The 144179-nt window shown below is 38.6% G+C and overlaps 1 protein-coding gene, 1 long non-coding RNA gene and 1 pseudogene across 2 annotated transcripts; 1 reads left to right on the top strand and 2 right to left on the bottom strand.

The window, feature by feature from the left end:
* Nucleotides 1-72717: 72717 nt before the first annotated feature.
* LOC123862088 (large ribosomal subunit protein uL30-like) lies at nt 72718-75026 on the bottom strand (annotated as a pseudogene).
* A 1679-nt stretch (nt 75027-76705) lies between these two features.
* LOC123861217 (uncharacterized) lies at nt 76706-83488 on the bottom strand. The gene is made up of 3 exons (XR_006794989.3): nt 83352-83488; nt 82162-82278; nt 76706-80276 (listed from the first exon to the last, which is right to left on the bottom strand). It is a non-coding gene; the product is annotated as an uncharacterized LOC123861217 (long non-coding RNA).
* AP4E1 (adaptor related protein complex 4 subunit epsilon 1) lies at nt 82771-139845 on the top strand. Its single transcript, XM_045900080.3, has 21 exons — nt 82771-83818; nt 85710-85781; nt 89909-90032; nt 93684-93757; nt 94199-94320; nt 97248-97407; nt 99416-99582; nt 103036-103109; nt 107883-108005; nt 108316-108425; nt 111140-111279; nt 112427-112539; nt 112640-112758; nt 117359-117661; nt 119702-119816; nt 123223-123346; nt 126602-126860; nt 130187-130747; nt 133841-134031; nt 135562-135719; nt 136746-139845. Exons 1-21 carry the CDS (start codon nt 83669-83671, stop codon nt 136904-136906), a joined length of 3420 nt encoding a protein of 1139 aa, XP_045756036.1. The 5' UTR covers nt 82771-83668; the 3' UTR covers nt 136907-139845.
* The last annotated feature ends 4334 nt before the right edge of the window (nt 139846-144179 follow it).

Raw genomic sequence — 144179 nt, 5'->3', positions numbered from 1 at the left:
CCATCCATTCATGCATCCATTCCTTTTGATCATCATACTCTACTCCCATTCCCCTACCCCCACAGACACTTTAATATATTTTATGTGCAACTTTTTATTTGAATGTGTTAGGCAAATTGTGTATTACTTTGTGTGCTTGTATTTTTAGTTCACATCAATAGTACTACATTCTATCTTTTGTCATTACTATGTTTTAAAGATCTGTTCTTACTGTTATGTGTTATGTATAATCAGTTGCATCTACTCACTTTCTCAGTAATGGCAACCCAGGTTGCCTCCAACTTCCCAGCACCATAAACAATGCTGCAGTGAACACCCTCTTCCATGTTGCCTGAGGGACCAGTCTAACTGATGGAGACTTAAAAAAAAATTTCTCCCAAATGGGGAGCCAGTTTTCCCAACATCTCCTAAACAGTTTGTTCCTTTTATAGTGATTTGTCGTTCCACTTTCACTGCATAAGTTTTGATTTGGACATGGGTATGTCTCTGAGCTCTTCTCTCTGTCCAAATACTTATTTCCAGTGAGAACCACATATTCTCAGAGAAACAATAACTTGTGTAGACTCACCAGGGAACCACCCCCTCTTCCTGGTGTCTGATCACCTGGCAGATCAAATGATAAATCAGAAATTTTCCTGGTGAGCATGGAGTCAAGATAAATCATTTTAAGGGATATTTTAATATGTATGTCTAATCCAGCTGAAAATCGCCCCATAGAAGAACAGTTGTCTGCTGAGCAGAATCCTTGCAATAAGACAGTGCTTACTGGGCGCCTGGGTGGCTCAGATGGTTAAGCGTCTGCCTTCGGCTCAGGTCATGATCCCAGGGTCCTGGGATCGAGTCCCGCATCGGGCTCCCTGCTCCTTGGGAGCCTGCTTCTCCCTCTGCCTCTCTCTCTCTGTCTCTCATGAATAAATAAATAAAAATCTTTAAAAAAAAAAACAAGACAGTGCTTACTTGGCTCTTCACCTCTAGGCTCCAAGCAGATCTATTCCCTTTTTTGACACTGCATTCACGCTTCAGGCTGGCATGTACAAGTCATCAGAAATGAGCATGTTTAGAACAATCACATTCTAGGCTTGCCTTCTGAGATGACTCTAAGTCCCCTTAGCTACACTTAATTAAACAAATGAAAGGTAGTGTAGCTTTGGACACAGATGGGTTTGAATCCTGGTTATACTATTTCTTAGCCAAGGCAGACCCTGTATAATGCCTACCCATCTCCACTTTCCCCACCTCTGCTCCCACCCACCCCCATGTCTTCCTTGCTAGAATTTTTTTGAGCTGGCAACATGTCCAGGCTCAGGGAATGAATTGTGTTTGTAGCCACATGCAGATGTGACACTCGGTGCAGTGATGGCCATCCTGTGACCATGAGGAAATAACCTCAGATAAAAAAGTCACCTTATTTATCACGGCACATCAGAAAGATGGAAAGGGTTTGTGTCTTGAAGGATGTTGTAGAGCTGCTGAACCAATCATTGAAGGGCTACCTCCTAACCTCTCATTAAGTAGACAGTAAATGTTCTTGTGGTTAAACACTTGCTACCTGAATATGGTCGGCAGGCCGGCGGCACTGGCATCACTTGGTTGCTTATTAAAAATTATGAATCCCACTCCCACCCCCAAACTACTGAATTAGAATTGTTAGTTTAACAAGATCCCAGATAATTCTTGTGCACATTAAAATTTAAGAAGTACTGGTATAAGCCACGTGTCACCAATTTTTTATTTCTTGTGGCTGAATTCATCCTAATTGACACTGACCAAGTTACATAAAGCATGTAAACCTCAGTTCCTTATCTTTAAAATGGGAGTGATAGTAACAGTACTTGCCTTGTAAAAATGCTGCAATGAGTAAGTGAATACATAAAATGTGCAGTATGGTGTCTGGCACATATTTAGCACTCAGTGTGAGCTACCTTTACTGGAATTACGAACATCCTCAGTGTAGGTAGTGAAGTTTGAGTGCAAATGCAATGCTCTGCCCTTCTAGGATGGAAACTGCGTGTTTCTAGGACATCTGCAGGGTGAGGCTTTTATTGTCACTGTTGCTGCCAGGAATATAGGACACACTCCTAACCGCTGCTTTCCTGAGAATTGACAATTGACAACTTGTACCTACAGGCAGCGGGGTTTGATTTTATTTTTTAACTTCCTTAAGCTCAGTAATAGAAGTCATTGTTTGGCAACAACTAGGTCTATTTAGCTGGACAGTAAAGATACAGGCTGGCTAATGAAAGCAAGGCATATCAGGAAGGAGTGAAGGACAAAAGTGAGATTAAAGAAGGAAGACACTTTAAGAGCTTGTGTTCGTGGTGGCCATGCAGTAAGACAACTGGCTGGGACTTCTGTAAACACTTATATTGAGTCATCAAATGTTAGGCTAACGTCCTGGTAGGCTTTATCTAGAACAATAAAATAATGTGTGTATGACAAGCATGCACTAAAATGCAGTGTATTTATATCTTATAAAAATATAAGGCCCTAAACCATTAATGTATTTGTGATGGTCTATGATTAAAACACGTTTATCACAAAAAGCATCAAGAAAATATTAAATAGTAAAAAAAACCCCAAAAAACAAAACCCAAAAAACAACATACCCTGATGACCTCTGAACTGTGCTATCTCCAAACTCCTCTGTGAGGCCCCACTGACTACTCTAGGCTGGAGAGAAAGGTCAGGAGGATACCTGGCTCCAGACCCACACATATCAGGTGGTAAAAGGTAGGCGTGGGCCCAGCTTAAAGTAAAGTCTCTGGCGCCCGAGAGGGCAAAGGGGCCTCAGTGAAATGCGGGCAAAATGGACATAGTTGAACTAAATACTTGGTCTGCCAACTAGAGCACCAGGATAGAACGAGGTTTCCCAGCGTGACTGGGGAAGGCAGGGTATGGAGAAGGTAGGCGAGACTCAAGAGTCCAAACAGGCAGGAAGCTGGCTTATTCTGCTTACGGTGGTTAATCAGCATGGAATGGCATCTTGGAGAAGGGTTTATAGCTCTGGTGCAGGACCCAGCAAAAGCAAAGTGAGGTCTATTCCTAGAATATTAAGCTACAAACTCTAAAAGCAGGACTGAGCTTCACAGAAAGTACTGGAACTCAGGCTCAGGAAGCAATACCCATTACCAGAACAGGGCACCTCACGTGCATGAGGAAATACAACCCCTTAGTTCTTTCATGGGCAGCACTGGCCAGGTCCCAGGTTAGATCTGTGTCAAGGAGGAAGTAGTGGGAAACACAGGAGCCCAGTGGTCAGCACTAACAAGAGGACCTGCTGGTGTAGGCCCTTACAGATCAGGGGTGATGACTGGGGTGTACCAAGCTGCCGAAGTGCTTTTTATCCCCAGCCCTTGGATGGGTGAATATAAGGTTTTGACGTTATTAAGAATCCAAATTCAATGACTAAACACAATAATTTCTTATTCATGTCACAGTCCAACATGAATTGTGTGGAATCAGGTGGGTGGAAGCTTACACAGCCATTCAGGGACTCAAGTTCCAAGGATTTCCCATCTGTGGCTCCAGTATCTTCTTGGGCCTTGGAATCCTCTACTGATTTCCTCTGCATCCAACTGAAGGGACTGAAAGAGTGAGGGAGAACCTCAAGGCAGGTATTTTATGGGCTAGGCTTGGAAGTAGGTACATTATTTCTGCTTACTTTCCATTGGTGAGAACTGATCACGAAGCTCTTTCTAGTTGCAAGAGAACTGATAAATGTTTTCCAGAAGTGTGCTACAGCAGAGAACCCAAATAGTGATGAATAGGTAGCCAGTCTGCCATAAGAGAAGGATGCCGAGGCCACAGTAGGAATGAGATGTCTTGTAGCAAGTAGGTTAAAATGGTTTCTCTTTTATTTTCTTTTTTAATGCTTTTAAAAGATTTTATTTATATTTATTTGAGAGAGAGAGAGAACACAGGGTGGGGGGAGGAGCAGAGGGAGAGGGAGAAGAAGGCTCCCCGCTGAGCAGGGGGGCCATCTCAGGGCTGCTCCATCCCAGGACCCTGAGATCATGACCTGAGCCAAAGGCAGACGCTTAACCGACTGAGCCCCCCAGGTACCCCTTATTTTATTTTTTAAAAATATTTTATTTATTGGGACACCTGGGTGGCTCAGTCGGTTAAGCATCTGCCTTCGGCTCAGGTCATGAACCCACGGTCCTGGGATGGAGTCCTGCATCGGGCTCCTTGCTCAGCTAGGAGCCTGCTTCTCTCTTGCCTGCTCTGCGTGCTGCTCCCCCTGCTTGTGCTGTCTCACTCTCTCTCTCTCTCTGACAAATAAATACATAAATAAGATGTTTAAAAAAATATTTTATTTATTTTTCAAGTAGGCTCTACACCCAAAGTGGGGTTTGAACTAAAACAAAAACAAAAACAAAAACCATACTGGAAGATGGTAAGTGTTATAATAGAGGTGGTATGGGAACCCAGAGGAAAACGCATCTGAATTTAGCTGGGGTAGTAGTCACCTGAGAATACGGCTAGTATTTGTTGATTTTTTTCCTAGGTGCCAAACCCAATGAAGTATTATTCTCACTTTATAGATGGGGAAACTCAAGCAGAAAAAGGTTAAATCACTTTCCTGAAGTTGCTTAGCTTTTAAGAGACAGAACTCACATTTGAACCTGAGCCTAGCAAATTCTGAAACCCAAACTCTTCCCCCTATATGGCATGCTGCATTGACAGGAGAAGATATTGGGGCTGGATCTCAGACTGTAAATAGGAGTTGGATTGATGAATAAGGTGCAAAGACCTTTTTAGACATTGCGAACAGTGTGTGCAAAAGCATGAATAGTAAAAGAACATGTTGCATTGAGGAAACTGTTGTGAATTAGGACAGACTAAAATAAGTTATAACAAACAACTCCCGAATCTCAGTGGCTTAACAACAAAAATTGACTTCTCACTGATATATTGTTCCAGGTAGGTAGGCAGTGGGTTTTGCTCCACATAGTCACTTAGGGACCTATGAGGGCCCTCAAGTCAGAGAGGAAAAAGAAGAAAATGTAGAGAATCAGACACCAGCCTTTTTCTGTCTCAGCCTAGAAGTGACACACATCAATTCTGCTCACAGCACATTGACCAGAGCTAGTCACATGGCTCTAACCAACTGCTATGGACTAGGCAGAGTATGGGAGAAAATGTTGTGGGTATTACTGTCTGCTGCATCTTGCATTTATACACAAAATATTTTTTTAGCTTACTTTTTTTAAATGAAGGTAGAATGTCACAAAGTAAAAAATTCTGATTCCTGGTCTAAACCTTGGTGACTGTTCTGATTTTAACTTGTCTCCAGTAAATTCTCATTGGAGGATTTCTGGAGAGTATAGATTACTTCTAGGCCAAACCAAGATTTGGATCTCTCTGAGCTTGTAGAGAGGACCAAACTTTCAGACCAAACCTTAGGTCGGTCTGGAACTAAACCACTGTGCTCCATGGAACATAGATTAACTTGGACTAGGCCAACACTTGGAGAGGATAAGATGATAAATTCAGGGTATTTTATATAATTTCACTGAAACTTTTTTCATAATATGCTTGTGTGGTAAATCAGCTTTAAAAAGAAAATAGAAATGATTTTGATTTTCATGTGTTTATAAATCTCTCAATAGGATGTTTAATGGTAAACAATTAGAAAAAATGCAAGTAATTCCATGATCAGAGTTCCTTAATAATATGGTAAAGTAGTATATTTTGATAAACTAGTCTACATTCTAAAATTGTGTGTTTAACTTTTAGTGTTAGAAGGGTGAAGGATTAGCAAGAGGTTGAAGAGATTAATAAATAGACTGTTTGTATTAAAATCTCCTTTTTCTAGTCTTGTGATTAATCCCTCAGGAGTTTTTAAGGTGGTGTGCTTTCTTTATTCCAAGTTTGTATCAAAGTTTGTAATCTTAATCTTATTTTAAAAACAACAAAGCAACAAAACGATTCCTAGGTACTCACCATTGATCAGCGCTATTATACTCTCGTTTCACAGACAACAAAGCAAGTCTCTGAAAAGCTAAATAACCTAGCCAAGGCATCAAGCTGGAATTTAAACCGAGGCTGACTGATTTCAGGGCCCATAGTTTTTTCCAGGCTTACTTATTCAGTAGACAAAGTGAGAGCAAGCAGCACAATAATCGACAAGAGGGTGAATGAAAGTTAATCTTTACTTTCTAGTGTATATTTAAATCTGGGCCATCAAGCAAAAACTTCAAAGAAACGTTCTTTATTTTCCTGATCTGCTCATGCAAGAAATGTTCTTGCTGCATACCCTTGGGGATTCTTTTTTTTTTTTTTTTAATTCCCTGAACCACTGCAAGAGTGGGTGGGCTGGACACATTAAACAGTCATAACATGAAATCAGCTGTGACAGGCCTTTCTGTGCCCTGTCATCAGCTTCCCAAGTGTCAGAGAGGTGGCTCAATCTGTACTTCAAGCGTGTGTTGCCACCAACTAGAGAAAAAATAATGTACTGGGAATACACTGCCAATCATTTAAAGATACAACAATCTTAATTTCTTCTTAATAACGTCATTATCCCATTAGACTGTTTGTAATGGGAAGTTCAATCCAGTAATGGTGAACAGAATTTTTTTTTTAAAGATTTATTTATTTGAGAGAGCGAGAATGAGAGAGAGAGAGAGAGAGTACATGAGAGGGGGGAGGGTCAGAGGGAGAAGCAGGCTCCTCGCTGAGCAGGGAGCCCGATGCTGGGACTCGATTCCGGGGCTCCAGGATCATGACCTGAGCCGAAGGCAGTCGCTTAACCAACTGAGCCACCCAGGCACCCGAACAGAATTTTTTTTTTAAGAGACTTCATTTTTTAGAGCAAAATTGAGTGGAAAGTACAGAGCGTTTCCATATACCCCCTCCCACGCCACACGTGCACAGCCTCGCCCATTATCAGCATCCCCCACCAGAGTGGTACATTGGTTATGATTGGTGTACCTACACAGACAGATCGTTATCACTCAAAGAATAGATTTTTTTAACTTGAAAGATCTAGTTGTCTGATTCCAAGTGACCCAGCCACACAACTGATGCATTCATTGTGAACATTCAGATTAAGTATTACCAAATGTAGCCTTTAGTTAGAAATACATATTTCTAGAATGATATGCAGAGACTTTCTGAAGATTTAAATAGGGTATTTTCCCCCCAGTGGAAATAGCTTTATGCTTTTTGTGGGTTTTTTTTTTTTTTTCACCTTGGTTATTTCTCATTGAAATTTAAAAATCCACAGGGGCAGGAATAGATAGATTGGCAGGGTGCCCCAAAAAAAAAGGTCTGTGTGCAGACTGACTCTAGCCCTGACTAGTTCTGAACCATTCTCATTGTCATAAAGTAATCAGAGTGGGAGAAAGCACTCTCCTTTCTCCTCCAACACAAGCTGGAAAAGCAGAATTTCTGTTTGGAACCAGCAGAAAGTGTGTTGGAAACAATAACATGAATAGTTAGTATTTATTGATTAAATAGCATTTATACTATGTGCTAGACACTATGCTAAGCCCTTTGCATACGTTATTTCATCGAATCCTCACAAGCATCCTGTGAGATAGATATTATTATTATTATTCCCATTTTACAAATGGGTAGACGCTAAGTATCATGCAGAAGGTCACATCACACTGGTAAATTGCAGTGCTGAGATTTAATCTCAAGTGTATTGGAGTAGGATAACTGGTTTAACAATCCTGAGATCACAGTGATGTAACACAGTAAAATTTGTTTCTTTCTGGGGCAATGTGCAGCATTGATGGTCTTCATCAGGTGGCTCTCTTAGGCAACTCACCTGTAAGCAGTGACTGGTGTACCCAGGCCCCTTCCATTTTGTGGCTTGAGCATGTTGTAGCTTCAGGACCTCCCCATCATCAGCCAGCCTGACGGAGTGAGGGAAAGAGCATGGAAAACTGAATAGGATGTTTCATGGCTACACCTGGAAGTAGTGACATCATTTTTGCCCATATTCCATAGGTAGATCTCAGTCACATGATTCCACCTAGCTGCAAGGGAACCTGGAAAATGTGGTTTAGCTCCATGTTCCAGAAGAAGAGGCAATCTGCATATTGGTGAACCCAAAAAATCTCTCCACAGCAGGTTTGTCTGACGCAGGACTCTTAACCACTAGACTCTGCTGTAACTTTACTCTCCTTCCCTAATCTTTGACCAGAGGGAAAGTATTGAGTCGGATACTTAATATCACATGACATAAACCCATTTGGGAGTTTAAGTAGCAATAAGAAGTAGTATAGTGCAGCTGCTGTGAGTCCAGGAACTAACTCTAAACCTGATGACCTACTTATAAACTAGGAGACCTTGAGCAAGTTTCTGAATCTCAGCTTTTCTTCATCTATTATTGAGAATAATAATACTTCTCCTTGCCTGTCTCATAGATTCCTGTGAGGGACAAAGGAAATATTTTATGTAAAAACATTTTGTAAAAGGTAAAGTGATTTACAAATGTCAGATGTGGTGGTTGTTGTTATCATTATTACTTCTTAAGCATCAATATGATTGGTATAGATAATATTAGAGAAGAAGAAATCACCGTGAGTTGGGCTGGTCAGGGGATGCTTTGTGGGAGAGGTGGAATTTGAATCTTACCTGGAAGAATGAATAATATTTCCACAGTAAGAGAAGTGGGGAGAGGGCATCCAAGGCAGGGAGTAATGGACCATCAATCAAGTAGAAGCTGGAAGGAGCAGTGTTCTTGTGAAGCACTGGAAAAACTGCTTTTCCTTGAAGGCTTCTGAGGTTGAGGTGGTCCCGGCAAGTATTCAGGCTGCTGTCACCTCTGCCTCCCTTCAGCATGTGTTGAGACATTTCTCTGTGGGCCACTCATGTCTCTGCACATCTTGCAAGTGAGGCACTGATTGGATTTTGTTCCAGACTACCTTTCCAAGGATGTTTGATAGCATTAGTGTGTCCCTTTGGAGCAAAAGGCAGGCATGCTGACTGTCCATTATAAAAGATTCAAGGGGAGGTAGCAGCCACCTCCAACCCAGCATCAAGACTGCTTTCAGACCCCTCATGAAGCCCAACATTGCCAAAAAGAAGACCAAAAAGTTCATCTGGCACTATCAGACTAATACGTCAAAATTAAGCATAACTGATCTCAGATCTGTACCTCTGAAACAAATAATGCAATATATGTTAAGGAAAAAAAAAGAAGAATAAGAAGGTAGCGGGAGGGGAAGAATGAAGCGGGGGAAATCAGAGGGGTAGACGAACCATGAGAGACGATGGACTCTGAAAAACAAACTGAGGGTTCTAGAGGGGAGGGGGGTGGGAGGATGGGTTAGCCTGGTGGTGGGTATTGAGGAGGGCACATTCTGCATGGAGCACTGGGTGTTATGCACAAACAATGAATCATGGAACACTTCATCTAAAACTAATGATGTAATGTATGGGGATTAACATAAGAATAAAAAAAATAAATTAAAAAAAAATTAAGCATAACTGGCAGAAACCCAGAGGCGTTGACAACAGGGTACAGAAAAGATTCGAGTGTCAGATCTTGATTCCCAACATTGGTTATGGCAGCAACAAGAAAATGAAGCATAGGCTGGCCAGTGGTTTCTAGAAGTTTCTGGTCTACAACATCAAGAAGGTAGAAGTGCTACAGCTATGCAACAAATCTTACTGTGCTGAGATTGCTTACAACATTTCCTTTAAGAACCACAAAGCCATCGCGGAAAGAGCAGTCCAGCTGGCCATGAGTCACCAAACCCAATGCCAGCCTGCACAGTGAAGAAAATGAATAGACAGCTCATGCGCAAGTTTTATTTGTTTTAAATAAATCCATAAAAACTCAGGCAAACGAAGATTCAGGTTCTCTCGGCTCAGAGTTTTTCATGTTAACCGGTATTAACTGGCTCTATTCACATTGCCTGATAGAAACTAAGTTTGGGGGGAACTGGCTTTAAAAAATGCAGATACTGTAGCTACTGCTATTGCTGTGAGTAATAAACTATTTTTGTCTCTGACCCAGGAGTCTCATATCTTCTACCATCCATGAAGCTGTGACAGGCTAACTTGTTAACTTGCAAGTAGGGCAAAACTCAGACCCTCTGCAGTTCTTAATAGAGCCTCTCTCTAGGAGGGATTTCACTGAACAATACTATATAACAGGCAGGATGCTAAGTGCTAGGGATACCAAACCAAAAGGCAGAGTCCTTGCCTGCAAGGAGCCTCCAGTGTCCAGACTAGAAACCTTACTGAGCTTGGTATTAGTAGAATTTCAGCATAGCTGAATCACTAAGCTAGTGAACATGAAGGAAGGTCAAACTCAGACTAATAAAACTGTAGCCACAATTGTGATTACAGCCCAACAAAAAGGTAGAGACCGTGTGGTTTTTAGTCCTCTTAGAATAGGCATATTTTCTACAAATTGCAGGAGTTGAGAAACACAGAAGTACATGGAGACTTTAAAAAGGCTTTAAAACAGTACCCTTCAGTTGCTGGAGGAGAGGTGGTTGGGAAGAAGGGATAACTGGGTGGTGGGCATTAAGGAGGGCACTTGATATAATGAACACTGGGTGTTAATATGCAACTGAAGAATCACTAAATTCTACCCCTGAAACTAATACTACACTGTATGTTAACTAAATTAAATTTAAATAAAGAATTTAAAAAACCAATACCCTTCAGACCTCAGGCTGCTAAGAAAGGAGATAGCTTATAGACAAACCTGTTCTTTCTATAATCTTTCCCTGAATAAAGTGTCCTGAAGGGTGACAATTGGATTATCATTTTCTGGCCCAGAGATCAGAGTCGCTTAACCAACTGAGCCACCCAGGTGCCCTCCCTATCCTATTTTATTCTAAATGAAGTTAAATCTAGCTTTAAGCCACCCTGGTCAAAGGAGATGAGAAATCCAGGATTTGCCATGTTTATTTTTGGGAGGGGGGATTCATTAGGGGTGTCTGTACCTCTTCCAGGTCCTACCCACTCCAGAATATTATGAGACAGGCCCTTTGGTCTTCAGACTGCATTAGCATTTGTCATCCATTTCCTTATGGTCCCAGGCCACCTCTGAAAGTTACAGGGCCTAGAACAAGAGTATGAATAGAGGTTCATATACCATGTATTAAATATTTTAAAGTTATAAATCAACCTGAAAACCCATTAAATAAAATAGGTTCTATCATTCTATCTTGATAAATATAATTTTGTAACAAGCTGGAAGGCCTAGTTTGAATAAAGAAATTGGGAACTTCTTGTGATGTAGGAAAGGTAGTTCTTGGCCCTAGCTGTGGCCCACTCTCTTTCTCTTCCCACCCCAGCTCTGTCCTGCACAATAAGGGAACTTGCATGCATGTGTGTGTATTGTCCAGCCTGCATATATGAACTCTGTTCGCCAATCCTCACCTCTGCCAAAAGGTCACATTTTAACTGTCTCTCAAGTGAGGTGTACACATAGGTGCATGGCTGCCGTTAGGAAGATGGACCCTGGAAAGATGCTGGTGCAGAACTTGGACATAGTTCAGGGTAATTGGGGCTGGGAATTCTGGGATCTCAGGTATGTGGAGCATGGTCTAAAAGAGTGAGATGTGGGCTCTGGGTGTACATGTCCCTTGCAGACCTTTTGCCTCATAAGGAAGGATGCAGCTCATGGAAGGCGAAAGTGGGGCCCTCTAAAGTGTTGAAGGCAGGATGGGAGCTTGTCTCACCCAGATCTACAGGTGATACTGTCTTGTGGGTGAGTGATTCCACTACTTCTAAGCAAGGCTTGGCCCAGGGATCTACAACTGGGAGACTTGAAGTCTCAGCCACCCATCTTGCCCCCAGAGATGCAGCACACTGCCAAGTCAGCCATCATCATCAGAGGCCCTGGATCCAACTACTGTGTGGGAGTAGGGCACATGTCCCTGAGTCTCTTGAACCCATAAACACATCCCCCTAAACATAGGGAGATGTTCCCCAAACTGCTTTCTCTCTAATGTTTTGTCCACTTCTTTTTCTCTCAACCCCTGGTGTCTCCTAGTACCTGGAACAATATAGCTGTATCATCTCTAAGACTGAGTTGTGTTCTGAGTGTCAGGCAACTTTTAATCTTGGCTCTGCAACATTAAAGCCATTAACCACTCCTTGAGGCAAACTTGGCTACTTTCCCTTGGGTGGGGCAGGCAAAAATACCTACTGCCACAGAACAAGATACAGATTAACATCGCAAACAGTTGCCCTAGCAAATAGAGGTGATATCACGGAGATATTGTGGGTTCTGTTCTAGATGACTACAATAAAGCAAATACTGTAATAAAGCAAGTCAAATGAAGTTTTTGGTTCCCCAGTGCATATAAAGTTATGTTGACACTATTCTGTAGTCTATTAAGTCTGCAATAGCATTACGTCTAAAAAAACAATGTACATCCCTTAGCACTTTATTGCTAAAAAATGCTATCATCTGACCTTTTCGCGAGTTATAAACTTTTACCAGTGGAGGGTCTTGCCCCGATGTCGATGGTTGCTGACTGCACAAAGTGGTGGTTGCTGAAGGTTCTGGTAATTTCTTAAAATAAGACAATGAAGTTGTTGTATCAATTGACTGTTCCTTTCACGAACAATTTCTCTGTAGCATGCGATGCTGTTTGATAGCACCTCACTGATGGTGAAACATCTTTCAAAATTGGAGTCCATCCTCTCAAACCTATCAAATTAGTTGATAATTCTGCTGCATTATCAACTAATTTATGTAATATTCTAAATCTTCCGTTGTCATTTCAACAATCTTCACAGCATCTTCACCAGATTCCATTTCTAAAAACCACTTTCTTTGCTCATCCATGTGAAGCAACTCCTCATCCATTAAAGTTTTATCATGAGATTACAGCAATTCAGTCACATCTTCAGGCCCCACTTCTAATTCCAGTTCTCTTGCCATTTCCACCACACCTGCAGTTACTTCCTCCACTAAAGTCTTGAACCCCTCAAGGTCATCCATGAGGGCTGCAATCAACTTCTTCCAAACTCCCATTAATGTCAATATTTTGACCTATTACCATGAATCACTAATGTTCTTATTGGCATTTAGAATGGTGAACCCTTTCCAGAAGGTTTCAGTTTATTTTGCCCAGATCTATCAGAGGAATCACTATCTATGGCAGCTATAGCCTTATGAAATGTATTTCTTAAATAATAAGATGTTGAAAATTGAAATTATTCCTTGATCTATGGACTGCAGAATGGATGTCATGTTAGCAGGCATGAAAACACTAGTTGTACATCTCAATCAGAACTCAGGTTACCACATGCATTGTCAGTGAGCAGCAATATTTTGAAAAGAATCCTTTTTTCTGAGTAGTAGGTCTCAATGGTGGGCCTAAAATATTTAGTAAACCATGTTGTGAACAGATGTGCTGTCATCCAGGCTTTGTTGTTCCATTGATAGAGCACAGGCAGAGTAGATTTAGCATAATTCTTTTTTTTTTTTTTAAGATTTTATTTATTTATTTGAGAGAGAGAATGAGACAGAGAGAGAGAGCATGAGATGGGGGAGGATCAGAGGGAAAAGCAGACTCCCTGCTGAGCAGGGAGCCTGATGCGGGACTCGATCCCAGGACTCCAGGATCATGACCTGAGCCGAAGGCAGTCACTTAACCAACTGAGCCACCCAGGCACCCAGATTTAGCATAATTCTTAAGGGCCCTAGGATTTTTGGAATGGTCCATGAGCACTGACTTCAGCTTAAAGTCACCAGTTACATTAGCTCCGAATAAGAGAGTCACTTGTCCTTTGAAACTTTGAGGCCTGGCATTCACTTCCCTCCAGTTATGAAAGCCCTACATGGCATCTTCTTCCAATAGAAGACTGTTTTGTCTACATTGAATATCTGTTTAGTGTAGCCACCTTCATTAATGACCTTAGTTAGATCTTCTAGATAACTTGCTGCAGCTTCTACATCAGCACTTGCTGCTTCACCTTGCACTTTTATGTTATGAAACAGCTTCTTTCTTTAAACTTTGTGACCCAAACTCTACTAGCTTCAAACTTTCCCTTGCCTCTCTCAGCCTTCATAGAATTGAAGAGAGTTAGGGCCTTGCTCTGGATTAGGCTTTGGTTCAAGGGAATGTTATGGCTGGTTTGATCTTCTATTCAGACCACTAAAACTTTCTCCCTATCAACTCTTTGACTTCCTCATCATTTATAGGTTCACTAGAGTAGCACTTGTAATTTCCTTCAAGAATTCTTCCTTTGCATCCACAACTTGGCTGTTTGGCACAAGAGGCCTAGCTTTCAGCCTGTCTGGGCTTTTGATATGCCTTTCCCATCAAGCTTAATAATTTCTAGCTTTTGGTTCAAAGTGAGAGATGTGAGACTCTTCCTTTCACTTGAACACTGAGGGGGCATTGTAAGGTTTTTCATTGGCTTAATTTTAATATTGTTGTGTCTCAGGGAATACAGAGGCCCAATGAGAGGGAGAGAGATGGATGAACGGCAGGTCGGTGGGACAGTTAGAATACAAACAGCATTTATCAATCAAGTTCGCTGTCCTATACGGGTGCAGTTCATGGTGCCCGAAGAAAAGTCCAATAATAACATCAAAGATCATTGATAACAGATTAGCACAGCAAATGCAATAATAATGAAAACACTTGAAAATGTGAGAATAATCAAAATGTGAAACAGAAATATAAAGTGAGCAAATGCTGTTGGAAAAAATGGTTCCAATAGACTTGCTTGGCACAAGGTTGCCACAAAACTTCAATTTGTAAAAAACACAGTTTCTGCAAGACAAAATAAGGCAAAGTGCAATAAAACAAGGTATGCCTATACATATTATTTCATTCATGTCTTTACAACAGTCTTTTTTTTTTAATTTTATTATGTTAGTCACCGTACAATACATCATTAGTTTTTGATGTAGTGATCCACGATCCATTGTTTTCGTATAACACCCAGTGCTCCATGCAGTATGTGCCCTCCTTAATACCCATCACCAGGCTAACCAATCTGCCCTCCCCCCTTCCCTCTAAAACCCTGTTTGTTTCTCAGAGTCCATAGTCTCTCCTGGTTCATCCCTCCCTCCAATTCCCCCCCTCATTTTTCCCTTCCTTCTCCTAGTGTCCTCCATGCTATTCCTTATGTTCCACAAATAAGTGAAACCATATGATAATTGACTTTCTCTGCTTGACTTATTTCACTTAGCATAATCTCCTTCAGTCCCATCCATGTTGATGTAAAAGTTGGGTATTCATCCTTTCTGATGGCTGAGTAATATTCCATTGTATATATGGACCACATCTTCTTTATCCATTCATCTGTTGAAGGGCATCTCAGCTCTTTCCACAGTTTGGCTATTGTGGACATTGCTGCTATGAACATTGGGGAGCATATGTCCCTTCTTTTCACTACATCTGTGTCTTTAGGGTAAATACCAGTGGTGCAATTGCTGGGTCATAGGGTATCTCTATTTTTAAATTTTTGAGGCAACTCCACACTGTTTTCCAAAGTGGCTGTACCAACTTGCTCTTTACAACAGTCTTACTGAGAAAATAATACCAAAGTTCAGGAAGATTAAACAACTTGCTGAAGACCATAAAAGAAAGAGAAGAACAAGAATTCAGTTTCAGAGTTCTCTCACTTCAAGGGCCATGCTCTTTCCCCATCCACGCTACCATCTACCACACCTATGAGCCTTAAAGAACTTTAGAAACAAATTTATGAAGCTGTCAGCCAAAAGTGTACAATCTTGTGTACCTGTTCCATTCATTAGAATAGATCCTGAGATTTGTTTTTTGAGATACCAGAGCATTACAAAAGATGCAATGAGAGAGGAATTGGGGCCTGTTAGAGGACACATTTCTATTATATGATCTTATAGCATTTTACCAAAATACAGACTGTATGTTGGGCAGCACTAGGGATTTAATCAACTCATTTTGCATTATTGTTTTAGTTCCAAAAAGTCACGAAAATGCTCAGCAAAAAAAGCCATTGTCAAACATAAAATTAGATAAACATAACTTGTAAATAAAATAGAATTTATTGTGAAATGTTGCTTGGTCAATTCTTATTATTTGCCATCTTCTTGTTTCCTTATTCCTTTCACCCTGCTCAGGGCAGCTGTGTTCTCCTGAAGGGCCGGGCAGAATGACTCCCCGGGTCTTGTTTTGTTGGTGGTTTTATATTGCCCATTGTGAGTTTCAAGAATAATCACCCAGGGTAAAGAACAAGGATTTACTGTACTGTAAACTTTTAAATAATGGAACACAAAACTTTTTCCCCCATTATTTTTATGTTAAAATTCAGACACAATCAAATCCGGATCCTAGTTGCCTTACTGACACACTTAAAAAGTGAGTAGAGGAAATAAACTAGGGAAGAGGGGAAAGGGGCCAAGCTTGAGTGCAACTTTATGAGGTCCTGACTTTTGCCTGATCCTGTGGGGAGCTCCAAAGCATAACATGCCTCAGGGTTTATCCAGCCTTCAGTAAAAAAAGCTGGGCTTTCATATTCAGGCATCAATCAATGGCTACGGTTCCCCTGGGGCAATTCTGAATTTCTGCCAATCCTGGCAAAGCAGTTTCATTAGAAGCAAAGCAAACAGAAGCTGGAAGATGGCCTCCAGAATTGATCAAAAAGGCTCAGAGGGCTGTGAGTGGTACACAGAAAGCTTTGCCAGAGATGATCCATAGTTTGTCATTCTTTCACTGTAGGTTTGACTCTCCTGATCACCAGACAAAAGGTCTACAACATCCAGTAGTGGTGGAGGAAGAGGGTCTTGGTGATTTGAATTGTTAGAATAGCCTATGAAATTTAAACAACCCCCTACCCAAGATTCTAGGGGAGTCAGACTGGTAAGAATATGGTAATATGTCCTTATGTAGTGTAAAAAACCTTCAGGCAATTGTTCACTGAAAATATACACTATTTCACCAGGACTATAGGGAAGGCAAAACATTTATCTGACTCAGTCCTTATCTTGAGATGCTTACGCTATATTGGTTAGATGAAATTCACACGTATGAAACAAGTATGAACAACACTATATAATTAGAGACTGTTGGATTCCGGGAAAAGAGAAATAGACTCCCTTTGGCTATACTTTTTCAGAGACTCCCAGTATGAGTGGTGAATAAGGTCAGATCAAGCCCATGCATGCAGTCATTCAACCAATCTGGGTGTGCCAGATGACAAGCTTGTTAGGGCTGAGGGCTGGCAGGACAGATCAGAAGATAGTATGATAAGTACAATGATTAAGGGTGCACTTTGGGGGATTATTCAGGTGCTGTTAGTATTTTTTAGTAGAAAGCTCAATTACTGTATTTCATTGAATCTAAGATGCCACGAATTATAAAATTTGCCATTGTTTTATTCAGCACTGAGAAAGAAAAAGTCCTTCCAGTTAAATGCAATACCTTCAATTGTAAGACATATCCCAGTTGCAGAGGTGTTATAATGTGAAATAAATGTTCGTTTTAGAATTGATGAAATGGGGCTGCAAGAGACATGATTTGGCTTAATCCTTTCCTCTGGCTGTCTTTTGCTTTTACGGGACAGACCGAAGAGTACCCTTTTGTTCCCTTCTATAGTACTGAGGCCTGTCAGTCTCTGCACTTCCTAAGGGAAGAAGAAAAATGGCAACAGGATGGCCTTCGGTTTCTCTCTCTTACTCTAATAGAACTAGCTCAATAGTGTAATGGAGGCCAATAATAGTATTTGAAGTGGTAGCTAATATTGATCAGATGTTTAGTATAAATTCAACACTGGACTATTGTTTTATACCTATTACTTAATTTAATTCTTACTTAATCCATTGAATAAAGGTATTAGTATATCTATTTTACTGATAGGTAAACTGAGATTTAAAGAAGGTAAGCAATTTGCCTGAGGTCACAGAGCTGCTAAGTATGTGAGCTGAGACTGGAATGCAGGTCTTCTACTTCCTAAGGTTATGTTTTTAACCACTCTGCCAATAGGGGATTTGATAAGACCTGATTTCCTGCAAAGGAAGAAAAGGTATTTCTTTGCAGTCAGCATTTACCAGTAACATCTTTTCCTAGGGATCTTTCAGAGAGCAAAACATGGTTATACCAACTAAAGAGAAGACTGAGTGAAAACCCACCTTAAATAATGACTATATTTCTGATGTCACTCTTGCATAACCAGTCTTTACACAGTCTTTGCGAATTATACTGCTGGATAATGAATTTTAAATTGCACGTCTAAGTAGACTAAGAACTCTATAGTTAGTGGGTTATATTTAAGTGACCACAGAATAAATAAGGTGCACAATTAAAGAGCACATTCCTTCCAAACCCCTAATTTGTGTTAGGATATTCAATTACCATTCTCTATGTGCAGGCATGAATTTTGATCTAGTAGCAATGAAGGCAGGCCCAGAAGTCTGCAGGTTCAGAATTATTTATCAGCAAATATTACTTAACCCACGTTTGACACACTGTTTACGTTCACAGACAATTTTAGGTATCTGAATTTAGAAGAGGTTGGCTAAACATTGATAAACCTGAGGTAATAGAATTTTGGAATAGAAATGTCAGTTTACTAGCATCTTAATGGGGTTAGTCTGATCACCCTATAAACTGGACCAGCGATTCTCAAACTGTTGGGTCTCAGGACACCCCACCCCCCTTTTTTAAAAAGATATATTTATTTAATTGACAGAGAGCGAGAGAGCACAAGCAGGGGGGAGCTGCACAGGGAGAGGGAAAGGGAGAAGGAGGGATCGTGACCTGAGCCAAAGGCAGACGCTTAATCGACTGAGCCACCCAGGTGCCCCTAAGGACACCTTTATGCTCTTAAAAAATATTGAGAACCCAAAAAAGCTTTTGTTTTTGTTTTTGTTTTTTTAAAGATTTTATTTATTTATTTGACAGAGAGAGACACAGCGAGAGAGGGAACACAAGCAGGGTGAGTGGGAGAGGGAGAACAGGCTTCCCAGGGAGCAGGGAGCCCAACGCGGGGCTCGATCCCAGGACCCTGGGATCATGACCTGAGCCGAAGGCAGACACTTAACGACTGAGCCACCCAGTCGTCCCCAAAGAGCTTTTGCTTATGTGGGTTTTATCTATCACTGTTTTCCATATTAGCCATTCAAATGGAGAAATTTTAAAAATATTTATTAATTCATTTGAAATAATAACTCCATTACATGTTAACATAAATAACATATTTTATGAAAATAACTGTATTTTCCAAAGCAAAAAAAAAAACTTTTCACGAGAAGAGTGGCATTGTTTCACATTTAAAAAAAATCTCTTTAATATCTGGCTTAAAAGAAGACAGCTGAATTCTCATATCTGCTTCTGCAGTCTTTTGTGATAATATGTATCATGTGACCTCTGCAGAACTTCAGTATCCACTGTGAGAGAATGAAGGCAAAAAAAGGGAAAATATCTTAGTATTATTATGAAAATACTTTCGACTTCATGAGCTTCCTGTAAAGGTATTGAAGACCTCTAAGGGTCCCCAGACCACACTATGAGAACCACTGAACTGGAGAAATGGGCTATTCATAGTTCAAAGCTACAAATAAAGAGCTAAAATGATATCAGGTAAGATACTTTCTAATGATTAATATTCTTTAAGAGTTTTTGTCAACATTTTTTTATTGTGGTAAAATATATATGACATAAAATTGACCATTTTTTTAAAAAGCTTTATTTATTTATTTGTCAGACAGAGAGAAAGAGAGAGCACAAGCAGGGGGGTGAGGCAGGCAGAGGGGGAAGCAGGCTCCCTGCTGAGCAAGGAGCCCAATGTGGGACTCGATCCCAGGACCCTGGGATCATGACCTGAGCTGAAGGAAGACGCTTGACTCCCTGAGCCACCTAGACATCCCAAAATTGACCATTCTTAAGTGTACCGTTCAGTGGTATTAAATGTATTCACATTGTTATGGAACCATCCAGAACTTTCTCATCTTCCCAAACTGAAATTTATACTCATTAAACAGTAACTTCCTCTTCCCTCTTTCCCCAAGCCTCAGGCAACCACCATTCTATTTTCTGTCTTTATAAATGTGACTATGTGTAGGTACCTCATAAGTGGTATATTATACTTATACCTATTGAATCATATGGCATTTGTCTCTGTGTGACTGGCTCATTTCACTTAGCACAGTGTCTTTAAGGTTGATCCATGCTATAGCCATATATCACAATTTCATTCTTTTTAAAAGCTGAATAATATTCCATACCACATTTTAAAAATCCATTTATCTTTTGACAGATGTTTGGGTTTTTTCCACCTTTGGACTATTGTGAATAATGCTGCTATGAACATGGATATACAAATATGTGTTCATGTCTCTGCTTCCAATTCTTTTGGATATCTACCCAGAAGTGCAATTGCTAGATCATATGCTAAACTCTATGTTTAGTATTTTGAGGAACTGCCATATAGTTTTCTTGTGTCAACATTTTTACCACTCCACTAATTTCTTGCTAAAAGTTTTTTTTGTTGTTTGTTTAAAATTTTTTTATTTGAGTATAATTGACACTAAAACTTTTAAAATACATTATTTATAATACTGAAATATTTTTTCATTTTCCTTGGATTTTTTTCAATAACTAACAAAAATGTTCAATGAATAGCTCATGGATTTGATATATGATATAAAGAATTATGAGTTCTCTGGATGATAACTTTCTCATAGCCCTAGCTTTCCAGAAGCTCTCAACCAAAGTAGAACATACAAGTTAAATTCTACTAGAAAAAGAATAAAGATAAGAGAGAAGAAATAATATCTGTTGGGCACTGAGTATGTTCCAGGCATTATTCGAGGTATTGGGGATATAGCAGTGAACATAATGGAGTCATTGCCCTCAAAGATGAGCTATAGCTTATCATAAAAGTTCTGAAATGGTGATCTTCAGATGGTCTGAGGTCTTTTTGGTCTGTCAGAAAAATCAATAGTTCATTACTATGCCAGGGTCTATCCTCACCAGGGGTGCAACATTGGACACAGTTCCAGTAGTCTGTATCCCTGTCCACTCAAGAATTAAGGGAGAGATATCCATGAAATGCTAAATGCTAACACCCAGAACTCCAAGGGCCAGAGGAGAAGTTTCTAGAGTTTCTTTCTAGAAAGAATAGAAGAACAGAAAAGGATAAAGAAAAGAGAAAGCTTGTCAGAGGGAAGGAGTTGGTAGCGGTTCTAGATAGGTTTGTGCTCCCTCTACCTTGAAGCTCTAAGCTTGGTGGTCCTTATAGGTGAATCTGGGCGGTGACATACCCTCAAAGTCCTGGGCAGATGGAAGATGTGGTAGGCTCAGTTGATTGCCCACTTATCCTTCAAGGAGCTCCATGGCTAACTAGCAAAGGATTCACAGCAGAAATGGTCTTTATCTGGTAATTGTGGTAGAAGGTGTTAAAATTATCCAGATATTTCTTCCTCCCCACTCCACCTCATTCTTTTTCTCTTACTAGCCTTCCTTTCCTCTCAAATTATTACTTGCTAATATGCAACTGCATATTTGAGGGTGATGAGTTTTTTTGTTGTAAATATTCTGCAGTAATTACCTATGTCAAAATATCCTAGTTCAAAACAGATTTGCCACAGGAGAACTTTAAATTAAAAAAATAACAAGATTCATTCACATTTCTTTCTTTTAAGTACAGCAGGATTTGTATGAATTCTGGGAAGGTGAAAAATTGTCAAATATGAAAACTATGATTTCTGATTTGCTATTCTTCTGAACAGGTAAGGAAACCGATCCCAACAATCAATTCTATGCTATGAAAGTTATCATTAAAAAACAGTGAAACACTCCTTTAACTATGACAGTTTATATACTCCAGTGAAATTCAGTTTCGAACCTGAACACAAGGAATACATTGGAATGATATAAAAACTTCCCAAGGCTTAAAAATATACATTAAAAAAATCCATAAAAGAAGCCCTTGATTACTTATTATTTCTCCTAGAAGATATACTAATGTTACATAGAAGAAGAAGAAGTTAACATTGATAGTAATAAACAGTGCAAATCACACACTGCAGGAAAAACAAAAAAATAGTATTATATTACAATGAAGGTAAAGAACACCAAAGAAAAATTTTGAAATACATTCTATAATATCAGTAAGATTCATGACTGACAATATAGAATGTGAGCCCTTCGTAGGTTATTGTTAGAGACTATGCATTTCCCTTTTTTTTCATGTCTCTCTTGATATAGAGGATGATTCTAAGGTTCTGATATGGTCTGTTTTGGTTAGTCCAGTCCAGTCTATACTGATAGCAATTCTGCTGGCTACAACATCCACCAAAATGGTAGGAGAAGCCATTCTCACAGAAAAGAGTGAAAACTCAGTTCAAGCAATTTAGTGTTAGAATCAATTATGCCTTTAAAAAAAAATGTGAGTTGGGTCCAAGTGTCAGAACATTTCTAATTCATTATTTCAGTATTTATTGGGTGTCTGGTATGGGCCAGGCACTATGCTAGGCACTGGGTGTACAGTGGTGAACAAAATAAACTGTACTTAGCAGTTCCAAATTTATTAATTCTGTAATGATATTGGTTTGGCCCTGTGCCAGTTACTAAATATTGTCTCTCACCTCCACACCCACCCTTCTATACTCTTACTTTGTGAGGCCAGACCTGGGACCATGGAAACCACATTTCTGCTTTGTCAGTTTCTCTCTGTTAGGTGCTTCTTATAGGAAGTGTCAGAGAGAGACTTTTAAGTCTGGAAGAGGAGAAGGGATTTCCTCTTTCTTTCCTGTGGGTTTCTTGTCCTTTTTTTTTTTTTCTTTTCAAGGTTTTATTTATTTATTTATTTGAAAGAGTCCCGGGTGTGGGGGGGTTGGGAGAGGGAGAAACAGACTCCCGGTTGAGCCCGGGATCGTGACCCGAGCCAAAGGCAGATGTTAATGACTGAGCCACCCAGGAGCCCCTCTTGCTCTTTTTCATGGTACCCCTGCCTCACTGATTCACCCCGGCTGTGTCCTTTTGCCCTAGGAACAGCCCAGCCGGCTTGTGGAACCAGCCTCATCACAGCCCCTCAGAGACCACAGGGCCAGCTGGCCAGTACCCCTTCTTAGAGTTCTGGGTCCCAGTTCCATGAAGCCCCTCCTCGAACTAAGAGACCCCAGCACCAGCTAGGCAACACTTCCTTCTCAGAGGTCTCGTATTAAGTTCCTTGGGGCCCCTTCTCAAAGCTTCTAAGTTTTAATTATTCCAACCTCTTCCCTTTATTCCCCAGCCCTGGGGTGGAAACTCCTCCTTGCAATGTATCTGTATCTATATCTGTATTTTGTTCTAATATATATCTATCTTATATCTAGTCTTTGTGTTCTCTTCTTCTTTTTCAACTTTTCAGTAATTAGTTAATAATTCTTTAACTCCTTTGGTTAGAGTAACTACTGTTTTCTGGCTCCTGATTGAACACTGACTGATACTGTCTTAATTTGTTTTGTAAATTCTCCTTTACAGATCTCATTTTGTTTGTTTGTTTTCACTTTATAATAAGTTCTTATCTTATCATAAACATGCCAGCACAGAGAACTCTTGGCATTTTTCTGTTTTTTAAGTTTTCCAGACAGCATTTGGTATGCCATGATCCTCTCCTTATTACTGTTTTCTTTGCTGAGTATATTTGCTTTGTGTTTTCTTTTATCTTGTTCATGCTTGATATTTTTCATAGATTTTCTTTTCATCTTGCTCATCCATAACATGGACAATTCTTTTCTAGACATGTTTTACTCTGATACAGTATGGGTAAATCACCCTTGGCATCCTTTCTTCTATCTAACAAGTGTTTGTCTTTTCCTATAGCTACAGTTTGAGGATTCATATCAGGAACAGATTTATTAAGATTCGTGAGATGAGAAATGAATACACTATATTTTCTTATTATAGACTCTCAGTAGTTGTTACATAATGAAGTCTCTCTCTGCTGGGCTATGACTTTCCTAATTTCAGAAGCCTCTCTACAAATATGAATCATGCTGAACAGAGTAAGCTCATGTTTTTATTTTAAAATGAACAATTAAGGGCAACTTGTATTAGGTGTATAGCTAAGTAATGTTCATTAAGAAACTTTTAATTTTATCTTTTAGGTTACAAAAATAATGTAACTTCAAGATTAGAGAAAAAAAAAAGTATCATACGACCTTACTATCCTTGTTACTACTAATTGGATCAGGGCTGTGATATTGGACCCTGGTCAGAAGTCTATGATATATAGTCTTTTGTAAAAGCTCTACCCAACAAAGACCTCAATATGGCATAGTGAATATCCAAAACAATCAGTCTTTTTGAAGGCATTTGAATTTGAGAACTCACAGATATAGTTTGGTAGTAGTAGGAATAGTAGAAATAGAGTTAAATGGTATCCAAGTCTCCCTAAAAGCAGAGTACCAGAGCATTGAGAGGTTAATGTTGTGTTGATGATGACAATACAACTTAATGTCTTATATTTTAAGACTTTCCAGTTTTGGAACTGTGTGCTGTTCCTACAAGCCATGTTGTTATCTCTCAGTAAACCACCATTACTTAACATGGCCTGAAACTTAAAAGAGTATAACTCATAACTTGTTTCTGGTTGTTTATTATTATATATAAACATGCCTTATGCACATAGTTGTAATCTTCTGTTGAATTATTTCCATAGCATACACTCTTAGAAGTGGTCTTAATGATTTCAAGAAATAAACATTTTGGGGGCGCCTGGGTGGCTCAGTTGTTAAGCGTCTGCCTTCAGCTCAGGTCATGGTCTCAGGGTCCTGGGATCGAGCACCGCATCGAGCTCCCTGCTCAGCCAGAAGCCTGCTTCTCCCTCTCCCACTCCCTCTGCTTGTGTTCCCTCTCTCATCTCTGTCAAATAAATAAATAAAATCTTAAAAAAAAAGAAAAAAGAAAATAAACATTATGATTTTTGCTACCTATGTTGCCATATTACTTTCCAAAAGAATTATAGGAATTTATTAGCAAGATTTAAATATAGACTTTATTACAGTCTCATGTGTTAATTTCTTTTTGCAATTTTATAGGTATACAATAGTATACCAAAGCCTTCTTAGTTTGTATTTCTTTGATTTACATATATTGCCAAGAAAATTTTTGATAAACTGTATGCAGACCGTAAGTCCACATGCTCTATGGACCAGCCGACACAACTTCAAAGCTGCAAGTTAATGATATTTGAGTCAGCAATGTGTAAATCTTAGATCGAATTCTATTATTTGTGCCCTTGAAAACAAAGACCTGATTAAACATAAACCACAGTATGAGATTGACAGGCTTCTGCTTGGACTAGACATGATCTCATCAGTCCTTCAACAAAAGACTACTCTTCATTGCATTAATTTTGATGTGAGGATTATCTTTTATTCTCTTTTATTTTGGTCTTAACTAACAGAAATAATCAGAATGAAATGATTGATCTCAGACATTTTTTGCTCCTTAGACCAATTTTGCACTTGAACACATCTATAGTTGCCATAATAATGCTTTTGAATGCCTCTACTATCATACAGCTGTCACTTTTGATAGGATGTCTTCAGATTTTATGGTGGTCCTATAAAGGAAAAGTCTTCCAGTTTTGTTTTGATGGCTAAGGCAGACAGACAGAAAGCCCTGGTTAACCTTTGTTCTTGGATCTACTCTATGGTTTCTCAAGATTATCTGTACCAAAGTGGAAAATGTAATGTGGAAGGATTCAGCCAAGATGGTGAACATTCAAGGATCTTTTTTGCCCCGCTTCACACACAGAAATGCTGGATTAAAAAAAGTACTAATTTGAGGAATATATACCCAAGCTCGAAAGCAGGAAAAAAAATTTCTCCAGAAACCTATAAAGACATAGTAGGGAAAAGGAACTGAAGCCTTGCCATTCATAGGAAGAAACAAACTGACCTATGTCTTTGCGCTGGGCAAATCTAGGTATGGGATCTGAGGTACTGGGCCTGTAGGGAGCTGTGAAATTACTACACTGTCCAAGAGTGGGGATCAGGAAAGCCCAAAGGCTGAGAGTTGTTGCAAAGGTGAGCCAATTTGCCATGGATGGAAATAGGATACGTGCAAGTGAAGGAGACCTCAGAGACTACTCAGAGTGGGAGTTAACCTAAATGTGGACTGTCTAAAGCCAAGAAACAAATATAAAAATGTGTGAGACCCATAGATCTCAGAATTAAGTAACAATGAAACCATCCCATACAGAGGCTTCCATCACCCTGCTGCTCATGGAACACCATGTAATTCTAGCTGAAGAGAAACTCTCAGATAAAAAATATAAAATCCGCAAGGAGTACATTTATGTTTGAGCTACATTTTAAAAAAATTAACACCTAAATACCTCCTAGTGAAATGGCAGAACATCAGTGAAAAAGTCTTCTAAAACTAATAGAAGATTGACTAGAGAGGAAAAACAGGTGCCTTATCAGCAAATATAAATGCCAGAAAACAGAATAATATCTTCAATGTGTTGAGGCTTCATAATGGCTGTGTGAATGTATACTTTTATGTTCAATGATTGTCAAAATAAAAGTCTATACCATGATTAATTATCATTGAAGAGTAAAGGCAAAAGACGTATTCAGATATACAAATACTAAGAGGGTTTATTATCCATAGATACTTGATGAAAAAAAAATCAGAGAATGTACTTTATTTTTTTTAAGATTTTATTTATTTATTTATTTGAGAGAGAGAGAGAGAGAGAGAGAGAAACAGCATGAGAGGGGATAGGGTCAGAGGGAGAAGCAGGCTCCCCGCCGAGCTGGGATCCCGATGCGGAACTCGATCCCAGGACTCCAGGATCATGACCTGAGCCGAAGGCAGTCGCTTAACCAACTGAGCCACCCAGGCGCCCCGAGAGAATGTACTTTAGCAAGAAGAATGAATCCAGAAAGAAGAGTGAACCTGAAGAAGCATCACTGAACTTGGAAAAAAAAATCACAACTGAATTTTTAAAAATGTGTAACTTTCAATTTTGCTTTGGTAAATACATTTCTTTTCAATGTCAAATATAATGTTGATAGACAAATTCTTGCCTCTGCAAATTCTTCCAGTAGACACTGAAGTTATAACTGTCATGAGATGGATAAAAAACATTTGGTTTTCTTAACATAATGCCCAGACTTGTACCACAAGTATCATAAACCCTTCAAAATGAAAATTATACATTCACACAATCATAATTAAGCCTATAGCTGGGGGCTGAGTAAAAAGAAAGGTCAGCTTTTAATTTGGACTTGACTGTTAAAATTCCAGTAAGTGTTAATACCTAAAGTGAGATGGAATTCCCAGTATTAATCAAGAATAAATGACCTCAATCCCTAAACATCCTAAACTTGGTCTGATGTGAGTCTATCCTTACTACCTTTGACTTTTTTGTAACCTTTCAGCCTCTTTCTTGAATTAAAGGGTTTAAAGAGACTACAATCTTATTACGGTAAACCTATATTTCTGTGGTTGTAATGGGCATATTAGCAGTTCTGAGGTTGACCTCAACTTTTCAATACCTTATCATTTGATATCTCATTTTGAACATGTTATTTTCTACTTGCTTCTGCCATTAGCATTTTTCTTTGTATGAGGTCAGGTGAATTACTTCAAGGTGAAAACAGTTGCTCAAATAAATTTTGCCATTTCATGCTAAGCACAGAGCATTTACTCAAATAGTTTAGTGAATTTTAGTTGATTTAAGAAACATAGTGTCCTATTTGCCTGATGCTGCAGTTTTTAACCATGACATCTCCCAGGATGTTGATGAGGAAGTATGAGTGTAAGACATGGTACCTTTCTGTGTGGAATATACAATCTGCTGGGGAGATGAGACATGGGAAACAGGATGGGGCCAGTTTATAGGTGTTTTTACTGACAGATTTGAGTAGCTTGGTTTTGATCTGACAGGGAATGGAGACATGTTGACTTTCCAGAGTAAGCAAGTGATGGGCCCCGAATGATGTTTCAGATTGATATAAGTAGAAATCCAAACATTATCTTATAAGCTTCACAATTACAGCAATTCTTTATGATCCATATCAAGCTTATTTGCCTATTGTGACAATTAACTTCAGCAGATATTTAGACTAAAAACTGGAATTAGCCTGTCATTCAGCATTCTTGTGGCCTGCCTTCCCCACCATCTGTTAACATGCTCTTTGGAATGCAAATTTTAACATTTGCCTATACAAAACATAATTAGAAAGATAACACTGCTGTCAAAATCATAAAATCCAACATAATTATTTCCTCTACCGTCATCCTTTTTGGCTGAACTCTGCATATTTTTGGCATTATAAACCACTCTCTTTAATGGCTTCTTTATGATACAACACCATCCTGTGTTCCTTTTTAAATTACAAAAATAATGCAAAGAAAATATCATTGTGATCAGGTTGTGGGGAAGGACTTCTTAAACAAGAGACACAAAGTGCAATTCACAAAGCAAAACATCAGGGCTATGTATGGCTGCATATATTATCCACTGCACAACTCCAGGGGGGCCATTTACATAGATCCTGATGTGAATGCCTCCCCCAGAGTGTGTAATGTGGTGGCCTGGTGAAAAATGGATGGATTTCACAAACTTAAGATGGAAGAGAGAGTAAGAGAAGATATTTTCAATGTCTAAAACCAACTAAGAGTATCTAGAACATGTCCAACATAATAAAATGCAAGCCACAGACGTGAGCCACCTATGTAACTTTAAATTTTCCAATAGCCACGTAATAAGTAAAAATAAACAGGTAAAATTAATTTTAACAATAATTTTAACACAATATATCTAAAATACTACCATTTAAACATACCATCAATATAAAAATTAATGAGATATTTTACATTATTTTTGTATTGACTCTTGGAAATCTGGTGTGTATTTTACACTTACAGTACATGTAATTTGGACCAGCCATACTTCAGGTACTCAGTAGCTCATGTCTGAATAGTTAATGGTCAGTGGCTAATTGGACTACACAGCTCTGGAACATAAACAGTAAGGAAAGGATACAATCAAGCAGTTTATTGAAGGAGAAACTTGAGATCTTAAGAGATACTCAAACCCATTAGGAAAAAAATTAACTTTGATCAACAAGTTACAACTTTATAGACACCAAATTTACAAAAATCAGATACTGGCAAAAATGTGTAGAAATGGGAGCTCTCGTGATCTGCTGGTAGAAATGTGAGCTGTTGCAGCCATTCCTAAAGAGCAATTTGGCTTTCTCACCCTTAGAGCAACGTGATGTGGTGAATGAAGAAATAACACAATGAGCTCTATAGCAAATGCCACTTATTTACATTCAAACACACAAACTCCACAAAACCCCACATATTTTACAGGAATATATGCATGCTTACAGACATATAATTAGAGTGGGTGTTTGGGGTAGAGAGAGAAAATGTGATAAGGAATAAAAATGGAAAAATGTAATACTGCTCATGGTAAAAAGTTAAAGTTCTTATTCTAAATTCCCAAAACCTTTTCTGTTGATTCCTTTTTTGGGGGGGAGGGAGTTCACTGTTTCTTTTTTTGCCCCCACATTTTAGAGGGAGAATTGTCACCATTTCTGCTCACCATTTTACATATTCTTTAAGAGATTTTCATCTGACTTAAATTGTCTTCTGTATGCCACATCCTCCTACATCTATATCTCCAAAAAGTCCTCTTGGACTACCCAGTTTTCTTACTTCCTACTGCACATTTTCACGATCAGCTACACTCAACACCATGAGCATTATCGTGACCCTGGGATCATGACCTGAGCCGAAGGCAGACGCTTAACTGACTGAGCCACCCGGGTGTCCCTACATCTCCATTTTCAAAATGTGAATCATTGGGGCACCTCCATCCTAGATACTGCTCTCTTTCTAGGCTTTCTTACATCTACCACCATCATTCCTCCAGTCTCAAGAGGAGCATTAATGGTCATTTTTGACTCTTACCTCTCCTTGTCCTTAACATCTAGGTAGTTATCAAGATTTACTGTTTTTACTTTTAACATCATTGCTATCTTATTCTCATTGCCACCCTCTAAACCTAGAGAACTATCTGCCTTAGTTGTGTGTTTTTTTTTTAATAAAAAGACTTTATTTATTGAGAGCAGTTTTAGGTTCACAGCAAAATTGGGAGGAAGGTATTGAGACTTCCCGTATACTCCCTGCCTCCACACATAAATAGTCTCCCACATTATCAACATCCCCAACCTGGGTGATATATTTGTTAAAATTGATGAACCTACACCAACACATCATCTCAAATCACTCAAAGTTCATAGATCACACCAGGGTTCACTCTTGGTGGTGTATATTCTAGAGGTTTGGATGAGCATATAATGACATGTATTCATCATTATAGCATCATGCAGAGTATTTTCACTGCTTTAAGAATCCTCTGTGTTCCTCATACTTACCCTCCACCCCCCACTTTTAGGGTTTCATTCCTCTAGTCCATTTGCAAATTGCCAAATCTCCCTACAGCACTATTTTCATCGCATTTGTACCTTGCTCAAAATTGCCAATGGTGCCAATAGTGAGATTTTGTTGTCTTTTGGCTGCTCAGCACTTATTTCTCCTTCACACCTCATTTCCCTTTGGGGGAATTATCTCTTGCATTGGATATAGTCTGGAAAAAGTGTTAATCCAGTACTCATCTTCTTCAGCAATGAGAAGTACATGTGACCCAAGCTAGGGCTTTGAAACTCTCTATCCATCTATTTGAATCCTTAGCAGTGTGATAAAGAGATCAAACATGATTTGATATTCATTCACCCTAACATGGCCTGCCTCAAGGCCACTCCTCTGGTTCCTGCTTTTTAGTCCTTGGAGGTCACTTTGCTTTCTAATGTTTCCAAACCTGGTTGTCCAGCCTTCCCATTGATTCTGGGAGCTCCTGATATTTTTCCAATAAACTCCTCTTTTGAAGTTTGCCTGATTTGGTTTCTGATGCTTGAAAGCAGAGCCTGACTGATAGGATAAACTTCTTTTTTGGCTTCAGATCTTCTCTATCTAGCCCCAGCCTTATTTTCTCCTATTCACCAAAGCCACAGCCAAGTCAGTCATTTCCCAATTCTGGAAAATGCCATGTTAGTCTTGCTTCTATGCTTTATGACATCCCAGAATGACATACCCTCTTCCATGCATCTATACCCATTTACTGATTCTTCAGGGTTCCATTCAGGATTTGTTTTCTCTATGAAAACAAACATTATGCCCTATATTGTCTTCCACTATCTTTGCAATCTGTTAGTACTTAGTGTCTGTTATTAATTTTTTAGTGAGAATCATACAATTTTGCATTTGCGGGAACATTTGATGGGCCCATCTCCCACCCCCTCCAGATTTTTTTTGACTGAGAACCTATGCCTAATCCACTGTTGGACAACTGTAGTTAATAAGTCTTTCTTACATGGAATGGAAATTTCTCATCCTATAACCCATTAGCTCCTTCACTGGTTTCAGCTTAACATTCAAATAAACTAAGAATATCTTGAATATAGGTTTAGCTAGTGAGCTAGTCCTTCCATCTTTGTGTCTTCAATTTCTCTATTTTGTTGATAAAAATGTGAAAGAAAATGGGACCAAAGATGAACACTCTCTTGGATACATATACCCCAATATATGGATATGATATTTAACTAGCTATGAATCACTTAATAATTTGCATTTCACATATTTTCCCAAATGACGTAAGAGACTTTGTGAAAAGCTTTGCTGAAATCAAGATACACTAAGTCTATGCTATTTCCCTGAGCTACTATGATAATCTAGTTATTCTACCAAAAAGAAATGGGTTATTTTGTCTTGGTTTGTTCCTAGTGAATCCATGTCAGCTGATGATCACCATATGCCCTTTTAAATGTTCACCAGTTGTTTAATAATCCATTCTAGACTTTTCCTGATCAGTCTCAAGCTTTGTAGTTTGCGATTTCCAGAAGCTATACTTTCCTTCTTTTTGAAAAGCAGAACCCTTGACCATTTTCAACCTTCTGCCACCTCTTATCTTCTCTGTGAATTCTTAAAGTTGTTGATTAAATAAACTGTGAGAACTGGATAATTTTGGAGCATGTTTTGTCTGGACCCAGGCATGAGAACAACTTGAAGGCAATTACATTTTCTCTGACTCTTTACTAACCTTAGGCTGTAAAACCCTCACCACCTCTCTTAATGCAAGAAATGCAAACTTAATTTGCATTTTAGTATGTATTTGAAGATTATGAAAACGAAATACACTCATCACCAAACTATTCAAATATAACAGAAATGTACAAAGAAAAAATAAAAGTCTCCTTCCCAATCAGTCCTGGTGTTGACAGATTGGAAAGTATACTTCTAGACATGTTTCATGTACTAACAAACTTATTCTTACAGAAGTTTTAAATGAGATCATACCCTACATACTATATTGCAACTTAGTTTTTTCACCTGACAATGTATCATTAACATCGTTCTGCTCTGTGTGTGTCATATAGAACGATCTCATTTTCTCAATGGGTGCATGGTGTTCCTTTCTAAACACTGCAGAAACACCCTCTTATACATGTGCCTCTCTCTCTCCACCTCTTTTTCTACATGCTCTCCCTTAAGACTAAAGGGGAAACTGCATTAGGAGCTACGTAGAGAAAATAAGGGAAGAAGGAGCTCTGCTCTGTCCCATGGGCTCTTAAGCACATAGTCATGTTGTTATCTTGACATGGCAATTTATGATTTATGATTGTTTTCACATTTCACTTGATCTTCATGCAAGTCTGTGAAATAGAAAGACCAGACAATTAAGTCATCCCATTTTATAAATTCTCAGAGATATTAAAATGATCTGCCTCATGCCTTACAACTAGTTAGGGGAAGAATGAGATTAGAATCCAAGTCTTCTGTCTCCTACCTAGTCCGCTGTTTATTACAATGGAGACAGCTTCTTCCCACTCCCATGTGGGAGGAGAATAGGACTAACTAAAAAAACCTGTGTAGTGATTCACAGGGACCTCAGGATAATGGTTGTCAGGAATGTGCTGCATCAGCCAGTGGTGTCATGCTGAGCAGTGTTGGTTTGGGTAGTTTTTTTACATGGTGAGAAACAAAGAGAATGAAAATCTCTCCATGTGTTTCTTAGGTTGATCAATGATTTCTGCTTAGGCAGTAGAGACTGTCATAACATGCATATGAACTTACATTCTTAAATGTAAAGCTGGGATTCTTAACCCTGTCTGCACACTGGAATCACTTGGAGAGCTTTAAAAAATAACCATCCTGGAGATTCAGACCCCAGAGAGTCTGACTCAATCATCTGGAAGTGGGAAGCTTCTCAGATGATTCTAATATGCAATCAGGGTTAAGAACCACGGAGTGGGAGGGCAACCTGAATTGTGACATTGTAGTTAAGCTTTACTAGGTTTCTGGGAAGAAACCTTTCCCCCTTTCCCTGCAAGTCTGTCCCATCAGGAGGGTTTCCAACTCCTTGAATTATTAGACATCCTCCCAGCATAGGACCACATACAGAGATGTTTGTTGATCAGCTGGCTTGACAGGTAGTAGAAGGGTTAGCAGTCAGCAAACAAAGAGACAGGAAACAACATCAAAAAAGCCTCTCTTTTGGGGATAGGGGGAAAAATAAAAAGTATCACAGAGTGTAAAGTCAAGATTTTCTTCCTAAGGGAAATTGACTTGATATTTTGATTCGACAATAGCCATTAGCGTCAGGAAGACTCAGGGAGTTTGCTGTGCAATCTTTCCAGAGAAGGGGGCACTTGTCATTTCCAGGGTCTCCACAAGTCCTGCTTTACTCCATGTTCACCTTCAGGGCTAACACAGTAACTCATTCCAGTTCAGTTCCTGCTTATAGGTCTAGGGTTTTAGACCTTGGGCCCAAATCCAGACTCTGAATTTCAGAATAGCCCTTAGCAAACATGGTCTCCATTTAGAGGATATTTATCTTCTAACTAGGAGCCAACACCTTGGAGGGTACAGGTTTAGTGGGCTGAAGTCACTCTATACTTACAGTAACCCTTCAAACAAGTTTGGTATTCTCTTTATCAATACCAAAAAGGATCAAGAAACTTTCAGACCCTGATTACCCTGGATGAATGGTCACTCACAGATACTAAGGACAAGAAAATAACCTGGATTTTACTTCCATAAACATTATAGATTTAAAGGAACATCTTACAATGTTACACAGTTTATATCTCCAGACAGGTACTGTGTATGACTTCTTCCCACACTGGAAAGAAGATACCTCTGGAGTAAAAGGCACAAAACAGCAAGAAACAAAAAAGGCAATGAATACAAATAGAAAAAAATCTGACAGAGGGCGCCTGGGTGGCTCAGTTGGTTGGGCGACTGCCTTCGGCTCAGGTCATGATTCTGGAGTCCCGGGATCGAGTCCCGCATCGGGCTCCCTGCTCAGCGGGGAGCCTGCTTCTCCCTCTGACCCTCCCCCCTCTCATGTACTCTCTCTCTCTCTCATTCTCGCTCTCTCAAATAAATAAATTAATTAAAAAAAAAAAAGAAAAGAAAAAATCTGACAGAAACCAATAGACCCCAGGATAAAATTAAGATAGGTAGAAAAAAGCAAAATTAAACAGATAGCTTAATAAAGGAGAAATGATAATTTATACTCAGGAATTTTTACAAACTAGCATGTGGATAAATAAAACCTTGACTCCAAACCCATGTGTTTTGTGGGACCTCAGTGCAGGGGCAGTGGCAGGTCTCATTTTCACAGGCAGACCAGCACACACCTTGTTAAAAAGTGCCCTACTCTTGTTGGGGACCAAACATTGCCCACAATAAGCAAAGAGAGCCTCTGCAAACAACTGAAAAGGAGGAAAATGATGCTAGGACTCAAAAGCAGAGCACATACAACACACACATAGAAGACACTTCCTGAAGCACCAGGCCCAAGGGAACAGGGGACACTGCACTGCAGGACACTACAGGACCTCATCTTCATAAGGGCATTACTGTCAAGAGCAAGAGATGTAGCAACTTTCCTAACACACAGAAACAGACACAGAGAGTTAGATAAAATGACGAGACTGATGAATATGTCCCAAATGAAAGATCAGGACCCAACCACAAGAGACTTAAGGAAAAACTGATATAATATGCCTGATAGAGAATTTAAAGTAATAATCATGAAGGGACACCTGCCTGGCTCAGTCAGTTAAGCGTCCAACTCTTGGTTTTGGCTCAGGTCATGATCTCAGGGTTGTGAGACTGAGCCCCATGTTGGGTTCTGTGCTCAGCACAGAGTCTGCTTGAGATTCTCTCTCCCTCTGTCCCTCCTCTCTCTCTCGAATAAATAAATAAATAAAATCTTAAAAAAATCTTTAAAGTAATGATCATAAAGATATTCACCGGACTTGAGAAAAGAGTGAACATCTGTGAGACCCTTAACAAAGAAAGAAGAAGGAGCCAATCAGACATCAAGAACACAATAAATGAAATTAAAAATGTATTTGATGGAATAAAATAGCAGGATAGAGGAAGCAAAGGAATGAATTAATGACCTGGAAGACAGAGTAATGGAAAGTAACCAAACTGAGGAAATGAGAAAAAAAAAAATTATGTGAGTTGATAATAGTCCTTTCAGTGATTCCATCAAGTGTAATGACATTCACATTATAGGGATCCCAGAAGAAGACAGAGAAAAGGGGACAGAAAATTTATTGGAAGAAATAATAGCTGAAAACTTCCCTAATCTGGGGAAGGAAACAGATACCCAGATCCAGAAGGCACAGAGATTCTCCCCCCCCCAATTTAACCCAAGAAGGTCCATACCAAGACACATAAAGTGATTAAAATGGCAAAAAGTAGTAATAAAGAAAAAAAAAAATAAAAGAAGCCAGAGAAGACAAAGGAAACCCCAAAAGCATAAGCAGATTTTGCATCAGAAGCTTTGTAGGCCAGACAGGAGTGGCATGATATACTCGAAGTGCTGAAAGGAAAAATCTGCACCCAAGAATACTCTACCCAGCAAGGCTAGCATTCAGATTAGAAGGAGTTTCTTTCTTTCTTTTTTTTTTTTTTAAAGATTTTATTTATTTATTTGACAGAGAGAGACACAGCAAAAGAGGGAGCACAAGCAGGGGAGTGGGAGAGGGAGAAGCAGGCTTCCCGCCGAGCAGGGAGCTGGATGCGGGGCTTGATCCCAGGACCCTGGGATCATGACCCGAGCTGAAGGCAGATGCTCAACGACTGAGCCACCCAGGCACCCCTAGAAGGAGTTTCTTATACCAACAAAAACTAAAGGAATTCATGAACACTAAACCCTACAAGAAATATTAAAGGGGACTCTTTCCCCAATGCTCATAGCAGCAATGTCCACAATAGCCAAACTGTGGGAAGAGCCCAGATGTCCATCAACAGATGAATGAATAAAGAAGATGTGGTATATACATACAATGGAATATTACTCAGCCATCAGGAAGGATGAATATTTACCATTTGCATCGACATGGATGGAATTGGAAGGTATTATGCTGAGTGAAATAAGTCAATAAGAGAAAGACAATTATCATATAGTTTCACTCATATGTGGAATATAGGAAACAGTACAGAGGATCAAAGGGGGAGGGAGGGAAAACTGAATGGAAAGTCATCAAAGAGGGAGAAAAACCATGAGAGACTCTTAACTATAGGAAACAAACTGAGGGTTGCTGGAGGGGAGGTAGATGGGGGATGGGGTAATTGGGTGATGGGCATTAAGGAGGGCACGTGATGTGATGAGCACTGGGTGTTATACACAACTGATAAATTGTTGAACACTACACCTGAGACTAATGATGTACTATATGTTGGCTAATTGAATTTAAATAAAAAAATAAAATAAAGGGGATTCTGAATGGAAAGAGCATAAGTGAGAGTATGAAAGGTAAAAAACACAAAATCAATAAGAATATTTCTGTAAAAATCAGTCAAGGAATTCATAAAATAAAAGGATGTAAAATATAACACTATATACCTAAAACATGGTGGAGGGGAAGAGCAGTAAAGAAAAGGTTCAAACTTAAGTGACAATCAACTTAATATAGATACTATAGGCAGAAGATGTTATATACAAACCTAATGGTAACCACAAATCAAAAACCAGTAATAGATAAGCAAAGAATAAAGAGAAAGGAATCCAAGTATAATACTAAAGAAAGCCAACAAACCATGAAAGTGAACAAGAGAAGAAAGGATCAGAGAAAAACTACAAAAACAACCACAAAACGGGGCACCTGGGAGGCTCAGTCGGTTAAGCATCTGCCTTTGGTTCAGGTTGTGATCTCGGGGTCCTGGGATCCAGCCCCACACCAGGCTCTCTGCTCAGCAGGGAGTCTGCTTTTCCCTCTCCCTCTGCCTGCCACTCCCCCTGCTTGTGCACTCTCTCTCTCTCTGTCAAATAAATAAATAAAATCTTAAAAACAACAACAACAATAATAACCACAAAACAAGTAACAAAATGGCAATGAACACATTATCTGTCAGTAATTACTTTGAATGTAAATGGACTAAACACTCCAATCAAAAGACATAAGGTGACAGAGTGGATAAAAAAATGAAACCCATCTATATGCTGCCTAACAAGAGACTCATTTCAGACCTAAAGACTCCTGCAGATTAAAAGTGGGGGGATGGAGAAACATTTATCATGCAAATTGATGTTAAAAGAGAGCCAGAGTAGCAATATTTACATCAGATAAAATAGACTTTAAAACAAAGACTGTAACAAGAGACAAAGAAGGACCCTATATAATAATAAAGGGGACAATCCAACAAGAGCATGTAACAACTGTACGTATTTATACACCCAACATGGGAGCACCCAAATCTATAAAACAGTTAATAACAAACATAAAGGAACTAATTAATAATAAAATAATAGCAGGGGACTTTAACACCCCACTTACATCAAAGGTCAGGTCATCCAAACAGGAAATCAATAAGGAAAGAGTGGCTTTGATTGATGCACTGCACCAGAAGGATTTAACAGATATATTCAGAACATTCCCCTAAATCAGCAGAATACACATTCTTTTCAAGTGCACATGGAACATTCTCCAGAATAGATCACATATTAGGCCACAAAACAAGTACCAATAAATTCAAAAAGACTGAAGTCATACCATGCATTTTTTTCTGACCACAATGCTATGAAACTGGAAATCAACTACACACAGACACACACACACACACACAATCTAGAAAGACCACAAATACATGGTGGTTAAATAACATGTTACTAAACAGTGAGTCAGTCAACCAGGGAATCAAAGAAGAAATAAATTACATGGAAACAAATGAAAATGAAAACACAATGGTCTAAAACCTTTGGGATGCAGCAAAAGCTGTTCTAAGAGGGAAGTTTATAGCAATACAGGCCTATTTGAAGAAGCAGGAAAAATCTAAAATAAACAACCTAACCTTACACCTAAAGGAGCTAGAAAAAGAAGAACAGGGACACCTGGGTGGCTCAGTCGGTTAAGCGTCTGCCTTCAGCTCAGGTCATGATCCCAGAGTCCTGGGATCGAGTCCCGCATTGGGCTCCTTGCTCAGCAGGGGGTCTGCTTCTTCATCTATCTCCTGCTCCCCTTGGTTGTGCTTTCTCTCTCTCTGACAAATAAATTAATAAAATCTTTAAAAAAAATTATTAAAAAAAAAAGAACAAACAAAACCTAAACCCAGCAGAAGAAAGGAAATAATAAAAATTAGAGCAGAAATAAATGACATAGAAACAACAAGGAATGTATAATTCAGCAGCTGAATTAAGTAATTGAGGTCCCAGTTTCTTTTACATATTTCTTCTCTGCCATCCTTAGTATGTCAGATTTGTCCTTGGATTAACTCCTTTCATGTTTACAAGACAGCTGCTGCAATTTCAGATATAATGTTCAAAAAAGGAGGTTTCTTCTCCTTTAACTCTCATAAAAAGCTGTCCAAGAAACCCCAAGCAAAATTCTTATATCTTGTTGTTGACTTGTATATATGCCCATGCCTAAAACAATCTCTAATAAGTTACTAACCATGATTAGTTCATGTCAATGGTTCTCAAGCTTTGCTGCACATCTGGATCACCTGAGAAATTTTTTAAAATCCTGATGCTCCAATACAATTAAATTGCAATCTCTAGGGATGGACCTCAAAATTAAAATATATATAAAACAGCTTTATGGAGATGCAATTAACATATAATTCACCTATTTAAAGTGAACAATTGGGGTGCCTGGGTGGCTCAGTTGGTGCCTGGGTGGTTCAGGTTATGATCCTAGTGTCCTAGGATCAGAGTCCGTGTTAGGCTCCCTGCTCAGTGGGGAGTCTGTTTCTCCATCTCCCTCTGCTCCAACCCCCCCCCCCCGCTCCTTCTCTCTCTTGCTCCTTCTCTCTCTCTCAAATAAATAAATAAAGTCTTAAAAGAATTAAAGTAAGGTGAAGAATCGAATGGTTCTTAGTAGTATATTCACAGACTTGTGCAACCATCACCAAGGTCTTAGAGCATTTTCATCACTGCTAAAAACCCTGTTCTCATCTCCCCTTAGGCCCCCCATCCTAGGCAGCCACTAATCTACTTTCTATCTCTATAGATTTTCCTATTCTGGATATTTCATATAAGTGGAATCATACATTATGTAGGCTTTGTGACTGGCTTCCTTCAAGTAGCAAGTGTTTTGAAGGTTCATTCATGTTGTAGCATATGTCAATACTCCACTCCTTGTTATGATTGAATAATACTCCACTGTATGGATGTGCAACATTTTATTTATCTATTCATCAGTTAATGGACATTTGGGTTGTATCTGCTTTTTGGTTATTATATATAATGCTGCTATGAGCGTTTATATATGAGTTTTCGTGTGGATATATTTTTCATTTCTCTTGGGTGTATACACAGGAGTAGAATTGCTGGGTCATGTGATGATAATTCTGTGTTTGATCATTTGAAGAACTGTCAGACTGTTTTTCTAAAGTGTTTGCACCATTTTATGTTCTCATGCACAATGGATGAAGACTGCAATTTCTCTGCATCCTCATCAATAATTATCATCTGTCTTTTCTTATTATAGTCATAATAGTCATCCTTTTTTTATTTAAAAAAAGATTTTTATTCATTTATTTGAGAGACAGAGAGAGAGAAAATGAGCGAGGAAGAGGGGCAGAGGGAGAGGGGGAAGCAGACTCCTTACTGAGCAGGGAGCCCAGCGTGGGACTCGATCCCAGGACCTGGGATCATGACTGTAGCGGAAAGCAGGCACTTAACCAACTGAGCCATACAGGCGCCCCTACAGTCATCCTAATGGCTTTTTTTTTTTTTTTTTAAGATTTATCCATCCAGACCGGGGGAGGGGCAGAGGGAGGGAGAAACCCAGATAGACTCTGGCTGAGCACAGAGTCCTGGGGCTGGATCCCACAAGCGGGAGATCATGACCTTAGGCAAAACCTAGAGTCTGATGTTCAATCGAGGCACCCAGGGGCCCCCTAATGGCCATTTTTTTGAAGTGGTATTTCATTGTTTTGATTTGGATTTTCGTATGCAAATTGCATTTCCACATAGCTAATGATATTGAGCATCTTTTCATGTGTTTATGGACCATTATGTCTTCTTTGGAGAAATGTTGTTTATATCATTTGTCCATTTTAAAATTGGGTTTTCGGGGCACCTGGGTGGCTCAGTCAGTTAAGCGACTGCCTTCAGCTCAGGTCATGATCCCAGGGTCCTGGGATCGAGCCCCACATCGGGCTCCCCGCTCAGCCAGGAGCCTGCTTCTCCCTCTCCCACTCCCCCTGCTTGTGTTCCTCTCTCGCTGTGTTGTGTCTCTCTCTGTCAAATAAATAAATAAAATATTTTTAAAAAATAAAATTGGGTTTTCTTATTATTAAGTTGTAAGTGTTCTTTATGTATTTGACACAAGTCCCTTATCAAATACAGAATTTGCTAATACTTTCCCCCATTTTGTGGGTTGTCTTTTCACTTTCTTAATGATATCCTTTGAGGCACAAAGGTTTTTAATCTTGATGAAGCCCAATTTATTTATTTTTATTTTTCTCTTTTGTCATGTGTGCTTTGGTGTCATATCTAAGAAACCATTGCCAAATCTGAGGTCATGAAGATTTACCCCTATGTTGTCCTTTGTTTTTTAGAGAGAGAGAGAGAGGGATGGGAAGGGGCAGACACAGAGGTAGAGAGAGAGAATCTTTAGCAGGCTCCACAGCCAGTGTGGAACCTGAGACAGGGCTCAATCTCACGCCCCTGAGATCATGACCTAAGCTGAAATCAAGAGTTGGACGCTTAACTGACTAAGGCATCCAGGTGCCACCTCTGTGTTTTCTTCTAAGAATTTTATAATTTTAGCTCTTGTAATTGTGTCTATGATCCATCTTAAGCTAATTTTTGTGTATGATGTGAGGAAGGGATCCAATTTAATTCTTTGCATGAGAATATCCAGTTATCCCAACATGGTTTGTTGAAGAGATTATTCTTTCCCAATTGGATTGTTTTGGCATCCTGTAGAAAATCAATTTACTGTAAATGTGAGGGTTTATTCCTGGGCTTTCAGTTCTACCTCACTGATCTATATGCCTCTTCTTATACTAGTACCACACTGTCCTGATTACTGTAGCTTTGAAGTAAATTTTGAAATCAGAGTGAGTCCTCCAACTTTGTTCTTCTTTAAGATTGTTTTGGTGATTCTGGGTTGCTTATATTTCTATATGAAATTTAGGATCAACTTGTCAATTTCTACAAAAAAGCCAGCTTGGATTTTGACAGGAATTGTGTTAAACGTGTAGGTCAATTTGAGGAGAATTGTTTTCTTTTAACAATATTAAGCCTTCTGACCCATGAACATGAGATGTCTTTCCATTTATTTAGATCTTTAAAAATTTCTTTGAACTATGTTTAATAGTTGTCAGAGTATAAGAACTAGTGTTGGGGTGGTACAGAGTGGGTTGTTGTCATTAGGATGTTTAGCTTCCCCTAATGCACATGAGTTGCATGGGGGAAAGAAGACCACCAAATAAAAATCTAGGTTCTCTTCAGACAGAACAGAAGTGTATACAGTGAGTAATTCCTTAGGCTTGATTGGTAAATTGGGAACCCACATTGAGGAAAGGGAGGCAGAACATGTTTTAATTTTTACTTTTCTTTCTCTGTCTGCTTTTTTGCAGCTTGTGGCTCTTCCAGGGTAGGGAGGGATGAATGGATGACAGGTAAATGGGCAAAGGCTGGGGCTATTTATAGTTTTCTTTTAGCTGTGGAATGCTCTCTGTGATCAAATGTCTCTCCTTTGTGGAACACTTTTATGGGTTCTTTGGCAAACCTGTCGTGGACTTCCACATACCTTTCTATGCTAAAGGTAATCTTTTCTCTGGGTAACCTTTGGTGATCTCCCCTCACCTTTTCTGTCCTCTAGTTGTAAATCTTCTCTTTTTGGCAGGGTGGAGGCAGGGGATGCGGGGGTGGGAAGGTGGGGTGGCTACTCAGTAGCAGAAAGAAAACAATTCTCCTCAAATTGATCTACACGTTTAACACAATTCCTGTCAAAATCTAAGCTGGCTTTTTTTGTAGAAATTGACAAGTTGATCCTAAATTTCATATAGAAATATAAGCAACCCAGAATCACCAAAACAATTTTAAAGAAGAACAAAGTTGGAGGACTCACTCTGATTTCAAGAACCTCAGCCAAGGTTCTTTCAGAGAGTTCACACCTCGCTACCTATAGCCAGCGTGTCCATTTGGCTCAAGGAATTCATGCACTTTTGACATGCCAAGTGGCTAAAGTGCAGTGCAACTAGCTCTGACTCCCCTCTCCTTGTCTTGTTGTCATGTAGTTCTAGCCAGTCTCCTGCCTTCAGACTTCTCCAGATAAGAATAGGCATTAAGTCTAAGACTCCTGGAATCCTTATCAAGCTCTCTCAGGTCTCCCAGCTCTGCTTTGATAGTTAGTAGCCTGGGGTAGGCCTCAGAGTTTCTGTAACTCAGCCAGCTTTCATCCAAGGAATGGATACTAGTCTCACCTGTTGCAGGCAATTCTAACATCTCTGAAGATTCTCTTGGAATTCTATGTACTTGGCTTGAGGGAGAGTGTGGAGGAGAAGAAAGAAAAAGAGCAGAGCCTTTACTAGCCTATATGACCTTGTGTGAGTTAAGAAAAGGACCTTACTCCTCCAGATACTTTACCGCCATCTGCTGGAAAATTGTTATAACACTATATAGATCTCTTATGACTGTAGGGTGAATGGTGCCCCCTGTAGTTGTGCAATGTACATGTAGCACAGCTGTAAAGAGTCTTTCTAAGAGGAAAAAAATCTCAACACCCTTTCTTCTATGAATCCCTTTCAGTGACTCCTTTTCTAGCAAATTCTTTTTTTATATGTAGATTATGTGTGATAAGGGTTTTATCTTTTTGTAAATCCTGCAAAGATGAATCTAGCGCCTATCCTCCTAGTGTGGAAATATTTATTGCCATTTATCTTCAACTCTGTGGCCTTAGATGAAATTCTGAGAAAACGGAAAAGTCTCATTTTAATTTTTGTTATTGCCATTTGTTGGCCAACTGTTAGGCAGAATGCAAAGGTAACTTACAGGAATCCAGAAATAACAGCTCTTTTGAAGCAAAGTGCAAAATATCTACAATAAACTTTCCCGCACCTAAGAAGTTAGCAGTAACCAAATTTACCTGGACAAGAATGTGTCAAAGAATTTAAAAAGTCCCAGTTTACATTTTAGAGCCAAGTATATAATTAGTGGATATTTGATGAACGAATTAATAAATGAGAAAATGAATGAATGAATAACCAAGTGGAGGTCATTTGAGAATTTGAGTCATTTCTTTTAATGCATCATGTTATTTCTGTGAGAATCTGCCCCATATCAATTGTATTAGTTTCCCAGATCTTCATAAGAAACTACAACAAACTGGTGGCTTAAAACAACAGAAATTTATTCACTCACAGTCTTGGGGCCAGAAGTCCAAAATCAAGGTGTCAAGAGGGTTGGTTCCTCTTGGAGGCTCTGAAAGAGAATTCATTCCATGCCTCCCTCTTATCTTTATCTTCTGGTGTCAGCTAGCAATACTCGGCATCCTTTGGCTTGTAGCTGCATAACTCCAATATCTGCTTCCAACTTCACACAGCTTTTCCCCTGTGTCCCTCTTGTGTCTCTACTCTTCTCTTATAAGGACATAGCCATTGGATTTAGGGTCCATCTTAAATCTAGGGTGATTTACCCCAAGATTCTTAACTTAATTACATTTGCAAAGACCCTGTTTCAAATAAAGTTGCATTCACAGGTACCAGGGATTAGAACTTGGATATCTCATTTGGGAGTGCATCATCCAACCCACTACCCAGTGAAAATCACTTATACTGTGGTCCATACCTCTGCAATACAAGTGAATGATTTTTTCCATAGCTGCTTTCCAGCAGACAGTAGGATTCTATTTGGCCAGTGCAAGTATGGCTTTGACTTTCCACCAATGTCACTACCAATCATGAGGAACACACCCATCACTGCACCCACACTAATGAGGTCATATGAGGTGTCTGGACTTTGCATGATAACAAGCTAAAGAAACTCAAATAGAAAATCACCTTGTCCCTAATATTCTGAGAGGTCAGTCATCAAATTAATTGAGAGGTAAAAAAAATGATAGTCTCTTTGAAAATATGGAGAAACAAGAGGTACACTAGAAGATTCCTTCCTTGTTAGCTCAGTGGTTTTCCTGATACTAAAAATTTTTGGAGTATTCTAATTTCTCAAAAGCCTCTACTACAAAAATAAAGTGAGAAAAATCTTGTTCTTCAGCAAATATGTGTAACCATAGCTTCTGAACTAGAATGAACCCACTAAAATACTTTCTTTTTCTCAGATATATTACCTTTCAGTGAGCAAAGAGGCCTTGTTTCTTCTCACTGAACTGTGATTCAAAGTGCCTGGCCATCATGCAGCTCATCTCAGGATCTGTATAGGCACCAGCTTCTTACCATATATATGCTTTCTAGTCTGAACGAGGGTCCTCACATTCCAACAGGATTCCTCCATGAATGACATTCATTGTTTCTTGCCTATTCCTTTTTCCTGTTGGGTTAAATTCTTCTTTCTGAATAATATTCTTTGTGTTTGAATGAAACATTTTATCAAATATACACACATGTGTAGGGAACTCTCACAAAGCCATCACCAAGATTCTAGACTTAACAATATTTTGTCAACAGTATTATGTAATTTTTTTTTTTTTGGCTATAATATTTTAAAGAAAACCCTAAACATCATGCCATTTTATCCATACATACATTGGTATGTGCCTCTGAAAATTAGACCCATTTTCCCACATACCACACACAATACCAGTATCATACTCAGTAATAATTCTTCAGTATCCTTGAATACCTAATCTATGTTCAAATTTCCCTGTCTCAAAAATGTCTTCCTGTGGTTTGGTTTCTTTAAATCGGGATCCAAATAAAACCCACACACAAAATTAGATTATTGTGTCATTTCAATTTCCTATGCTAAAGGAAATTGACACTGTTGACATTTTGGAACAGATCATTCTTGGTGTTTGGGATTTCCTGTGCATTATAGGATGTTTAGCAGCATTTTGGCCTCTACTCCCTAGATTCCAGTAGCACTTCTCACATTAAGACAATCCAAAATGTCTCCAGAAATTGTTTAATGTTCCTCCCAGGACAAAATCATCTCTGGTGAGAATAATGATCTAGTATAGTCCTTCTTCTAAGATTCATTTACTTTTTATTTTATAGAGGGTGGGGAGGGACAGAGGGAGAGGAGAATCTTAAGCAGGCTGCGCACCCAGCTCCAATCTGATGCAGGCCCGACGTGGGGCTTGATCTCACAACACTGAGATCATGATCTGAGCCGAAATCAGGAGTCAGACACTTAACTGACTGAGCCACCCAGGCCCCCCCCCACCTTTTTTTTTTTAATGTGACATTGACTTACAGAATAAATTAGATGAGTTGTCTTATGGAATGTCCCACATTCTGAATTTGTCTATCTCCTTATGGGATCATCTAACTTATTCCTCTATCCCTTTTTCCTGTCATTGGAAACCAGGTTAAGAGAGGCAAAGTTAGTCTCAGGCTCAATATTTTTGAAAAAAATTCTTCAGAGTTGGTGCCGTATTGTATCAAATCAGGAGACTTGCATGTCTGATTGTATCATTACTAGCGATGCTGAGATGAATCAGTAGGTTCAGATGGTGACAGGCTGAGCCCTTCATTGTAAAGTTCTCCAACCCAATAACATTTACTTCATGGTTTCATTCTTTGATGAGCTCTACCTGTATCAACTATTTCATTAAACTGAATATTAGAGATTTTCTAATTCTGTGTTTTATAATTTTAAAAAATTTTAAGTTTTTCTTTAAATTCCAGTTAGTTAACACACAGTGTTATATATATATATTTTTAAGATTTTATTTATTTATCAGAGAGAGAGAGAGCAAGGGAGCACAAGCAGGGGAAACAGCAGGCAGAGGGAGAAGCAGTCTCCCCGCTGAGCAAGGAGCCTGATGCGGAATTTGATCCCAGGACCTGGGGATCATGACCCGAGCCAGACAGACACCCAAACGACTGAGCCACCCAGGCATCCCAAAGTGTTATGTTAGTTTCAGGTGTACAATATAGTGATTCAACACTTCCTTACAACACCCTGTGCTCATCACAAGTGCCCTCCTTAATTCCCATCACCTATTTCACCTATCCCCCACTCCCCCTCCCCTCTGGTAACTGTCAGCTTGTTCTCTATAGTTAAAAGTCTGTTTCTTGGTTTGCCTCTCTCTTTTTTTTCCTTTTGCTCATTTGTTTTGTTTCTTAAATTCCACATATGAGTGAAATCATATGGTATTTGTCTTTCTCTGACTAACTTATTTGGCTTAGTATTATACTCTTTAGGTCCATCCATGTCGTTGGAAATGGCAAGATTTCATTCTTTTTTAATGAGTACTATTCCATTGTATATATATGCTACATATTTATACATTCATCTATCGATGGAAATTGGGTTGCTTCCATAATCTGGCTACCGTAAATAATGCTGCAATAAACATAAGAGTGCATATATCTTTTTGAATTAATGTTTTTGTATTCTTTTTTTCAGAGAAACTTATTTATTTAAATTTTAATTCCAGTATATTTAACATACAGTGTTATATTAGTGTGTACAAACAATATAGTGATTCAACAATTCTATAAATTACTCAGTGCTCATCAAGATAAATGTACTTTTAAACCCCTTCACCTATTTCACCCATCCCCTCACCCACCTCTCCTCTGGTAACCATCAGTTTGTCCTCTATAGTTAAGAGTCTGTTTTTGGTTTGTCTCTCTTTTTTTTCTTTGTTTGTTTTGTTTTTTAAATTCCACATATTTGTGAAATCATGCAGGATTTTTAATATTCCGTTGTGTATATATACCACATTTCTTTATGTGTTTATTTTATTGATGGACATAATGGGCTGCTTCCATAATTTGGCTATTGTAAATAATGCTGCAATAAACATAGGGGGTTCATATATCTTTTTGAATTAGTGTTTTCATATTCATTGGGTAAATACCAGTAGTGGAATTACTGGATCATATGGTAAAATTATTTTTAATTTTTTGAGGAAACTCTGTACTATTTTCTGTATCTGTACCAGTTTCTGTATTTGTACCAGTTTGCACTTCCACTAACAGTGCACAAGGGTTCCTTTTTCTCCACATCTTCATCAACACTTGCTTCTTTTGTTTTTGATTTTAGCCATTCTGAGAGGTGTGAGATAATATCTCATTGTATTTCTTATTTACATTTCTCTGATGATTAGTGATGCTGAGCATCTTTTCATGTCGACATCTGTATGTCTTCTTTGGAACAAGTGTCTCTTCATGTCTTCTGCCCATTTTTTAATTGGATTATTTTTTTTTTACGTAATGAGTTGTGTAAGTTCTTTATATATTTTGGATACAAACCCATTATCAGATATGTCACTTGCAAACATCTCCTCTCATTCAGTAGGCGGTCTTTTAGTTTTGTTGATTGCTTCCTTCACTCTGCAGAAACTTCGTGTTTTGATGTAGTCCCAATAGTTTATTTTTCCTTTTTTCCCCTCTTGCCTCAGGAAACATATCTAGAAAAATGTTGTCATGGCCAGTGTCAGAGCAATTACTGCCTGTGCTCTCTTCTAGGAGTTTTATGATTTCAGGTCTTACATTCAGGTCTTTAACCATTTTGAGTTTATTTTTGTATATGGTGTGAGAAAGTGGTCAGGTTTCATACTTTTGTGTGTAGCTGTCCAGTTTCCCCAACACCATTTGTTGAAGAGACTTGTCTTTTTTTCATTGCATAGTCTTGCCTCCTTTGTTGAAGATTAATTGACCACATAATTGTGGGTTTATTTTTGGGCTCTCTATTCTGTTCCATTGATCTATGTGTCTATTTTTGTGCTGGTACCATACCGTTTTGATTACGACAGTTCTGTAGTATATCTTGAAATCTGGGATTGTAATATCTCCAGTTTTATTTTTCTTTTTCAAGATTGCTTTGGTTACTCAGGGTCTTTTGTGATTCTGTACAAATTTTAGGATTATTTATTCTAGTTCTGGAAAAATGCTGTTGGTATTTTGTTAGGGATTGCATTAAATCTGTAGATTGCTTTGGGTAGGACATTTTAACAATATTTGTTCTTCCAATCCATGAGCATGAAATATCTTCCTATTTGTGTTGTCTTCAATTCCTTTCATCAATGTTTTATGGTTTTCAGAGTACAAGTCTTTCACCTTCTTGGTTAAGTTTATTTTATTATTTTTTAAAGGATTTATTTATTTTAGAGAGAGAGAGAGTGCAAGCAGGGGAGGAGAGGGGGAGGTTTCCCACTCTATCGTGTGCGTGTACTCTCTCAAATAAAATAAATATATCTGAAAAAAAAAAAAAAAACCCTCTATCCCTCAGCCCCTAAGACCTATTTCCAATTTCAAAACCTCTCTAAGTGATGTAGCTTCTGCTCCCACTTATCAGCGCCACTGTGTACCATTGTGTAGGTTATGTCCTATACAAGGGCACTTGGACAATGTGGTGTGACTCAGTAAGAACTCAGAACTCAGCAAGTTCTGCACTCTAAGAGTGAATCTACTCAGAGGGCGGTCCATTTTCTGATTTATGCAAAGGCACCTGATAGGTTGGTTGCCTTGCTGCTATCTTGCTTCCTGTTACGGCTTTTAGTTTCTGCTTCAGTTCTGGCATCTAGAAACTTCCTTCTCTTGCTTTTGAACTTATTTATGTGTTTAACTGTTTTGTTATTGTTGTTTGTGTTTTATCTCTATAGGTTTGGAATAGGAAGAAAAGCATTTTCATTGACTGAAGGTTATGACCTTTATTGTTACTTTAAAACAATCCATTTCTTTTGTATACCTTTTGTTCTTCCAAATTGCTTTTATAATAAAAGAAACAGGAAGAGTTAAATTATAAACCTATTAAGTTAAGAGCAAAAAGATAAGAGTCAAGTAATGAAGGGTGGATATAATGCTGGGAGCACATTTTTGCTAAGGGGAGCTCCTGAAAATGAAACCTACTTGCCTATTTCAAAGATCAAGGGAAATATGATGGACTATATTTAGGGCATATTATTTGGTAATTGGTATGAACACAAAATATAATTTGGTATTCTTTTAATTTTCCCATACAAACAAAAAGATAAACCTCTCTAAGCCCCATAACATGGAGGGGCACTATGTACTTGTTTTTCTGATATTTGAGTATTTCTATGTACAAGACTGGCTCTTCTAAGTTTGTGTCCCATTCTAAGAATGAGAACATTCCTGATTTATACAAAGGATCTGTTCCTGCCTTCCCTTGTGATAACACCTGGGAGCTGTTTTCTGATCAGTCTCACTGGCTCTATTTGAAGTGGAAATAGAGCTCTCAAGGCAAAAGATTTTAGTTTTCCCTCTGTGCTTTCCTTTACATGATGACCTAGTAAAATGGAGTTATGAATTTTGCTTACCTTGTTTGGATGCATGTGAAGGTAGAAGCCACAGCTTTAGGATCCTAAACCTGCAAGTGAAATCAGACTTCAGAAGTCATCAAGTCCTAGTTTTGAGGCCAATGGCCTTGAGTTTTTTTGTTTTCTCTTTTTGTTGGCCACAGGGCATAAGGAGAGAGCCTATGACTGTGAAAACTACCTAGAGGCCTGGCAGCTGGGAGAGTTACTTGAACGGTATGGGAAAGAAAGTCTAGTCTCCCCAGCCAACAAAAGAGAGCCTCTCTTTTCACCGGTAACTTGATCAACCTGTACATAAGGCATCTACATTCAATTTTGCATAAAGTAGCTGATTTCAGAGAAGCCAAAGTAGGAGTGAAATTAACTTGGTGAATCTCAAAACAACATTATATGGGAAACCGATCCTCCTGTTTTCAGTGGGGTAACAAAGATTACATGAGATGAGATGGATGTGATCAGAAAGAGAAGGACTAATTAAAAAAAAAAAAAAAAGGATGAGTCATGGTGTACTTTTGCAATGTGAAACAGAAATAGTTTACCTCTGTGGTTTTGTTCCCTGGAGAGTCTGGAGATGCAGGATATAATTCTCCCAACCTTAGCTCACTATCCTGGTTGTTACCTCTGATATTAGTTTCTGAAATAGTCTTGTGGGGGTGGGAGACCAGAACATAATAAGGTGTGCTACTGTCTGTCTTTACCCAGGCTCAGAGAAAGGCAACTTACATACCACGTGTCAGAAGAGATTGAAGATTGGGTCGTGATGTTTCCACGGGAACCTAGGTCTGCAAATGGGCTTGTTTAGCTTCCTTTAATTACAGGGTAGCCTAGGTATTAGCAGTTTCCCTGCTCAAGAAATTCCACTAGAAAGAATCTAGTCCCTAATAGGATTGCTGCTCCATCTAGGCCCCCCTACTCCCCCAGTGAATTCCTCCTCCAATTCCTTCATTCTTCCAATTCCCAAGTGTCTATCGAAAACTCCTACTTCTAAGTTATTGTAGAGTGCCACTTGATTCCTTGGGGAAGGAAAGCATGCAGATAGGACTGTGTGTTCTTCTAAGTTCATCTTCCACATTCTATCATATGGATTGAGTGTAACAGCATGAGTCCCAAACACATTTGCAGCAAATCCCTTTTCTCTCTTTTATTGGCCATGGGATAATTTTACCTGCAGTACAAATATAACAGCGATTTACATTTTCCTCCCAGCAATTGGCTGTAGGAATCAAATATTCTCACTAAACTATGCTCACTATATCATAGCTTTATTACGTGCCTGCCTGCAATGCAACTTGATACTCTCCTTCCTGAAAAGAATTTTATTCTTGTGCTTTCTTTGCTCTTTTCTGTATAAACTCCCTTTCATATACTTTCATGTTTTGTTGGAATTATACTGTCCTTTTCCCCTCCTTTCAAAGGCTGGGGGGTGACATGAGTTCTGTGCTCCTCCTTTTCTAGTAGATTCTTTCCCAGCTCCTTTGCTCTTCCCTCTCCCCCACTCCTGCTCTCGTCACTGGCATCCCCATCTGCTTTTTGCTCTCTCTCCTCTCCTTTGCTCAGTCTCATAGCACCCTCTAAGAAATATGTTTAGCAGGAAGAAGGTCTCTGTACACTGGTATTAATTTCTTTCTTGGCTGTATTTTTAGCTTTTGTGTAGTCTCTGAGATTTCTGCTACAACAACATTCCATGGAGGACAGCTGGACACTAGGGACAGGAGAAGGAAAGTTGGGCAAAAACAAGAAGAGCAGAGAAGGATAGGGGCCCAAGGAGACCCCAAATAAGCTAACATGGGGCAACTGGGAGTAAAACCTAAAAATAGACACCCTTTTACAATATTTTAGCATTTTAAAAAATTTCTTTGAGAGAGAGAGAGAGAGCATGAGCAGGAGGGGCAGAAGGAGAGGGGATTTCAAGCAGACTCCCGACTGAGCGTGGATCCTGCCACCAGGCTCAATCTCAGAACCCTGAGATCATGACCTGAGCCAAAATCAAGAGCCAGAAGCTCAGCAGACTATGCCACCCAGGAGTCCCTATTTTAGCATTTTAGAAATGCTTTTTACATTTGTTACCTGATTTATTAGGGGCATAGGTATGCTTTTTTACATTTTGCAGATGAGAAAATTGGGGCTATAAATCAGGAGTAACATAAATGGTGATGATGCAGCTTGTAATGGTGGAGTTGGGATTTGAGGCTTCTGACTTCAGCTCTATTTCTCTCTTCACCATTCTACAGTGCCAGGAAAGGCAAGGGGTTGAATTTAGGGAGAATTCAAGTCACCTGACAATAAACTGTGCTTTTTCACAAATCAAAAAACCAAAAAGTCAAGACGGAAGCTCTAGATTATCATGATTAACTTTCCTGTGGTAACTGGATAATTAAAAAAATTTGCCGTGTTTGTAACAGCAACAAGGAGTGAATTACTTTGCAAATTAGGAATATCCCTTAAGACTCAAACTTAATAGTCAGTAGAAGAACGAGTAAAAGTGTGGAAGAGTAAATCGGCTTAAAAATTCCTGAAGCATTGATAGCGATAGACCTAATGTCCAAGTGGGCAGAAAGCTTTGCTGCTGTCCTGTGTGGAGGCAGGAAGATGAACGTGAAGACCATTTGAGGTCCCTTCCAGCAAGGCAGGTGAGGTGAACATATCAGTGGATCATTTTCACTTTTTGTGATCCTCAAATCTTACAGATTCTATTATCCTCTATTCTTTCTATGCCTCTGTGACCTGCTCATTCTGCTTTCAAGCACCTCCAGGATTGCCAGGGCAAAAACTTCAGAGCAAGGTGTTTATTGAATGGAACGTCTCTAGAAAACAGACTGCTGTGTCACTGCATTTAGAAAGCAATCATTTAAGATAGTTTTCAGGTAAATGAAAAGACCAGCACAACAAACTCATAGAACTGCCTCTGTCATCGGATCTCCTGCAGCCACTCTGATGAGAAGTGTGTTGCTGTTAGGAATCTGAGCAGAGGCTCTGGCCAGGAGGCCTCTATTTTGCTAGAATCCTGCCCCAATTTAAGGGTCAGATGGCAGTTCTCCCCAAAAATTGCTCTGTAGTAGGGCTGTATTATTAAGAAAATTCCCACAAAGCACCAGAATGTCAGATAAGAGAGCTCTTTGTAAATTAAGGAGAAAAATAAAGGACATCAGCATAATCCTATCTCTAAGCCATATCTGGATAATGTAGAAGGACTTCCAAATAACACCATTTAACTCCTTCTTTGCCAGGAGTACAAGAATCTGCACTCTTTCTCAGCAAAGCAAGTAGCAACCCCTCATGAACTTGGAGAGAACAAAACTGTGAAAAGAGGAAAAAAACGGTGGGAATAAAGAAGATGGGAAGGAAATGTTCCACTCTTAAACACCTGGGGGAAAAAAAGATTTGTAGTGACAAAATTTGCTTAAAGAATGTCCTCAACCCCACTGGGACTTAGAATCCATTGACCCTGACGTTTCTCATCACCCTTCACCTTCACTTTGTCCTTACTTCCCTCCTTCCCCAGCTTCCATTCATGAACCTTGCATATACTCCCAATTTCTTTGCCCCTCTTTCCTTTCATATTTTTACCTGACAAAACCCTAACTAATTACAATAAGTCCTACTGACTTCACACCTCAAAGCGTTGGGGAGAAATCTACAAGCATGCTGACTGGACTCAGTTAAAATTCGAAATCACGGACATCCTGTGGCCCTCCATGTTCCCTGGCTACTCCATCGTATCACCTGATCCCCTAGACAGCTACTTCACACTTGCTGCCCCTTTTTACTCTGCAGGTCGCTTTGCTTACTATCTCTTTATATGACTAATCAGAAGAAACTTCCATGTGCTCCATTACCCCAAATCCTCAAGACTCAGATTTGTTAAATCCTTGCAAAATGGCACTCAGCGGTGTCTTCACACTCCTGCTCTAGTTGTCACTTGCTTAAAGGGAAGAATATTTACTGGAAGTGAAAACCAAGGTCATACCGTCCTGGGCATGCTCCCTGGCAGCAGTGTCCCTTTGTTTTATGTGGCTGTGTCTCTTGTATTTGAAGTTTCATTTGGTGAATGCAAGCCTATGTAAACTAGGGGCCAAACGTTTGTCTCCTGCCTACATTTTGGCTGAACTACATGCAAGTCTCATGTCTCTCTGGGCCAGCTCTGGGAGGATGCGAGGTATACAGTCTGCTTTTGGTTCTCACTGCTGTTAATCCTGTGCAGCTGCTGCCCAGAGCCCTGCCCAAGGTTTGCAGACGCATGTTCCAGGAGTTGGGTTTGACCATATGGGCCAGCACCTGTTTAGGGCTGCGCACTGAGCACTGCTCTGCTTCCTGCCATCTCTCCTCACCACCTCCCACCTCTGTCTGCCAGAGGAAGAGGCCATAGGAGGGCTCAGGAAAACAATACCGGTTATATTCATAATAGCTATCATTTAACAAGCACCTTATGTGCCAGAAGGCTTACACGCCATTAGCTCACTTAATTCCCACAGCCACATTCTAAGGTCAGTTTCATTGTCCTCACTTTCTAGATGTGAACATCTAGAGGGCCTCAGCTTCAGGTTTGTGGATAGCACCTTCTCTGGCAAGAGTACACATTTCCCCAGGCACAAGGCACAGGGCTGCCCTCATCCATTTAGATTTGTACGGAAAGAAAAGGAGACATTGCCTCTACCTCAGAAGTGACAAAGCAGGCAGAGATAAGCACAGACTTAGAAGCTAACAATTGTGTTACCAATGAGAATACCTAGCTAAGCTCTCCTCTGAGAACATCAGGGTTTAGGTTTCCTCAGAGTGTTCTCCATGACCCAGGGAGGCAACAAATTTTACTTTTTGTAGAGGGTGCAGTTAGGTCATTTCACCAGAACAAAGGTGACAACAATGAGTAGTCAAGTTTTACCACTTTCGAGACTGAAAAGCTCTCTAGCTCTGAAACAGTCTCTTTCTGAGATTCTTTAGTTGCCTGCCAACCCTCCCCCTAATCTTTTAAAAATCTTATAAGTTCTGGGCATCCTGTTGAAATAACCACATTTAAAGATTAGAAGACTGAGATTCAGAGAGGCTTAATATCTTCCTCAAAATCAGCCAGGACATGGGCCCAAATCTTAAGATATAAATTCTAGACAGTCTCTATCATAGAACACTGTAAAATTAAGCTACTAAAAACTCACAAAGAATTGAGAGACATTCCTTAACAAGGCCCCAGGTTCAACATGCCTGAATGTATTTTTTTCTGTGGAAGAGAAACTAGCCCCAATTCTCCATGCAAGTATAGCTGGAAAAATAAATACTGATCTAGTTTGTTCTTATAGTTCTGAATTCTAGATCTTAGAGCTTAGAGTCATAAGCAAATTTTAGACATTATTTAGTCCGAATCCATTGTAAATTTTAAGGATAAGGGAAAACTCAGAACAGCTTTATTTAAAACAAAGAAGTGCCTTTAGATATAATGCTATTTTCACAGACACATTATTGAAAAGTGAATCTATTGAGACAAAAATAATATTAGAATAAGATATCTTTGGGGGTGCCTGAGTGGCTCAGGCGGTTAAGCGTTGTTTGCCTTTGGCTCAGGTCATGATTCCAGGGTATTGGGATCAAGCCCACATCAGGCTCCCTGCTGAGTGGGGAGTCTGCTTCTCCCTTTCCCTCTGCCCCTCCCCAACCTGCTCATGCTCTCTCTCAAATAAATGAAATCTTAAAAAAAAAAAAGGAATTAAAAAAAAAAAGAATTAAAGAAAAGAATATCTTTGAGGCAACAATTGGTCATCTTTATGTTAAAATATCAGTTTGAAATATATTTTAGGATGAAGGTAGAGAAAAAAAGCTATTTTACAAAGATTATGAAAATACAATGAAAGTTTTGGCTTTCATACAAGGTTTGAGTTTGTTTTGTAGATTCTTCCTCATAATTAGATTTAGAGTTTAGATTATCTCATGTGACTCTCTTACAAAAACAGAAGTTTTAGCCAAGCACTGACATGCAAAATAAAAACAAAAAACTTTTCCCTTTAGGGTCTAGCCTAGCTATAGTTTTAGGTGGAAGTTCAGTAATGCACCTACACATACACAGTAATTAAATCTAGCTTCTAACAAACTTGAAGTTAAATTTTAATGACCTATTATAGCTGGCTAATAAATTGTATGTAAATGAGTCATGGATGGAGACCTTAGTTTATATAAAATGTCACAAAACAGCACTGATTGATACACTGCAAAGAAAAGAGGCCTGGAGATCTGTGTTCTAGATCTAACTCTGCCACCATAGATCGATCCTTAGCCAAATCAGTTAGCTTCTCTGAGCCTCAGCTTCCTCATTGGTAAAATATGGTGGTTACACTCAGTAATCGTAACTAATGGGTATAGAGTGCTTAAGTCCCTAAAACTCTTTTCTGTGCATGGTTTAACTTAATTCTTACAATTCCATGAAGGAAGAAGGATAGGTACTGTTACCTATATTATACAAATAAAAAAACTGAAGCTCATGAAGGCTAAAACAAACAAACAAAGACATAGAGTTTATAAACGGTGGAGCTAGGATTCAGATGCAGCCCTTTGCACACAGTTCTGTGTGGGTAGACAACAATGCCTATCACCTCTAAAAGTCCGATATAATAAAGCCGTGTTTAGTCATTACTCAATTATAACCAGACTTTTAAAGGACCTTAAACACTATTCAACAGGTACAACACGTTCTCTAGCCTGCAGGACTGAATGCTCTTAAGATTCCACTGTAGGAGGATCCAATTAAGTGCTAAGTTAATAGCCAACTTTATAGCCAAGCTAATAGAAAAGCCACATTACACTGGCTCTGTCTTGCTAGACCAGCCACTTTGAAGACTTCGTGCTGATTTATGTCCCTTGATAGTTGTTGGAATCTCAAGACTACTGAAAAAAAAAATGCATTCTCCCATTACCCTGTTACTAAAATGTGTTAAGTCACAATAGTAGCCAGAACATTTGTGGGTAAACAATGTAGAATATTCAGCTAGTTTAAGAAATGATGCTGGTTATGTGTCTCCCAGCTCTTTCCTCAGATATATGACCCCAGGCATTTGCTAAATCCTAAGAAGCCATTATTTCAGCAACTCTTGGTTTCCACTTGAAGTCAAGCCAAATATTATATTTGCATGCCATACATTTGTATTTTTCAAAGGGCTTTCACATTGGCTACTTCATTTTATCCTTACACAATGCTAATGTGTAGGCTGAAGTTTTTCTCTGTGGTCTCTAAGACAGCTAATTATTTGTTTATTTAGTCTCTGATTTTTTTTACTGCTTTTAACCCACCAGGACATTACTAATGTTAAAGAATGAATACAATAGGGCGCCTGGGTGGCTCAGATGGTTAAGCGTCTGCCTTCGGCTCAGGTCATGATCCCAGAGTCCTGGGATCGAGTCCCGCATCGGGCTCTCTGCTCAGCGGGAGCCTGCTTCTCCCTCTGCCTCTCTCTCTGTGTCTCTCATGAATAAATAAATAAAATCTTAAAAAAAAAAAAAAGAATGAATACAATAGGAGGTCACAGAACCTCCATGAAAATAACAGAATGAACAATAAAAGTGTGCTAATTCCACCCGAAGTTAGTAGTGCTTGTAACCAAGGAAACAACAATAATATAATAGAGCACTATGTTTCAAAAGTTGTAAATCACCCTAAAAAATATACCTAGGTTCAGTAAACAAATTTGCAAATTTGAAAGGATAGCAAAAAATTGGTAGGAATTGGCAAAAATATCTTTGTAGCAGAAATGCCAAAACACTTAAGGATTCTGAGGGAGGACAGAATAATACTAATCATTTTTAAAACATAAAATAGGAAATAATTGAACACAACTTTACCAAAACCCATGGATGTTCAACGTAAGAGAAGAGAATGTGGAGTAAGGTTAATGGGTGTTATGGTATAATCAATGGTCCTTTTTATAATAGACTTTTTTAAAAAAAGATTTTATTTATTTGTCAGAGAGAGAGAGGCAGGCAGAGGGAAAACCAGGCTCCCCGCTGAGCAAGGAGCCTGATGCGGGCCTCGATCTCATGACTCCGAGATCCCGAGATTCCAACCTGAGCTGAAATCAAGAGTCAGACACGTAACCGAATGAGCCACCCAGGTGCCTCAGTTTTCCTTTTTATAAAGAAGAAACAGGAGTGCCTGGGTGTCTCAGTCAGTTAAGCATCTGCCTTCTGCTCAGGTCATGATCCCAGGGCCCTGGGATCAAGCCCCACATTGGGCTCCCTGCTCAGCGGGGAGCCTGCTCCTCCTCTCTCTCTGCTGCTCGCCCTGCTTGTGTTCTATCCCTCTCTCTATCAAATAAATAAGTAAAGTCTTTTAAAAAAAAGAAGAAGAAACATATGCTACTATGTACTTTGGAAAAAATACCTGGAGACATATACACCACTTTATTAGCAGCAATTGCCAAGGAGAGACTATTTATTTGTATGGATTTGATCTAATCTGACACAGAAGTTCTAAATGTTCTTGAAATACGTGTGAGAGTGTTCTCTTTTAGAAGACAGTAAGCTTAATGTCCTTTAAAAATTCCAGCTGGAAAGCTACTGATCCACCTGTAAACTTACTGTCCCTTGAGACATTTTAAGTCAGTGTGTTTCAACCATGGCCCATCAAAATCTGGCTTTGTGTCTCTCATAAAAATCTAATGGATGAGGGAGAAGGAGGAGAGGAGAGAATAAGATCCAGAAGTCACAAGATGGAGGATAAGGTATTATGGTCAGATTTTTAACTTATCCAGGAACAGAGTGAGTAGCATTTTAAGTCCAATGCCAGTCATAGTGTATTTCAGAATACTCAGGGCCTCCTAACTATTTTTTATCTGAAAAGGCTCCAAGAAAAAGCCTAATTCGGTTTACTGACCCTTTGGGACCATCCTGGCTCTGGGGCTGGAGTTGTTTTCTTCATCTGTCCCCTCTGGGTGCAGTTAAGGGGCCACCTAGTGACTGAGCTGGGAATTGCAGCTTCCCTACAGTGCCCTTCCCCACCCCACTCGACCTCCCAGCTACATACTCTAGGAAGCTTGTCAGTTCAGATGTGGAATGAAAGAAATTAGGCTGGCAAAGTTCTCCCTCGTGGGAACCACCTTAACAACCCACTTTGCAAGTCTGTTTCCTTGTCCAGAATCCTCTTTCACGGAGCCTTAAATTCTCACGCTACTTAACAGGATTACCAAGGGAATAAACCGAAATTACATAAACTAGAACATGTAAGTGTAGCTTTAAAAGTTACTGTTATTGTTTTTCTTAGCCAAACCCTTGGAATAGGTCACTGAAGAGTTTTGTTAAGTGTGAGTCTGTCATAAAATTAGAGATGTTAAAGTAGGCAAGACTTGTGAAATCCGTGGTTCAAACCCTTCATTTTAAGAATGAAGAAACAGGCTCAGAAAGGTAAAAAGGAGGGACTTCATGGGGCTGTTCTACTTCCATTCATTTGTTTATTAACAGATATTGTTCACTGTATTTCTACTCAGAGCTAGGTGCTGGGGAAGCAAAGATGGATACGGCACAAGGGGCATTGTGTCCAGAGGAGAGCCAGAATTGGAAGCAAGAGAAAATGAATGTGGGAGTGAGGTGGTGGAGTTGTGGAAAGGACCTGCTCATGCTAGACCCACCAGAAACATTGGGTACGCTATAAGACAATGTGCTTTAAAAAGCACACAGAATGGGGGCTCATGATCTCAGGATCCTGAGGTCGAGCCCCCCCGTCAGTGCTCAGCGTGGAGTGTGCTTAAGACTTCCTCTCTCTCTCCCTCTGCCCCTCCCGCCCACGCTGTGGGTTCTCTCTCTCTCAAATAAATAAACAAATCTTAAAAAGAAGCACACAGAATAAACAAAATGTGGCATATCCATGCAAAGGAATATTTAGATTTAAAAAGGAAGGAAATTCTGACACTTGCTACAACATAGATAAAACTCGAGGACATGAAGCTAAGCGAAATAAGCCAGTCACAAAGGGACAAATAGTGTCTGATTCCACTTATATGAAGTATCTAGTCAGATTCACAGAGACAGAAAGTAGAAGGGTGGTTTCCAAGGGCTGAGGGAGGGGTAGATGGTGAGTTACTGTTTAACGGTAACTGGGTTTCAGTTTGGAAAGATGAGAAAGTTCTGGAGATAGATGGTGGTGATGGTTGCATAACACTGTGAATGTAGTTAATACCACTGGACTGTACACTTAAAACTGGCTAAGATAGTAAATTTTGTTATATATATTTTTTACCACATTAAAAAAATTACATAGAAAGCATCACCTCCCACAAGTCAGAATGGCTAGCATCAAAAAGACAAGAAAAAACAAGTGTTGGCAAGCTTGTAGAGAAAAGAGAAGACTCATGCACTACTGGTGGGAATGTAAATTGGTGCAGCCACTATGGAAAACAGTGTGGCGGTTCTTAAAAAAATTACAAGTAGAAATACCATATGAGCTGGTAATTCCACTGCTGAGTATTTACCCAAAGAAAATGAAAACACTAATTTGAAAAGATACATGCACTCCTATGTTTATTGCAGCATTATTTACAATAGCTAAGATATGGAAACAACCTAAGTGTCCATTGAGACATGAATGGATAAAGAAGATGTGGTATATATATACAATGGAATATTATGCAGCCTTCAAAAAAATGAAATCTTGCCATTTGCAACGATGTAGATGGAACTAGAGGGTATTATGCTAAGCAAAATAAGTCAATCAGAGAAAGACAAGTATCATATGATCTCACTGATAGGAGGAATTTGAGAAACAAGACAGAGGATCATAGGGTTAGGGAGGGAAAAATGAAACAAGACGAAACTAGAGAGGGAGACAAAACATAAGAGACTCTTAATCTCAGGAAACAAACTGAGGGCTGCTGGAGTAGAGGGGGTTGGGAGGGATGGGGTGGCTGGGTGATGGACACTGGGGAGGGTATGTGCTATGGTGAGCACTGTGAATTGTGTAAGACTGATGAATCACAGACCTGTACCCCTGAAACAAATAATACATATATATTAATAAAAATAAAAGAAAAAAAGAAGATGTGGTATACATATACAATGAAATATTACTCAGCTATAAAAAAACAATGAAATCTTGCCATTTGCAACATGGATAGACCGAGAGGGTATAAAGCTAAATGAAATAAGTCAGACAGAGAAAGACAAATACCGTATAATTTCACTTATTTGTAGAATTGAAACAAGCAAACAAACAAACAATAGAAACAGACTCATAAATACAGAGACCAAACTGGTGGCTGCCACAGGTGGGTAGAGGGATGAACAAAATAGGTGAAGGAGATTAAGAGGTACAAACTTCCAGTTATAAAATAAATAAATCACTAGGATGAAAAGTACGGCATAGGGAATATAGTCAATAGTATTGTACTAACTTTGTATTGTGACAGATTGTAACTACACTTATCGTGGTGAGCATTTGAGTAATGTATGGAATTGCTGAGTCACTATGTTGTACACCTGAAACTAATATAACATTGTATGCCAACTATAGTTTGATAAAAAAATAAAATAATAAAAAAGTTGCATTTACTGCACACAAAAAAGAAAAGTACACAGAAAGCAATGATAACTAACTATAGTTCCACACAATATGACATGGAACTCTCACAATGTTGAGCAAAGAAAGCCAGACACAAAAGGAGGCAGACTGTCTGCTTTCTATACAACGCATGTGTTAAAAGTCAGGGTCGTGGTCACCTCTGGGGGATGCAGAGACAGGACAGCATGGGCTTCCAGGGATCCGGTAATGCTTCTGTTTCTCAATCCAGGAAGGAATGCTTACTTTGTAAAAATTAATTGCACTGTATACTTATAATTTGTGCAGTTTTCTGTATGTATATTAAAACTCAACCTGTGGCTATTGTTGATTTATGGGACATAGACAAACTGAAGAGAAATTGGTAGGATAGTAAGGGACTTCCTTCATAGGAGGAAAGGTTGAATATTTTCAGGATGGTTAGAGTAGTTTGGAGTCTTCAAATATCTGAAAAAGTGGCATGTGGAAGAGGAAGCCAATTTTGCTTGTTGTACCCAGAGGGGTAGAACTTGGAGGTGATGGGCGGGAGGTAGAGGAAGACAGAATTCAGGTCATTATAAAGGATGCTTCAATTGCAGGGTTAGAATGGGATCTCTCAGGAGATCACACAGTCAAGTGGAATGAGCACCGACTTCCGGGCCAACTGGAATTGGATACGAACCCTGGCTTTGCCACTTTCTCAGAACTACGTCTCTCTATCGAGTCTCAGTTCCACAACTGCAAACTGGGGTTAGTGCTAACTACTTTGATGGGTTACTTTCAGGATTAGTGATAATGTATACAACATGCCTAGAAGAGGCCTTGGCCCACAGGAGGTGCTCAATAAGTGGTAGAAATTATTTTCAGTAGAAAATTAAAGGGAAGGTAGATAATAGCTTGGTAATGTTTTAGGATATGTATTCAGGTACCAGTCCCTTTCAGCCCCAAGAATCTATGATTCTTTGTATCTTTCTTCGTAATATTCTCAAGATCATATAGCTCTTAGGCATCAAGGCTGGCTGTCCTGAGATGGGTCTACTCTTGTGGGCTGCCTTGGGCAGGAGGGTTACTAGCAGTAAGCCACTGTCCACCAGGGCTAATTAGATGATCACATCAGCATTAGGCCCTGAGGGATAGGACCCTGCTCCTCTTAATTCTGAGTGTGCTCTGGAAAAGTTCAAAGAGGAGAAAATCCGGGAAGGTTGTTCAAGTGGTAGGCTATAAACGGGACAGGTTATAGCTTGAGGATACCATGGACCTCGGGGGTGGAGGGTAGATAGAGAATTGTTTTTAAAAAGTGGATTAAAGAAAAAATGTGAAGACAAGCTTAGCCTGCCTCACCATTTTTCAGGGTCCAGTTCTTACTGGTGGTTAAATTAATAAATCATAATGCGTAAATAAGAGATGCCACTTTGAAAACCAGTCTCTTCAGTTGTAGGCAAAAGCAGTGTACATCTGTAAAGGCAAGAAAAACCCAGGTTAGTTAGCACTTTGGGCTGAGTTTTCCCAAAGCCTCTTTCTTACCCTGACTGCAGGCTTCTTCCTGAAGGAAATGACTTGTTGGAGTGGGATTTACTCGAAGCTCCCTGCTGACCTCTGTTGAATATTTCTGCCTCAGATTTACACCCTGGAAACAAGGAGAGTTCCTGTGACCAGAGACCTGCGGAAACAAACAACCTAGAAAAAGTCTCTCTTTGTCTTAGGCATTACATACTTTGGACAGACTGACCGTTTGAACTTGTTTATTTTCCACAGCGGCTCAAATGGTATATCTTGGCCCAATCAACTTTCGTGTGAAATGAAAAATAAATAGTATGAATTTAGCTCACTAGAGCTTTGGCCTTAGCCAAATGAAAGAAATACCAGCAGCTTCCTTTTGCAAGTAGCAACTTATTTTAGCATTTTCCCTCTTCAGACTAAAGCCCTCGGTAGAAACCAACATTACAGCCCAAGCTCACACAAAACCCTCAGATTTTAGTCATATGTCTCACAAGGATGTTACATCATTTCTTAGTTTACCGAACGGAAACAATGGCATGCTCAAAATGACTAACTTGAAGAGAGGATAATGAAAGGACTATTTACAAAGGTAAACAGGGTTTGGGGGGAAGCAACAAGGGATTGGACAGTATCCCAGGGTGAGTAGCTGCAAGCAAAGGAAAGGGAGTACAGCAGTTACTTACAGCAGTGGTTCTCAAATTTTGTGTGCATCAGAATCTTCTGGGGGGCTTGTTAAAACATAGATTGCTGGGCCTTACCCTGGAGCTTCTGCTTCAGTAGGTTTGGGGTAGGACTAGAGGAACTATTTTTCACACGTTCTCTGGTGATGGCAATGCTCCTGGTCTGGGGAAAAACTGTGGAGAAGGCTTGAGCTGTGCCCTTCATAGAGAGGTGCAGCCAACCTGAAGAGACCCAGCAGGGAGGATACTGGGGAATCTGATCCAGGCAGCTGAACCACCCTCTCTCTAATCCCCTCTGTAGCTCCACTTCAATTAAACTCAACTGGCAGCCAACAGGCCAGGGAGCCCATTGATGTTCAGAAAGTTCAGCTTCCAGAACATGGATCAGATTGGAGAGTGGATCTGGAGGAGTAAATGGAAAATATCCAGCTCTTCCACCCCAAAATATCTTCAAATACCTTATCCTCACCATTTTTTCATGCGATCTTGTATTTCCATCGTACTTTCCAGTGTACATATAACATTCATATACATGATGTAATGATTCTCACAGTAATCTGCAGGGTAGGTGGGAATGATATTTATGCTCATTTACAAATAAGGCAACCGAGGCTCAAAATTGGTGAAGGCTGAACATCTGATAACAGCTGGGATTTCAATACAAGTTTTCTAGGTCCTAATTCGGGGCTCTTGCTACCACTTCACACTTTAGACATGAGAGAATCCGGCAGTGATGCTGGTGTCCCCCCTCCAGGCTCTTGGGAAGCTGTCCGTTCATCCCTCACTGCCCCATGTGCAAGCCCCTCAAGCTGCACTCTCTTCTGGGAGAGGTGGCCTCCCTTCCTGACTGAGGAGCTCACCCCTTGCTCAAGGGCATATGGTAAATTTAGTCTCCTGGTAGAGTCATTTCTTTGGGTTATTCCCTGGTTTTCAAACTTCAGGGGCCCGGTTACTCAAAGTCTTGATTTGGAGGCTTTAAAGAAGACAATAAACTGCAGCTCTTACCCCCTTTGTGTTCAGAAGCTTTTGAGAAACAGACACATGAATTAGACATATTGAGAGAAAAGTGTTAGCTTTGATGGGAGTGAGGCCAAAGTGGAGGAGCCACACATCAGGGCTTACAACCACACTTCCTATGACTCTACCCTAGACTTCTGTGTGTTTGGGACTCAGGGTGGGGATGCACTTGTCTGGTGGGCAGCCTGTTTCCAGGACAAGGTGCAGAAGTAGCTGAGCATGCTCAGTTCCTTCCCCAGTGCCACAGTCAGGTAAGTCAGTCCTTCCTTGGGGAGAACCTGGGGAGGATAAGCAGGAAGGCAAATGCTCTTCATAATTTTGAAGAAGTGGAAGTTTCTATTTTATGGACCTGGGAGAGAGAAAATGGCTTCCCCCAGTAACGATGCCCTTTAAGAATCTTGCTCTTAGCACTATATAAGAACAACTGATGTAATTAATTCTGTCATATAATCTAGGTACTGTATTTTTTAAAGACTTGACTCTCATTAGTACATTAGTATGGCCTCAGGCCTCAACATACTCTCACTTCTTTGGTATACCACTTTTGTTTCCTTTAACTAGATTCATTTCTGATCCCTTGATCATTTTCTACAATGCTCTGGACCAGAGCCTGCTTGAATACTAAGAAAGTTCCCATGGTTTCCTTCTGAGAAAATCCCTGCTTTTCAAATCTAGAGCCTCTCTCTCTTTCTTGTCCAGGTAGGGTAGACTATTGGGAAAAGTCCTTACAGAGATTTCCTGGGAACTGGAGTTTTAAAACAAGTGCCTGTGGGAAAATATTCTTCAACTACCGAAGGTGCTCTGTTTTTGCCTTGACTTATTTCTTAAGTTCTTTGGGGAAAAGAAAGTATTACAGGTCAAATCTTTTTATAAGTAAGTGCCACTGGACTGTCCAAATGTGTGGTATGGATTAGAATTTTGTTTCATTGACTATGACCTGAATTAGGTGAGATCTAAGCTGGGCTGTGGAGGACTCTCTTAAATAGAGGTTTTCATTGCAAAGGTACTTGTAGAGGAATTTACCTGGTAAATACCAGATCTCTTCTAGCTAATGTTTTTACCAGACTGATCCCGCCTGGGGAGCAGGAGTGGGAAAACACTGTGGACACAGTCTGCTGGCTAGTGGTCAAGGCAGAGGAAAGAAAACACAGGGAAAGGTCTGTGTGAAATATGAATCTGAGTCACGGAGGGAGAGGAAGAAAATAGCATGTGTCATTCTGAAAAAGCTCCTCTTAGGGCAGTTTCTTTTGGCTGTAATCACTGCCTCTCCCCTGGAGAGAGTCACAGGGCCTCTCTTGGCTCTTCCTGCCACATTTTCAGACTTAAAAGGAAGCCACCTTCAGGCAAATTCCCTCTCCCTCCCTCTTCGTAAGAAAATAAAAGAAAATTGAGAGTCCTGGTCTCTGAAGAACCTGGGTCAGGTTTTCAGTGAACTCAGGAGAAGGCCCTGCCTTCAGGGGTTGGAAAGGTCTGCAGTCACACTGAGATTTGCTCCTCTGGTGCCCCCTTGAGTATGAGGGTGGAACTGTGTTCTTTAAAGTTTCCTAAATCCCCACCATTGCAGTCCCCAGAACTCTACCCAGTATGTCTCCTTTTCTAGGCCTTGCCTCTCAGCCTGGAGAGTTTCCTGAACAATTTCTGGTCATTCCCAAGCCTTCTCTCTTGAACTTTTTTTTTTTGGTCACTCCCTATAGGCCCTCATTAAGGTATTAATTTTTTGAAACAGATTCGTTTCTCTTTCCATTTCTGCATGCATCTCTGGTCACTAAGTCCCAGAAAGATCCTGTAGCAAACTGTCCATCAGCAACGGACAAGCATTTCTGAAATTCATTTCATAATTTTACAGTTTTATTGAAATATAGTTTACATACCATACAATTCACCCATTGTAAGCATACAGCCGATGGTTTTTAGTAAACTTACAGTGCTGTGCAACCACTGTTACTATCTAGATTTAGACATGTCCAAAACCTCATAAGCTTCCTTAATAAGTATTTGCAGTCTATCCTCAGTTTCACCTCCAATTTCAGGCAACTATTGATCTGATTTCTGTCTCCAAAGATTTATCTTTCCTGGTCATATCATATATATGGAATCATACAATATGTCGTTTTTTTAAACTATCTTCTTTCACTTGGCACACTGTTTTCAAGGTTCATACATGTTGTAGTATGTATCAGTGCTTCATTCCTTTTTGTGTTTACAGTTATTTATGTACAGGTCTTTGTGTGAACATAATTTTTCATTTCTCTTGGGTAAATACCTAGTAGTAGAATTTCTAGGTCATATGGCAAATTTGTTTAGCTTTTTAAAAAACTATCAAACTGTTTTACAATGTGGCTTTTCCATTTTACATTCCTATCAGCAATATATAAAGATTTCCCCACATGCTCTTCAACACTTGGTATTGTCTGTCCTTTTAATTATAGCCCTAGTGTGTGTGTAATGCTATCTTATTGTGGTTTTAATTTGAATTCCTCTAGTGACTAACAATGTTGACTATCTTTTCAAGTGCTTTTTTAGCCATTCATATATCCTCTTTGGTGAAATGTGCATTTCCTCATTTTTAAATTGGATTATTAGTCTTCTCATAACTAAGTTATAAGAGTTCTTTGTGTATTTTGGATGGAACTCCTTTACCAGATATATAATTTGTAAATATTTTTTTTAAGATTTTATTTATTTATTGGAGAGAGAGAGAGAGAGAATAAGAGAGAGAGAGAGAGCACATGAGAACGGGGAGGGTCAGAAGGAGAAGCAGACTCCCTGCGGAGCAGGGAGCCCGATGCGGGACTTGGTCCAGGATCATGACCTGAGCCAAAGGCAGTTGCTTAACCAACTGAGCCACCCAGGTGCCCTGTAAATATTTTCTTGTAGTCTATGTATTATCTTTTGAACTTATTAAGAGTTTCTTTTGAAGCCCAAAAGTTGTCACTTTGATGAAGTCCAATTTATCAATTTTGTTTTGTGGATTGCACATGTCATGTTCAAGAACTCTGCCTAGCCCAAGGTCATGAAGAATTTATCCTATGTTTTCTTCTATAACTTTTATAGTTTTACATTTACATTTAGATCTAAGATCCATTTTGAGTTAATTTTTGGGTATGGTGTGAGATAAAGGTCTAATTAAATTTTTTTTTTTGTATATGGAGATCAAATTGTCCCAGCATCATTTGTTGAAGACTGTCCTTTCTCCATTGAACTGTCTTGGCTACTTCATTGAAAATCAATTGGGCATAGGGGTGCTTGGGTGGCACAGTCGGTTAAGTGTCAGACTCTTGGTTTCGGCTCAGGTCATGATCTCAGGGTGGTGAGATCGACTCCCGTGCCGGGCTATGAACTCAATGCAGAATCTGCTTAAGTTTTTCTCTCCCTCTGCCCTCCCCACCCATGCTCTCTCTCTTAAATAAATAAATCTTTAAAAAAATCAATTGACCATAAATGTAAGAATTTATTTCTGACTCTCAATCCTGTTCCATTAATACATATGTTCCATAATATATTTTGCCTGTTTTTACACCAATATCACACTGTCTTGATTACTGTAGGTTTATAGTAAGTTTTGAAATTGGCTATTGTAAGTCATCCAGCTTTGTTGTTCTTTTTTATTTTTTTATTTTTATTTTTTAAGATTTTATTTATTTGACAGAGAGAGAGAGAGAGCGCAAGGGCAGGAACACAAGCAGGAGGAGTGGGAGAGGGAGAAGCAGGCTTCCCGATGAGCAGGGAGCCCGATGTAGGGCTCGATCCCAGGACCCCGGGATTATGACCTGAGCCGAAGGCAGACGCTTAATGACTGAGCCACCCAGGCGCCCCTTTGTTGTTCTTTTTTAAAAATTGTTTTGGATATTCTATATAAAATTTAAGACCAGCTTGCTGTTTGCACCAAAGGCTGTAGGAGTTTTGCATAGAATCTATATATCAGTTTAGGGAGAATTACAATTTTAACAATATTGATTCTTTCTAATCCATGAACATGGAATCCATTCACTTAGATCACAAAATTGAAGGGAGAAATACAGCACCACAATAATAGTTGGAGACTTCAATATCCACTTTCCATAATGGATAGAAATCAGAAAGAAGATGAATAATGAAATAGAGGTCTTGAACAACACTATACACCAATTAGAACTAACAGACATATACAGGACACTCTACCCAACAACAGCAGAATATACATTCTTGTCAAATGCAGATGAAATAGTCTCTAGGACAGAGTATATATTAGGCCACAACACAAATCTTAATACATTTAAAAAGGTTGAAATTACACACACATACAAAGTGTCTTTTCTGATCACAATGGAATGAAACTAGGAATCAGTAACAGAAGGAAAACCAGAAATAGGTAGGAAATTAAACAACATACTCTTAAACAACCGATCGTTCACAGAAGAAGTCACAAAGGAGATTAAAAAATATCTCGAGATAAATAAAAATAAAAACACAACATATCAAAACTTCTCAGATGCAGCAAAATAGTTCTAAGAGGGAAATTTATAACTGTAAACACATACATTAAAGAAGAAAAAGGATTTCAAATCAATAATCAAACTGTAAATATTAAGGGACTAGAAAAAGAAAACTAAACCCAAAGCTAACAGAAGAAAGGAAATAATAAAGATTTGAGCAGTGACAGATGCAATGAGGAATAGAAAAATAATAGAGGAGGAACACCTGGCTGGCTCAGTTGGTAGAGCATGCAACTCTTAATCTCAGGATTGTGAGTTTGAGCCCCATGTTGGGTGTAGGGATTACTTAAAAAAAAAAAAAAATCTTAAAAAAAAAGAAAAAGAATAGAGATATCAACAAAACTAAGATTAACAAACAAAATTGACAAATCTTTAACTGGATTAAGAAAAAAAGAGAGAAGACCTAAATAACTAAAATCAGAAATGAAAAAAGGGACATTACAACTGATACCACAGAAATAAAAGGAATTATAGCAGCCCCCCCCCCCCCATCTGTGTTTCCCTTCCTGCAGTTTCAGGTACCTGTGGTTAACTGTTGTCCAGAAACAGATGATCCTTCTTCTGACATAGCATCAGAAAGTCAGTGGTAGCCTGATACTACATCACAGTATCTACGTTATTCACCTCACTTCATCCCATCATATAGGCATTTTATCATCTCACATCATCACAAGATGAAGAAGGGTGAGTACAGACAATATTTTGAGAGACGGAGGGAGAGAGACTACATTCACAAAACTTTTATTACAGTATATTGTTTTAATTGTCCTATTTTATTATTAGTTATTGCAGTTAAATTCTTTTTATTTATTTATTTATTTATTTTAAAGATTTTATTTATTCATTTGAGACACAGAGATACAGAGAGAGAGAGAGAGCATGAGGAGGGGGAGAAGCAGAGGGAGAGGGAGAAGCAGGTTCCCTGCTGAGCCAGGAGCCCGATATGGGGCTCGATCCCAGGACCCTGGGATCATGACCTGAGCCAAAGGCGGGCGCTTAACCATCTGGGCCACCCAGCGCCCCTGCAGTTAATTTCTTAGTGTGCCCCCAATGTATAAGTTAAGCTTGCCATAGATATGCATGTATAGGAAAAAACATATTATATATAGAGTTTGGTACCATCTGTGGTTTGAGGCATCCACTAGGGGTTTTGGAAAGTATCCCCCAGAGATAAGGAGGGGATTGCTGTGTAAAAGAATACTATGAACAACTGTATGCCAATGAATTGGGTACCCAGAAGAAATGGATATATTCCTAATAACACACAATCTACCAAAATTGAATCATGAAGAAATAGAAAATCTGAATAGATCCGTAATTAGTAGGGAGACTGAATCAGTAATCCAAAACCTCCCAACAAAGAAAAGCCGAGGACCACATGGCTACACTGTGAATCTACCAAACATTTAAAGAAGAATGAACACCAATCCTCTTCAAACTCTTCCAAAAAACTGAAGAGGAGGGAACACATCTAAATTCTATGAAGCTAGCATTATCCTTATACTAAAGTCAGACAGATACTACAAGAAAACTGCAGACTAACATGCCTTATGAACACTGATGCAAAAATCTTCAACAAAATACTATCAAACAGAATAAAATAGCACATTAAAAGGATTATACACCATGACCAAGTGGGATTTATTTCTGGAATGTAAGGAAAATTCAACACACAAAACTCAATCAGTGCAATACATCACATTAACAAAATGAAGGAAATAGCTCATTCAGATTTATAATATAATTAAGAATATGTTGGATTCACATCTGGCATTTTGCTATTTGTTCTCTATATATCACATCTTTTTCTTTTTTGGTTCTTCTGTTCCTCTTTTATTGTCTTTTGTTATGTTTAATAAATATTTTTTATCTTATTTTAATTCCTATGTTAATTTTTTACTATATTTTTTTGAATTATTTTCTAAGTGGTTCCTCTGGGAACTATAGTATGCATCTTAATGTATCACAATCTACTTCAGATTAATAATAACTGGAATAATACTAATCCAGTAAAATATAGAAATTTTGCTCCAATGTAGTTCCACTTATTGCTCCTTCATGTTATTATTATCATACATACTACATCTGTACATGTTTTAAACCCATCAATACAGTGTTATGATTTACTTTATACAATCTTTTGTTTTTTAAAGGAGTTCTTACCAAAAAAAGAAAGAAATATTATAGTGTTTTATATTTACTCTTACAGTTACCATTTCTTGTGTTCTTCATTTCTTTGTATAGTTTTAGTTAATGTCTGGTGTCATCTCCTATTAGTTTGAAGAAATTTCTCCCCCCACCCTTTTTTTAAATAAACTTTACACCCAGTGTGGGGCTTGAACTCACATCAAGATCAAGAGTCACATGCTCTACTAACTGAGCCAGCCAGGCACCCCTGAAGAAATTTCTTTATTTCTTAGAAGGCAAGTCTACTAACAACAAATTCTTTGATTATCTTGAAATGTCTTTATTTCACTTTCTTTTTTTAAAACAGTAAAAAGAATACAGATTTATTTAAGTTTTACATAACACAGGAGCCTTCATGAGGGAATGAAGACCTTCACTTTGATTTTTAAAGACCAGTTTTGCTAAATATATAATTCTTGATTTTTCAGTTCTGAAAATATTATACCACCATCTTCTGGCTGCCATTGTTTCTGATGAGAAGTCAGCTATTCATTGAATTGGTTTTCCCTTTTAAATGAGAATTGTTTTTCGTTTGTTGTTTCGAATATTTTTCTCTTTGTATTTTTTATCAAATGGGAGAAATCTTCAGCCATTATTTATTTAAGTATTCTAACTACCCTACCCCCTTTTCTCGCTCTTCTTCTGGGACTCCCATTACCTTTATGTTGATATACTTGGTATCCCACAGGTCGCTGAGGCTGTTTCTTTTTCTTCATTCTTTTTTCTCTCAATTTTAAAGATTGAATAATTTCTTTTAATCTACCTTCAAGTTCATTCATTACTCTTCTGCCATCTCAAATTTGTTATTGAACTCAAGTAAATTTTCAACTAATATACTTTTCAACTTCAGAATTTACATTTGGTTCTTTTTTTAAAAATAGATTACATCTCTTTATTATCTATTTGTTAAGTCATTGCTCTCATATATTCTTTTAATTATTTAAACATGATTTCCTTGAGTTCTTTGAATGTATTTATAATAACTGCTTTGAAATCTTTGTCTGCTAAATCCAACATGCGGGCCCACTCAGAGACAGTTTCTATCAACTGCTTTTTTCCCTGAGTATACATCATATTTTCCTGCTTCTCATAATTTTGTTGTTGAAAGCTGGACATTCTATTTTTTTATTTTTTTTTTTAAGTTTTTCTTTAAATTCCAGTTAGTTAATATACAATGCAGTATTAGTTTCAGGTATACAATTTACTGATTCACCACTTCCATACATCATCTGGTGCTCATCACAACAAGTGCACTCCTCAATTGCCATCACCTATGTCACCCATCCCCCCACCCCACTCCCCTCTGGTAACCATCAGTTTGTTCTCTATAGTTTAGGGTCAGTTTCTTGGTTTGCCTCTCTCTCTCTCTCCCCCCCGCCCGGTCATTTGTTTTGTTTCTTAAATTACCCATATGAGTGAAATCACATGTATTTGTCTTTTTCTGACTTATTTTGCTTAGCATTATACTCACTAGTTCCATCCATGTCACTGCAAATGGCAAGATTTCATTCTTTTTTATGGCTAAGTAATATCCCATTGTATGTAAATACCACATCTTCTTTATCAATTCATCAGTTGATGGACATTTAGACTGTTTCCATATTTGGGCTATTGTAGTTGTGCTGCTATAAACACAGAGGTGCATGTATCCCTTCGTAGTAGTATTTTTGTTTTCTTTTGCTAAATACCTAATGGTGCAATTGCTGGGTCATAGGGTAGTTCTATTTTTAACTTTCTGAGGAAACTCCATACTGTTTTTCAGAAAGGCTGTACCAGTTTGCATTCCCACCAACAGTGCAGAAGAGTTCCCCTTTCTTCACATCCTCGCCAATACCTGTTGTTTCTTTTTCTTTTTTTCCATTTGAAAGTAGTTATTGATTAACTGAACAGAGTACAGAAATAATCATGGTAGATACCTTAGTTCATCCTTCTAATAAGCTTATTGATCTGGTCTTCCCTGTTGCCAGCATCTCCACCTTCTACAAAATGGGTGGTCTTTTTCTTCATTTCCCCTCATGGAGAAGATAATTTGAAGGGCCATAAAAAGTTGTTTGCTTCTTTGAAACATTTTCCAACAGAATAGATCTCATGAATCAGATCCTCCATGCAGATGATGCCATATTTACCAATCAATGTGTTATCTGTCAGGGCAATTCACTTCGTGTTGATTTTGCCATAACCACACTTGTAGATCAATTTATTCACTGACTTCAGGTTTGGGTACCCCCATGCTATATATGGTTCCACAATCCTTAGCATGTTAACTGAAGCCTTGTTGAGCTTAACAAAGGTGCCATTGAAGATCTGGCGAAGGTGAAGAAGCTGCAACATCTTTCAAACCTTTGGGCTCACACCACTGATACCTCTGATGCTGATGACAAATGCCAATTTGGTTTCTGCAGGTATGTAGAAGTTGCCAGCTTTTTTTTGCCATCCTCACCATTCAAATCTCAGTTCTGTACATCTACCTATATTCCTTGTGGTAATGGTTAGCTTTTTCATAGATAAGCTTCCTCCTTGCATTTCTTTTGGGCAAACTTCTTTCTTAAGAGTTTCTGGCACAGCAGGAACCTTCTTTTCCCTCTCTTCTCCACCCTCCCTGGTTCCAGCTGGAAAAGAGACCTGCTGTTTCTTGTGTTGTTGATTTTAGCCATTCTGACAGGTGTGAGGTGATATCTCATTGTAGTTTTGATTTGTATTTCCCTGATGCTTAGGATGTTGAGCATCTTTTCATGTGTATGCTGGACATCTGTATGTCTTCTTTGTAAAAATGTCTATTCATGTCTTCAGGCCATTTTTTAATGGGATTATTCATTTTTGGGTGTTGAGTTTTGTAAGTTCTTTATATATTTTGGATATTAACCCTTTATCACATATGTCGTTTGCAAATATCTTCTATTTAAAAGGTTGCCTTTTAGTTTTATTGATTATTTCCTTCGTTGTGCAGAAGTTTTTATTTTGATGAAGTCCTGATAGTTTATTTTTTGCTTTTGTTTCCCTTGCCTCAGGAGAGATATCTAGTAAGAAGTTGCTATGGCAGATATCAAAGAGATTACTGCCTGTGTTCTCTCTAGGATTTTAATGGTTTCATGTCTCACATTTAGGTCTTTAATCCATTTGAATTTATTTTTTTTTAAAGATTTTATTTATTTATTTATTTGCCAGAGAGACACAGCGAGAGAGGGAACACAAGCACGGGGAGTGGGAGAGGGAGAAGCAGGCTTCCCGCTGAGCAGAGAGCCCAATGTGGGGCTTGATCCCAGGACCCATGACCTGAGCCAAAGGCAGATGCGTAACGACTGAGCCACTCAGGCGTCCCTTGAATTTATGTTTTGTGTAAGGTGTAAGAAAGTGGTCCAACTTCATTATTTTGCATGTTGCTGTCCAGTTTTCCCAACACCATTTGTTGAGGAGACTCTTTCTCCCCATTGCATATTCTTTCCTGTTTTGTTGAAGATTAATTGACCATGTAGTTGTAGGTTCATTTCTAGGTTTTCTATTCTGTTCCATTGATCTATGTGCCTATTTTTGTGCTAGTACCGAACTGTTTTGATCACTACAGCTTTATAATATAACTTGAAGTCCAAAATTGTGATGCCTCCAGGAAAGCTGGACATTTTAGATAAAACTCTGTAGCAAATCTGGTTTCTGATTTCTAGCCCCAGTGATAGTTGTTGCTGTTTTTCCCTTTGCTTGTTTTTTTTTTTTTTAAACCTGCCTGGACTAAATCTGTGGCTGTCTCCCTCACATTGTGTGCTTACTGATGTCTTTGGCTTTTTAGGGGTCATCCTGTACCTGCATAGCTTAGTGGTTAGTCCAGGATTCATCAGAGGTTGTGCTCAAACACCCAGAGCCAGTAGGACTTCCATTCTCTGCTATTAGATATATGTGTGGTTTGGAGAGAACATTCACATTTTAGGCAGTTTTCACATCTGCTTAACTTTTACTTTCCAACAGGACCTGTTATGTTTCCTCTGTGTACATGCTGCCTCTGGTTGGCCAGTGATGGATGGAGAGCCACTATCTATGACTATCTATTTCCTGATCTCTTTTTTATATTACTGGCTAATCCTTGATCAATTGCTTACCCCAATCAGGACTGCAACCTCAGGCCAGGAGATGCCACTGGATTTTTCACATTTGTCTCCATATTAAAAGAGGTTTTCATGACTTGCTCCACCTTGATAGATTACATCACCAATCAAACTTATAGGGCAGTAGAGCATGGAGGAGTAGCCTCTGGGACAAATGACACAGACCATTTTTACCTGATGTGTAGAATTTTTAATAATTGACACTTCTCAATTTGTTGTGTGCATCTGATTGATTTCTAGAGCACTGAAATGGATATTTTTGATAATTTTGCCTTATACTTGTTTTCCATAGAGAGGATTTGTTTATCTCCTTTCTTCATCAATGTGAGAAGTCTTGCCCTGAAATCCATTTTTATGTTAGATAAAACTGTGTTTATCAAGCAGGTATTTATGAGATACCAGCTTGTTGGTTGGTAAAAAATCTGTTTCATAGGTTGCAAATATTTGGGAAATGTTGAGTTAAACAAAATTAAATGGGGTTCTTTATTATAGGACTTCACAGGGTCATGAATATGCCAAGATACATTGCACATCTGTAAGAGCGGGGCTGTGAGTAGAAAAAAAGTATGCAGCATTTCCCACTTAATTTAGCCACAGAATACCTTTTACAATGAATTTCTTTTAACAAGAAACACTGGTAAATGTTAGGACAAATGAACTGCTTAGACTTTAGGATAAATTTAGGGATTAGTTTTAGTGGAGATGGTCATCAATGGGTACTTTATATTCTCACAGATTATTGCCAGTAGTGGGGAACTAATAACCAGATGTTCTTCTAGTGTGTCTTTTTTCTCATAATTCTTTCTCTGATTCTGCTTTAATCCCTGACACTCTCAGCTCCCACAAATCCCATTTCTGAGGCAAACGCATTTAATCTATCTTGACAGAGAAGGTAGAGTTGGGACCTGGATGGACCTCTGCGTTCCTAGTTCCTTGCTTCCTTCCTAAAAAGGTTTTAATTTTCCTTATGATTATAAAAGTAATATATTATCATTTTAAAAAATTCAATAAATACCAAAAAGCATAAAGAAAAATATACAGAGTAATCATAATTCCACCATCCTAGGCAACCACCTTTAACATTTCGGTATTTATGTGTCCAAATATTTTTCTATGTACACCCTTTAAGAAATGTAAAATGAGTGCTTATTAAGTGTCAGGAATTGTGCCAGGTGCTAAGAAAATGGTGGTAAACACTTGATCCCTGCCTTCAAGTTGCATTTAGTCTAGTGGGGAGAAAGACATTAAATAAATCCAGCAAATAATTTTATACTTACAAATTGTGGTAAGTGTGAGATTGACATGTATTTTGTCAAAGACAGACTTAAACCATACATACATTTTTTTTTTAAGATTTTTATTTTTTTGACAGATAGAGACAGAGAGAGAGAGGGAACACAAGCAGGGGGAGTGGGAGAGGGAGAAGCAGGCTTTCTGCTGAGCCAGGAGCCCGATGCAGGGCTCGATCCCAGGACCCTAGGATCATGACCTGAGCCAAAGGCAGATGCTTAACGACTGAGCCACCCAGGCGCACCCCCCCCTTTTTTAAGAGAGAAATCGGGGGAGGCACAGAGGGCGAGGGAGAGAGAGAATCCCAAGCAGGCTCCACACAGGGCTCAATCTCACGACTCTGAGATCATGACCTGAGTTGAAATCAAGAGTCAGACATTTAACCAACTGAGCTATCCAGGCACCTCCATACATACATATGTTTTATAACCTGTTTTCTTCACTTACATCAACGTATCATGAATATTTTCCCATGACAATAAATATAGATTCTGCACTAGAATTGAGAATAAGAAAAACATGCTCCTATCCCTGAGGGTTTGGTTCTAACTGGGGAGAGAGACATATAAATAGATCATTTCAATTCAATTTTAGTAGGGGTTGTATAAGGTACAAACATGGGGCAGGGAAGGCTTCATAGGGGAAGTGACTGCTTGAGTTCTGTTTTAAAGGATAAATAGAAATTTTCTAGTTAAGAGTGGAAGAATATACCAGGCAGTCAGCATGTGCAAAAACATGAAAGTTAAAAGCGTGGCATAATTAGAGAACCGTTGGCAGCTTGATATTGCTAAAACAAAAAAATGCTAACCTAAGCTTAGTAGGGTAGAATGCCAGAGAGGCAGGCAATGGGAAAGCTACTAAGGCCTATGTCCCCTGGTAAGGAGTTCGCATTTATCCACTTGACTATTTTGAACTGAGAATAACATGATCAGATTTCTGAGATAGAAAGCTCTCTCTGAAGGGTTGGCTGAAAAGAGAAGAAATTGGTGATAGTGGGTGATAATTAGATTTTCACAATAATCCAGGACAGAGACGGTGGCAAGGGAAACAGAGCAATTGGAGATGTATTAACCATGTTATTAGGGGTAAATGGAAGCAAATTAGCTGGAGTAGGAAATCAGAATTATCGGTGAGAGCTGACAAGAGCTTCGCAGGTAAAACATGACCAAATGCTAAACTCAAGAGCAAAGGGATGAAGAAAGCTAACTGGAGTTTAGAAGTTGAGGGACTTAGGAATAGGAATAGCATAGACTAGACTCCCCTGGAGCCTAGGGGAGAGTCTGGCTGAGGACACAGGTGAGATCTGGAGCCATGGATATTTGTATGTCCTTGGAACTCCCCTTTCACGTGGTTGCCAGACACATTCCCTGGACAGCATGACAACCTTGCAGTAAGTGAGCATGAACAACTGTTGTTTGTCTTTAATGGTCCCATCAAGTGAAGGCACAGATTTTTTGGGAAAATGTTCTATGAAAGAATGATTCCCTAGAGATACATCTTGAGAAGAAGTGGGCTGAATTCTCTGTGGTCACGCGGTAGAATCTAAGACTTTTGGAGTGAAAGCTAACATGTATGTATAATATATTCCTGAAGAAATAGATTGTAGCAGTTGTTTCTAGGGAAGGGAAGTGGGCAGCTGGGAGACAGGAAGAGAGGAAGATTTTTCTCAGTACCTTTTATACATTTTGAGTTTTGAATGAAGAGAATTTAACATCTATTCAAAACAAAAGTTTTGAAAAAGGAAGCTGAGGAAATGCAGAAGAAAAACATTACCTTTTCACACATCTGTATATATTTCCAAGTGACACAGTCCTGCTTGGAAAGTGGTGGGGCTGCTGATATTCATGTGAGGAATAAATTAGTTTGACCCACTGCAGTCTTAGGACCACCGTACCTTCTTAAAATGTACTGAGACATTTCTCTGCCCTATTTTCACCTCAATGAGAGCCACCTTCCTCCCTGACTGGAAGAAGAGAGGAAATCTACTTCTAGAGGGTTTAATTTAATAGGTTCAATCCCGTCATTCTGAATGAAATTACCTGGGATAAAGGTGGAGATGGGAAAAGGAGAACGAAGAGCCCATATTTAGAGAGAAAATGGACAGTCTAAAATTACAAGCTTCAAAGAGAACATCCATATCCCTTTCATTTCATGGCAGGACTTGGAGCCAGAGTCTATGAACAGGAAGCCACAGGCAACCTCTTCATTGTCAATCCATAAAAATAAGGGGAAAATGCTCCAAGCTCAAAGTCTAGATTTAGGACTGCAATTTCAGTTCTGCCCCTAAGGTTGTGTGACCTTGGTCAAGTGGTTTCCACAGCCTATTATATCAGTATCCTTTTCTGTAATATTAGGTGATTGGATACATGGATGACACCCAAATTTCTTCCAATTTCCACATCCTATAATTCTAAATCTTAGCAAGTCTTGTTATATAATTCTGTAGCTTTTCCTACCAGGCATTTCACTTCTGGCTTTTGACATTTGTTTCTTACCTCTATTATCAACTTCTAGCTTTGCAAGATGGAACCTAGAGGAGGAATGGTAGAAATTGGTGGGGCTTCAACAATCTTTGTGCCCAGATCACACACTGGGTAGAAAGCTCTGGAAGTTGTTCCAGCAACTTCTCCTTCATAATCAGGTCAGTTGGAGATAATTTTGTCTTTTTCCCAAATTTCTCTCTTTTCTAAGAACTCTTCTGTCTTCTTCTCTTGCAACCATTCATTTTACCCCTAAACTCCTTTTCTGTTCATTGGCCTGTATTCATGTATCAATGACATGACTGACTAATACATATAATTACTTCAATAAATAATTGAGTACCTACCATGTACTAGATAGTTTTCAAACTTTTTGGTCTTAGGACCCCCTCTGCATGTTTGAAAGTTATCAGGGAACTCCAAAAGCTTTTGTTTATATGGGTTATATCTAAATATATTTACTAAATTAAAAAATAAAACAGAAAATTTTGAACTATTAATTAATTTTAAAATAGCAAAAAATAGACCCATTATATGTTAATAACTTTAAAAAGACGAAAAACAGCTATATATTCAGAACAAAAAGAATTAGGGAGAGGAATGGCACTGTTTCACAATTTTGCAAATCTCTTTACTGTCAGGCTTAACATAAAACAGCTGGATTCTCATGCCTGGTTCTTGTTGCTTTGGGGTTTGTATTAGTTTCCTGGGGCTGCTGTAACAAATTACCACAAACTTGGCTGCTCAAAACAACAGAAATATGTTCTTTTGCAGTTCTGGGGCCAGAAGTCCTACATCAGTTTCACTGGGCCACAATCAAGGTGTGGCAGGGAAGTGCTCCCTCCAGATGCTCCAGAGGGAACTTCTCTCCTTGCCCCTTCCAGAATCTGGTGGCTCCTCACGTTCATTTGGAAGGAATGAAGCCAGTCTCTTCCCCTATCTCTGCATCAACTGCTCTTTTGTGTGCTGGCTAATCTCCTCATGCTTCTTTTTTATAAGGACATTTATGATGGCATGTAGGCTTCACTGGGATAATCCAGGATAATCTCTTTATCTCAAGATCCTTAACCCAGTCCCACCAGCACAAGTTTCACCATTCACCGGTTTCAAGGCTTAGGATGTGGACATACCCTTGGGAGCCGTTATCAGCCGATTTGATGTTTATGAAGAAAATCTGGTCTCACACAGATACGCAGTTTGGGAAAAAAAGAGTATTTTTATAGCCTTTTCAAATAATTGTGGATATTCTTCTTTAGTACAACACCAAAATTCAACAAGAAATAGTCTCTTAAAGGTTTGTTGCAATGTGGAATTTGAAAACATATCAGTGAATTTTTCTCCTGGGTTACATTAAAATCACTGGGCTATAGGCACTTTAAATGATCTTTCGTCCATTCATAATTTTATAACATCATGCACTGATCATTTGGAAGATACTGGTTCACTGAGTTATAAAGATCTTCCAAATGCGGACACATTTAATTATATATGATCAAAAAATAACATTCATTAATACCACCTCCAATCTTAACAAAACAGTTCTCACATATTGGGAAGTTATAAAACTCCTGGTGGTAGAAACACATTCTTCAAAACTGTAATTTTCACATGAAAGCTTAAATTTTATCAGTGGCAACAAATTCAGTTATCTTCCTTGAAGTGACAGACTTGCTGTTCATTTTCAAGAAAGCTACTGTTTGTTAATAAATGAAGAAAAGTGGCTGGTTCAGCTTTCAAGTCAAACGAGTTCACAAGTGCTTTTCCCTGAGGAACCCTGGTTGTGCATCAGAACTGCTTGATGTGTACTTCCAGTTTAGTCACACACTGTATTTAAAAGGAATGTACTGGGGCGCCTGGGTGGCTCAGTCGTTAAGCGTCTGCCTTTGGCTCAGGTCATGGTCCCAGGGTCCTGGGATCGAGCCCCCCCAACCCCCCCCCCCGCCCCGCATCTGGCTCCCTGCTGGGCGGGAAGCCTGCTTCTCCCTCTCCCACTCCCCCTGCCTGTGTTCCCTCTCTCGCTGTGTCTCTCTCAGTCAAATAAATAAATAAAATCTTAAAAAAAAAAAAATAAAAGGAATCTACTGAGAGGTCGAGATTTAACAAAATTAAGAATTCTTATTGCTTTATTAAAGATATTCTAAGGTAAACTGGCTTTCCCCCTCCCCCAATGGGAGTGTATGGTGATGAAGAGTACAATTTGCAGCCTCTGCCTTGATTTGTGCCAAGATGCCAGCAGTTTTGCCCAATTTTGCTTTTATACCATTAGTGCAAATATTAGCACAGTTGTTCCAGGATAAACTTACTTTAAAAAAATTGGTCAGTGAAAAAAAAAAAAAAAATTGGTCAGTGCTCTATTTCAGCACTACTTGTGTTTATTGCCAAGCATTTTATAAAAGATCTTTAAGTATTAGTGCTGACACTGGATAGATACAAGCAAAGCAACAAGCCTAGCTTACATCTCATCTATGTTTATATAATTTTTTTGTTCATCTTCAAGGAAATATAATTTTGCAGATGAGATGTTATCACAGACTTTACATTTGCAACTAAATTTCTTTTTTTTTTTTTTAAAGATTTTATTCATTTATTTGACAGCAAGAGAGGGAACACAAGCAGGTGGAGTGGGAGAGAGAAGGAGAAGCAGGCTTCCCGCTGAGCAGGGAACCCGATGCGGGGCTCTATCCCAGGACCCTGAGATCATGACCTGAGCTGAAGGCAGACATTTAACCAACTGAGCCACCCAGGCGCCCCGCAACTAAATTTCTAATTTATTGAGCTACTGCATCTATGGAAAGTAGCTTGGCCATGATTTCTTTGATGGATTTTTCATCCAGCAGGCATTTCCTGAGTAATGTACAGGCTTTATTAGTCTCTCAGTTATCATTTGCCCTTTTGCAGCCAGTGCAACACAATAATTTAACCTGTACGATGCTTCAGTGGGTTTTTCATTTCTGGTTTGAAAAATAACAAAAACGCTCTGACTTTTAAAGAGCCTACTATGTTTAAAACATTCAATTCCCTTTCCTTTCTTACAGTTTCGCCCAGATTCTTCCCTTTACCTGAGTCAGAGAATCCTCTGATATTGAGGTCAATGTCATATTTTTCAGCATCTTTAGATGTGGGAAGATTGAGAAAGCAAGTCTTCTAATCTCCCTTTTGTAAGCCAACCAAAGAACCTAAAGTTAAAAAGGGTAGAGACAAAATTTTATTTTGAATAAAATATTAAATTCTAAAAGAGTAACAGTTTTAAATAAAATTTAAACGTCTAGAAACTTTTTCAATAAATTAAAAATTATTCTTGCAAAGCAAGTCGACAAAACGAACTTTTTTCTTGTGTTTCTTCATAGGTGCAAGGACAGTTTAGGGATTTCAAAAAGCCATTTATTGGGGGGGGTGATTGATGGGGTTACAGAGATTGGGTATAAGGGAAGATAGCTTGTAAGAACAGACTAGAAGTACTAAGGAAAAACAGTTAATCTCTGAAAGCGCACATGTTTATACCCTAAGCCTTAGAAGGTTCCAGAAAACAGAGGAGTACTCAAGCACACGTTTCACCAGCCAACAAAGCTCTTAAGTCAACTATCCTCTTGAACACTTCTCTGTATACTCCTTAAAGGATGAGAGCGAAAAGAGCAAACATTTAAGTAGTATTAGGCATGGAGCTTTGACTTCGTGGACCCCCTGGAAGGGTCTCAGAGACCCTCAGAGGTCCCCAGACCGCATTTTGAGAACCACTGTACCAGGTTCTGTTCTAGGTAGAAGCTGGGGTAACAGCAATGGATAAACTATCCCCTCCACAGGGAGACAGGGTATTTCTGTAGCGGCCACTGCGATCAGCTCTGAAATGAGAAAGGACGGAGCGCCGGCTGCGAGTAGGGCAGGAGCACCCAGCCTCGTCTGCCGCGCAGTCGGCCGGGGCCGGGGGCGGGGGTGGCCTCGCGACCACTTCCTTCCCCTTCCCGACTGGTCCCCCAATCCCCGGAGAGGAGGGGTGGTTAGGAAGCGGCAGCGACCGCGACACCCCGGCGCGAGGAAGCCGCGGGACAGCCGCGCACTCATTCGACACCGCCAGGGTAACCAGCTCCCTCAGGGCCCGGGCCGCCCCGCCCCTCGGGGTGCGGGGGGAGGGGGTGGGGGCGGATTGGCCGCAGTGCCGCGGCCCGGGAGCGGAGGCCGAATGGGGGCCAGCAGTGTGCGCCTCCCGATGCGGTCTCGCGCGGCGCGGAGGCGTCTAAACGGAAAGGGAGACCTTGGGGGGCGAAGCGTGAGAGGGACCGGGCGTGAGACGCCGGGGTTGCCGTCGAAACCGGACCGTGCGGTACCTCTGTTCCTCCCCCGGAGGTCACCACCGCGCGCCGGCGGGCTAGCCGCCCTTCGCCGCGCGCACTCTCGCGCCCTCGGGCGGCCTCTCTCGAGAACGACACTGTCCTTGTCCACGCTGGACGCGAATAAAGATTTCTTCTTCAAACAAACAGGAAGTGTCTACGGAGGCCGGGCCGGCGGCTGGGCAGGGGCCGGGCATGAAGCCGGGCGGCGACCAGATCGCGGGCGGTGGCGGCGGCGGCGATGAGCGACATAGTGGAGAAGACGCTGACGGCGTTGCCGGGACTCTTTTTGCAGAACCAGTCGGTTGGCGGGCCGGCGGGCGTCAAGACGTCTTTCTCCTCGCGGCTGGGCGGCCTCGTCCGCGGCATCACCGCGCTAACCTCCAAGCACGTACGTGCTCGCCGGGCCGGGAGGTCGGGGGCGCGGGGCGGAGGCCCCCCGCGCTGGGAGGCCCGCGTCCGGCGGCGAGCCCCCGGGGCCGGCCCTCCGGCGGGGCTTACGGACTGCGTGTGTGTCAGTCGGTCCTTGCGTCTGTCTGGAAGCGTCACTTTCCTTCCCGGACTGACAGCTGGGAGGCCGAGTTTCCACAGTTGGCCGTGGCACTGAGTCATTATTACCCGGGGCTGGTCTCTTTGATCTTTGAGTCTCCGTGTGTTTCCTGAACGTTGAAGTGGAAAAGTACCAATACGTATTCCATAGGTTGTTCGAGGATGAGATGAGCCCTCAAGCGAGTGAAAATACCGAGAGCTGTGGGAGTGTCAGCATTGTTTACCTTCTACAAAGTTTCTTTGCAGCTTCTTTCTCTCCAGTTCTTTCACACACCGGAACAGACCCTGCCCTCTGAACCTGTTGTTCAGCGTCTTTGGGGAGCTTGAGGTTCTTAGGTTAGACCAACCGGGTGGGCAAAGAAAAAGCGTTAATTCTCCCAAAATGTAAAATCTGTTATCTCAGCCTCAGATGGGCTTTGAAAATGACTAGTTATATTAGAAAGTACTAAGTTTCCACAAACTTTGATAGTTGAACGGATTGTGTAAGATACTTCGTTATGTCGTAATTTGCTCAAAAGTTGATTTATGAAAGAGGTTATGTGTTAGACACTGACGAAAAAGAGTGAAACAAATTTTCTTTTCCCCAAGGGATTGGTCCTTCATCTTGGGCTTAAGACGGGTATAAGCAATATACAATGACATATAAGTGCCCAGAGGGAAGGAATGACAGGGAGAAGGATTTTCTTCAAAGTGCCCTTGGGGTTTAAAACATTGTTTTTAAGCTGAAATAAGATGATGCTCTGCTGGATGCTGTATTTCTGCTTCACATTCAGAAATCATTATTTATGGACATGATACTGTTTGTCTTAACATTTTGTCCTTTACTAATTTCTGTGAGATTCTGAGTGAATTTTTTTTTTAATTATTTTTGGTCTTAAATTGCATTTGAAACTGTACATAAGATATCTAAATGTGGCAGAACCTCCTGAGTAGTTCTTGAGTAAGCTACCTAATGGACATCTGCTGATTCAATATGTAATTTAAAGATAGCATTATGTTAGCCAAAGATGGGGCCAGTATTCAAGTGTGCTAAGGAGATGAAATTCAATGCGGGCAGTAGAAGTAATCACATTGGTGTATTTGTTGTGTGTATGAGAGAGAGATGAGAAGTGAGGAAAAGGATATGAGGAATAAGGAGAAAACAAGAGGGAAGAGTATAGCTTAAGGGAAGAAAACTGATTCCTATTTCTTCCTTCTTTCCCTATTTCTCTTTTCTATGAAGACTTTTTACTTTATTTATTTATTAAGATCTTTTTATTTTTAAGTTACCTCTACACCCAATGTGGGGCTCAAGCTCAGAACCCCAAGATGAAGAGTTACATGCTCCACTGACTGAGCCAGCCAGGTGCCCCAGGACTTTTTACTCTTAAAGGCAAGGTGTGAGAACGTTATCCTGGACCAGTACATGAAAAATTTCTTCTCTCTCCACCTTTAATTCAAAACAAAGCAAAACAAAACAAAACAAAATATTTTCTGCTAAACTGTCCTTGAGGGGACAGTAATTAAGTGAAGGAAAGAGGAATGGTGGATTATTCTTTCCAGGAATGACTGGGAGGGTTTGGAGCAATGCCTTTAGGCTAATCTTAAGCACGTAATTTTTAGAACTGTCCTTTAAAATGATGTTTTTTTTGTTGTTGTTGAAAGTATTATGAATTATATTTTTCTTTTTAAGAAATACTGTTATAGTTTGAAAAAACCATTATTCGTGCTTTTAAATACTTTCACTTTTTTAGGAGGAAGAGAAACTAATCCAGCAGGAACTGAGTAATCTGAAAGCAACTGTTTCTGCTCCTACAACAACACTGGTAAGTTTGCATAGTCAGTGCCAGTACATTTTATATTTGAAATCTGGTCCACTATGGAGTCTGTAGTGGCGTCTAATTGATCAGTTGCTAAAATCTAATTTATCATAGTCACAATCAGTTATGGATGGTAGCAAGTCAGACATCAGCTTAAGCTTTTTATTATTGACTGGCTGCACCAGAGCAAGATTTGCTTGAGTGATGTCAATTCAATGCCAACGTGATGATAATTACATAAATGTGGCAATTCTCATGGGACCCCAGTGCTGATCTTACTGTTTTAATGTTGTGCCCTGGGAAAAGGTTACGATATATCCTTTAAGGTAATATTTTCAGTCCTGAATTGGTATATTATAGATCTCTCATTTTACTCTTCTACATCTTGGAATATAGGTGAACGAGGTAGAAGAATGGTGTTCTTGCTGTAAAACAGTGTATTGCATAACAGCTAAATCAAGTTCCAGTTATTTTAGAACTTGAGTTCCATATAACTTGATTTCTCAAACAGCATTCTTTTAGCAGCTATTTAGTGAGTAGCCACTATATGCAGACCACATAGGTCCCTACATAGTTAGATTAAGATCTAAGTTTTTTCCTTTAAATTTTCATGTGGTTTCATATAATGAGATTTTGCCAAGCGACATTATTCAGCTAATATGTAGTGAGTGCCTTCTATGTGTAAGTCACTGTGGGAGTATTCTCCCTCTTCTAATAAAAATATAGGGGTGATCATCATTTTGCATGAACACAATAGTGTACATAAATAACATTTCTTCTTTGGGGGGTTATTTTTATTATTTTATTATTATTTTATTATGTTATGTTAGTCACCATACAATACAGCACCAGTTTTCGATGCAGTGATCCACGATTCATTGTTTTCGTACAACACCCAGTGCTCCACGCAGTACGGGCCCTCCTTGATACCCATCACTGGGCTAACCCATCCCCCTACCCCCCTCCCCTCTAAAACCCTCAGAGTCTTGTTTCTCTGAGAAACCCTTGTTTCTCAGAGTCCATAGTCTCTCATGGTTCATCTCTCCTTCTGATTTCCCCCCTTCATTTTTCCCTTCCTTCTCCTAATGTCCTCCATGCTATTCCTTATGTTCCACAAATAAGTGAAATCGTATGATAATTGACTTTCTTTGCTTGACTTATTTCACTTAGCATAATTTCCAGTCCCATCCATGTTGATGTAAAAGTTGGATATTCATCCTTTCTGATGGCTGAGTAATATTCCATTGTATATATGGACCACATCTTCTTTATCCATTCATCTGTCGAAGGGCATCTTGGCTCTTTCCACAGTTTGGCTATTGCGGACATTGCTGCTATGAACTTTGGGGTGCATATAGCCCTTCTTTTCACTACATCTGTGTCTTTGAGGTAAATACCCAGGAGTGCAATTGCTGGGTCATAGGGTAGCTCTATTTTTAAATTTTTGAGGCACCTCCACACTGTTTTCCAAAGTGGCTGTACCAACTTGCATTCCCACCAACAGTGTAACAGGGTTCCCCTTTTTCCACAACCTCTCCAACATTTGTTGTTTCTTGTCTTGTCAATATTTGCCATTCTAACTGGTATAAGGTGGTATCTCAGTGTGGTTTTGATTTGAATTTTCCTGGTGGCTAATGATGATGAACATTTTTTCATGTGTCTGTTAGCCACTTGTACGTCTTCTTTGGAGAAGTGTCTGTTCATGTCTTTTGCCCATTTTTTGACTTGAACATTTTTAAAGTCTAAGAGAATGTATATATTTCCTTTTATGATCATAGAAATATTTGGACAAATGAAGCTCAAAGCATAATTAATCTGATATATTTATGTGTATATATGTATATGTGTGTGTGTTTAGATATGTATATGTGTGTATATGTATGAAATCATTGTGGTATTTATTCATGATACTTGATAGAAATGTTAAGCAGAAATGGTATCTCTCCTTTTACTTTGTTTGATTTCCATTTTTTATAATTGACACATCTGGAGAAATAAGATAAATAGGTAGAAGTTAGGGAGCCAGAGTTTAGAAGGAAGATTTTGTAATAATAATGGACATCCAACTCTGGGCATGCTTTTTTTTTTTTTTTTTTAAGAGAGAGAAAGCAAGAGAGCATGATAGGGCAGGGGCAGAGAGAGAAGGAGAGAGAGAATCTCAAGCAGGCTCCACGCTCAGCATGGAATCCCTTGCAGGGCTCCATTCCATGACCCTGAGATCATGACCTGAGCCAAAATCAAGAGTCAGATCCTTAACCAACTGAGCCACCCAGGTGCCTCTCTGGGCATGCTTTATAGTCTGTTCCTGAGGTGGTTGGGTAGAGGTTGCATGACAGTTTGTTAGAGAAATTGTAAAAAAAATTTCTGCTTTGGGGAATGGACTTTCTTCTCTAAAACTAGGAGAATAATAATGTATGCAATATAATTTTAATTAAATAGATCTCATAATGACCTTTGAAAGACTCTGAGATAAAAAGTTACAAAACTGGGGTGCCCGGGTGGCTCAGTCGGTTAAACGGCTGCCTTCGGCTCAGGTCATGATCCCAAGGTCCTGGGATCAAGCCCCGCATCCGTCTCCCTGCTCAGTGGGGAGCTTGCTTCTCCCTCTCCTGCTCCCCCTGCTCACTCTCTCTCTCTCTCTCTCTGTCAAATAAATAAATAATAATAATAAAAAAATCTTTTTTAAAAAAAGTTACAAAACCAGGGATGATACTTAATGGATTAGATGAATACTTTCACTCCTTATTGATGTGGAGGCCTTTTTTTTTTTTTAAGATTTTATTTATTTGAGAGAGAGAGAGAGCATGAGAGAGAGCATGAGTGGGGAGGCAGAGGGAGAGGCAGGAGCCGACTCCCCACTAAGCAGGGAGCCCAACGTGGGCCCCGATCCCAGGACCCTGGGACGTGACCTGAGCCCAAGGCAGATGCCCACCGACTGAGCCACCCAGGGTCCACAGATGTGGAAGCCTTTGAAGAAGAACTTCCAGTATCTTTTAAGCTTGTTTTTTTCAGTATTTAGTAGTCTTAACATACTAATGAATTAACTTTTATTACTTTAAACATAAGTGACCTGAATTTTGTGTAATATACTAACCCTAGGTAATTTTTAGATATTAAAATAGGCTGTGGGCTTATTTTGAAACACATTTTATTTATATTTTTTATTTATGATTAAAATTTGCTATAAATATTGAGAATGCAAATATTACTATGCTAATAAAACAAGTTGTAGAATCTCCTAAAACAACTTACTAGCTTGTGTTGTAAATATTGAAAGACCCAGTTAAAAAATTAAATATTGGAATAGTAATACTATTAATGATACCATGCCCTTCAGTTCCTGATAACTGAGAGTTATTTAAAAAGAATGCCTGTAAAACAAACTATTGCATATTATGTACAGCAAAATAAATCTGAAGAAAGTTTGGGTGCAATTTGGTTTTTAAATGTAAAAATTATTTTCTTTACAAATGATTACCAACTTTTGGGAATTTTATGGATGTTTTCATTTGGCAAAGTATATTAAAATGATGTGCTCCAATCTAGAAGCCAAGTCATATTACGATGGGTGAAATTTTGTCTGAAGACCATGTGTCTCATATTATAACCAAATTTTACACAGGGACGCCTAGAATTAGAAAGAGCTATAGTTGGGGTGCCTGGGTGGCTCAGTCAGTTGAGTGTCCAACTCTTGATTTTGGTTCAGTCATGATCTTGGGGTCGTTAGATCGAGCCTGGCATTGGGCTCCATGCTGAGCATGGAGCCTGCTTAAGAGTCTCTTGCTCCCTCTCCCTCTGCCCCTCACCCTGCTTGCGCACATGCATGCTCTCTCTCAAATAAATAAATAAATCTTAAAAAAAAAAGAAATAGCTACAGTTGATTTATTTTATAATGTTGCCACTAACAAGATGTTAAAATAATTTTACTATAATCAGTACTTTTGGTAAGCTAAGTTTTGGAGCAACTTTTATTTATAAAATTTGACTTCAGGTTATGAATTTATAATATGTGTATGTTTTATTTCTTCAATGCCAGGATTAAGGGATTTCCCTGTGAAATGATTGCAACATAATTTTAAAAAAATCAAAGTATTCTATTTATTTATGCAGTTACTGGATATTTTGCTTTGCAGAAAATAATGAAGGAATGTATGGTGAGACTTATATATTGTGAAATGCTTGGATATGACGCTTCCTTTGGCTACATACATGCAATCAAGTTGGCACAACAAGGAAACCTTTTAGAAAAAAGAGTAGGTATGTATGTGTGTAAGATTTTTATACTTAATGTTGCCCTTAAAGTTCCAGCAGCTATGTAAAATCAATGATGGTGGGTATATAGTGTGTTTTTAGAACACTGCCTTGTAATTTCCAAAGCTTTAGGAGAGAACACTTCAAAAACTCAAACCTATAAGTGAAATCAGTCTTACTGATCCATAGCATTTTGGAAATTTGGAGAAGATTAAAAATTGCCTGTTTTTGTGATAGTTAGATGACTATCTGTATTTGTCAAAACTCATTAAGCCATACACTTAAAAAATGAGTGAATTTTCTTGTGTGTAAATTATACCTCAATAAAGCTGATTTTAAATTCTGTCTGACCTCATCAGTTTAATGATCAAAAATGTTTCTTTATAGAATTAAAAACTATAATTGACTTGAATAATTTTAAATATACTGTTTTTAGTTTCATAAATGTTAGCTGTGAGGATTAGAGGTATCTTTTAAAAAGTGTTTTGTCTCTTTAATCAACCTTTAGGGCTATTAGGAAATATCCTTTAAATCAAGGACTTAAATCTTTTACTCACGTAGGTTCAGCTGTGTATCAGAATTCAAGAAGGAAACATGTGAGAGTAATATAGGAGTACAACATGTTCTTTATTCAGAGGAGTTGATAGTGTCATGTTTCCAAGGACCAGCATTCTTCACAAATTATATTCACCTCTGTCAGATGATGGGGTGGGGGAGGGAGATATTTTGGTAAAGATTCTGAGACTAGGTGCACCCAGTATTCTATTTATTGAAACTCACTCCACTCTTCTAGATTTGTTGTATTCTTCCCTTCAAGGGGAATGTCCTCTGGCATCCTGTCTGTCCCTCTTTGTATTCCAAATCAAGTTTTAACTCTTCTGTGATCACTTGGGTGGCTTTTACCATCTGTCATCTTATGGTGTTGCCTTTTCATGTATTAATGTTTTAGCTCTCGAACTAATTCTAAGATCCCTAAAGGCACGGAAATTTTGAAAACAATGGTTGGTGCTCTAATTTTTTACAGCTGTTGCTATGTTGTGCTTCTTAGACTTTCATATAATTTTTTTCATTTTCTACTCAATTTAAAAAATATATAAAGTGTTATATTTTTCAAAAGTTAAGACCTTATAAAAAGGTTTAATCAAAGAAGTCTCACTTTTATCTCTAGCCGCCCTTACCAAGTTTGTTCCTTACTCCCATAGGTAACTATTTTCATTAGTTTCTTTCTTTTTTTTTTTTTTAAAGATTTTATTTATTTATTTGAGAGAGTGAATGAGAGAGAGAGAGCATGAGAGAGGGGAGGGTCAGAGGGAGAAGCAGACTCCCTGCTGAGCAGGGAGCCCGATGCGGGACTCGATCCCGGGACTCCAGGATCATGACCTGAGCTGAAGGCAGTCGCTTAACCAACTGAGCCACCCAGGCGCCCGATTTTCATTAGTTTCTGATTAATCTTGCCATTGTTTCTTTTTGTAAAACAAGCAAATGCACCTGTATATTTGAACGTGCTCCCTTATACTAAAGATAGCATGGCTATATAGATTATTCTACACCTTGTTTAGACATCTTCATACTTTTATACAGTTGCATCATTTTCATTGGATGGATGGATAGGCCATAGTTTTTACAGGGCTCTATTGGTGGACATATGGGTTATTTTTTATTTTTTGCTTTTGTAAATAATGTTGCAGTGAATAACCTTGTACATGTGTTATTCATAGTTATAGAAATTTTAACAGAGACCTCAGAATCATTTTTATTGAGATTTATGATCGTAGGGAAATATTTTATTGCCATGCAGAGGGACATATATCTGTAGGTATCATGACATTTTTTATGTGTGCTAATGAATAGAAGTTGTTTTTTTTAAGATAGTATTTAAACCTTCTGTATGTCTTCACTCTGGTGCTATTGCCTCTTCAGCTCTCCTGAGATTTCTAGGAATAGCTTTGGTGCTTTCTCTGATGGAGACACCTTCTTATTTTTTATAGGAATATTGTTGAATAAAATACATTTCAGTACATTAGATCAGGTATTATGTTAGGTGCTTTATCTTGCGAGAGAGGAGAAGACTGAGGCTCAGAAAGGTTAAGTCACTTGTCCAAGGTCATACAGCTAATAAATGGTGGATCCTGAATGTAAACCCAAGTTTCTATAAGTCAAAGCTTGTGTTCTTATCCTGTATGTCACTCTTTTATCTCAAACATATTCCATAATCATAGTCATTATTCTGTGTCTTCTGGAACCTTTTCATCTTTTGAGTCACCAAATATTCTCTCCCCTGTATCCTGAGTGTCAAAATAGTTAGGATATTTTTTATAACAGATAGAATTAAGGTTTTTTTTGAGATGGTCTTTGAATTTGTTTATCTTCTCATACCTTGATATTGGTGACTTGGGTGTGGGTGATATTATAGCTGATCACATGAGTGCTCAGCAATCTGATAAGACTTAATCTCTTTAAATGCTCCCTAGGGTTTTTCTCAATTCTTTCTTGCCCCTGGGTATATTCTTTTTTCTTTCTCATGCTGCTACTTCTTGGTTGTGAGAATAGGTAGTTTCTAACAGCTTTCCCATGATTCCCAGCAGACACACACACACACACACACACACGTGTGTGGATAATGGTGGGCACAGTTGACATTAGAATTCCTAATGAGAGGACTGAAAGAATTGGGAAGAATGGAAAACAATGAGGGTGGAAGTCAGGGAATAAGACCTCAGTGTAGACTGTGTGGAGAGACAGGACAGCATAGGTATTAAAATATGAGCTAACTCCTACTGACTGGGTTTGAGTGTTGGCTCCACCATGTAATAGCCATAGACTTTGTGCAGTTACCCTTTTTGGGCCTCATGTTCTTTTGGGGAATAATAATACTTAATAGAGTTGTGAGGATTGGATGAGGTAAGGCTTGTAATGTACTGACCCACAGTAACTGTCTTACAAATGTTATCAGTATGAAAGGGTGACAAGAAAATGACTTGGAGTATCTAGAGTCCATGTACATGGCATCTGTCATAGTATTAATGTATTTCCTCAATCCTAAGATGTACTTTTTATGTTTTAATATTGAAATAAAAATGCTTACTTAAATCAGTGATTACGTTTAATGTGGTAGACGGTGCTTCTTTCCTCAACAACTGTTATTCCTTCAATAGTGTATCTTCATATTGAGAAAATAGGATATTGTTTATGGTTTAATATATGATTTACACTATATAAGTTGGTATTAGGTGGCTCATTCAATAATAACAAATAGCCAGTAACTCCCTAGTAACTATAGTAGCTATTAGATTTTGAACAGTTGTATGTTTGGCTACAAGATAGAAAATATTTTGATTGATTGTGTAGAGATATGCACAGAAGATAGAAGGCATATATTTCTTATGTCATTTATAGGACTTTAAGTTGGTACAGATAGCTTCTTTTCCACTTCATGTATATTCTGTGATACATAATTATGAAAGATTTTAGGATAAAGAACGTCTGAAATCTTCCTGAAGTTTTTGAACCTCATATTTTGCAATCTGTCTTTATAGTTACCAGTAGCTGTTAACTTGGACACTTAAATTTTTGAATATATTATTGCTTTGTTTAATTTCTTGGGAGAAGTTCATTTTTGGCAGGTAATAATGAGACTTTTCCCCTCAAATTTTGTAGGTTATTTGGCTGTTTCTTTATTTCTACATGAAAATCATGAACTGCTGCTTCTCCTTGTGAATACAGTTGTAAAGGTACTGTATTGTATGTTGGTAAATATGATGTCTTAAATTATCCTTCCAGGCAGCTGACATTTCACCTCAATCATATTGAATTAGATATTTTTGGAAGAAGCCAGACTTACAGAATGGGCTTAGAAAGATATTTTGGATCAGTTTCTGAGTTTGTAAAAAATGAGGCTAATAATAGAACTTAATCCAGTTGTAAGGGTTAAATGAAACATGCACCTGCTGCTGTTATTACGGTTTCATTTGAAAGCAGATCTCTGAAGACTTTTAGTCAGATGCCCTTTTCCAGCTGTTGTCTTTTTCTCCAGGATCCATACTGAATGTACAAATTAATTATAAAGTTAGTAGAAAACTGTTAAGTATGTAGGACCATTGCCATGTTGAACTCACTAACCCCAAGTTTCAAAATTTGCACTGAATGTTTTGTTTGCTTAATCATTACATCAGGATTTGCAGAGCACTAACCTGGTAGAAGTGTGTATGGCACTTACTATCGTCAGCCAGATTTTCCCTCGAGAAATGATTCCAGCTGTTCTTCCATTAATTGAAGATAAACTTCAACATTCTAAGTAAGTAAATTATTTTTGGATATGTGGCTATACTATATATTTCAAAACAAAAATTCAAACTAAAAAATTTATTATAACTTTAACTTAATGCTGTTAGGGTGGACGCTATTCTTTGACTGCCAGATATAATGCAAAAAATCCCTGATAGCATCGTCCTTTATTTTATGTGGGTTCGAGAAAATGCCAGGCAGATTTCTAAAGTTAAACTGAGAGGCAGTGAGGTTTAGTGTCAGGAATCCGTGGCTTTCCTCCCAGTTCTACCACTAACCAGCAGTGGTCCTGTTTTTCCTTTGGCTATATGGGGTTGGTTGAAGCATGTTAGTTTTCACAAAGTTGTTTTGAGGATAAAGTGAAATAATGGAAAAAATCTGGCAGTGGTTCAAGTACTATGAATGCAGAGCTTCAATGTATTGGGGTTGCTTTCATAGCAAAACTGCAGCGTTCAAATTCTATTTTATAGAATTATATATCCAGATAAACCTTAACTTGTAGTATTTTGCTAATCTTATAAGATTAATTCTCTTTATCAGCTTGACTTAACTTTTTCACCAATTATTTTTTTAAAAGATTTTATTTATTTATTTAAGAGAGGGAGGGTGAGAGCGAGAGTGAGAAAGCACAAGCAGGGTGAGGGGCAGAGGGAGAAGCAGGCTCTCCACTGAGCAGGGAGCCCGATGCTGGGCTTGATCCCAGGACTCCCGGATACTGACCTGAGCGGAAGGCAGTCACTTAACCGACTGAGCCACCCAGGTGCCCCTGTTTTGTTTTGTTATTTCATTTTTTTTCTGTTTTCAACCAAGCTCTTAACTTCATAACCTTTAGGGCTAGGAAGAAGTTTGCAATCACTTTTTCCTTTTTTTTTGTGTGTGTGATTACAGTATTTTAGTTATATATACATTCTTAATAATTTTGTTATTCATGCAATATTTATTTTACATGTCTCTTTAAGCTAGTATTTTTAGTATTCTGAGATTATAAAATGTTGTCTTATGATTTGTATTCTTTCAGAAATTTTGGACCGTGAATCTTCTGGCTAAAATGATAGCTTTTACTAAGAATTATAGAATAACTTCATAGGCTTTTCAGACTTGCTTTAGTGTTTTATTTATGTCAGATCTGTGTTCAGAACAAATGATGGCTATAGACAATTAATTACTGGAAATAAAATACTATTTTTCTTAGATAATTACAGGTTGATCTGATCATAGCAGAGCATTATTTTTATGCAATTTTTCCATATCCCCACTCTTTTGTGGTAATCAAATACTGAGCATTTGTATGAAATCCTTCTGAGAACTGAATTTTTTCCTTATTACCTCCCATGTACTCTAATTTCAAAACCCGGCCTCTCCTGTCTTCCACCAGTTAGACTTTTTGAAACTCTGCTTCTGCTGTTATGGCCATACCTAACTCCATGCAGAAGAACATGGGTAAGAGCTATAGGTAGGCCAGTGGATGTGACAAAGAAGATGTGACTTGGACTTGACTTTCGAATTTCACCATGCCAGCCTCTGTCCAGGTCTCCTGATGTCTTTTGTTAGGCCTGTGGATTCCTGAGCCTGTTGAGTGTTTGCCTTCTTTTATCTTACTTCATTTATCTACTCTCTCTCAGAACTGAAATTGGTTAACACTCAATAGCAATACACTGAGATGTAGTTTACAGCCACCATAGTATTAATAATATTAATGGCAAATCTTGTGTTAGTCTGCTTTTGCTCTCTCTGTAAAAATAATTTTCCATCATGGCATAGTTTGGCTAGGAAGATAGTGAGTTGCTTGTTAATGGAATTTAGAAGAAGGTAAGTTTGACATTTGTTAGGAATCTTATAAAAGGTATTCTTGACTGGAACACAGAGGATTGCATTGAATAATCTCAATTTTGAGATTCTGTGATTTAAGGTAACAGAAATACCTAAAAGCAAATGTTTCACTTTTGTGACATTTGCTGCTGTTACGAGCACTGCCAGCATAGCCTGCAAATATGAAATATTTAGAAATAGGGATGAGTGAGAATAACAAGGAATATACCTCCTTGGAAATTACATTAGAATATAGGATTGTTATTTTTGCTTCTTGTGTGCTAGACATTATCTGTTACAAATTAAGTGTAGGGTTAGTGTATACTTTCTTCTTCATTTTTTTTTTTTTTTTTAAGTTTTTACTTATTTGAAAGAGAGAGCAAGCACAAGTGAGAGGGTGGCGGCGGGGAGAGGCAGAGGGAGTAGCAGACTCCCTACTGAACAGGGAGCCTAATGCAGGGCTCGATCCCAGGACCCCAAGATCATGACCTGAGCTGACAGCAGATACTCAACCCAGTGAGACCCAGGTGCTCCTACTTTCCTCTTCACTGTAATGACATTTTTGAAACATGAGCTGGGCAAGGGGAAGAGTAACATCTTTTAATGTGAGTCTCCCTTTCTGTTGCCCTGCCTCCCTAAAGTATTTGGAATATGCTTGCCCATGGTACAAAAAAAGAAATATTAAAAGGTAGAATGTTAATGAGATTTTCAATAATAATAGACTGTTTAATATTACTAGGCAGAATTACCTCTTATAGATTAGAACTGTTGATTCTTTTCCCAGTTTCTAGAGAGATGATTTTCAAAAGTGGAATTAGGGAATTGAGGAGTTTGTTTTTCTTCCTTGTTTGTTCTGGTTTCAAAAATAATAAATACGTGCTTGTTACCAAAAATTATGTAACTAAAGATTTTTATAACGTGGGCAATTAGTCTCTTGAGGTCTTACCTCCTGGAGATAACCACTTTTTATAGTTTGGTGGATTAGAATAAAGAAATAATAAATGTATAATTCTTTCTTTTTATATTAAGGTAATAGCTGATACTTTAAAATCATCTCATCTACAGTCTTTTCAAACTAAATGCATGACAAGTCAGATGGTTTGTTTAGATTTTATTTTTTATCTTTAGGGAGATTATACGAAGAAAAGCTGTTCTGGCGTTATATAAATTCCACCTCATTGCTCCTAATCAAGTACAGCATATTCACATTAAGTTTCGGAAAGCACTTTGTGACAGAGATGTTGGGGTCATGGCTGCTTCTTTGCACATATACTTTAGGATGATTAAGGTAAGTTGGAAATTTCAGGAGGTACTGAGTAGTTGCCAGTAGAAAAATGTAATTATGGAATTAAAAGAAAACTCAGATTTTTCAGTACAATGCTTATTTAACATTTCAAGTTTTTACTGTTGACTTTTTAATAGTAATTTTTGCAAGTTGTTTGATAGCATGAGTTGTAGGCACATTACAGAATTAGTCTGTTTTTTTAAATGACTAGATTTTTTTGAGTTAACTAAAGGTGTATGGAAAAATAGTAGCTATAGAAGAAGATTGAAATTTGCAGATTTGTGGTTTTTCGAGCAGTGACTTTCTTTTAAATTTAAAAAAAATATGTTTATTTATTTTTAAAGATTTTATTTATTTATTTGACAGAGAGAGAGACACAGCGAGAGAGGGAACACAAGCAGGGGGAGTGGGAGAGGGAGAAGCAGGCTTCCCACCGATCAGGGAGCCCAATGTGGGGCTCGATCCCAGGACCTTGGGATCATGACCTGAGCCCATAAAAAAATATTTTATTGGGGCACCTGGGTGGCTCAGTCGTTAAGCGTCTGCCTTCGGCTCAGGTCATGATCCCAGGGTCCTGGAATCGAGCCCCACATTGGGCTCCCTGATCGGTGGGAAGCCTGCTTCTCCCTCTCCCACTCCCCCTGCTTGTGTTCCCTCTCTCGCTGTGTCTCTCTCTCTGTCAAATAAATAAATAAAATCTTTAGTAAAAAAAAAAAAGAAAAAATATTTTATTTATATATCAGAGAGAGAGAAAGAGAGAGAGCACGAGCAGGGCAGGGGCAGAAGGAGAAGGAGAAGCAGACTCCTTGCTGAGTGCGGAGCCCAACTCAGGGCCTGGTATGGGGCCTGATCCTTGGACTCTCTGATCACTTAACCATCTGAGCCACCTAGGTGCCCGAAGCAGTGACTTTCTTTTATACAACTTTATAGCTTATAGAAATGAGGAGAGCCAGTGGGGGTTGTATAAGGTATATGGACTACAGTGTTGACTCCTTACATTATACTGTGTCAAATGTTATATCTTATTTTTCCTCTAATGTTTACTAAACTTTGAAAGAGCTATTATTTCCCTTCCAAAAATGTGCCCTTGATAATTAAATAAAAATTATAGTGAAGAAGCTGATGTTTACTTTGAAGAATGTATATGTAATTTCCCCAGTCCAAGAGATTAGTCAGATAGATAAGCAAAGCACACTCACTCAGAAACACAGGTATGTTTAAATACTATAGGGTTAATTAATTTTTTTTTAAATTTATTTATTAGAGAGAGAGAGAGTGAGAGAGAGAGCGCAAGAGGGGGAAGGGTTAGAGGGAGAAGCAGACTCCCCGCCGAGCAGGGAGCCCGATGTGGGACTCGATCCCGGGACTCCGGGATCATGACCTGAGCCAAAGGCAGTCGCTTAACCAACTGAGCCACCCAGGCGCCCGGGTTAATTAATTTTTAAAAGGCAGATGCACTGATTTGGGGGAGGTTTGAATGGTTGAGTAGTCTTGACTGTGCCTTGTGCTCTTCCACCCAGAACACATTTAACTGAATAATAATAAATATATTATTTATAATTATCGTTTACATGAGAAGTCTTTTGCAAACAAATTTCTGAGATTGCAAACAGGCCTTGATATTCATCAAAAGTAGAAATAACACTGCCCCTTTTCAGTATGCCAGTTCTTTTCCCTTTTTGATATAATTGCTGATATTGTCTAGTAAAATTTCTATATAAGATGTAATCACAAGAATTTATGAAATGTGATTAAGACTGTGTGGGGACAAGTATTGGTGGAAGCTTTTTGGGGGATGATACAGCTTTGGATCAGGTAGCCAGAGTAGTTTCATCAAGGAAGAAATCAAACTAATTAGATTAGAGTACTGTTTCATTAAATGTGTACATGAAACTTCTAAGTGAACATACACTAAGTTAGATTCTGTATGGCATTTTAACCAGGTCTATTTTATATTTGATAAGACATTATTATTAACAGAACATTTTTTTGTTTTGTTTTTTGGATATAGGAAAATTCATCTGGATATAAGGACTTGACGGGGAGTTTTGTAACAATATTGAAGCAAGTAGTTGGAGGAAAGCTCCCAGTAGATTTCAATTACCACAGTGTGCCGGCACCATGGTTACAAATCCAGCTCTTGAGAATACTAGGACTTCTAGGAAAAGATGATCAAAGGTGAACTGTTCTAAGTAAACTTGATACCCTGATAGCCTATCACCTAGAAGTTTCATAAGTCAGATTCTCCCAATGTTTAATTGGCTTAATAATGATAAATAAACCACTGTAAGAAGTACATAACAGGTTGCTAGGATAATCCTGGCTCTCTGCTTATCTAAGTCCTGCTCATAGGGACTTCTGAGGCTCCATATCTTTCACGAAGCCTTCTTAATCATTCTAGCTTAGGGATTGGGAAACTTTCTGTAAAGGGCCAGACAATAAATATTTTAAGGTTTGTGGGCTGTATGTTGTCTGTTGCAACCATTCAAGCCTGCTGTTGTACACCTCAAAAGCAGCCATAGACATTACATAAATGAATGAACATTGTTGTATTCCAAAAAAAACTTTTTATGGACGTTAAACTTGAATTTCATATAATCTTCATGTGTTGTGAAATATTATTCTTTTGATTTTTTTCCCCCAATAATTTAAAAATGTAAAAACCATTCTTATCCTGCAGCCATACAAAACAAACGTTTAGCCAGCATAGGCCTGCAGACTATAGTTTGCTGACTCTTGCTCTGGTTGGATGTGAGTGCTTCGTCTTAATTCATTTGTCTGAGTTACCCTTTTAGCCAATACTTTCTTTTTTTTTTTTTTTTTTTTAAGATTTTATTTATTTATTTGAGACAGAGAGAATGAGAGAAAGCACATGAGAGGGGGGAGGGTCAGAGGGAGAAGCAGACTCCCTGCAGAGCAGGGAGCCCGATGCGGGACTCGATCCAGGGACTCCAGGATCATGACCCGAGCCGAAGGCAGTCGCTTAACCAACTGAGCCACCCAGGCGCCCTAGCCAATACTTTCTATTAAACTTCTTATGGGTGTCTATTCAGTTATATATATCTTTTGTAACTTTTTATTTTGCCATAGTTTTTCAAACTTACAGAAAAGTTGCAAGAAAGTACAAGAAGCTTCCTTATACCCTTTACCTAGAGACATCAGTTATTTGCATTTGTGGTATTATTCTTTCTCACTCTCTATATATGTGCATGTGTGCACACATATTTTAAAAATTTTTTCCTGAACTGTTCAAGAGCAAGTCCAACTAGATTTTAGTTTCCTTGAGAGCAAGGACCATGGCTTGAGTCCTTGATGTGTTTCTGTCTTAAGAAAATATATGCTAAAAAAAAATTTGCTGATCAGTGTTTTGACTTTATGAAAGATGGTTCTTCTCTCTGCAGTAGGGTACCTTCTAATTCTTTAGCGCTTTACAAAGGGATTGTCTTCTAGGCTCTTGCTCCTAGTAATGCCTTGTCAGTGTAATGTCAGTGTCCATGTGCCTGCGAGCTCCTAATGAGAGCTAATTGGACTGTATCACTTCTGGTACTGCTATGTTACTTTTTCCTGGGTTTCTGAATCTCAATTCCTGATGGAAACCTAAGTAAAAAAACTAGAGGTGATGGGAGTAGATATGCACATTACAAATGTTTGTCCTAATTTTATTTTATATAATCCAGCCTATCCTATTGTGTAGCTCTAGTTGGAGTTCACTGGAATTCTGTTTTTTTTTTTTTTTTTTTTTTAAGATTTTATTTATTTATTTGACAGAGAGAGAGATAGTGAGAGCAGGAACATAAGCAGGGGGAGTGGGAGAGGGAGAAGCAGGCTTTCTGCCGAGCAGGGAGCCCGATGTGGGGCTCGATCCCAGGACCCTGGGATCATGACCTGAGCCGAAGGCAGACGCTTAACGACTGAGCCACCCAGATGCCCTGGAATTCTGTTTTAAAATCATGAATTTCATAGTAATGCAACCAGACCTCACTGGTCTAAAAAGATCCAGTGACAATATGTTGTTTACTAAATTCATTAACTCATTATTTTTCTTCTTTCCTTTATCTATGAATTTGGATTTTCAAATTCATGAAATGAATTTGGGTGAATTTATGGATGAATTTGGGGAATACGTACAAAGTTACAAAAAATATGTACAAAGAGAGAGCTTACCTCCAGAGAGCTCAGTTGAATAGAATTAGGCTCAATGAAATAAACAAAGAGTGGAACTCTTATGATGTTGTGGAACATTAGAATATTTTCTCCTTTGTCCCAACTCTGACATTTTATGTTAACACAAATCTTGTGTTTCTTAAGACATGCTAAGCTCAGTGTGGCAAAGTAAAAATGTTATTTTATAACAGATTCTAATGTATTTAATGAAAGAGCTAATTTAATGGAAAAGTCTTCTTATATTTATATTCTTTTATGTCTGTTGTTTGAATATTTTCTTGTGTTTTATAGCATTCTTAGATTTAGGTTATTAATGTTGCTTGATCATGTCTGCAGATGTTTCCACATTTTCATGTGGTTAATTATGACTCCTATGCCAAACATTGGCTTTTAAAATTGAGAAACTAGACTATAATCTAGGTGTAGTATTACCAAATTTGGTGCGGGGGGAGGGTTGTAATGTCTGCTTTGTGGTTATTGTCTGGAGAAAGTGCTTATGCAATAAAATGAAGGATTTTAGAATATGGTTCTGGATTCTCACTGGGTAGTTATACTTTAGTCAAGACAGAATAAAAGCACATGCACTTCAAATTAAATTTTATAGCTATATATTTGGAAAAAAGAAGTTTTCTGAAAAAGATGTAACATCATGTGTTATTTGTGTAGCCTCACATTATTTTGATCTCTTTGTTTTACAGTGTAGTTTCTCTGCAAGACTACTGCGTGTATTGTATGTTGATGGTAGTTCTTTTTTCTGTTCATGCTTTTCGAATTTGTAAAACATAGACAGAAATGCCAGCTAAGAAGCCACAGTTTCACACTGACCTCTTGCAGAGGACTTTTCTAGGTTGGGAGGCAGAGTGCTCTACAAAGCACTGCATTTTCTTAACAGTATCTACCTCAACCCAGCTACTGTAAATGTAATCAGTAACCATAAAGGCATAGGTATGATAGAAACCCATTTCACAAAATGTAATTTCTTTATATTTTACGTAAATGAAAGTTAAAATTTTTTTTCCAGAGAACCTGGTGCTGCTTAAAGAAAGACTAGTATTTGAATATTTTTAAAAAACTATGTGGTTACTCTCTGGAATAATCTGGGTGTGTGAGGTATTACTGTAGTAACTTGAAACAGGTAGCATATTTTATTATAAATAAAATTATAAAAGGTAGTATGTTCAACCAAACAAAAGCCTGATTCTTAGACTAGGTACAAGTAGAGGAAAGAGTTGATTGACTTAGGGATATCTCTCCATTGACTAGTCAGCTTTGATAAAGCAGGAAATTAAACTCAAGAAAAAGAACAAATGGAATCTTGAAGAAGTGAAATTCCCATAATTTCATAAAATGAATTTCTTTCACTTCTTTTCTGTAGATCCTCAGTTTTAAAGAGAGAGAAGTTTGAAAAACTGTTTTATTGAGTTATAATACTATAATTCTACTGCAAATAAAATATCTTTTAAACAGGACAAGTGAATTAATGTATGATGTTCTTGATGAATCCTTAAGAAGAGCCGAGCTAAATCACAATGTCACATATGGTAGGTAACATATGTAAATGCTACTCTAACGATTAACAGTGTTTTTCAGGATTGTAACAAAATGTGTGTTAGAATACTATAAATTCCAAAAGAATTGTATATGTTAATTTTTAAGATGGTTCTTTGGGTTATTATTTTTCAGTGCAAGCATTAGATAACTAATAGAAATAATTTGAAATTATGGCATTGTTTTAAATGTTGACCTAAATTCATTATTAAAATTATCTCTCTCTTTTCTAAATATTTTAAAGAGAATTGTTTTTATATTGAAAGTATTCACTAAGCATCTAATTGACTGTGAAGGTTAACACAGTAGATCTGTTCCATACTTAGGAAGACAGTTCTTAAATAAATCAGTCAACTAGTCATCAAATATTTCTTAAATTTCCGTTTTTTGTCAGGTCCCTGTGCAAGGTGCTTGGAGTACAGTTGTGAATAAAACAGTATTCCCATTGATCTCACAGACTAGATGGAAAGGGTCAGGTGGTGTAAATGTTACAAAGGAGAATTATAGGGTGCTGTGGGAGAAAGAGCAGCTAGCCTTAAGTAAGAGAAAAAACACGAAGGTTTTTCTGAAAAAGTGATATTTAAGAAGACAACTGAAGGAAGAGTAGAGTACAGACAAAGATATATAGCATATATATGTATGGAATAATAAATATATAGGCAGTAGCTATATGTTGCATACAATTTTATAAAGTAATTTAGTGATATGAGATGAGTAATTTGGGGGTGGAGGACTTAGGAAAGTAACCCAAAAACTTCCAATCTTAATAGCCAGGGGGAGGAACTATTAGTTCTTTATTGATTAGTTTGAAAAAGCTCAGTAAAGAAATTGGGGTATTTGGAAATACTCAGAAGCAAAGTAAAACAGTTTGAATTTTGCATGTACTGGAGAAGAGCAGTAAGGAGACACTGAGAGGTTAACTCAAATGAGAAGTCATTTCTTAATCTAGTAAAATACTGTGAAGTAGGGGAGGAAGACCATTGTTCTTTCAGACAGTGGTAAACTGAATCTTTAAGGACATTGATTATAGAAACGTAGGGCGGACTAGAGGGCAGAAATTGCACTAGTTTACCTGTAAGAAAAATGCTTGACAAAGATGGAATAGGAATAAGGAGAAAGGATTGCATGTGTAAGACTAGTACGAGAATGATAATATATATGATAGTGAATTGAGATGGTAAATTTTGAAGGATAGATTTATGCTTTGCATGAATAAATGGTAATTAAGGCAATAAAAGTGGTTTATTCACTTGTTCAATCAGCATTTATTGAAGGCTTACAGAACAAAAACTTGTTTTGTAAACTAGGTACAGATTGAGGAAAGAGTTGATTGATTTATTTTTCCATGATGAGTCTGGGAGATTAAAGGAAAATGAGGTAGACACAGTCCCTGCCCTTATGAGTGTATAACATAATGATCAGTTGATATTATCTAGGATCCTACTGTCTAATGAGAAGAGTCAGGCCAGAGGTAAGGATGATCCTTACTGGCAAGGTGGTTTGGCTAGGTACTGTCAGAAGCTCCGAAGAAGTGTCAGAGTCTTTGCAGGCAGCCAAGTAAAAAGTTTTGTTTGAGATATAATGAGCATGTAGGATAAGAGTTTAAAAGGCTCTCAAGGAATTCTGTTTAGAATCAATTAAGGATTTGCTTTTCTTTTTCTTACAGAAAGTTTTTGTTTTTGTTTTTTTTGGTAATTGACATTTCAGCTTTAATTTTATTTTTTTGAATAAGTAATATATGCACATGGTTCAAAATTCAAAAGGTACACAAAGGTATACAGTGAACAGTAAGTGTCCCTTTGACCCTTACCACCGACCACCCAATTCCCCTTCTTGGAGATAGCCACTGTTACCCGTTCCTTTGATTTGGAGAATGCTGTATACCTGAGGAAATATTTTTTAATGTTCTCCACTAGGGTATCTCCACCAGAGTCCAGCGATACTCAGGGACCAACACCAACAGTTTGTTTCTTTGTAGCCTGTCAGTCCAGTGTTCACCTTGCCATGGAAACCTTATAGTTTCTTTTGTTTTATTTATTTCCTTTATTAAACTTTCCATTGTTAGGGTCCTCCCCTTTTTGTATTGATATGGTTTATAACTTACAGTTATTATAGATAACTAGACTGTTATCTAGTAGTGCTAACATAAATATTTTTTTGCTTAAGAATGTGAATTTTAAATTATGAACTTCATAAGGGAAGAGACTGTGTCTATCCCAGTATCTGGCACTAGTTCAATCAATGAGTAATATGTTTTAATTGGATTAAAAGAAAAGAAGATTACTTTTATCAGTTGTCTGATTGAATTTTAGTCTTTATACCTTCTAAACCATATTTTTATGACAGCTCCATTATTACAACTTACCTTAAAGTTAAATCAAGACATAAATCACATCAAAGACATTTATTGACTACTGTTATGTACCAGGCATTGTACAAAGTGATATAGAGCATACGAAGAAGTGTAAAATACAATCTTTGTCTTCAAGGAATTTACAATATAATGGGAGAAATAGCTTATTTATGAAAGCATAATACCAGTATAAGGTAGAATGCTAAGGGGTGGTGCAGGGAATAAATATTACAGGAGTCCAGAGGTGGTAGAGATCACTGTGGGCCTGAGGACACACATAAGGATTTATTGATGTAATGAGGCCCTGAAAGGTAGGTAGGATTCAGATAGCCAGAAGGGAGGTCTAGGGGGTCTAGGCAGAGGGAACATGAGAGAAAGTGCAGAAGTGGGGATGTTTAAAACTGTTTCAGAGAATATTGACTTACCAGCAGCCTGCATGGACCGTTCATAGTGGGAGCAGTGGAAAGGCCATATTGCAGAGGTCCTCTTGTGAGAGCCAAAAGAGTTTGGACTTGATACTGTATAAATCCAGAGGTATGAAAGTTTTTTAGGCAGGGTACTGATAAGATGAGAGTAACATTTTTAGTAAGCTATTCAATAAATTGGGAGAATTATATAAAATGGAGTACAAGGAACAGAACCATCAAAAGTAGATAGAAGTGCATTTCCCTGTTTTTCCTACTTAGTGGATATTATATGTCAAATTAGCATATGACTCTGAAAGGTGGAGAAATGAAGGTAAACTGGTTAGGGACCTTGGGATGCAAGGAACAACACCATGGTTGAGTACCCTGGGTTTTCTTTTTGCCTCATAGTTCCCAGACTGGGTACTGGAGAGCCAGCAACCTGGAAATGCTGACAGGCGCAGACAAAAATGCCCCAAGAAAAAAGCCTGTTGTCCTAGCCAAAGGACTGACAAGAAAAGGGCAAAATAGCAAGATAGCAGTAGCTTCTCTATTCCAGCCAAGCATCACACACAGCAAATTATGTCATGGCAGAAAAGACTGAGTGGGAAGCCAAGAATTCCACGTCACGAGGTGTAACCAGCTTCTTAGCCCTCCACTGGACTTGTGGTGGAGAATCCCAAGAGGAGAGCCAGAATTTCACCCCTGCCAGGTGCACTGTCAGTGGAGATGATGTGGGAAGCCTGGATTTCACATATTTAGGGATGGGGGTTAACGAAGTACCTCTCCCTTCTTTGCTGGGGTTGTGTTAGAGGAAGCTGGTGGAGAGTCGGAGCCTTCACCACTGGTCAGCGATACTCAGGCCACCTAGCAGTGTCAGTGGAGGCCATGTAGGGAGCACTAATGAAATGCCCCTTCCTTTCCCAGGAGGATAGTATCAGCGGATGTTCCCATCTCCTATCCAGAAGGAAACAAGGAGGCAGAGTGGAGAACCTGGGCTTCCACACCCACTGGGTGGTACCCACATCTCCCTGCCAGAGTGGGGTCAATAGAGACTTACTTCATATGAAAGTAAAGTCTAATCTGAAGGATACGGGATCAGTGGAACTTCAAATTTTGTGCATAACCCTATCCAAAATACATATGATAAAACCACAGTATCACAAATGATAGAATGTTATTAATTTTTAATTTGGTCATTTTTACTTGATGATACTTTGGTTAGGACCTGGGTTGCTCTGGAAGAGAAAACAAAACTTCACATTGTGTTTTTATGTTTAGAAATCTTCAGAAGCACTTTTTTGAAACTATTATAGAGGGGAGGCAGCAGGGAGGCTTCTATTTCATTTTGTGGACTTATACTTAGATTTTTGTAGAGTTGAGGCATAAAGGGACTTAGCTCCGGTGGAAAAATAATTTTAAAAACCTGTTAAATTCTTTTTCAGCTCATTTATGCCTAAGTTGACTAATAAATGCAATTTTCGAACTATTAATTTTACCTGTACTAGCTTTCCAGAAATCTTATAAGCATCTAAATAAGTTAAGATTTTAGATGAGTAATGAGAAGCTTTTGTACTAACACAATTTGATAGCAGGAAAGTTCTGAATGGAAGGAATCTGTAAAGGAAACCATGTCAGTTACAATAGAAAATGGAGCATCATTAAGGACAGGGGTTTTTTGTCTTTTTTTTTTTTTTTTTAACCACTGCTGTATCCATACTATTACAACAATAGGAGGTGTTCAGTAAATACTTGTTGCATGAATGAATTCATCATTTTTATCTATTAATATATAAATAATTCTCTTTAGATTGTGCTGTGGTAACATAATCCTAATTACTGTTTAAGCCTGAAAACAACAAAGTTCCCAACTTTGAAAATATTTCATAAATAAGATTTTTTACTAAAACTGACCTTTTAATTAGTTTGTTTTGTTGTGAGTTCTATACAGGTATGTTTTTTAATATGTCTAAACATGATCCCTGATATTTTGTATTTTCTTTCTCTAGCTATTCTGTTTGAATGTGTACATACAGTTTATTCTATTTATCCTAAATCAGAATTACTTGAGAAGGCTGCCAAGTGCATTGGAAAATTTGTTCTGTCACCTAAAATAAATCTCAAGTATTTAGGTAAGATGATTAGATAATTTTTAAAAAAGATTTTACTTATTCATTTATTTGAGAGAGAGAGAGACGCTCGCATGCACCCATGAATGGGTGGGGCAGAGAAGAGAGGGAGAGGAAGAGAGAATCTCAAGCAGACTCCTTGCTGAGGGTGGAGCCCAACACAGGGCTCGATCTTATGACCCTGAGATCATGACTGAGCCACCCAGGTGCCCCAAAATGATTAGATAATTTTGACAGAAATTACAAAGAGAGCTCTTGAAATTTGCTGGGTATTTGTTTTCAGTCAACTGAATAATGTAATCTTTGTTTCTAGGACTGAAGGCTCTTACCTATGTTATACAACAGGATCCCACTCTGGCTCTTCAGCACCAGATGACAATAATTGAATGCTTAGACCATCCTGATCCCATTATTAAAAGAGAGGTAAACTAGTATTTTGAATAGTATATGCAAAGTGTTAGAACTTTAAAAATTTTTTTTGGTATTATGGAGAGAATCAAGTAGTGGGTGTGTTGTGTGTGTGTGTGTGTGTGTGTGTGTACACACAGTGTATTTTAACTTTTGAGTATATTTTATTCTTTCTAAAAAGTCCTTGTATCAGTATCCTCACAAATGGATTTAAACTATGAGTTGGAGGAGTTAGGTTCAGTTACCTGTATGGACTCATTAATATCTTTTTGGTTCAAGAGGAAAACTGAATCCTATTTCCAGGTCTTTCTGTTAATGCAACTTAAGGTGTAATTTATGACTATTAATATTTTTTCATATTCTCGTTAACATCTGTAAAGTGGGCTAATGTTTTCTCTATTAAATATGTAGGAATATTGAAAGAATTAATAAAGACATCCCCAAAATGATTTGAGCTGCTTGGAAGGAAAGGGGTATAATTTACTTAATTTTTTTTCAACTTTTTCCTTTTGTAAAATAGCTTCAGTGTCCACTTGAGTGTCTATATAAGTATTTATGTTAATTTTCATTAAAGAAATCATTCTGTGCCTTCATTTAAAATGGTATAGGGGACCTAGTTGAGTAGATATTTTTATTTTTGATTTTAAAAATAGTAAAGATAATTTATTAAACATCTAAATTACTTAAAAGCAATGAGTTAAAAATATTTATTGAAAGAAAACTATTTCATTAAGCAATTGTAATTTTAAAAGATAAGATTATACATTTTGAATTTTAGAAGGTGCTATTTATGAAATAAAAATATTTTTGAGAAATTGACATATATATATATATATATGGGTTTTTTTGTTTTTGTTTTTGTTTTTTGAAATAGAGAGCAGAGAGTGAGGGGCAGAGGAAGGGGGAGGGAGAGAATCTTAAGCAGGTTCCACACTCAGCACAGAGCCTGAGGCAGGGCTTGATCTCATGACCCTGAGATCATGACCTGAGCTGAAATCCAGAGTTGGATGCTTAACTGAGCCACCCAGGTGCCCCATATTTTTTCTTTTTTGCATTCATATTTTTAATCTTCTGAAAATTGTTACCTGCCTCAAATGAATCTGGGAAGTTTACAGATACACTAATTTCTATGTGTAGGCATCATAGAAAAATCTTTGAACAGATAGCATGCATTTTCTTTGTGTGATTGGCTACTAAATTGAACAGAGTTGACTTAGGTACAGTGTTCTTATTGCTATATTTAATTTGGGGGCTCTCGTTTAAAAATGAGGGTCAAAGGGAAAATAAAGTTATCATGTCTGATCTGTTTAAAATGATCAAGTCTGATCTGTTTGTCTATTACCTATAGTGAGAAAAGTAGTTCAAATTCTTTGGGGAAGATACTGAGTATCAGTGGTGCCCAAGAAGGCACTGTAGTACTGTCTCTTTGAATGCCACTGTCACATCTAACCTCTGTAAGTAGTTGCATACCAAGAACTTTGGTCCCTGGGTATGAAGTGACCTGTTGCTTCGGACTGGGATTCCCTTTTACCTGGTTTTATTACCTTTGTTTCTTACAGGGAGAAAGAAGACAAGAAGGAACTAGTATGAAAGACCTCTAGCCATGCAGTTCCTAATACCATATCCCATACAGTCCTGGAAATGCTAAATTATATGGTCTTAGAGTAGGAAATAAATTGGGTGTAAATTATCTAAAAATATATAATATATAGTTTAGAGTCTACAGGGAGCATGTCTGAGACAGCTAGATAAATTGAAAACTATTGATAGGGCGACCTGTGTTTTTGTAGATTTTAAATGGAGTTAAAGATTAACTGAAACAGTTATCTTTTGTACTTGAAATCCTGGCTATAAGATTGCAAAATTATAAAGAGCCCTAAAGGTATTTTGGACAAGTTTGACAAGTAGGGTATGTGGACATTCTCTTGCAGCTAACGTTGTTGATCCTAAAATACCAGTAAATGATACCTTCTCAGTACTGCCCTTGGTCTCATATTGATTTCTGGGAGTTATAATATTTTTAGAACCTTAATGTAGGGCCTCAGAAAGCCCAGCCAAATGGGAGCTTACTGTGGTACTGTTCTTCCTTCATCTTACTTGAAGAAGCAAGAGGTATATTCCTGAGCACTGAGAAGGTAGGGCTATAACATGGTTTTTCCTTGCTGCCTGAGATTCTGAACATAGGCCTTGCTAAGGCTTTGAAGCACTTGAGCCACCAACCTTTGTCTGTCAGTTAGAGGCCGTTTGCCCTCAGCTGACAAACCCACTCAAGGGCTGTTTTCTATTGTTTGGGTAGTGTGGAAAATATAGTTTGCAAGACTGAGTTTTTATGTGTGTATGTAATGTGTGTGTATATACGTGCACATACAGGCATAAGTAATACAGGTTTAAGAAGCTGTTCTATTTTTTATAGGTTATATGCCTTTTAACTTTTTAGTCTTTACATGGCCTCTTATGTAGAAGGAGTCAGATTATACTTATTGAGATCAGTAGAAGGCTTTTAGACTTTGAAATTGATCATAATTTTTTTGACACTAAGTTGGTTCTACCTTTCTTAAGTTCTGTTTCAGTTAAAATGTGCATTTCTTCAGCACCTGTGAACCGACTGCCCAGTTGATCTATGCAAAAGTGGGAGAATCAACTCTATTATAAACCTGTATATTGCTGAATTTATTGGAGTTATCATGCATAGTTTTATAATTCTGTTTTTATTTCTCTTTCTTAAATAGACCCTGGAGCTTCTTTACAGAATTACTAATGCACAGAATATAACAGTGATTGTCCAGAAAATGCTTGAATATTTACATCAGAGCAAAGAAGAATATATTATTGTCAATTTGGTTGGCAAAATAGCTGAGCTTGCTGAGAAATATCCTTTGTTTAGACCATGAGTCATGAATACCTTTAGAGAGGGAGAAGCAGACTCACTGCTGAGTAGGGAGCCTGATGCGGGGCTTGATCCCAGGACCCTGGGATCATGACTTGAGCCAAAGGCAGACGCTTAACTGACTGAGCCACTCAGGCGACCCAGTGCCACCTTATCTTTGACTTTACTTCATACTTAGTTTCTTTTCTGGTAAAAGTTCTTGTTTTGCAGGGGGACCTTGGGATTAGAGATCAGCATGCTAAAATTTATCCTCTGCACTGTTGTTTATACTGGAAATTGTCACAGTAAGGTAGTTGGGAACTCCATTCACATGTCACCTTTCTTCCACATTTGCTTTTTAAAAGTCAGAGTAACTTTGAAGGTCACAAGGAGATTCCATTCTTTTTAAGATGTCTGTTATTTAAATCTAAGAAAGAGTAAATGCACAGTGTTAATCCACTTGTCTTGGAAATTGCTTAAGTATAGTTTTGTCCTAGCCAGTGCTGTAGCTCTAGCCAGCAGAATGATAGAATTTTAGACTGAGCAGAACAGATTAGAAAGAGGTTAAACAGCTTGTTCAGGTAGACACACCACATTTAGCTTTTTTGAAGTGTAGATCATTTTCCATTATTTGTTAGTCAGCTGGAACATTTCTTTTTTTTTTTTTTTAGATTATTTATTTATTTATTTATTTGAGAGAGAGAGAATGAGAGACAGAGAGCATGAGAGAGAGGAGGGAGGGTCAGAGGGAGAAGCAGACTCCCTGCTGAGCAGGGAGCCCGACGCGGGACTCGATCCAGGGACTCCAGGATCATGACCTGAGCCAAAGGCAGTCGCTTAACCAACTGAGCCACCCAGGCGCCCCTGGAACATTTCTTTAAATTATTTCACACTTATTTATTGGATGCTTAGTTATATACAAAGAATAGTGCTAGATGAAGCAACATGAACTTAGTTTATTAAATAAGCTTTTATTGAGCACCTATTTTACATAAAACTGGCGTATAGAACAATTTATTGGCAGAGGTTAAAAGCAAAAATGACAAAGTAGGATGGGTTGGGGGTTATTCTTTAATAAAAGGTTGATGCAGAAAAGATAATTTTAAGAAGTGGCATTTGGAAGTGTACTTGTTCTTAACACTGTGGACACATATGCCCCTGATAATGCATGGTTTATTCAGACAATGAATGCTGTGTTTTCAGTGGGAGGAGATGTCATGCATCCTGATATTCCCAATAACTTTATGAGACTGCTTGCGGAAGGTTAGTAAATTACTGCATTCTGTAAAATAGAGATCCAAAAATTAAATGTTTTCTTAGAGAATTTAGTGGAAGTTAAGATGATGTATCAATTTCTTTGTAGGTTTTGATGATGAAACAGAAGACCAGCAATTAAGGCTTTATGCAGTTCAGTCTTATCTCACTTTACTAGATGTGGAAAATGTGTTCTATCCACAGAAATTTCTTCAAGTTATGAGTTGGGTAAGCGAAGTACATTAGATCATAAGTATTTATAACATTTTTTATAAAGCCAAATACTAACAATGTATTTCCTTCAGAAGTCATTCAGTTCTACTCAGCATACTGACTCCAGCTGTCAGTTTTCTTTCCCAGTGGCTAGTTTCTGTCACTTAACTATCCACTTGTCTGTTCATTCTCCCTGCCATCTCACTGATCTGGTCTTTTAAGTATAGATAGTTGGTTAGATATCTGTTTGTGTCTACAATACATTTGTTGTGTTTTCTGTGTGAATGTTAGAATATGTGAACACCATGCATCTGTGTTATATTAGTTTTCTGTTGCTGTATGTTACCACAAACTTAGTGCTTAAAACAACAGAAATTTATTGTCTCACAGTTTCTGTGGGTCAGAAGTCGAGGGCACCTGGGTGGCTCAGTTGGTTAAGCGACTGCCTTCGGCTCAGGTCATGATCCGGGAGTCCCGGGATCGAGTCCCGCATCGGGCTCCCTGCTCGGCAGGGAGCCTGCTTCTCCCTCTGACCCTCCTCCCTCTCATGCTCTCTGTCTCTCATTCTCTCTCTCGCAAATAAATAAAATCTTTAAAAAAAAAAAAAAAAAAAAAAGAAGTCGAGACATGGCTTAGCTGGGTGCTCTGCTTAGGGACTCTCAGAGTTGCAGTCTGGGTGTTGGCTGGGGCTGCTGTCTCATCTGAATCTTGACTGGTGAAGGATCCACTTCCAAGCTCATGTGGTCGTTGGAAGAAATCAATTTCTTGTAGGTGTAGGACTGAGGGTTTGAGATCCAGACTGTTGACTGTAGGCTACTCTTAGCTCCTAGAGCTGCCTTCAGTTTCTTGCATGTGGACCTCCCTACATGCCTCCTTGCTTCATCAAAGCCAGCAAAGGAGATCATCTCTTTGTAAGAAGAAGGTCACATTTTATGTAATATAATCATAGGTAATTGCACGCATACCATCACCTCTCTGTATTCTTTGGTGTGCATATGGGTGAGTTTCTTTAGGGGGAGACTTGGTGAAGTACAACTACTGGATCATAGGATATACATATTTTAATATTTTATACTTTGGCCAAATGTTAGCATTTTAACTTAAATTTTACCCAGACTTTTATTTATTTTTCTCAACTACAGGAAAGTTGAAAGACTAGTATAATAAATACCTCTATACTTTTCATCTGTATTCCCAGTTAATATTTTTAACCACCTTTGCTTTACTGTATCTGTATCTATATGTAGATCTACCTAAATACAGTTTGTTTTGCTGAGTCATTTACAATAGAGTTGCAGACATTATGACACTCCATAAAAAATTCAACGTGAATCTTCTAAGAATGACATTGTCCTATCATAGAACCATTATTACATTGGTAATAAGAAATGTAACATTAATCCATTAATATCACTTACTATATAGTCCGTGTTCACATTTATCCATTTGTCAAAAAAAGATCTCTTATGGTTCTTTTTCTACTATTCCTAATCCTGGATCCAGTCAGGGTTCACAAATTGCATTTGGTTGTCTTTTTAGCCTCTTTATTTTATACTGACCCTCAGTTTCTTTTTGTTTTCATGACAGTGATTTTTTTGGATGAATACTGTTGACTTACAGAATATCCAGCATTCTGAATTTGCCTCATTATTTCTGGTTTGGTTAAACATTTTTTTTTTTAAAGATTTTATTTGTTTATTTGACAGACAGAGACACAGCGAGAGAGGGAACACAAGCAGGGGGAGTGGGAGAGGGAGAAGCAGGCTTCCCACCGATCAGGGAGCCCGATGTGGGGTTCGATCCCAGGACCCTGGGATCATGATCTGAGCCGAAGGCAGACGCTTAACAACTGAGCCACCCAGGTGCCCCTGGTTAAACATTTTTAGTAAGAATACTACATCAACAATATATACTTTCCACTGCGTCATCAGGACGCATATAGTATCAATTCCTATAGTCACTGGTGATTTTAAGTTTCATTGTTTGGTTAAGATGATGAATTTTAGATCTCTCCATTGTAAAGGTGCTCTTTCTCTTGGACATTTACAGCTAATCTGTAAGGTGATTCTATGTGGCTATGCATGAACATCTTTTCCTCAACTGCCTTTCACCAATGGTTTTAGTACTGGTAATCCTTGCCTAAATGGGTTATTGTATTGGCAGCCATTTCTTTTTTTTCTCCATGTCAGTCTGTATATTTATAGTGCTTTTATTTCTTTCTATAACATACAGATTCTGTACAAGTTTTGTTAGATTTATGCTTAAGCATTTCATTTTATTTAGAGCAGTAGTAAATAAGTTGTATTTTTAATTTTGGTTCCCACATGTTTGTTGCTAGTTTATTCAAGTACAATAGATTTTTGTATTTTGATCTTGTCTTTGCAATCTTGCTTTGCAATCTTTGCAACCTTGCTGAACTCACTAATCTAGGATTTTTTTTTTTTTTTTTTTTGTAGATTTCTTGAGACCTTGTTAAGAATTTTTACATCTCTGTTCTTGAGATTTTTTTCTACTCTGTTGGTTTGGTTTTGGTCTGAAGTCAGGAATGCTCTTTCCTCTTCCATGTTCTGGAAAAATTATATAGAAGAGTGTTGTTTAATTTTTAAGTGTTTGGAAAATTTCCTGTTACTGATTTCTAGTTTGATGCCATTGTTGTCAGAGAAAATACTCGATGAATTCAGTTCTGTTAAGTTTGTTGAGGTTTATTTTATGGCCCAAGTTACGTCTTACTGTATTTTCTGTGGGTGCTTGAAAAGAATGGGTATTCTGCTGTTGTTGGATGGTGTGTTCAATAAATGTTGATTAGATTCTCTCGGTGATGGTCTTGTGACACAGGTGTTGAGATCTCTAACTATGTGGCCTCCACTGACACTGTGAAGGGGTCATCTTGCTATGGCTGAGCAGTGGTGAAAGTCCTGACTCTCCACTAGGCTTCTGTTGACACCACCCTAGCGGAGGTGGGGAGGGGTCCCTCTTTGTACTTGGGTAGAGGTGAGGTGGCTTCATATGTGGTCTTCATGGACACTGTGGAGGAGTGGTCCTCTCTACAGCTTGGTGGGGATGAAAGTCTTGGCTCCCCGCCTGGTCTTCTCTGTCACCACCCTTGTGAGGGAAAGGGGGTGCCTCTTACAGCTTTGTAGGGGTGGAAGTCTTGGCTCTCTGCCTTTGCTGTGTGGGTGGGTCTATGGTTTTTTTCTGTGTAGTGCTTGACTGGAGTAGAAGGGTTATTGTCTGAAAGTTTTCTGGCCTCTTGGCTCTTTGGCTAGAGGGCAGGCTTTTCTTGAGGCCAGTTTGTCTGCGCCCAGTGGTGTTTCCAGGTTGCTGGCCTACCAGAACCCAGTCTGGGGTTTATGAGGTAGCAGATAACCCACTGTACTATCCCAGCGTCCTTAGCAGTCAGCCTTCTTTTCTCCACGTATCGGTGTCTTTTTTTTTTTTTAGATTTTATTTATTTATTTTTTTGACAGAGAGAGACACAGTGAGAAAAGGAACACATGCAGGGGGAGTGGGAGAGGGAGAACAGGCTTCCCACGGAGCAGGGAGCCCGATACGGGGCTGGATCCCAGGACCCTGGGATCATGACCTGAGCCGAAGGCAGACGCTTAACGACTGAGCCACCCATGCGCCCTGCTGGTGTCTTTTTATGTATGCTTTATATATAACATCAAGGGTTTTTAGGTGTACTTATTGGGAAGAATAGGGGAAAATGCATCTACTCCATCTTCCCATTGATTTTTGAATTGGGATTTAGATTACTGGCTTTTAGATTTAGATTACCACGCAAAAAATTATCTTGCTACTTTAAAGATTGAACTTATTTAGTTCTATTTATTTTTCCTCCTGTTCTTATTACTAGCTATAAATTTTTCCTTCCCTGTCACCTCACCTGCCTATTGTTTTTTTTTCCTGCTGATGCCAATGTTACACCAAAGACATGAAAAAACTCCATAAGTAGCACTTAGGAAAGATCTCACACTCTATGAATTATCAGTTTATGATTCTTAGGCCAGTAGGATTATTTATTTAGGTGATTTTAAATAATCACCTAAATAAGTTAGATGTAAGAAAAAAGATATGTAACATAGATCAGTGTTCCTCAGAGTTTCTTCTGTGGATCATCTATATCAGAATCAGCTGATGCTGGTTCAAAATGTGTATTGTAGATCCCCACCACAGACATACTAACTCAGAATATCTGGGGGTAGAACCTAGAAATCTGTATTTTTATGAAATACCTCAGGTGACTCTCATGCATATTAGCATGTGAGGACCCCTGGTTTAAGTGCTCATTGCAAAATAAGTAACAGAATGTGGACATGCGTGTAAAAAGCAATAACCAAACCTGAAAATCAGAAGAAAGTGAACTTGTAAAGGTATGCTGCTTTATATATTGTTAATGATAAAGATGTGGAAACCTTTTTGTATTGACTTCCAATTCTTATATAATTTTGAATCTAAAATGTGTAATTTTATCCTTATCTAATAATTCGCCATGAGAGTATGTTCAATCTAGAGTAAATTGACTCCAGCAGTAGCTACTTTGTTTGGATCTCTGAGTACAATTTGCTCTGTAACTTTATATTTCTATATAAACATCTCTTTGTTTTACTCATAGGTGTTAGGGGAGTATTACTACCTCTTAGATAAGGACACACCAGAGGAAGTCCTAACCAAGCTCTACAAGTTACTTATGAATGCCTCGGTTTCTTCAGAAACAAAAGCCTGGTTAATCGCTGCTGTTACCAAGTTGACATCCCAAGCACACTCTTCTAACATAGTCGAGAGATTAATCCAGGAATTCACCATATCTTTGGATACTTGTATGAGACAGCATGCATTTGAATTAAAACACTTACGTGAGAATGTGGAACTTATGAAGAGCTTGCTTCCAGTTGATAAGAGCTGTGAAGACATGGTGGTAGGGCATCTGTATTTTAGCTTCGTAAAAATTGCATTGTCTGTAAACAGAATAATTCTTGCATTTGTGAGGTATCTGGAGTATATCAAAATACAATTTCCGTAACACTGAAAATGAAGGTCGGAGTTTTTCTCACATTAGTATGACAGAGAATTTGAGAGCTTCAGGTGAGTAGTGATCCTGAATAGTTGGGACTAGAGGAGTATATCTTCTGGAGAACTGCAATGAAGGCATTTATATCCAGTGACAATCGCTTTTAACATACGGTAATTCAAGAATTAAACGTTTTTAGTTTCCTTTGAATTTTTCTAATATGTTGTTTAATTATTACTGTTTTTTCTTTGAGAATGTAAAAAATAGTTCTCTGTTGCATTTTGTCCACCTAGTATCTAAGTTCTTTCCCACTTTGGAACCTGATCACCCACCTTTCCTTCTCCCACCTCACTTTCAGCTGCCACCCTTTTTAACCTAATGGGCTCAGTTACTACTCACCCTCTGAGTGTATACTGGTCTCTCCCCTAGACTGGCATAAATTAGGAAGTTGCCAAAAGGAAGCCAGATTTGTACAAATTTTTATTTGTCAGGTGTCCTATAGTTGAGAAAGAGGAGAGGAGGGGTAGCATTCCCACTAATTTTGACTCAGATTTTCATGGCTTGTATTCATTTTGAACCTTTGTTCATTGGTTCTTTCAGATAGCTCCTCAAGGGCAGAGGTCTTTTTCATGTTTGGTAGGCATTCCAGAGCCATTCATTGAAATGGTGAATATATACGCTACACACGGTATTAAACTAGGAAGTAACCTGTTTCCTCTTTCCTCCAGTAGAAGATAGTGATGATGACATAGCTTCATTGTGTAAGAATCTTATTGAAACTAAACCTTTCCAGATTCAGAGTGTGACTTGCCACTTAACTGTTAGAGATTCACCTGCCCTTCTAATTATCTGAGTTGTTACCGTACACTTGGCTAAAGCAGGAGAAGCAAACCTGTGGCTTCTGAAGCTACCGCTGCCATATCCTTTTGTATAGATCTCACTCTTTGCTCACTTTTTCTTTTCTCCTTTTCCCCTTACTCTTTCTTCATCTCATTTCTTTTCACTTAATCATTCTCTCGTACCTTTCTGTTCCTGCTGAAATTAGGTAATTTTCCATAGATTTGTGAAAAAGCATTTTCAGGTAGAAGAGAACAGGATGGTTAAATCAAAGGCACTCTGGGAGTCGGAATAATGGCCTCCCCACGGTGTACACACCTTCATCCCTGGAACCTTAAATGGTAACAAGGACTTTGTAGATGTGATTAAGTTAAGGATTTTGTGATGAGATTATCTTGGATTGTCCAGAAAGCATGATCACAAGAGTTCTTATAAAAGTGAGGAAAGAGTCAGAGAGGAGAAAGCCAACTAACAATAGAAGCAGAGATTGGAATGATGTGGCCACAAGCCAAGGAATGGTGGCACCTTCAGAAACTGAAAGAGATAAGGAACTTACTCTCCCTTGGAGTCTCCAGAAGGAGCTAGCCTTGCCAACACTTTATTATTAGCCCCCAGCAGCAAAATGCAGACCCTGTAGCTCCTGGTGTAGGTGTCTCTTCTCTAGTAAGTTACAATTCTCCCATCCAAGTACTAACCAGGCCTGACCCTGCTTAGCTTCCGAGATCAGATGAGATCGGGCATGTTCAGGGTGGTATGGCCGAAGACTAGGTTACAATTCTCATGAGGGTGGGAACTGTCTTTGTGTCAGTCATAGCACCTAACATATGATTCTCTTAACATATTGGATGCTCAGTTTATTCTGCAGTGCAGTGAAATTGATCACAACTACAGATGACTTACTTTGTTACATTCTTAGCTAACTGTGAATATAGATGTTTTAGAAAGGTAGAGAGTTTGGTAGCACTTGGTAGCACTTTTAGAATTGAAGTTCAGTTTTACCCTTAAAAATTATTTTTGGGACATATGGATTAAAATTAGTTATGTGAGTATACAGTTTACTGTTTAGGGTAAATTTTTTTAATTTCTAATTTTTGCTTCACTTTAATACAGGTAGATGCTTCTTTATCTTTTCTGGATGGTTTTGTGGCCGAAGAACTTAGTCAGGGGGCAGCACCTTACAAACCTCACCACCAACGGCAGGAGGAAAAGCTTTCTCAGGAAAAAGGTAATTTTTCATGGGTCTGTAACAAGCTAAATTGTAGGGACATCATTTTTTTAATGCAATTGACATTATAGTCATGTAATATAAATAACTGAGGATGTTTACTTTTATCATCTCTCTTTAAATCTGCTTGTGACTTGTTTACCCTGGTTAGGTCTTTGGATACCCAGAAAAAAGAAGTTAGCCCAGAGATATTTCCCAAAGTCATAGGCTCCATATACATAAGCGCCTAAGATAGCCATTCTGGAATTTTGAAAGAACTCAAAGGTGGAATTATCATGTTGGGTTGCTGTGCTAGACAGAGGGCTGATAGTTATTCACATGAGCATATCTATAGAAAAGTTTGAAAAAATATCTGGTCACCATGGACTTGTGAGTTTCATTTTCATTCTGAGCAGTCTTATATAAACTGTTAGGATGCTTCCTCCAACAAAGTATCTGATCAGTGAAGTTAGAAACAGCTAAGAAAAGAAAGAATAACTTTACATTTCAGAAGTGTAGCCTGTCAGGGAAAGATGCCTGTCATGATTTTGGTAAAGAGGACATCACCGAGATGTTTGGATGATGGATGGGAAGTACGCGTATGAATAAAGAGAGACCACTCCGTATTCCCTTTGTAGGAGTTCAGAATGGTAATACTGAGAAGTTCAATGCTGAAAGCTCTTTTTCTCCCCATTTATCATCTAATGATTTTGTTGAGTACTTTCCAGGCTCTGTGGTAAGCATATGAGTACAATTAACTGGTTGATCTTAAAATGACACCGAAAAAGTATAAGTTGCAGTTCAGCCATCTACTTCCTTCTCCTGACTCTTTCTGCATACTGTTATTTTCCTCCTGCTCCCTACACACACATGAACTCTTACATGTCTAGTTAACTTTTAAAAAAATCTTTGGCCCTTCCAGTCATTCACCTCTGTAAAGATCTTGGGAAATTTTCACTGAAGAATGAAAATAATGTGGTTTGAAGTTCATTCTCAGCCTCGAGCCTTTCCAGGCCTTCCTTAGATGACAGTGCTTAATTCTGTTGTCTCAGGTTTGGAATTGTATCTGTCTCCAGATGCTGTCCCCTTCTATGTCTAGTTTTTTTTTCTCTCCACTCTTAAACTCTGCCTTTGATTTTGAATTCTTTCTGCTCTTTGCTTAAACTCTATCTTTACTTGATCTTTGGCTTAAACTCTCTTTTTTTACTTGTGCATAGGAAACATTTCTTGAGCTCCTCACTGCTACTTCGTTAACACAGAGGCTTGATAACTGTCACAGATGCTATTAAAAAGAGGTCAAAATGGGACAGAAAGTTAAACTACATGATTGAAAAGCTGAAAATGGGAGGATTTTCTAGTTGAAAAGGACCTTGGAAGGATTTAGAGAAGTGATTTCTTTTTTTTTTTTTATTATGTTCAGTTAGCCAACATGTACATCATTAGTATTTGATGTAGTGTTCAACGATTCATTAGTTGCATATAACACCCAGTGCTCATCACCACACGGGCCCTCCTTAATAACCACCATCCCACCCCCCTCCCTTCTATAACCCTCAGTTTGGTTCCTGGAGTCCACATCTCTCATGGTTTGTCTCCCTCTCTGATTTCCCATTCAGTTTTCCCTCCCTTCCCCTGTGGTCCTCTGCACTATTCCTTATGTTCCACATATGAGTGAAATCATATGATAATTGTCTTTAAAGAAGTGATTTCCAAACATGATTATGAATCAGAATCACAGAAGTTTTAAAAAATGATACAAATTTTTGAGCCCTACTCCTGTATCTTTTGTTTCTGAATCTCTGAAAGCTTGGCCATATGTGGGAAATTCTACAAAGTCATCTTGATCCTGGTTATCGGATCAGCATTTGGAAACTGCTGATTTAGCCTGAACCCTTCACTTTATAGATAGAGAAGTTAAGGTCTAGTTCATGTACCCAGTTAATACCTGATGTATATCAAGAACTCAGTTCTCCTGGTTATTAATTAGCCTATTAGTTTTTTTTCTACTGCACATTGATTTCTCATCTATATCATTCTTTTAGATATAGAATTTATTAATTCTATCCTAAACTAATTTATTTAATTCTCTTTGGATTAGGTGCTGTTTCCTTTGGAGGAGACAGTATAATAGAATACTTGAGAGTGAAGCTCTAGAACCAGGGTATCTGCTTTCTTATCTGGTTCTATCATTTTTCCTATTTTTGTAATCTTTGGTAAGTTCATGGTAAACTGCCACAGTTTCTCTTTTGTAAAATGAAGATAATAATTAGAGAAGTTCACATTTATATTTTATAAGGCACTTTCTATGATTTAAGAAGATCATTTGTATTAAAATCCAGATAGTCCAAAAAGATAAAAATATGCCAGTTAGGATTAGGTATAGCTACATAGCATATTAGAAAACAAATAAATAAAATGTGTCCTTATACAAGGCAGAAAATTACTCCTCTTTCCCATTAAAGAAATTCCAAAAATAGGCAACCTAGGATTGATGATGGCTTCATGAATGTAAAGGAGGAAGGGAGAGAAGAAAGATGTTTTTTCTTCCAGGAAGATTCCTCCCAGAAGTTGTGCACAGAATGTGTACATCATTTCATTGGCCAGAACTCAAGCACATGGCAGAGGAGTCTGGAAATGTCATTTCTTTTCTGGGTGGCCATGTACCTAGCTAAGAAGCAAGAGTTCTATTACTTAAAAGAGGAGAATGGATATTGGCATCTGCTCTACCACAATAACAATATGAATTTTTATGGCTCTTGATTGAATTCATTTGGGTATACAGATTCAAAGGAATCTGAACCTGAGTAAACCTTATTCTTTGCAGTAAGGGAAATTTCACATTGAGGGCTCCATTAGTCCATTCAGTATAGGAATGTGCCTAAGAGCATTTTGTTAAGCAAAAACACGGTTGTCTCTTCATTCATAGCTCATTAAACATTTTTGTCTGGGAGCAGCAACTTTTCAGTGGCCTGGTTTATCAGTTATCTTTCCTAATTGGATGTTCCTTTAGTTTCTAAGGGAGGTGAAAAGATAAAAGTGAAGTATCATTTGTCTTTGATCAACTAATGGCATGTAGACGGTAGTCGACATTCAATAAATCATAGCTACTTTATTACTATTACTGTAATTATTTGATTAGATCATCTCCAGAGTCCCTTCCAGCTTAAAAATTGTCATTGGAGGGGTGTCTGGCCAGCTCAGTTGGTGGAGCATGTGACTCTTCATCTCGGGGTTGTAGGTTTGAGCCCCATGTTGGGTGTAGAGATTACTTACAAAAATAAAATAAAAAATTAAAAATTGTCATTGGATTCTAACCTTTAGTTATTTTATATCAGTAGTGAATGGTACCTTTGATAATTCCTGCATTTCCCTCCTAACTTTTGCTTTGTTTTAAATATGAACTTCTGTTATTGTTTTAAAATTCTAGTTCTCAATTTTGAACCATATGGACTCTCCTTTTCTTCATCTGGCTTCACTGGACGACAGTCTCCTGCTGGCATTTCTCTTGGTTCAGATATATCTGGGAATAGTGCAGAGACCGGGCTGAAAGAGTAAGTTCCTTTCTTATTAAAATTGAGAACATAGGAGTATTTAAATGTCTTTAAATGTAGTAGCATCCCTGAAAGCTGAATTCTGCATGGACTGTTTATTGCTTTCAAGGTGTTGATGTTGTACAAGAGAACTTGTAAGGGAGCTTGCTTACTTCCAAGACAGCATAATGTATATAGACTTTACACATAGTAATGATGTGTGTGTTATTACTGTGTATTGTGTGTATGTATGTGTATGTATGTATGTTTTATGTGTGTTATACACACATTTATACATATATATATACACACATATGTATACACATACATTTTTAAAGAAGTATGTGAGAATTTTTATATACAGGTGAATATTCAGCATATCATTCTACATTCCTCATAATCTTCTACAACCATTTCATTGGAAGATTGACAGTACAGAGATGAACATAAAATAAGATGACTGACTTCATTTAAGTAAGCTGTATACTTTGCTCAAAATGCTTCCAGAGCTTTTTTCTTGCCACCGTGAAAATTGATGATACATTTGTCTAAATGTCTTATATGAAGCGAAATCTTCAGTCTTTTTAGGTAGATTTTGATTTTGGAAATATAAGTTAATTTTAGAAACGTGATTAAGTTAAAAAGTGAGATAATATATATAAAGGGCCTCATAAAATCCAGTGCATAGTAAGTGATTGATACATGGTAGCTGCTACTATTAATACTAATTGTCATTGCCATTATTATCAATATCCAAAAGCTGAGTTAACCAAATGAAATTAGTGATCACTCTGGATAATTTTGGTTATTGATGTGATGTAAAGTAATGAAAATGGCTTCCTTGTTTGTGAAGGAGCTTCTAAAAGAGTTAAAAAAAACTTAAAAAAAATTTAAATTTTAATCCCAGTGTAGTTAACATGCAGTGTTACATTAGTTTTCGGTGTACAATATAGTGATTCAACAGTTCCATATATTATTCAGTGCCTATTAAAAAATGTTTTGAGTAGTGGCAGCTTTGTTGGAATAAATGTAATAAAATCTCAAAGGTAGCAACTTTGAAAGATGACAGTTGAATTTGAGTCCTCATATGTTCATTATGGAGTCAGTCACTTTATTTTATGTTGCTCTTTGCATTTGTCAGTCTTCCAGCACGATGGTTGGAAGAAGTATTTACCAGAAGACTGACACATAGATTATAAGGAATATAGGATGATATACTGAATGAAATTCTCTTTCCTAGCCTTTTTTCCTGCTCTGTTGACACCCTTTTCTTTCCCAGACCTTTTAATTTTGGTATTCCAAGTATGGGGAACAGATATGATTTGTGAGCATTTGAATGTAGAGGTGATAGCAATTAAGTGCCCCAAACAGAACAGTGGGACAAGGGAAGGAGAGGACAGGAACCCTCTAAACCCAGGGAGGAAACTTAGTCTCTTTTACCTGCACAACAGGTGACAGCATCTCTTTGTTTAGTACTGAACTGAGATCTGGGGGACTTGACAATCCTTGTAAATCCTATACATAAACATGTACTACTCTGAGAGAAATGACATTTGGCAGAGCTGCTAAGGAACAGTACATATGCTGTGTTACCATGAAATGCAACATGAGGGATGAATATAAAATTTCTTTCCAAAGAGGACCACAGCTTACACATGATTTCAGAATTGGGAACCTATGTGGTAATTGACAAGGCAAATCAGTTTTAGAGAGCAGACAGCCACTCTTCTGCAGTCTCTAGCAAGTTGAGAATAAAGTAGTAGCAAGCCCAATTTAGAATTTCTTACCTTAGGCCCTATTTGGGGGCTATCTCAAAAGGGAATTCCTAGAGCTGAATTAAAGTGAGTTACAGAATTTACATCTGTGTTTGAATGATCTGATTAAAAACAATACAAAGGTATGCCGTGTAAAATCACGAATTATATTATTGTCAAAACCCAGGCAAAGATGATTCATGTTTAAAAAAATTCTTATACAATATGTTTCATATCATAAAGAGGCATATTTTGTGTTCTTACTTTTCCTGCTTTTTTTAAAAAAATATTTTATTTATATATATATTTTTTAACATGTTTGTTTTTTTTTTAAGATTTTATTTATTTATTTGAGAGAGAGAATGAGAGACAGCATGAGAGGGAAGTGTGTCAGAGGGAGAAGCAGACCCCCCGCCGAGCAGGGAGCCCGATGTGGGACTTGATCCCGGGACTCCAGGATCATGACCTGAGCCGAAGGCAGTTGCTTAACCAACTGAGCCACCCAGGCGCCCTTTTATTTATATATTTGACAGAGAGAGATAGCGAGAGCAGGAACACAAGCAGGGGGAGCGAGAGAGGGAGAAGCAGGCTTCCTGCCAAGCAGGGAGCCCGATGCGGGGCTCGATCCCAGGACCCTGGGATCATGACCTGAGCTGAAGGCAGACGCTTAACAACTGAGCCACCTAGGCGCCCCTATTTTTCCTGCTTTTTAGGCTGCTGATATGTAATCCATGACAGAGAGAATTTATGTTAATAGTAGGCATGTATGCGGATGAAATATGCCAGAAAAATCTTTAAAGTAGCTTGAAGCTCCTTTTAGGCGTATTTTTCCTCTCTTTTCCTATTTTGCCTGTTGTTGTGGTTTGGATTCCCTGGGAAGTGCATTCCATGATGGATTTAGTATGCAGAATATAAAGGAGTGCCCTTGTGACTACCACCTGTGGAAGGAAGGAGAAAGAAACAGATTTGGGCAGAGAGAGAAGTTAAGATGCAATGCAGTCTAACAGCAGTCTCTGCTGACCCCATGGGGAGCTCGGAAGTTAGAGTGGCCCTTCAGAGTTGTCCTGAGTTGGGTCCACATGGGTGGCCAGGACTCTGTACTTCTGTTCATCAGTCACTGGGTGTGGGCTGCCCAGGGAGGGGGCGATATGTCCCTCTACAGCTGAGGCAATCCCAGGGAGGGCTTAATACGAAAACTGTATGTATGTATGTATGTATGTATTTGAGAGAAAGAGGAGTGAGAGAGTGTGAGCAGGGGGTTGGGGGCAGAGGCAGAGGGAGAGAATCCCAAGCAGGCTCCATGCCCAGTGCAGAGCCTGATGCAGGGCTGGATCTCACAACCCTGAGACCATGACCTGAGCCGAAATCAAGACTTGGACGCCTAACTGACTGAGCTGCCCAGGCATCCCTGAAAGCTGTTTTTAAGAGGCCATGGCAATGATGTGTTTTTAAAAAATGCCTCAAGAAAGTAACTCTTCAGCAGTTATTTAAGTTGACTTGATTTCATTCTTAATCTCTTTAGGACAAATAGCTTGAAGCTGGAAGGTATAAAGAAACTGTGGGGGAAAGAGGGTTATCTTCCCAAGAAGGAAGGCAAAACTGGGGATGAAACTGAAGCTCCGCCCGTTCCTCAGGAGAGTATAATAATGGAGACTGTAGACCAAACTATAATAAAAAAAGACCAGTGTCAAGTCCTTATCCAGTCTAAAGAGGAGAAAGAAAAGCAGCTGCTGGCATCATCATTATTTGTTGGGCTAGGATCAGAAAGTACAATCAATTTGGTAAGTAGTCCATTATATTCCTCTGGGAATCTGTGTCCCTGTCTTGTACAAAAAAACTGGCTCTTTGAAGGTTCTTGGCTTCCATACACATGGTGGAAAATGGCTTCCCCATCTCCAGAGCCACCAATGACACACTTTTTATATTCCTGAAAGAGAAATTCTAATTGGCTTAGCTTGAGTCAGGTGTTTTTTTGTAGTCCAGTCAGCTGGGGCAAGGGTCAGGGTCCAAATAAAGTTACAAATATGACCACAGGTATTACTCCCATGGGTGGATAGGACAGTTCTCAGTGGGAAGGGGGCTTGATGGAAGTATTGGCGATAACAGTAGTTTAACAATATTGATATGTCTATGGAAAAAGTACTTCTCCAAATGGTATTTTAAATAGTAAAGAATAGGAATCAGTTTAGATGTCTAATAGTAGGAGAATGGGTCCATAAATTATATTGGCTCAGAATATTACTCAGCCATTAAAAATGATAAATACTGCATTGTAAAATAAAAAAAATACATGTGATATATTAAGCAAAAAGGCAGAATATAAAGTTTTATTTGTACTCTGTTTATAACTGTTAAGATAAAAGTGTATTGAGACTGAAAGGAATTACACAAAATGAAAATTATACTCAGGCATTATGATTATGATGATTTTCAAAACTTTTTATGTTGATATATTATTATCATAGTAAAAGAATGAAAAATTGGAGTGAAGGGCAGGTGCTATTTGGAGCATCTGAGAATTCCCGTGTAATTTTCCATTTGGCGGACTGATGGACCTTCCTGGTACAGACTGTGATTAGAGCTACATTTTTGTCAGTTTTACATCATTCCAGTTCTTTCTTCCTTCTCCCTTGGTGGGATTTTCCCTCCATCCCTATACTCTTTGCCTTTTTCTCTCTCTTTTCTAGACCCCATTTCTATCAGACTTGATATTCCCTCCTAAGGAAAAAAAATTTCAATCTAGATGTATTAATAAGTAATGTATCTTAATGCTGTTTCAGCATTTGCATTTCAGCAGCAAAGTGACTTATCTTGGGTCTTTAAGGTGTTCCAGCTGGCTGTGGTAAGGGTACCCGTGAATGCCCTGGCACGGTGGGGCAAGTTCTCAGTGGTCAGAGTGCACCCAGGCCTGTGGAGCCGTGATTTGTGAATCCCATGGCTGGTGTTGGAGGATTCCTGTCCTCTCAACAAAGTGCAAAGCTTGCAGTTAAACAGTCTTTCTCAAGAGAACATTCGGTGTGACAAATTAATTATCAGGTGTTTTTTTTGTTTTTGTTTTTATTTTGTTTTTTCTTTTTTTTGTGATGGGCTTGATATCAGAAGTGTAATTCCATTTAAGGTATACTAGATCCTTTTTGGGTTAATTTTTTTTAATGTAATTCACTGTAAGGATCAAGGCTTTTCCCCCCATCTTTGACTTCTACTTTATCTTCATTTTTATTTTTTTAAGTTTTTATTTAAATTCTAGTAAGTTAACCTACAGTGTAATATTAATATGTTTCAGGTGTAGAATTTAGTGATTTAATACTTAAACAACACCTGGTGCTCATCACTACAAGTGCCCTCCTTAATCCCCATCATCTATTTAACCCATCCCCTCATGCCCCTTCCCTCTGGTAACCCTCAGTTTGTTCCCTATAGTTAAGAGTCTGTTTCTTGGTTTTCCTTTCTCTTTTACCCTCATTTTTAAAAGTTATTTTCTCTGAAGCCTAGGTTGACTGTTTCTTTTCTTTAAATATTTTAACAAAGATGTCACTCTAGTGTCTTATGGCTTGTGTAGCTTCTGATTAACAGGAGATTAGACAGTACAGAAGAAAAAAATTATTAAACTTGAAGACAAAGCATCAAAAGTACCCAAAATGAAACACAGAAAAGAGGAAACAAAAAACAAATGAAAACACTCAGAGCATCAGTGACCTGAGGAGCAATACTGAACAGTCTAATATATGCCTAATTCAAAGTCCCACAGCTACTTGAAAATGGAAGTCTTTCACCCACCCACTCGTTTTCATTTTTGTGTTAATAAAATTTTAGTTCTTTGATGACTTCTGAATCGAAAGATAGGAGACAAACTCATCGCCCAGAGTTGGAAGAGGTATTGGGACTTGAGGGTGCGAGAGGGTATGGAAGAGAAACTAGAATTTGGGTTAACTAGAATCCTGTGAATGGCAGCCACACCGCCCCAAGGAGGATGGAGACGTGGATTTAGGGTAGTGCCAATCTGCACTGATTCTACATAGGACTTTGGAGGGCAAGGGGGAACTGTGAGCCATCACTGTATGCTTATGCAGATTTGCAGACCATTCCCCAGGAGTGTTGGTTCAAAGATGGCAAATTTGCCATTCCCGTTTCCTGAGTCTGTAGGAAACATAATTAGTCACTGATAGAGTTCTTGCCTGCTGTGTGTATCAGCCACTGCCAGTTGGTTCTTGAAGTAAAATCAGTTTTTCTCATCTGTTTATTGACTTGTGGGCCATGAAATCATGGTTATTATAGACTACCAAACCAGAGTTTGAGCCATCCCTGTATTTGAAGGTATTTTCTCTTCTATAGGACAACTCTGGAAACTCAAAAAATGGCTAGGTTTCTCACTGTTTTTATCTTACTTTATTTTTTAAATTTTACTGCTTTTTATTTCTTTTTTAATTTTATTTATTTATTTGACAAAAAGAGAGAGAGTACAAGCAGGGGGAGTGGCAGGTAAGGGAGTGGGAGAAACAGGCTCCCCACTGAGCAGGGAGCCTGGTGTGGGGCTTGATCCCAGGAATCTGGGATCATGACCTGAGCTGAAGGATTAATCAACTGAGACACCCAAGCGCCCTATTTTTATTTTTTTAGAGAGAGTGCACGCAAGCAGTGGGGGAGGGATAGTGAGAGTGGGAGAGAGTCTCAAGCAGACTCTGAGCTCAGCACAGAGCTGATGCGGGGCTCAATTCTATGACCCCAAGATTATAACCCGAGCCAAAATCAAGATTCAGACGCCCAACCAACTGAGCCACCCAGGTGCCCATCACTGTTTTTAATTTGTTCAATTCTATACTCTAGCATTCTGAATTTGAACAAGTTTTTAGAATTGTTCACAAATGACTTTTTGACTTTCTTTTTTTTATTTTATGTGTTTTTAATGAGAAATAAGATTTAGCTAATAGTTCAAAATGAGGTAGCTGTCAGAATTTTAGGGCTTAACATTTTATTCATCTCTGATTCTTTTGTTAATCTATGCCTTATAGTTAGACTTTAACAAGTTAGTAAAATGCTCATTTGAAATGATAGAAAAAGGTTTAAAACTCATGACTGGTTGAATTATCATTATGTTTTATTTTTGCAGCTAGGAAAGGCAGATACTGTATCTCACAAATTCAGAAGGAAATCAAAAGTCAAGGAAACCAAAAGTGGAGAAACAACCGGTGCTCATAATATGACCTGTTCTTACTTTAGTTCTTCGTCAAATGCAACTTATGAAGATGATTATTATTTGGATACTTTGCAGGATAGAGGAGACAAAGAATTAAATAAACTTTCTCTCAACTCTGAACTTTCGGATTCTGAGTCACTCACAGAGCTGCCCTCAGTTGAGAAACTCTCCAATTGCAAGCTGTCTTCATCACCTTCTTTGTTTACTGATAACAGCATAGAAAGTTTTCAGCCTTCTCAGTCCACTGCACCCTCAGTTGCTAATGAAACCTCTTTAGCTTCTTCTTTGCTGGAAGAAACTTCTGAACACATGCATTCAGATCTTGTGGAGGTCTGTCATAATGAAACCATATCATTGTCTTCTTACAAAATTTGGAAAGATGATTGTTTATTCATGGTCTGGTCAGTTTCTAGTAAGAGTGGTTTGGAATTGGAAAGTGCTGACTTAGAAATTGCTCCAGCAGAAAATTTCAAGGTAAGACAATGAATGGTTCCTTATTTCTGCCTTAAATAGACAATGCTTACTTAGTGTTTCTGTTGTTCGATCTTCTGATGGTTTCTTCCACATCCTTTTCTCTTTAGTAAAAAAAAAAACCCCAAAGGTGTGACAGTTGTTTTTTTTTTTTAATTTTGAGAGGGATGAATTATTCAAAAGAGACAAGGAAACAAAGATTTTCCAACTGTATTGGGGAAGGCCATAAATATAAAGCAAGTATTGATAGAGCACAGTAGTTAAAAAGGTAGGCTCTTGACTCAGAATGCTTGGCTTTGCATCTTGCTTCTGCTACTTATTAGCTGTGTTTCATGGTCAGGTTATGTAACTTTGAGTTTCCTCACATTTAAAATGAAGATATTAATAGCATCTGCCTGTTACTGTGAGAAGATGAGTTAATATCTGTAAAATGCTTACAGCAGTACCTGGCACATGGTAAGGTTAGCGTGTTTTATTTTCAGTGTGTATTTTATGGTTTTTTGCTCTCTTTAAATGTCTCATTCATTCTTGTTATAAACACTGAGACCAAGTTCTCAGTTTAACAAAGCAGAACGTCAAGGAGTAAGAATATTGAAGGGTAAATGTGTATACTGTCTGCTGCCTTTTTCTTTCATTGATTTATTATTCTATACGGAGTGCTTGGGCATCAATTGTATTTCTTCCCTAGCTCTAAGAGATTGCCACTGTGATTTCTGGAAATATGTTTAATTACATTCTTATATGGATGTCCTTGGTGGAGTTATAATGAGATTTGACCAGGAGATCAGTTATTCCACAAGACCGACCGAATTTCTTCTTTGGGCGAAAATGTGTTGAATGGGATATTGCCAGAACCGCTGACCAGGGCAGAAGCTCCTGACTCTAGATGGGCATTAAGATCACCAGTGGAACTTAAAAAAAAGTAAAATAGAGTCCGGTCTCAAAATGGAGGTAAAACCGCCACCCCATCACCCCCAGCCGGACTCCGGCCGTTGCTACTGGCGCCAGGAGGCGGGGGCCATGATGCAAAGGAACCAGAGTAGTTGAGAAAACCGTTCCTTGGTGGTTTGAGCTTTGAAACTACAGATGACAGTTTAAGAGAACATTTTGAAAACTGGGGTACACTTACAGATTGTGTGGTGATGAGAGATCCCCAAAAAAACCTTCCAGGGGTTTTGGTTTTGTGCCTTACTCTTGTGTTGAAGAGATGGATGCAGCAATGTGCGCCCGACCATACAAGGTTGATGGGCGTGTAGTGGAACCAAGGAGAGCTGTTTCTAGAGAGGATTCCGTAAAGCCTGGTGCGCATCTCACAGTGAAGAACATTTTTGTTGGTATTAAAGAAGATACAGAAGAATATAATTTGAGAGACTACTTTGCAAAGTATGGCAACACTGAAACCATAGAAGTTATGGAAGAGGCAGAGTGGAAAAAAGAGAGGATTTGCTTTTGTAACTTGATGATCACGATACAGTTGATAGAATTGTTCAGAAATACCACACTATTAATGGGCATAATTGTGAAGTGAAAAAGGCCTTTTCTAAACAAGAAGTGTAGTCGGCTGGATCACAAAGAGGTCATGGAGGGTGGATCTGGCAACTTCGTGGGTCGTGGAGGAAACTTTGCAAGTGGTGGAAACTTTGGTGGAAGAGGCGGCTCTGGTGGTGGAGGTGGTGGTAGCAGAGGTAGTTGTAGAGGAGGTGAGGGTGGATATAAGGGATTTGGAGGTGATGGTGGCAACCATGGTGGTGGTCCTGGTTATAGCAGTAGAGGAGGCAGTGGTGGTGGTGGACCAGGATATGGACACCAAGGAGGCGGGTATGGAGGTGGTGGTGCAGTATATGATGGTTACAATGAAGGAGGAAATTTTGGAGGTGGTAACTGGTGGTGGTGGGAACTATAATGATTTTGGATATTATAGTGAACAACAGCAATCAAATTATGGACCCACGAAGGGGGGCAGTTTTGGTGGAAGAAGCTCGGGCAGTCACTATGGTGGTGGTTATGGATCTGGTGGTGGAAGTGGTGGATATGGTAGCAGAAGGTTCTAAAAAAAATTCAGAAGAAAAGGGCTACAGTTCTTAGCAGGAGAGAGAGTGAGGAGTTGTCAGGAAAGCTGCAGGTTACTTTGAGACAATTGTCCCAAATGCATTAGAGGAACTATAAAAATCTGCCACAGAAGGAACGACGATCCATAGTCAGAAAAGTTACTGCAGCTTAAACAGGAAACCCTTCTTGTTCAGGACTGTCATAGCCATAGTTTGCAAAAAGTGCAGCTATTGATTAATGCAATGTAGTGTCAATTAGATGTACATTCCTGAGGTCTTTTATCTGTTGTAGCTTTGTCTTTTTCTTTTTCTTTTCATTACATCAGCTATATTGCCCTGTAAATTATGGTAGTGATACCAGGAATGAAAAATTAAGGAATTTTTAAAAACAAAACAAAATCCAGTCCTATTGCTTGGGCTCTACCCCCATAGCTTGAGTAAGGGTGTAGATTGAAAAGGGAAGGCACGTGTGTGTCTGTGTGTGTGTACTTTTTTTTTTTTTTAACTCCCATAGTATTTTTTTTAATAAATTTTTTTAAGGTTTTATTTATTTATCTGAGAGAGAGGGAGAGAGCACAAGCAGGGGGAGGGGCAGAAGGAGAGAGAGAGAAGTAGACTCCCTGCTGAGCAGAGCAGGGAGCCGGACTCCAGGCTTGATCCCAGGACCCTGGGATCATGACCTGAGCCGGAGGCAGACGCTTAACCAGCTGAGCCACCGAGGCACCCCAGCTCTCCTAGCTTTAAACATCTGGTGCTAGCCAGGATTGAGAACCAAAAGATACAAGTTAAATAATTTTCATATTGTTGTTGCTAAATTTTACAGAGATTTTCACTGCAATTTGTTACATAACTTTTTCCTATATACTATTTCTTCATTATCTGTGCTAGTGAATTTTTCTCAAGTGAAGTTGTCATTTTCATAATGTGGTTTGTTTTTAATATCTTACGATAGTGTGTTTTTGTACCACTTCAATAAAATAGAAAATTGGTATTCATATGATAATCTGTATTGATCCTTCTTCAGTACTTTTATTACTTTTATTTACAGATCACTGAGCAACCTGGATGCTGCTTGCCTATAACAGAAGCAGAAAGCATCAAAACCTTTCAATATAGCGTGCAGATGGAGAAACCTTTTACAGAAGGGAATCTTTCTGGTTTTATAAACTATCAGATGATGGATACTCATTCTGTTCAGCTTGAATTTTCTGTAAACTTATCACTATTAGATTTCATTAGGTAAATATTTTCTGGAAAGTTAATTCAAGTTATTCATTCATTCAGCAAATATTTATTAGGCCTTTTCTCTGGACAGAAACACTGTGTTAGGTGCTGGGGAGTATAATGATTCAAAACTAGATACAGTCCCTACCTTTAGGGAATGTTCAGTCTCGGTAAGAGACATTGAACAATCACATGAATATTTATGTATGATTTCGAATTGTGCTGTGAAGAGAAAGCAAATGGTACAAAGCAATTACAATATGGGACCTGATTTAGGTTGGGGTTGATTAGTAATCTTGGAAAACCTCTGAGAGAAAGTAATATTAAAGTGTAATGTTTAAGCTAAAATAACTTCAGAGATTCTGCCTGGCTTTTTTTAAAAAAGCTTTTAAAGTTTCATTTATATTTCATTTATTTGATTAATTATTTCATAAAATCTGTTTATTAAGCTTTAGAGATCTGTAAGAAAATTACTCAAGTTATTGAACTTTTATTAGAGTTATAGTCAGTATTTAGCATTATACTAGACACTGTGCAGTGTTACCAGAATAATTGAAGACAACGTCTTCACTCTTCTGCTCTCATTTAGTTTTATGGATATATTGTACTGTATTAAAACATTTTTTAAAATGAAGGCTGCCTGAACCAAGAATGCAGAATGCTAGTGAATATCTGTAAAATTTTTTTAACCTTCACACATTCATTTGCGTTACACTGCTGTAATTTTTGCCTACTCTTTAAAATCTTTTAGTAAGAACGTGTCTCTCACTCTGTCAAAGAATATATTTCTGCCTGTGGTGCTGTTATAAGATAGAATCCAGCCTTCTAAAAACTTAGACTGTAAAGGTATATCCCGTCGTGAGCATTAGTGACCTGAAGAAGCACAATATATGCAATAAACAGTTCTTCTGTGTGTATTAATAAAATCCTATGTATCTTTAAAAAATAATTTCCCTAATTATAAAGTAAGTGCATAATTATTATAAAAATTCAAATGCTATAGAAAATATAAGTAGAATATAAAAGTTCCTTATAATTCTACCCCCAGAGACCCAGTGTTCACTATTTGATCTTCAGTCTCATGAACCATTTTCAAAAATACATTTGTTAAAGTCCTTTCCTTGGTCTAATTTACATAAGGTGCTAGATCTTTATATTCATACTCTTATACATGATGTTGATAGTGTCTTATTATCCCCAAATCCAAAGTAGACATGAAAGAAAGTTTTATATTTTGAATGATTCATGAAATTACTTGGTAAAATTTTACTAAATGACTAATACTTGGACAAAGAGAGAACTGAGTGATTTATTGAAAAGACATTTACACTTTAATAACATCTTTTTTGAGAAGTATTTTCATCAGTTTGGAGGATGATGGTAAGCATTCTAATCATAGTTAATTTAAAAACATGAATGTTGCGGGACCCAGATTTACAATGATTATGTTCTATTCCCATGAGTCATTTGAAATGTATTTGTTTGTTTGTTTAGAATTAATTGCATTCTTTTGGACATAAATCTAATTTTAAAAATTATTTTCAGACCATTAAAAATCTCAACTGAAAACTTTGGCAAACTCTGGTTATCCTTCGCAAATGATGTGAAGCAAAATGTAAAAGTGTCAGAATCTCAAGCTGCTCTGCCTTCTGCCCTAAAGACCCTGCAACAGAAACTAAGACTTCATGTTGTTGAAATTATAGGTTCGTAGAGTTACGAAAAGGCAATCTTGTGTTTATAGGGGCTTGCTCACAGAACACAAATCAACTTTCATGAGTATCGGATTTCTTAGAGCTGTATTTCCTGTTATGGGTACCTTTCAAATGAGTGTGTTGTTCAGACATTGTTAAATAATTTTTTTGTATGGTAAAGCATACATAACAGAAGTTTCCATTTTAACCAATTTTAAGTGTACGGTTCATTGACATTAAGGACATCCTTAATTGTACAGCCATTGCCGCCACCACTTCGAGAACTTTTTTCTCCTCTTTAGCTAAAACTCTGTACCCTTTAAACACTAACTTGTCATTCCCCTCCCTCTCTACCTCCTGGCGACCACCATTGTTATTTCTGTCTCTATGAATTCAACCACTTTAGGTGTCTCATATAAGCGGAATCATGCAATATTTGTCCTTTTGTGACTGGCTTATTTCACTTAGCCTAATGTCTTCAAGGTTCATTCATGTAGCATGTGTCAAAATTTCTTTTCTTTTTAAGCCTGAATACTATTTATTGTATGAATATACCACATTTTGTTTATCCATTCATCTGTTGATGGACACATGGGTTGCTTACCCCTTTTATCTATTAGGAATAATGCCACTGTGAGTGTGAGTGTACAAATAATCTGTGTTCAAGTCCCTGCTTTCAGTTCTTTTGGTTATAATAACAATTCTATATTTAATTTTTGAAGAAACTGCCATATAATTTTCCATAGCATCTGTACCATTTACATTCCCACCGGCAGTGCACAGAGGTTCCAATTTCTCCACATCCTCACCAACTGTTGTTATACATACACGTGAGTGTGTGTGTGTGTGTGTATGACATATATGTATATCTTATATATATGAGTAGGAATTCATTGTGGATTTAACTTGCATTTCCTTACTGATCAGTGATGTTGAATATCTTTTCACGGGCCTGTTGGCCATTTGTATATTTTCTTTGGAGAAATGTCTATTTAAGTTCTTTTGTCTTAAAGATTTTTAATTTTTGCTTTGTTGTAGGCAATGAAGGGCTTTTGGCCTGTCAGCTACTGCCATCCATCCCCTGCTTGCTGCATTTTCGAGTTCATGGTGATGTATTAGCCCTGTGGTTCAGATCCTCCTGCTCTACTCTTCCTGACTGCTTACTCTATCAGTGTCAAAAGGTGATGGAGGGATCCTAGCAGAAGCTCTGCTTATATTTTACTCCATCAGAATAAATGGTTTACATAAATAAACTTACTTACCAAAGTAAAAACTCTTGGTACTTCTAGTGAAAATGGGGATTATTATAAGCTGTGGTTCTGTGTGTTTTCTTTATGAGTCCTGATCAAGAAAGATCCCCAAGGAACTGTATCCTTAACCTTTTACTCAGGATTGTACAGTACATTTGGGTCCCCAAAAAAGTGACCTAAACTAATGTTATAAACTGCTAATGATTTATATGTCACTTAGTGTAGAGGGACTGAAAATATTTATTTTGTTATAAATAATTTTATAGCAAATTTACTCTAGTGCTAGCTGATTTGTAGTAAAGCACAGGTCTCAGTTCTCTGCATTAATGGAGGGGAGACAGACATGGCATTGATAATCCCAAACCTAATTCATATTTGGCTTTGGAATGCAGTGTAAGCTTTTTGATAGGCAAGTCATTACTTTCAAGTATGTTTTGCTTAGATCAGTATTGAACTCAGTTGGCACAGCGCACAGCACACCCTAACAGTTCAGGAGATCCATGAGCATGCTGGATATTGGGGGGATTCAATTTGTGATAAAGTTTTTATTATAGATAACTGGTTACACATGCTTGTAGATAATTTGGCTACAAAATTTGTTTTCCCACTTGCATTTATTTTTAAAATTCAAAGTCAATCACTTTATTCTTATTTTAAAAACCCAGAGCCATTTACAAAATATTGTCATGTGGAAACACAACCTATAAGAGCACACAGGTATAAAAGGACTTCTTAGTTATGGTGAATATCTTAGTTGCCATTTAGGTCCATTTAGGTCCTTTTGACAGACCAAATTTTGTGAGTATAAATGGCAAAGCCATCTTATCTTTCCTGGCTTTTGAATCCACTAGGACTCAGTGGATACAACCAAAGCAGTGACTGCTTAAGTATACCATACAGGTTCTTCAGCAAAATATCTCATTTTTATGTTGTAGTTTTGCTTTTATGGCCTCTGTCAGAACTCTTATCAGTAGAAGAGGTTAAGCCTAATATGAATGATGGACCACTATCTTGAGATTGTACATTAAAGTTAAAAACTGAAATAGTAAGTATTTTATAAAATCTTATGGTGCATTATTTCACTTTTTCTGACACTTCACCATGGAGACTGTTCTGGTAATATAGTTTTAAGTCATTGCAGTTAATTCTCTGGTTAATTGGTACTGTTTATCACCCAGGTGTGGAATTCTGGTTTAAATTGTCTCACTAATCATAGCTGATGAAGATACTAAGGGGATTCCCCGGAGCTGAGATTTCATTAGTTTTTCATGTCTAGTGTTTTCCTCCCTAAAAACTAAAGCACTATTTTTAAAAATTAATTTTGAAGTTACTCATTTTTAAAAAGTTAACACCTTGTTAATTTTATGCTTTTAAAAACATGCAGTAAAACCTTGCTACAAGAGCAATGGTAAGTGACTGGAATTTCCTGCCTAGGTTTCTCCTTTTGAGTAGAAGATCAGATTCATCTTCAGGTTCCCAGCAGTGTCATAGTGAAGGGAATGAGCTCTCTCTGGGGTGTGGCAGACACTGGTGGCTAGACTTATCAGCTTCTTTTTTATTTCTACCTCTGTCAACAAAGCCCCCCTGATTCTGCTCTTACTCTGACAAAGAAATAGGACGTACCCTCTCACTTTGTAGAGGAATGCAGTGTATGGCAAAGGAGGTGCTTTCATTTTTTTCTGTCCTCCTGTGTGCTTACGTGATCACCAAGGCTGGGTTGAGTACAGAGCAGTGGGTGCAAGGTGCCCAGCAAGCAGATGGACAACCACCTGGGAGAGATTACAGTGAACTACGGTGCTGCTTGGCTGCAGGGCTGTTCATGAGTGGCAGCACCAGTTGTCGTGAAAGACGTGGCTTGGCCAAAAGAGCTGTCTAAGGGTGGGACACGTGTAATGGTAGGTCAGGGCGGGGGGCATCATTTTGGCCTGCCAAACGGAACTTAGTGCCACTTTTGTTCTTTCTGAACTCACTAAATGGAAAGTAGGGTGACAGAGGTTCCACAGAAATGATTAGTAGAATCAGTTCTACTAATTAGTAGAATTAGTAGAAACAATGTTTATATTTTTATGGTTTTAAAAACAGTAGGAAAGAGTAAATAGTAAAGAACTTCAGAGCAGTATATATTCTGCCTAAATTAATTCAATGTTTTAAATTCTAAATCAGGCATCACCAACCTTTTTTGCATTGCTGGAGCTATGACTATAAAGTAGGGAGAATGATTTTTGTGGGTAGGTGATCACGTGAAGGGGCAGCATCTGGAGTAAGAGCTATGGTGGGGACGCTCAGCTGTGTGAGAATGCGGCAAGGGTAAATCGGGGTGGGGGGGGCGGCGGATACAGGGCAGACAGCAAAGCTTTAAGAGCAGGTGAATGAAGAAGGATCAGGCTCCCGCCAGAGTAGTCCCTGTGGAGGCGGGCAGATCAGGCTCAGGGGAAAGTGGGCCCCAAGTAAGGGTCCTGAAAATGCTGCAGATGGAAGCTGAGCAGTTAACCAAGTGCCAGTGTGCCAAGCATGCCAAGCACAGCATGTTCTCTGCAGAGGGGCATTATTTTAAACAGTAACCTACTAGCCTCTACCAAAACAGTTGTGCTGAAAATGCAGTATTGCATTTTTTCCTTTTATTTCATGTCAGTAATATTATAAAATACTGAGCTCTTTGTCTTCTTTTTTATGGATAAATGTGGTCTTTGTCTCATGGTCGTGAGCCACTGAAAGTGCACTGAACCTATTCCCATGTCTTTAAGGTGTTTTGCTCTGTTAAAATTTTAGGAGGGAAAAATGCAAGTGAGAATGACAGCCTAATAGGCATTAATTACCTTATTTTGGAGTTGAATTCTGTAATTGGAAAAAATTCAGTTAAACATGTAATAAATACAAAATGATCTATACTGTTCTTTGGTCTGTGTATTTTTTATTATCTAAATAGCTGAGTAATAAGTAAATCCTATTCAGTAATTTGATAGGGTTAGTGAAAAAGAACAGAAGCAACTGGAATGGGATGAAAAGAGTAATTTACTCATTACAGTCCCAAAGAATGTGGTCTAATTGGTTAAAAGTAAAGATATTGCTGTTTCTCTGTGATGTTCAAAGAGAATTTTGTGGGCTTCAGACAGCTCAGAATGTGGATTGGTCCTCAGGTGCATGTCCATGTCGCCTGGATTCATTCTAGCCTGACCAGAGCATTCAAAGCAGTGTTGTGTTTCTGTGATGCCCTCTCCTTACAGCCACCACAAGATGCAAGAAACACAGTTAGTCAGATGGTGACTTAGTGATCAAAGACTTTGAGTCTTCTGGCCATCTCTGCATGTGTATCCTAAACACAAAGCTAGATCAAATGTGGCATTAAATCTCACCGATTTGTGCCTCCTATTGGCTATAATGTATAGCAGACAAATTCGGAGACTTGCAGCCCCATCTTTGGGGCACTGAAGGTAAAGGAGATTTAAATGCACCACACCCACTGCAGTAATTGAAAAGAAGGGGCTCTTGAAGGGAGGGGTGGGTGTGTGCTGCCACATGGGCCAGGATTAATGATCGAATGGAAGTTACTTGTTTATATGTGTGCATAATGAGACGATGAACTTTATATGGTTAAGGACCATGTGTATAGTTTATGTTCCCTTTGTCTAATACATAATAGGCACTCAATAATAGGGGCTCAGCTTACTGAATGAATGACTAAAAATACTTGTCCCCTCAAAATAAGTAATCTGAGACCAGGTAATATCCAGGGATTGATTTTAGCAACCCCGTGGCTCTCTGAGAAGTAAAGAAAAGTGACCTGATGTACTTTACATATAGATACAAGTCAGCAGAAAGGGATTCTGGTGAAACCAGCTTGTGCCAATTTCTGCCTTGTGGGAGAGGGGAAGCATGAGTGCTTGATGGGACCTTTACCGGCCTGAAAGCTAAGTCCTACGAGAAGGCGCCATGCCATTTAAGAAATCTCTCTGCAAAAACAGTGTGATTACAGATACTATGACTTGGAGGAGGACTTTTCTGCATTATGGCAGATGTCCATGAAGTTGTATTGATATAAAAGAACTTGTTCTAGGACAGAAAACAGTGGACATTTGATCAGTGAAGCTAAAGATAGGTAGCTAATGAATATGATAAGGCAGATTTACCAGCTAAGTTAGCATTGCCTGTTTCTTTAGAAGGGTGAGCACTGTGATAATGGGAGGGACAACTATAAATTAACAAGGCCGACAGCATCAGGAAAGTTGGGGAAGAACAGGTCTTCTGAATAAGCAGCAGGAAACAGAATTACTTAAAAGGAAATGTGTTTTCATATGCATCACCTGGGAAACTTCATGGTAGGTGCCTGGATCCAAGATAGGAAGGTACCCAAAAGATGGGTCCAGAGAACCCTGAGAACTTAAAGACTGTGGCCTGGATACAGGGAAGACGGACCTGGTCAGGGAGAAAAGATGGGTGATGTCAAACAGCATGAGTTTCCTGGAGCATCTGTAATGCTGAAAATATAGTGAGTTCTTTTAAGTGGTTGCAGTTAGATTGTGGGCTTCTTTCCAAGAAAGGAATCAATTTCTTTTAGTTATTTTAAACTATTTTCCTGAGTGGATGAGTACTTTTCATTCCCCAGAACATATTGTCAATGCCACTAAATAGCTGACCTTAGGAAGTTCTTCCCTGATGCGGTCTGGCAGGACATGTGCCAAGTGGGCAGAGACTAGACCCCAGAGATTTTTTGTATTTCAGTGAGGGAAAGTACTTGGAAATCTGTTTGCACGTCTCCATCCCTTATATTGTGTGACAAGTAGAAAGTAACAGAGGCAAGGTGTGATATATTCTGAGGGGAAGGGTTTGGTCTGAATTGCCACTATAGAATTTAATGAAGTTAAGGGCAAAGCCAGTGAGTGGAACAAGCCAGTCCCCACTGATGATCAAGGTGTAAGACTTGATAGATCAAGGTTAAGAATATATTTTTTCATCTTATTTGACTGATAAATAGTAGCTGGGGTTAAGTAGAGGAGTTATTGTGAGCTATGGGAAAAATAAAATGATTTGGACCCAAATATCGGACCAGTCTTTATCTAGAGAAGTGATAAGGGTCTTTTGTTATTCATAAGGAGCCGTTTTGAGCAGACCTGATTTTATGCTAATGAAGTGACTCAGAGTGGTGTGCCTACAGACCCTCAGGATGGGGTTGGTCACCAGAAAGACCCAAGTGATTAGAGGGATGGAACTTTCAGCCCTGCTCACCTACCTTTGGGAAGGGAAAAGGGAGGGGCAGGGTGGTTGGAGATTAAGCTCTCGATATAAAAACTCCGGAATAGGATTGATGAACTTCCCATGTTGGTGATGCACCCCAGTTCCATGGGGACAGAAGTTCCCATGCTCAGGACCCTTTCGGACCTTGCCCTGTATACCTCTTCATTTGGCAGTTCTTGAAAGGTGGCCAGTCAGAATTGAAAGGTGTTTCAAGTATAAAGTAGAGATGTGTTTGAAGTATAAACATTGGATTTCAAAGACATAGTGCAAAGGTAAAATAATTTTTATATTAAGGATATTGAAATAGTATTTTAGGTATATTAGACTAAAAGTATATTATCAAAATTAATTTCACGTGTTTCTTTTTCTTTTTTAATGTGGCTACTAGAAAGCTTAAACTCCATATATGATTGCATTATATTTCTATTAGCGCTATCTTGGATCTAACTTTCAACCAAGATCTCTATAGCCCTATAAAGATCAAATCTAGAAAAAACAATCCGTGGTTATTCTATCCCTTCCTTGCTCTAATCCTGATACTAAATCCATTATTCTTAAACTTTAATGGCAATTCGGAGAGAATTGGAGTTTGTTCTGGTGCAGTTAACTCACTTGGAATCAGTTTGATCCTTTCAACACCTGCCTTTAAGTTTTCTTTTTTTTATTTTATTTATTTTATTTTTTTTAAAGATTTTATTTATTTATTTGACAGAGAAAGACACAGCGAGAGAGGGAACACAAACGGGGAGTGGGAGAGGGAGAAGCAGACTCCCTGCCGAGCAGGGAGCCCGATGCGGGACTCGATCCCGGGACTCCAGGATCATGACCTGAGCCGAAGGCAGTCGCTTAACCAACTGAGCCACCCAGGTGCCCAAGTTTTCTTTTTTTTAAAGATTTTATTTATTTATTTGAGCCAGAGAGAATGAGAGAGAGAGAGAGAGAGAGCACATGAGAGGGGGGAGGGTCAGAGGGAGAAGCAGGCTCCCTGCCGAGCAGGGAGCCCGATGCGGGACTCGATCCAGGGACTCCAGGATCATGACCTGAGCTAAAGGCAGTCACTTAACCAACTGAGCCACCCAGGCGCCCGCCTTTAAGTTTTCTTAGGCGGATTCCAGAGCAGTCTTTAGGGTTTGGCCATTAAGGCAACACCCTTCTGAAGATACTACCTCTATCTCATGAGGGCACTTTGGCTGGTGGAAACAAATGATTCCATCCCAAATTGTAGCCATCCTGGCCTCCCTGATCTCTTCAGATTTTTCCTTCCCGATCCTGTGCCCTGGAACTTTCTTCCAGGCAGTCAGCTGTACCTACAATTAGGGGATGCAATTAGCATTGAAAGGAAGAGGCCCCGGGGCACCTGGGTGGCTCAGTTGGTTAAGTTTCTATTGAAGTTTCTATTGAAGTTCTATTGTACAAAGTCATTACAGGTGGGTCCTTTGTGCACAGAAGATCAGGGATGGCACCTGCCATCTCGTTTCTAAGATCAGGACGGAGCTGCCATCTATCACATCCCTCCTGCCTCTGGACTCAAGCCTCAGCTTCAGAATCCTTCCTACTGTAGCCCTTCAGGCGTCCGTTTCTTCAATAGTAGGTAATCTGAGTTACCACTCAAAATGAAGCCTATTTGTCCTGTGTTAAGTAGAATGTAATTAGTTTATAACAACTTCCTTCTCATTAGGGGCTTCCCAACTTGTAGACTGTGAGGAGCTCTCCGCCTTACCTCTTCATCTGACTTATCTCCTGTCCACAGTGACTGTCTGCCCCTAATTAAATCCAAAAGGCCTCCAAGGAAAAGTGATTTGCCATCACAACAAGGTGACATTTATTGAGTGCCACTGGGTCAGAAACTGTTCCAAACACTATTATGTGCTTAATCTCCCAAACGCCTGTGTTCTCTTATTTTATTGATGAATAAACTGAGGCTCAGGGAGCTGAAGTGACTTGCCTGAGGTCACACAGATACCTAGCAGTAGAGTTAGGACTTCAGGGA

The sequence above is a fragment of the Mirounga angustirostris genome, unplaced genomic scaffold (assembly GCF_029215605.1).
Source record: "Mirounga angustirostris isolate CCGP_5_RB_7025 unplaced genomic scaffold, mMirAng1.0.hap1 SCAF_9, whole genome shotgun sequence".
NCBI lineage: Eukaryota > Metazoa > Chordata > Mammalia > Carnivora > Phocidae > Mirounga > Mirounga angustirostris.
Note: the sequence above shows the minus strand (reverse complement) of the source record. Positions and strands in the feature narration are given on the sequence as shown.

Excerpts from the sequence above, each read along its gene's own strand:
- AP4E1 (XM_045900080.3), top strand. The coding sequence starts at position 83,669 with ATGAGCGACATAGTGGAGAAGACGCTGACGGCGTTGCCGGGACTCTTT. Across the intron at positions 94,321-97,247 it reads GATAAACTTCAACATTCTAA|GGAGATTATACGAAGAAAAG; the intron begins GTAAGTAAATTA and ends TTTTATCTTTAG. Across the intron at positions 130,748-133,840 it reads CTCCAGCAGAAAATTTCAAG|ATCACTGAGCAACCTGGATG; the intron begins GTAAGACAATGA and ends TTTTATTTACAG.